This window comes from Triturus cristatus, chromosome 9 (genome assembly GCF_964204655.1).
Source record: "Triturus cristatus chromosome 9, aTriCri1.1, whole genome shotgun sequence".
NCBI lineage: Eukaryota > Metazoa > Chordata > Amphibia > Caudata > Salamandridae > Triturus > Triturus cristatus.
In genome coordinates this window covers 3,185,218-3,329,396 of record NC_140592.1, presented here as the reverse complement: position 1 = coordinate 3,329,396, position 144,179 = coordinate 3,185,218, and the positions used below count along the sequence as shown (strand labels likewise).

At 49.3% G+C, this 144,179-nt stretch overlaps 1 protein-coding gene across 1 annotated transcript; it reads left to right on the top strand.

Annotated features, from left to right (window-relative positions):
• Positions 1-27,084: 27,084 nt before the first annotated feature.
• Positions 27,085-135,317, top strand: LOC146797223 (zinc finger protein 777-like). The gene is made up of 6 exons (XM_085624176.1): positions 27,085-27,289; positions 48,140-48,266; positions 73,489-73,599; positions 92,643-92,762; positions 100,040-100,120; positions 134,093-135,317. The coding sequence occupies exons 1-6, from the start codon at positions 27,266-27,268 to the stop codon at positions 134,776-134,778; spliced, it is 1,149 nt and encodes a 382-aa protein (XP_085480302.1). The 5' UTR covers positions 27,085-27,265; the 3' UTR covers positions 134,779-135,317.
• The last annotated feature ends 8,862 nt before the right edge of the window (positions 135,318-144,179 follow it).

Here is a 144,179-nt window from a genome sequence, read left to right as displayed (position 1 = left end):
TTCCGGGACTGCAGGAAGATCCCGGGCACCACCTGGGTGGAGTATGTAAACTTTTTTAGTCGGGCCTTCGATGGGTGGGTCAAGGGCAGCAAAGTCACCACCCTTGCCGAACTCACTGACCTCATGTTATGGGAACATCTGGCTGCGAACTGCTTCGTAGAGCTACGTCAACATCTGCTGGATAGCAAGCTCACAGATCCCCGGAAGCTGGCCGTGGAGGCCGACCGCTGGACCAACACCCGGGTCTCCCGGGGCATGGTAGGAGAGTACCCCCGAACCAGTCAGGGACCACCCCGCCAGAGAGGGGGAGGGAACCAGGGAGGGCCGAGGGAGTCCCAGCCTAGCCCCCCGAAGACACCACCTCCACCTTTCCCGGCGCCCCCCCCACCAGTAACAGGGCCTCCTGGGAGACGGGGACACCGGGTGACCGTCACATGTTTCCGCTGCCAGAAACCCGGGCACTACGCCAATGACCCAGAGTGCCCCATGGCCACCCAAGTCACCCCTGCGAGACAGATAGCCAACGTGGCCCTAGGGGAGGAGGTTGAGGAAGCCGAGGAGTGGGAACCAGCCGCGATGGCCCTAGTATCCCTGGGAGATAGGGAAATGATCCCTGGTAGCCTCCTACCGTCCAACACACAGAAATATGGGCAGCTCGTCAAGATCAATGGCCACCAGGTAGAGGCCCTGCGGGACACCGGGGCCAGTATCACCGGTGTCCTCAGGCACCTAGTTCCCGAGGAGCAGATCCTCCCCAATGTCTTTTGCCCCGTGATATCTGCAGACAATAGGGAAAGTATGTGTCAGGTGGCCCTGGTGCCATTTGAGTGGGGAGGGGTGATAGGTAAACTCAAGGTGGCCGTAAGAACCTCCCAGCCGGTCGACTGCCTCTTAGGGAACGACCTGGAGAGTTCTCCCTGGAAGCACGTAGAGCGCAAGGCCCACCTAGGAATGATGGGACTCCCCGAGTGGGTGTGTGCCACCACCCGATCTATGACAGCCCGACTCACTCCCCGGAGAGAAATCGAGAGCACCCCGGTCGAAGTAGCCAGCACCGTCCCCGCCGAGGGTCCTCCCGTTCCCCCATCGGAAGGGTCCGTCGCCAGCGACGAACCCACACCATCCGACCCCGCCCCGGTCCCCGAGTTGGGGGATCTACCCGAGTTGGCCCATTGGCGCCACGAGGGCGGGCCCACCCGAGAAGAGAAGAATTTTGCCAGGAACAAGCCACCTGTCCTTCCCTGGTCGGGCTGCGGCGCCAGGCCGAGGGCCAAGCCGCAGGTGACCAGACCGGAACGCACCGAATCTATTGGGAGAATAACGTCCTGTATAGTGAGCAGAAATCAGTGGAGCTGGGATCCGGACGGGTACTGGTGGTACCCCTCCGCTTCCGGGATTTCCTCCTGGGCTTAGCCCACGATGTCCCCCTCGCCGGTCACCTGGGTCAGGACAAGACCTACAGCCGTCTCGTGACCCATTTTTATTGGCCTAAGATGAAAGCAGCGGTAGAGGCCCACTGCAAGTCCTGCCCCACGTGCCAAGCCAGTGGGAAGAGTGGGGGGAAGCGCAAGGCTCCCCTCCAACCCTTCCCGGTCGTCAGTACCCCCTTCGAACGAGTCGGGATCGACATCGTGGGGCCACTGGACCCCCCCACCTCCCAAGGTCACCGTTTCATCTTGGTCCTAGTGGACCACGCCACCCGCTACCCAGAGGCTATTCCCCTACGCACCATTACGGCCCCCGTGGTGGGCCGGGCCCTGATGGGGGTCTTCTCCAGGGTGGGTTTCCCCCGCGAGGTCGTGAGCGATCGCGGCACTAATTTTATATCCAGGTATATGACGTCCCTGTGGCAACAATGTGGGGTGTCCTATAAGTTCACCACCCCGTACCATCCCCAAGGGAACGGCCTAGTAGAGAGGTTTAATAGGACTTTGAAAGGGATGATCGCTGGCCTAGAAGAGCCCCTCCGGCGTAAGTGGGACGTCCTGCTCCCCTGCCTCTTGTTCGCTTACCGGGAGGTCCCCCAGAAGTCCTTAGGGTTCAGCCCGTTTGAATTACTCTATGGGCACCCCGTCCGAGGTCCCCTCAGTTTAGTTAAGGAAGGGTGGGAGGCAGCACCCCAGACCACCCCCCGAGATGTGTTCCAATATGTCCTGGCCCTCCGGAACCAGACCAGGAGGTTCCGAGAACTGGCCGAGGCCAACCTGGAGGCGAGTCAAGAAGAAATGAAGCGCTGGTACGACCAGAATGCTACTCTGGTCGAGTTCCAGCCGGGCCAGCAGGTGTGGGTCATGGCCCCCGTGAAGCCTGGCGCTCTCCAGGACCGATGGACTGGGCCCTACAAAGTGGTCGAGAAGAAGAGCCAAGTCACCTACTTGGTGGACGTCCAGTCGCCTCGGGATCCCCTCCGGGTCCTGCACGTGAACCGCCTCAAGCCTCACTTCCAGCGGACAGAACTGAGCCTCCTGCTGGCCACCGATGACGGGGCCGAAGATGAGTCGGATCCCCTCCCGGACCTCCTGTGTATCAAGGAGCAGGATGGCTCCGTGGAAGGAGTGAACCTCTCCCCAGCCCTCACGGCCCAGCAACAAGCGGACTGCCGCCAGCTCCTAAGACAATTTTCTGACCTCTTCTCCCTGACCCCCCGGGTCACCAACTGGTGTGTTCATGATGTGGACACCGGGGACAGCCCGCCGGTGAGACACCGAGCCTACCGGGTTCCTGACCGGGTCCGGTCCTGCATTCAAGCGGAAGTCTCGAAGATGTTGACCCTGGGGGTGATCGAGCCCTCTGACAGTCCCTGGGCCAGCCCCGTGGTCCTGGTCCCGAAGGCAGCGGCCCCCGGTGTCGCCCCCGAGCTCCGATTCTGCGTGGACTACCGGGGGCTCAATGACGTTACCCGAGCCGATGCCCACCCCATTCCACGAGCCGACGAACTCATTGACCGACTAGGGGCAGCCCGGTTCCTCAGCACATTCGACCTCACCTGCGGATACTGGCAGATTGCGCTCACCGAAGGGGCCAAAGAGCGGTCCGCTTTCTCCACCCCCGATGGGCACTACCGCTTCCGCGTAATGCCCTTCGGGATGAAAAATGCCCCGGCCACTTTCCAGCGACTCGTGAATAGAGTCCTGGCCGGGCTAGAACAGTTCAGCGCGGCATACCTGGACGACATCGCTGTCTTCAGTTCAGAGTGGAGTGAGCACCTCCAGCACCTCCGAAGGGTGCTAATCGCCCTGCGCCAGGCAGGCCTCACAGTAAAAGCCAGCAAGTGCCAGATCGGGCAAGGATCCGTGGTCTACTTGGGGCACAAGGTCGGGAGTGGCCAGGTCGCCCCGCTACAGCCAAAGATCGACGCCATCCTGGCCTGGGAACCACCCATCACCCAGACGGAGGTCCGAGCCTTTCTGGGACTCACGGGCTACTACCGAAGATTCATTCGGGGGTATGGCAGCCTTGTCGGCCCTCTCACAGAACTCACGTCTAAAAAACAGCCAAAGAAAGTGCAGTGGACGGCTGCCTGCCAGGAAGCTTTCGATGCCCTAAAAAGGGCCATGTGTACTGCCCCCGTCCTCCAGGCTCCCGACTACGCCAAGGAGTTCATAGTCCAAACCGATGCCTCCGAGCATGGCATTGGGGCCGTCCTGTCCCAAGTAAATGACCAAGGCCTAGACCAGCCCGTCGCCTTCCTCAGTCGGCGGCTGTTGCCCCGAGAACAAAGATGGAGCACCATAGAGCGCGAAGCCTTTGCCGTGGTCTGGGCACTCAAAAAGCTACGACCCTACCTGTTTGGCACCCATTTCAGAGAACAAACTGACCATCGGCCCTTACGTTGGCTCATGCAGATGCGAGGAGAAAACCCCAAGCTACTGCGGTGGTCAATCTCCCTCCAGGGGATGGATTTCACCGTGGAACACCGCCCTGGTACGGACCACGCCAATGCTGACGGCCTCTCCCGGTTCTTCCGCCTCAGCGAAGAGAACCCCCCAAGCTGATGGGCAGTTCTCTCCGGCTTTCAGCTGGGGGGGACGCGTGTTGGACCCGGCCTCGTAGAATGGCCCTCCGTGCCCCCGCACCACCGAAACCTGGTACATACAGCCCAAGCCCCCGGCCCCGCCGAACCTCCCCACCAGGACACACGCACCGACCCGGACATCCCCGTCCCTGGCCTCTCCCCTTTCGGCCACCCCGGGCCCGCGTGCCCACTTCATGCACCAAGATGGCCGCCCGGCCCCAGCGCGACCCGGGCATAGAGGCGCCACTCCGGCTGGAGGACATCCCGCTTCCAGGGGATGAGAGAGGGAGGAGCAGTTTCTATCGCACCTCTGAACTCCCCCGGGACGATGGGTTTCGATCGGCCCTCCGGCCTCCCTGAGGGCTGGCTCCACGCCTGCTGGGTGTCTGGGACTCCTCCCGACCCGGCCCTGAAAGAATCAAAAGACTATAGCAGGAAATCCCGACAAGCGACCCCCAGGTGACAAGACCCCTGCCTGCACAGACTCCGGACATCAAAGAGGGGTCGAACTATAACAAGGGGTGCTCTGGGGCTGTCCGGCAGATTCGACGCTGGAACAACGAGAGCCTGCTGACGTGGTCGCGGCTCCTGGAACTGGAACTCACCTGAGCCCTGCTGAGTGACTCGCGGCTCCCTGAAGATTGTAAGACCTCCGAACTTGTACCTGAGCCCTGCTGAGTGACTCGCGGCTCCCTGAAGATCGTAAGACCTCCGAACTTGTACCTGAGCCCTGCTGACTGACTCGCGGCTCCCTGAAGATCGTAAGACCTCCGAACTTGTACCTGAGCCCTGCTGAGTGACTCGCGGCTCCCTGAAGATCGTAAGACCTCCGAACTTGTACCTGAGCCCGCTGAGTGACTCGCGGCTTCCACAGACCCCACCGGTCCCGCCGGACCCCACGACAACCAGCCTACCCCCCAGCTCGAGGATTGTGAGCTGTGTGCCGGGTACGTCCCTCCTTTGAACCGTTACCAGAGACAGTCCCGCTACCCCCTACCTTTCCGAGACTCTTGAGCCCGTGCTCACCTTGTACATATTTGCTGTGATACCTGTTTGATAAAACTTGTTCTGAGAATACCCAGTGTGGTCCCTCTGTGTCGTGTGGTGCCAGAAGTACGATCCTAGTTGCGAGAGTCCTCCCCCTGGGGAATCTCCCGCCAGTGCCCGGCTACGATACTTTGAGGGTGGGTCTCAGGGTAGTCAGGACCCCTTTCCGGGCTCCTCTGAGGTCGCCGTCTAACACCCGTGGTACTGGTCCCGAAAGCAGCGGCCCCCGGTGTCGCCCCAGAACTCCGATTCTGTGTGGACTACCGGGGACTCAATGAAGTCACCCGAGCCGACGTTCACCCCATTCCCCGAGCAGACGAACTCATTGACCGTCTCGGGTCGGCTCATTTCCTCAGCACATTCGATCTAACCTGCGGGTACTGGCAAATTGCGCTCACAGAAGGAGCCAAGGAGCGGTCCGCCTTCTCCACCCCGGATGGGCACTATCGCTTTCGCGTGATGCCCTTCGGGATGAAAAATGCCCCGGCTACCTTCCAGCGACTGGCAAATAGAGTCCTGGCCGGGCTAGAAAAGTTCAGCGCCGCATATCTAGACGATATCGCGGTTTTCAGTTCCGAATGGAGTGAGCACCTCCAGCACCTCCGGAGGGTGCTAACGGCCCTGCGCCAGGCAGGCCTCACAGTAAAAGCCAGCAAGTGTCAGATTGGGCAAGGTTCGGTGGTCTACCTAGGGCACCGAGTCGGAAGCGGGCAGGTCGCCCCTCTGCAGCCTAAGATCGACGCCATCCTAGCCTGGGAACCCCCCACTACCCAAACGGAGGTCCGAGCCTTTCTGGGCCTCACCGGCTACTACCGGAGATTCATCCGGGGGTACGGCAGCCTTGTCGGTCCCCTCACGGAACTCACGTCCAAGAAACAGCCCAAGAAAGTGCAGTGGACCTCTGCCTTCGATGCCCTGAAAGCGGCCATGTGTACGGCCCCCGTGCTCCAGGCCCCCGACTACTCCAAGGAATTTGTGGTACAAACTGATGCCTCCGAGCACGGCATTGGGGCAGTCCTGTCACAGATGAATGACCAAGGCCTAGACCAGCCCGTAGCCTTCCTCAGCCGAAGGCTGTTACCCAGAGAACAGAAATGGAGCACCATTGAGCGCGAGGCGTTCGCCGTAGTCTGGGCCCTCAAGAAATTACGACCCTATCTGTTCGGCACCCATTTCAAAGTCCAAACCGACCATCGCCCCCTGCGATGGCTCATGCAGATGCGAGCGGAAAACCCCAAACTATTGCGGTGGTCAATCTCCCTCCAGGGGATGGATTTCACCGTAGAGCACCGCCCTGGTACTGACCACACCAAAGCTGACGGCCTCTCCCGGTTCTTCCGCCTCAGCGAAGAGAACCCCCAAGAGGATGGGTAGTTCTCTCCGGCATTCAGCTGGGGGGGACGCGTGTTAGACCCGGACTTGTGGCATGGCCATCCCTGACCCCTAGCCACATCCCCTGACCCGTACACCTCATTCAGTCCCTCAGTACACGGCCTAGCCGGTCCTGTCCTCCAGGACCCACACACACCCGACCCGGACTTCCCTGACTGTGCCCTCCATCTTCCCAGCACAACCCAGGCCTAGAGGCGCCACCCCGGCTGGGGAACATCGCGCTCCCATAGGGTGAGAGAGGGAGGAGCAGTTTCCATCACACCTCTGGCCTCCCCTCGGGAGAAGGGTTTCGATCGGCCCGTTGGCCTCCCTGAGGGCTGGCTCCACGCCTGCTGGGTGTCTGGGACTCCTCCCGACCTGGCCCTGAAAGGATCAAAGGACAACATGGCAGGAAACTCCAACGAGCGGCCCCCAGGCGCTAAGACCCCTGCCTACACGGACCCCGGACATCAAAGAGGGGTTGACCTCTAACAAGGGGTGCTCTGGGACCATCGAGAGATTCGACTCTGGAACGACGAGAGCCCTGCTGACGTGGTCGCGGCTCCCTTGCAACCTTGGATCACCTGAGCCCTGCTGAGTGACTCGCGGCTCCCCTGAAGATCGTAAGACCTCCGAACTTGTGCTTGAGCCCTGCTGAGTGACTCGCGGCTCCCCTGAAGATCGTAAGACCTCCGAACTTGTGCTTGAGCCCTGCTGAGTGACTCGCGGCTCCCCTGAAGATCGTAAGACCTCCAAACTTGTGCTGAGCCCTGCTGAGTGACTCGCGGCTCCCCTGAAGATCGTAAGACCTCCGAACTTGTGCTTGAGCCCTGCTGAGTGACTCGCGGCTCCGAACAACTCCCTCGGTCCGGCTGGACCGCAGCGTATCCCCCCGGCTCGAGGATTGTGAGCTGTGCGTTGGGTACGCCCCTGCATTTGATCCGGATCCCCAAAGACTGTCCCGCTACCCCCTTTTTCCCCTACCGAGACTCTTTGAGCCCGTGCTCTATTTGTACATATCCATCTTGGTGATCATAAAGATCCGACGTAGCTGAGTAGATAAAAGATCTGTTCCCAAAAACCTACTGTGTGGTGTCTCTTTGTCGTGTGGTGCCGTGTGTACGATCCTAGATACGAGACTCTTCCTCTGAGGAGTCTCCCGCCAGTGCCCAGCTACATTACCCCGAGGGTAGGTCTCAGGGTGGTCAGGTGACCTCCCTGTCGCCCCTGGGATCGCCTTCTAACACCTTGAACTCGAACCGGAGCTGCCGGAACCCCACCATGGGGATCCGTTCTCCTGTGTATGTGACAGGATGGACGTCTGTGGGGTGAAGATGATATCCCACCACTCGGGCGAAGTCACAATCCCAAATTTGTTGCTGGATGATGGTGTATGGCGAACCGGAATCCGCCACCATGCTGACACGGACACCGCCGATGGATAACTGGCAGGAGGGTTTTTTGGTTACGCCTCCGCCTATGCCTAGGATGTGATCTTCGATGCAAAGAATGCTCTCTGGGTCGGAGAGATCTGTTCCCTCTTGATCGTCTGAGGCATCCTGGACGTATTTTACTGCAGGTTTTCTGGGCCTCCGGCAGCAGACTTTGCCGAAGTGTCCTGTGATGCCACAGAAGGAGCATTTGACATGGAACGCCGGGCATTTTTTGTCATGGCCTATGTGGGAGTGGCTGCCGCATCTGTAACGGGCACCTTGTTTGCCCTGAGGGGCCCGACTGGGATCTCTGCCCTTGGACGTAGATTGTCGGGTTGATGCAGAGTCCGTTGTGGGTTTTGATGGTTGCCCTTTCCGGTCGGTGATTCTGCACACCGTGGCTTGTGGTGCCGTGTCTTTCTTGGCCGCGACAGCGCATCGTTTGGATTACTCCGCTCATTTTACTATCGCGATGATCTCTGGAAGATCGCTGCTTACCCAGAGCTTTTCTTGGACACTCGTGTGGGTGGAGTGCATGATGATTTGGTCCCGTATGAGTTCGTCGTGCAGGGTGCCAAACTTGCAGTTGATGGCCAGTTTTTGAGGGCTGCTATGTAGTCCTCCACGACTCCGATTCCGCTTGCTTTCTTTGGAAGAAATTGAAGCGGTCAATGGCCGTGCATATCACCGGCTGGTAGTGGCTGTCTAGGTCGTCGAGGGCATGTTGGAACACATCATCGTTGGACAATGCCCGGGCCTTCTTCACCATTTGGTCCTACAAGCGCAGACCCTCTGGCCCCAAATTATGTAGTAGGATCTTCTTCCGCCGTTTGCTGGAGAATTCCTCCTTGCCTTCATCCTCCAACACTGAGAGGTAATTCAAGAAATACCCCTTCCAGTCAACCCATTTCATGGCTGGTTCCCCGGGCTTAGGCAGAAAGGACACAGGATTCGTTAAGGAGAAAGTTTGGGCACACATGGTGCGTGTGGTGTGGACAGCAGTAGAACTTCACGGGGCATGTAGGACCCAGAAGAATTCCTTTTGTCTTGGAGGTGTGCATGCCTGCATGGGCCGGGAGGGCAACGCTTGCTGAGTTGCAGGATGCAGAGTGCTGCTATGGGGCACCTCTTCTGCTGGTGGCCAGGCAACTGTGTGGCCCTGTTGTGACTGAGGGCGCAAGGGGCCAGCCGAGGGCACTTGTGTGGGAGTGGTGGCCAGGCGCACGGCCCTCTTGAAGTGCAGATGGCGTGGATAGTGCGCGCCGAGGAACGTGCCGAGATCGCCAAGTGCTGGGGCTGGCTCCTCTTGAAGGTGTGCCTGGGAGTGATTTTCCCCTGCGCACGGACTCGCCGTGAACGTGGTGCTCCCCCTGTGATATGGCCTGGCGGTGGCTGCTCCCAAGGTACAGGCTGTGCACTGCCGTGGTGGGTGCCCGAAGCACGTATGCCTGGTGATAGCAGCCCCTTTGTGCAGGCTGAGCTGCAAAGAGGAGAGTGTTGGTCCCCCGCCACGTGCCAAAATGCACGCCGAAAATGAAGGGCTCAGTGCTACGCACTGTGCGTGGAATGCATGCGGCTGCCGCGTGAAGGGGACAGGTGCCACTTGAAGGAGACAGGATGGGCGGGAGGCGGTGCGCCCCTCGCCTTGAGGATGTCGCCGGCTCTCCCCTACATGAATAGAGTTCTTGCGGTGAAAAGGTACTCGCGCCTCGTCGCCACTGTGGAATATGGAAGATCAGCCCCATGGAAGGAAGGACAGAAGCAGTGGGGCTGGTTAACTGCACTTTATTATCTTACAGGTTATAGTGAGTAAGGGAGAGTCGGTCTACTCGTTGCCATGCAGCAGTCCTGATTTGCCTCTCCACGTCACGTCCTCCCGCAGTGCCTTGCGGCGGGTCACGTGACTCGGAAGGCTAGACCGTGACACTACAGGTATCAGTACACCGTAGCACCGTAACGGTGAGATGGAAAGATGCGTGGCGTCTACTGTGTTGTTGCAACTGGGAGGAGAGGCTGGCAGGTTGATGGCTTTTAGGGGTTGGGTGCCAATGTACAGTAGCGCCCCTCATGCAGTACGGATGAGCAGTTTGAATATGCCACATGGGCCCTCCTTGTTACTACTGTAACGATTGTGGAGAGGTAGCCTCCTGGGTCCACGGCAGGCTGATGGAGTAGAAATATACGTACTGTTACTGTGGTGGAACAGGACCCTGTGTGGTCATTGTTCCCTTGTGTCATACCCTAGGCCAGGCCCAGCCTCACGATGCCGACAGAGTGAGATACTTTCCACTTAGTGGCCGGTGGTCTCACTAAAACTATTACGACATTTTTTTTTCTTTTTTTTTTTTAAAGAAGGGGTTTACCTCTGCAGTTTGCTCTCGGCTAATCTAGGAAACCGGTGCAGCATCTGAGCTTGGCCAGCAAGCAGTTGTTTTGAGGGTTCTGGATCCAGTCGGATACCTGGGAATTGTTCTGATGGTGAGAGATCTGCGGAAGGATAGAGTATCCACCAGAAAGTGTTACCAAATGTAAGTAACTTTTTCATTTTTGTGGATAGGTGCTTGGACACCCTACAGGCAACAGTATGCACCATACCAGGGCTACCGGACAATCTGACGTCTCACATCCAAAGAATGTGGTCTCTTTCTAATGTCTTACATGCTCAGATTGCAGTCCATCTCAAAATGTTTCCGCCCACTATATTCTTAAAACCCTGCAAGAAAAATTGACCTCAACTTCAAACGAGTTATTCTCTCCTTACCCTCCATTCTCTGCATGCCTCACTCTATCTATTCATCCCACCAACCATTTGCAGATGTAACGTGTTGTCACGTGGTTTTAGGCCACTCCCTATTTACAGTGCTAAGTTAGCTTAATCACGTTAGCTGTTGGAAAACCATCTTGTTGCTTTCGCTGCCTTTGCACCCGACACTGTTGTTACATGTTATTACTTTGAGAAATGCAGACTCGCTCTTGTCTCAAGTGAATGTTATTAATACATCCTTAACAGTTGCTAGTGCCCTTGGTCTGTACATCGAGTAAAGAACTGTTCTAGGACACTAGACGGTGCCGGCTGATTATGTTCAGGGTGATCGTACCACTGTTTAGTCACAACATGCACGCAGCTGCAAATACCAGAAAGTCGAGGGCTTTAATAACACAGCGCAGCATATTGTTAGGGCATTCGATAGAAGAGCTGTTGCAGAGAACACTGAGCTGATCCTGTGATGTGATACATCTGAGCTGATCTATACGGTATGGGGTCCCCTATGCAAGCCTATGAGACCTTCTAATAGTCTAATAATATTTTATTAGTAAATAGAGAAAGGAGGGTGGTTATTTTCCACTGTCATTATAATATGATCGCTCCTTTTATATTCTATGGTATTGTAACAATGTTAATGGTAATGATCTTAACCATTTGTCTACTTATGTTAGCCAAAGTATTGTTTAACAGGACTCGAGGTTTATGAATAAATTCTTTAAACTTTACTGTGTCTTAGTTATTCTGTTGTGGACTGATATATATGTGCAAACGGGTATTTCGGGTTCCCACCATTCCTGAGAATAACTAAGTCGCTTGTTCTGGGTTGTCTATACATTGGGACCGCCGAGCTAAATCTCGGATAACGAATGTGACACTAAGCTAGTCGGATAAGGGGTTCTTAGTTCTGAGGGGAGTTTCTGGTACACCACAATTCTCTAAGGTTCTGGTTTCCTGCGCATAGTTCTGAGCATACGCAGAATCCCTACAACATGGCGCACCTAACGTTTGGTCTTAATATCTGAGATGCCTTAGTAGTGCTTTTTATTAGTCCACAACGCCCTCACTCTGGTTTCCGGATAACGGGAGTGACGGCTTAACCTACCTAGGTTTTAGGCTATAGGTTCTTTCAAGCTTGATAATAAAAAAGGTTAAAATAATATAAGCCCAAGTGCTACTAAAGATCTCGTTGTATCTTTTTTTTTCTAAGTCCTTATGGCGGTAGATATTCCCGCTCACAGTAGGGTGTCTCTGCGTGCTCATTTAAGGACGTATGGGGTGCCTGATGACGGGATGGCAGTGGTATTTGTCGTAAGTGCAAGTGCTACTTACCCTTATGAGTTGTTTTGCTCTTGGGTTACCTTTGAGGCTGTGGAAGATGTCGATAAAACATTCCACAAATACACTGCTACACCGGTGCCTCTGAGGTATACGCCATATATGGCTCTGGAAATTCCTATTTCTACCTGGCAACACACTATTTGGTTTAATGGCGCCCTCCCCCACACGGTCACCCCGGCGAGACTGGGTCCTTTGTCTATTGAAGGAGCTACTTGGCCGGTGCTGGCCGGACATACACCACATCCACGCTACCTGACGGTAGGAGTGGATAGCTTACATATACTACACACTACCCTGATTACGGTCCATAGGGCGTTAGTGCAGTATGTGTCGCGCACTGTACAGGTGGGGGCACCTGCAGTTGCGGGACACGGGGCTGATCATCATCATGCGGTTGTGATCAGTCCTGTAATGGTAAACGCGGTTGTTGGCAAGCGCCCCCAGAATAAGGATGAGTATCCTTATTGGCTTGCAGAGAAATTCGATCAACTAGAAGCCGTGTTTCCTAACACTAGTCCTGTGGATAAACACAGGATTCTCACTATTACTTTGCCAAAAGAACTAGTCCCAGATATTGTCGATTGTGACAATTGGGGCAAGGTCTTTGCCGCGACCTATTCGAAGTGCTTCGGTACTACGTCTATGTCGGTACTACCTTCCGTTATCAAGAAAGTCCAGGACGACCATGGTGCGGAAGCAGCTATTGAATTGGGAATGCGGCTTATCGACAGCTTCGATGTAGTATGTTCCATGATTATGGGAAATCTCAAAGGAGATGCCATGCAGTTTCAAGTGGGAAACATGATGGCACTTATTGCGGATGATGATAAGCCGAGGGAGTTTGCAAAAGTTATTGCAAAAGCCTATAGGATGGTTGGACGTAGTGCCCTGGGCGTGAAACCCGTCATCAAAATTCCTGATGTAGTACAGCACACTAAAGTGAGTTCGTCTACAAAAGACGATAAACCAAACTTTCCAAAACAAAATTGGAGAGCCAAAAAACAAGATAAACAGCAACAGAAACAGGAGACCCGTCCAGCTTCCCCGGTTCAGGCATATGTTGAACGAACTTATGATTTGCGTGATCGTTCTCGTATTAAGTCACCTGATAGGTTTCAGGTTCCTGACCAGCGCTCTCCTCGTTCTTCACAGGAATCAGCGGCTTCACACTTTGGTGGCGGAGACCGTGGGAGAGGTCGGAGTGCTCAAGGACGTGAGCAACCCAGACAAGCGGACGTAAAAGGCAAGCAGGAGGCTTCTGCACACCCGCGTCCTCCGTTTCAGAAAAAGAAAGTTGCTGCTATCTCAGCGAAGTATGCCTCAGATGGTGCGGACACAGCTTCTGAACATGAAATGGGCTTTGACGCTGCTAGACAGCGCGGCGGAAGTTACAGTAGTGCGGGGAGCACTGCGTCCATTTCTGGAGGCGACAGCAACTAAAATCTATGTAACAGTAGAAACTGCTGATACTCGCGTAGCCCCCCCTGAGAGATTATTTGACGTAGTCCTCAATATTGAGGGTGACATACAACGAAAAATTAACGCGGTATTTTGGGATAATCTAACGACCACCTATGATATACTATTGGCGGAGAAAGATTGGCCCCCGGCTTTCGTTCTAAACGCTCCAAGGGGGGAAGAAGTCATTCTTCCTTCTTTTGGACACGTAGTGCCCAAGGAGGAGTCTGCGAAGTTAGCCGAGGAGTGGGCGCGGGTGCTTGCACCTGCGTTGTATCGTAATCAGGTGGGGTGGGATAAAAGTTCTACCCTCCACGATTTTCCATTGCGGTCCGACCCCCAGCCACAACCCCAATACCCTATGCGACGTGAGGCTAGGTCTCATGTCGCGGCTATCCTTGAACAATTGGAATATCAGGGTGTAATTGAAACATGTGTGTCATCCATGAATAATCCTTTATTCACTGTAACGAAGCCTGACGGGTCGTACCGCCTAGTTTTGGATTACCGGCACTTAAACTCGCACTGCCGGAATTGTGCGGTGCAAAATACCCATAGTTCAGCTCTCGTTGATAGTCTTGTGAGAAAAAGGTTCAAAACCACACTTGACTTGTCCAATGGTTTTTATTGCCATAACATATCCCCTCATAGTTATGAGTGGACCGCTTTTACTTCGGGTGGTAAACAAAAAGTGTTCAAAAGGCTTCCAATGGGCTATAAAAATAGTCCTGGGGTCTTTGCTGCCCGTGTGGTCTCTCTCTTAGAGATGGTAGACCCGGAGGCATACTCGTACGTTGATGACATCTACTTAACTGACGACGAGTTGCTTCCTCACCTTGCTCGCGTGGACAACATAATTTGTATGTTTGCGGACTTTGGTTACAAGTTTAACTTTAAGAAGTCCCACATTGCCGAGTACACTGTTTTATTCTTGGGGTACGAACTCAACAATGAGGGCCGAGGCTTGGCTCCGCAGTTCCTTGAGAAATGCGCACGCCTTCGTATCCCTACGACACTGAAACAACTTCAATCATTGCTGGGCTTTCTGAATTTCGGTCGTACCTACATTCCTGAATATGCCCAGCGTATCAAGCCATTATATGCCTTGGTACAACCTACTTTTACCAAATCTTGCTGGCTGCCAGAACATTCGGCTGCATTACACTCTTTGCAGTCTGACCTTCTTACTGCGATATATTTACAAACTCGTGATAACCACAAAAACCTGGTAATTAGAATTGTGCCGGGTGCTGAGGGGTTCACGTACTTAACTTACAATGAAGGCGACACAGTCCCCATTGCTTACAAATCTCATTTATATACTTCGGCTGAAATGCGTTTCTCCACTGTCGAAAAGGTTTTGACAGCTGTTCAGATGGCAATCCTGAAAGAACGAGCGCTATCACAGGGGAAACGCATGATGGTGGTAACACCATTCCCTGCCCTAGAGGCAGTCACTAAAGCAAGTGTGCCGAATTCTAAAGCTTTGCATCCACGGTGGATACAATGGGCAACCTCCTTAGCCTCACCTGATGTCGAATACATTTTTGACGCAGGACTTCAGACTCAGGAGAGTTTGGAGTATGAATTAGTTCATCCGGCTCCGCTTACATTGCGCCCGTTGGAGGACTTCCATTGTGTCATTTACACTGACGGGTCTGCGCAACCCGCAACTGGATCGAGGCACGCTTATTCAGCGGCTTGCGCAATTGTGGTTGGTACTTTCGTGAATGGAGAATTCGTTCAGGATGCGGTGCATACGCAGACCTTGGGTGATTGTACCGCACAATTGGCGGAGCTTAGAGCTCTGGTGCTTGCACTGGAGTTTGCTGATTATAAAGTCACTACTCTTATAGTGAGTGATTCTTACTATTGTGTTCAATCTTACAACGACAATCTGATGTTTTGGATCACGAATGGTTTTCGTGATTCAAAAGGTAGCACAGTGAAGCATAAATCGCTTTGGGCTAGGGTGGCTGAACTAAAAGGCAGTCTACCCCTTGTGACTGTTATTCACACTCTTGGTCACCAACGAGTTGGTGTCCATGCTGTCGGTAACAGTTTGGCTGACGAGGCGGCTAAAACAGCAGTGGCAACATACTTAGTAGCAGCAGTTACAAGATCCAAAACAAAGATCGATGATGACATCTTGGCAGCTATTGCTGCAACAGAGACTGGGACAAACTTCCCTAGAGGTTTCCCTTCTAGATACCATTATCACTTAAGTCCTGATAACGTCCCGTTGGTGAGGATTAATGAGGTTGGGGATAGGGTTATTCCCAATTCGGACTGCAGGCCTGCTTTGGTACAGGCTGCGCATGAGGGTGTTGCGTCAGCGCACGCCGGAGTGTCCGCAACTGTGTCACTGTTGCAACAGCGTTATTGGTGGTACGGTTTGTACAAACATACACGGACTTATGTCCTCAATTGTGGAATTTGCCAACAAATTAAGCCATCAACGGTGGCACGTCCACCACAAACGCAGCTGCATATATCTAATCAACCACTTGCGTGTGTTTATTTAGATCACTGCGGTCCTTTTTCCTCAGACACTGCGTACAAGTATATCTTGGTTGCAGTAGATTCGTGCACACGTTTTCTTTGGGTATGGCCACAAAGGAGTGCTGACGCCAGGACTGTCATCAAAGCATTGCGTGTCTTTGTAGGGAGTTTTGCATGTGGCACCCTTCACTCTGATCAGGGCCCGGCGTTTGCCTCTAAGGCTTACAAAGAAGCCATGAAAAGTTTGGGGGTCCAAGTCAAATTTTCGTCTCCATATCGGCCTGAGGGCAATAGTGTTGTGGAACGAATGAACCGTGACCTAAAGCAATCATTGACGGCCCGGGTGTTAGGTACTGGCAAGAACTGGCTAGCCCATTTGTATGACGTCCAACGTGCACTTAATAATCTCCCTAGAAGGTCTCTGGGTGGGAGGACCCCGTACATGATGCTCTTCGGAGTTCGAATGTTTGTTCCTGACCTTGAGGGTCTCGACATGGCGGCGGCTGCCGCGCCTTTTGACTTAGATGACCACTGTACTGTTTTACAGAATCTTCAAGAAACAAGAGACACTCTAGCAAAAGAGCACGTATCTTCTGCGACCGAGGCTGGATTGCAGATTCCGGTAGTCGGCTGGCTACCCCGAGTTGGTGATCTGGTCCGTGAGAAGGTGGAGAAGAAAAAGGAGTTTGGACCCTCTTATCGTGCACCAGTGCCGGTGCTTGGAGTTGAGGGTACCCGCACAATTGTTTTGCCTCCACTTCCTGGTCACAGAGACAACAGGTACATTTCGGTTGACAATGTCAAGCTACACAGGGTGGCCGATACTTCATAGTCTGACACCTTCAGTTTCTTGCCCTTCAATGATGCGCAGTGCTGTTGTGGTGCGACCATCTGACGTAGTACCTGAGGTTGCCATTGAAATGCAAGTACTTTCTGATTCTGCTGTTTCACCTGCGGATGGTGCTTTACCTGATGATGCTGAATATTCATATCCTACTGATGTCCCATTGCCCCTTTTGCATTCAACTGACATTGTCCAGTCTAATTTTTCCTTTGGAACTGAATCATTGACTTCCACTGCCCCTTCCAAATTTTCTAAATTTTTTGCCTGGTTCAAGAGACAATTTTTGGTTCCCCCCTGGATTTACATCTGGCTGGTGCTAATTTGTATTTTTTTGTTCATGTCCATTGGTTTTGTGGTGGTATTTTTTAGGTTGATAAATGGACACTACCTGAATGAACGTTCTACAATTAGATTAATTAATGGAACTCTGGCCCCACATTCATCGTCGCACATCATGAAGAGGGACCTGACCTTTGTTAATATCACCGCCTGGCCTGTTCGTGATGGAATAGCATGGGATGCAGTTAAATTTCTAATTCATGGCCCCACGGAAGTGATTAATGTGCCATCTGTATATCGTGTCTCTATGGGTGATGTGGTGAAGCAGGACATTCGATCTGATGATTGGGATGTTAAAACTATAGAGACACTGTTTTCTGATTTAAAATACTATGCCGCTTTTGATGCTGAGGATTTGTATTTGAATAATGAGAACTATGCAGAGCAATTTTGTTATCAACATTATGGCACACATTTTCTCCATAGGGCAAACACATTTCGTAGTTTGGTTAACTTCACACAGTGGGAACATTGCCCTGCCCCAAAAATTGGAAGTTCAAAAACATTGATCGCAAAGTTTTCATATTTTTCAGATTTTAGTGTGACTAATAATGCTTCTTTTTATTTTAAGCTTAACAAAGACCCTGTTTCAAAGGTGCGTTTGACCCACACTAAATTGTTGTTTTCTAAGTCCTTCATGGATGATTTGGCAATTGGTGGGTATGACGTTTGGAAACAGGCTATTGATCTCAAGTCAGTTTGGGGTACTAAATCTTGGCAGGTACAAGGTACAGAAGCTTTACATCGTGCCTGCCTGATCCCAAACCACATGTTGTTTTTAAATTCTACTGTTTTTCAGACAACCTGTTTTGGATTGGCTATATCTAAAAACTTAAATTCCCCCTCGATCCCGGATCTGAGAGCTTATCCCGGTTGGGAGAATCACACAGATCTGTCCCTTACTATGTTGCAGTCTTTTGTCTCCAATTCCACCTTCAATATTAGTGCATTAGACCCTACAGGTTGGTTGATATGGCAGAAAAGTTCGGATACCTGTCAACGTAGATTTTTGGGGTTAATTCCCGGGTACATACAGGATAGAGTAGACCCACGTTTTCTGTCCTCACATACTGTCACTACCTACTCGGTAGGTAAATTATGTCAGACATGGTTGCAACATTCCACATTAGATTCTGTTAAACTTCATTTGTCACGTTTGCATGACAACGTTGATTTGAATGATTTTGTTAAGGGTCCCGCATTAGGAAGATCCAAAAGATGGGTGTATGCGGTTTACAACGAGGTTTGGAAGTTGTCACAGATTGAGGCTGCTTCCAGACTCCGTGCTATTGACCAAGCCAATATGGAAAAAGTATTGGCAGTAATAGATAATAGTATTAATACTTTATCTTCAAGAATATATACATTGGACAACATTATTTCATCTGTTGTAGATATTGTCCAGGACGATGTGTCTGTGTTGTATCATGGTCAAAATCAATTACGATCGATTATGCAATTTGCTTGGACTTTGCAGACGTTAAAGGCGGGGAAAGTACCATGGGATTACATGAATGTTTCGTCTTTATTCCGCCCGTTTAATCTGTCAACAAAGCAACAATTCATGTCCATGAAAGATGCTACATATTCACTACTACATATAGAAAAGTTAGAACCTTTGCCTTTTTCTGTTGCTGAGTCGGATTATTCAGTGTGGCTCGTACATGGAATGGTAACTTTACCAATTTCTATGTATAAGTTTAGTTCTTGTATGAAACATTATGCCTTAGGCAGATTTGAAAAACTTGGTTCTGCATTTTTGCATGAAGTCTGGTCTCTCCCATTTACATATCGATGTGAGAGAGACGGCAAAGAAGTTTATTTGAAGGGTGAGGAGTGTACGACTGCTCCAGATCATTCAGTAGTGTGTAGACATATCCAATTACATGGATCATGTAATATGAATGCCCCTAATTTAGCTTGCGTGTTGAAGGGCATTCCTGTACAAGTTATAACGCCGTCGTTTACGCTGCTTGCTAATGGTAGTTATCTGCTTCTAAATAGTGAGGCTTGCTGTGGGATGTTAGCAGGAATTCCCTATATTGTTTCAGTTTCACGAAGAGTAGTTTGCTGTAATAACGTGCTTTTCCCACCCCCGCAAGGCCGGCTGGATATATCCATCTGGCCGACGATTCCAACCTTGAAAGCAGAGTTCAATAGGATGAGCTGAATAAGGGCTCTTTTGTCTCAAAAGGAGGTTGCGTTGACTTCATCACGAGAAACATTTCTCCTTCAAGTTGCGAACACTCGCACGGAAGTTCAAGCGCTTTTGAATACTGACCTTCCCCTACATTTTGGCACACTAATACACACTATCTTCAATGCTTCTTCTACGACTGGTCTGGTGCACTTTTTTAAAATTGTAGGCTCTGGCCTTGTGACGTCTTTCCAGTCTATCTTTGGTGTAATACCAGCTATTTTTCATTCTATTTTTTCTGGGGTCTTCGGAGGGTTTCCTCTGATACTCGCATTAATTGCTGGCATACTCCTGTTGGTCTGCGCACTACGCTATGGCTGCACGACTTGCGCTTCTCGACCACGGATCCAGCATGTTCCATCTGCGTAGCCGGATGTGGGAATCTTATGGAACTCTGCCACTGGCTACCTTGAGTGTCGCTTATGGATTATCCTTCCGATTCCCGTTTTTCACTTGTGTACAGCCTGTCTTTCACTGTCTCGAATGTCCGTTCCAATGGGCTCTGGATATGTGTCTGTCAAACTTGGTGTCACCTGACCTGGATTTTGATCGACTGATGTATCCCTTAGTGGTTCATGAGTTTGACTGTTCTGGAGTCGGGTTTATGGCCTTGGGTGCGGCGCATGGAGTCCTCGGATTATGGGATATCGAGAGAGCAGCAGTTGACTTCCTGGCACGAAGTTACATCGAGATGCCTGCTTCTTGTCCACGTGGAGTGCTTGATGCTCATTTCCCTGTGGAACACGTGTGTTCTTTTTCTTTGCTGAACTGGATGTCTGAAAATTTTGCGGATGACTCAAATGATTTTCTACTGGAAGCCGCAGCTGCGTATGCTGCTTATACTTTCCTACATTGACTGCCTGGTGCCGAGTCGAATAAAGTTTTTTTTTTTTTTGCCATCTTTTCACAAACGATCGTTGGCTTCTATGGACGATGGATTGTGTTTTTACATTTTTCTTTTCCTCTCATTTTTCTGAACTCTCATTTCAAGCTCTTTAGTCTGCCTCATTGATCTTGAACTCTGCGTTCTGTAAAAATATTCGCCCCTGGTTATACTGTGGTTCGATCAAAGGGGGATGTCACGTGGTTTTAGGCCACTCCCTATTTACAGTGCTAAGTTAGCTTAATCACGTTAGCTGTTGGAAAACCATCTTGTTGCTTTCGCTGCCTTTGCACCCGACACTGTTGTTACATGTTATTACTTTGAGAAATGCAGACTCGCTCTTGTCTCAAGTGAATGTTATTAATACATCCTTAACAGTTGCTAGTGCCCTTGGTCTGTACATCGAGTAAAGAACTGTTCTAGGACACTAGACGGTGCCGGCTGATTATGTTCAGGGTGATCGTACCACTGTTTAGTCACAACATGCACGCAGCTGCAAATACCAGAAAGTCGAGGGCTTTAATAACACAGCGCAGCATATTGTTAGGGCATTCGATAGAAGAGCTGTTGCAGAGAACACTGAGCTGATCCTGTGATGTGATACATCTGAGCTGATCTATACAGTATGGGGTCCCCTATGCAAGCCTATGAGACCTTCTAATAGTCTAATAATATTTTATTAGTAACTAGAGAAAGGAGGGTGGTTATTTTCCACTGTCATTATAATATGATCGCTCCTTTTATATTCTATGGTATTGTAACAATGTTAATGGTAATGATCTTAACCATTTGTCTACTTATGTTAGCCAAAGTATTGTTTAACAGGACTCGAGGTTTATGAATAAATTCTTTAAACTTTACTGTGTCTTAGTTATTCTGTTGTGGACTGATATATATGTGCAAACGGGTATTTCGGGTTCCCACCATTCCTGAGAATAACTAAGTCGCTTGTTCTGGGTTGTCTATACATTGGGACCGCCGAGCTAAATCTCGGATAACGAATGTGACACTAAGCTAGTCGGATAAGGGGTTCTTAGTTCTGAGGGGAGTTTCTGGTACACCACAATTCTCTAAGGTTCTGGTTTCCTGCGCATAGTTCTGAGCATACGCAGAATCCCTACAACAGTGTCACATAAATTCATCTCTCGTCACACATCTCTCCAGTGAATCACTCAATCAATAATTCAGTAGATTTGTAGAGCACTATGTGTCACCCGTGAGGGTATACAGACGCTGGTAGAGTCCAGTTGATTACCCAGGTCTTCAGAGACTTTCGGAACTCTGGAAGAGATGGGGAGTTCCCTAGATGAAAGGGTAGCTCATTCCATGTCTTCGTTGCTAGGTAGGAGAAGAAGTTGCTAGGTAGGAGAAGGAACTGCTTGAGAGGGAGCTGCTTGGTAGGAGGGGGAGCTGCTAGGTAGGAGAGGGAGCTGATCGGTAGGAGAAGGAGCTACAAATTAGGAGAGGGAGCTGATGGGTAGGAGAAGGATGTACTAGGTAGAAGGAGCTGCTGGGTAGGAGAAGGAGCTGATTAGTAGGAAAGGGAGCTGCTAGGTAGGATTGGGTCTGCTAGGTAGGAGAAGGCACTGCTAGGTAGGACATGGAGCTGCTAGATAGGAGAAGGAGCAACATCCGCATCTGCTCTGTCAGATGCAGGGGGTGAGGGTTTAGAGAAAGAGAGGCGGACCGGCGGTGTCCAGTGGCTGATGAAAGTTCAAACAGTGGTTCAAGTAGGTGGGTCCCCTTTTGTGTAGTGCCTTGTAGGCATGGGTCAGGAATTTGAACTGGCATATTTGTGGGTTTGTCTAGGAAGGTTCAAGACGAGTCTGGCTGAGGCGTTCTGTATGGTCTGTAGTCATCGAAGGAGGTAAGCTACAATCCCTACTTGGAGAGCGTTGCCGCAGTCCATTCGGCTGGAGATGAGATCCTGGGTGGTGGTGCGTCTTGAGCTTTAGGGTGGCCATTTGAATATCTTACGAAGCATGCGGAGGATGAAGACGCAGGAGGAGGAGGCGCAGTTGACCCGAGTCATCATGTTCAGCTTGTTGTCCAGAATGATGCCTAGGTTCGTAGAATGGTCAGTGGGGGTAGGAATAGGTCACCGGGATGAGTTCCATGGGGAGCTTTTGTTTCTGAAAATCAGTACCTCTGTCTTGTCCGTGTTGAGCTTCAGACAGTTGTCCTTCTTCCAGTTGGTGACGTCTGTCATGCAGATGTGAAAGTTGGTCTTGTTGGTGTCTTCAGAGAGTGAGAGGATGGGTTTTGTGTCATCGATGTAGGGTATGATTTTGAGTCTGTAGGTTTGCGCGATGATGGCCAGAGGTGTCATATAAGTGTGGAAGAGGGTAGGGCTGAGCGAGGATCATCCACAGATGATTTCCTTGATTTCAGAGGTAAAGGGGGGGACGCACACTTCTTGTGTTTTTCCGATGAGGAAAGAGGTAATCCATCTGACAGCCGTCCTTGGATGCCTATGTGGTGCAACCTTGGGATGACTGTGGTGGAAGTCCTTATCGAAGGGAACAAAGAGGTCTAGGAGGTTGAGAGCTGCAGTCTCTGCTCCGTCAAGTAGGGCTTGAATGTCGTCTGTAGCCTCAATGAGGGCTGTCTCGGGCCGTGGTTGCTGTGGAATCCGGATTGGGAGGACTCTAGTCGGATGTTCCATTCCAGATGTGAGGAGAGTTGTTGGTTGATTACTTTTTCTAATACTTTGGCTGGAAACAAGAGCACGGAGATCGATCGGTAGTTGTTGAGTTCACAGGGGTCTGCCACTGGTGTCTTTAGTAGGGCGTTGACTTCTGCGTGTTTCCCATCATCTTTGAAGGTGGTCATCTCAATTGAGGTGTTGAACAAGGTGGTGAGTCCATGGTTGAGTCTGGCTTCGCTAGGTTGAAGATTTGGTGAGGGCCTTGGTCGGTTGGTGCCCCTGAGTGGACCGATTTCTTGCTGGAGGCACTGTCCAGCGGGGCGAGCTGGCTCCATTTGGTTAGGCGGATATCTGTGGTGGTAGAGGGGTAGTTGTGTTGATTGAAGAAGTCAGTGGCCTTGGGCTGGAGTTTGAGGTTTCTGTAGATGTTTTAGATCTTGTCATGGAAGACGTTTGCAAGGTTGTCCCAGAGTTCCTGTGAGGGGGAAATGTTTGTTGCAGTCGAGGGGTTAGAGAACTGATATCAGATGGTCTGCGCACACACACACACACAGCTGATATTAGACGGTGCTCACACCAGAGCTGATATCAGATGGTGCGCGCACAGAGCTGATATCAGACAGTGAGAGCACAGCGCTGATATCAGACAGTGTGTGCTTAGCACTGATATCAGACAGTGCGCGCATAGCGTTGATATCAGACAGTGCGCACACAGAGATTATATCAGACGGTGCATGCACAGAGTTGATATCAGACGGTGCCTGCACAGAGCCTAAGTCAGACAGTGCACTCAGGGTGTTGATATCAGATGGTGCGCACACACAGCAGAGCTGATATCAGATGGTACACACACACACAGCAGAGCAGATATCAGACAATGCACGCACAAAGCTGATATCAGACAGTGCGTGCACAGAGGTGATGTCAGACAGTGCACACCCACAGCAAAGCTGATATGAGACAGTGCACGCACAGAGCTGATATCAGATGGTGCACGCACAGAGCTGATATCAGACGGTGCACACACAGAGCTGATGTCAGACAGTGCATGCACAGAGCTGATATCAGACAGTGCACACACAGAGCTGATATCAGATGGTACACACACAGAGTTGATGTCAGATGGTGCACACACACAGCAGAGCTGAAATCAGACAATGCGCACCCACAGCAGAATTGATATCAGACAGTGCACGCACAGAGCTGATTTCAGACCGTGCACGAACAGAGCTGATTTCAGACCTTGCACGCACAGTGCTGATATCAGATGGTGCGCATATACAGCAGAGCTAATATCAGACAGTGAACATAGAAAGATGATGTCAGACGATGCGCGTACAAAGCTGATATCAGACGATTGGCGCATAGTGCCGATGTCAGATGGTGTGCGCTCAGAGCTGATATCAGACGGTGCATGGACAGAGCTGATATCTATGGTGCATGCACAGAACTGATATCAGATGGTGCACGCACAGTGCTGATGTCAGACGGTGTGCACACAGAGCTGATATCAGACAGTGTGCTAACAGAGCTGATATCAAACAGTGCATACCCAGAGCTGATATCAGATGGTGCATGCACAGAGCCGAAATCAGACTGTTCACGCACAGAGCTGATATCAGAAAATGCACGCACAGTGCTAATCTTAGACTGTGTGCACACAGAGCTGATATCAGACTGTGCGCACACACAGCAGAGCTAATATCGGACTGCACTCACAGAGATGATATCAGATGATGCATGCACAGAGGTGATGTTAGACGGTGTGCACAAAACTGATATCAGATGATGCATGCACAGAGTTGATATCAGATGGTGCGCTCACAGAGGCAATATCACACGGTGCATGCACAGAGACGAAGTTAGGCAGTGCACACACAGAGCTGATATCAGACAGTGCGCACACACAGCAGAGCTGATATCAGCCAGTATACTCACACAGCTGATATCAGAAGGTGTATGCACAGAGCTGATATCAGATGGTGCACGCACAGAGCTGATAGATGATGCACGCATAGAACGGATATCGGGCGGTGCGCGCATCGAGCTGATATTGGACAGTGCGCTCTTAGAATTGATATTCGATGCTGCACTCATCGAGCTGATATCAACCAGTGCTTGCACCGAGCTGATATTGGATGGTGCACTCATCGACCTGATATCAGACAGTGCGTGCATCAAGCTTATATCGGACGGTGTGTGCAAGGAGCTGATATCAGACGGTGCGCTCGTCGAGCTGATATCAGACGGTGCACTCGTCGAGCTGATATCATATGGTGCGTTCATCGAGCTGATATCGGATGCTGTGCACACAGTGAGATGGAAACTCCAGCAGCGAGGAGGTTCTAGCTCATTGTGTGGGTGCTCTGCGCAGCCGACCTCCATCAGTGGTTTTATAACCTCCCCTGGATGTCTGCAGCAGCCTCAGAAGCCTGTACTTTGTTTGGGGGGGAGGTGTGTCTACTCAAACAGTGCGATGCTCCAAGCCCTACCCCCTGCACCAGATCATGGCACTTCATGGCCACAACCCTAATCTACCACAAGGAAACTGGAGTAATAAATAATTCCTTGGTCATCCTAGCGATCCGTGTCCTGGTGCAGCATCAGAGTGTGCCGTTGGTGAACAGTGCCGCGAGCCCTGGTGATCGGTGCCCCGATCCCTGGCGATCTGTACCCCAAGTCCTGGTGATCGATGCCCTGAGCCCTGGTGATCGATGCTCCTAGACCTGGTGATCAGTGCCCCGAGCCCCGGTGATCAGTGCCCCGAGCCCCGGTGATCAGTGCCCCGAGCCCCGGTGATCAGTGCCCCGAGCCCTGGTGATCAGTGCCCCGAGCCCTGGTGATCAGTGCCCGAGCCCTAGTGATCGATGCCCCGAGCCCTGGTGAGCAATGTCCTGATCCCTGGTGAGCAGCGCCCCGAGCCCTGGTGAGCAGTGCTTGAGCCCTGGTGAGCAGTGCCCCGAGCCCTGGTGATCGGTGCCCCGAGCCCTGGTGAGCGGTGCCCTGAGCCCTGGTGATCGATGCCCCCAGCCCTGGTGGTTGATGCCCAGAGCCCCTGTGATCGATGGCCCGAGCCCCGGTGATCGGTGCCCCGAGCCCCATTGATCGGTGCCCCGATCCCTGGTGAGCAATGCCCCGATCCCTGGTGAGCGATGCCCCGATCCCTGGTGAACAGTGCCGCGAGCCCTGGTGATCGGTGCCCCGAGTCCTGGTGAGCAGAGCCCTGGTGATCGATGCCCCCAGCCCTGGTGGTCGATGCCCAGAGCCCCGATGATCGATGGCCCGAGCCCCGGTGATCAGTGGCCCGATCCCGGTGAGCAATGCCCCGATCCCTGGTGAATAGTGCCGCGAGCCCTGGTGATCCATGCCCTGAGCCCTGGTGATTGGTGCCCCGAGCACTGATGATCGGTTTCCCGAGTTCTGGTGATCGATGCCCCAAGCCCTGGTGATCGATGCCCCGAGCCCTGGTGAACAGTGCCCTGTGAGCAGTGCTCGAGCCCTGGTGATCAGTGTCCCGAGCTCTGGTGATCAGTGCCCCGAGCCCTGGTGATCAGTATCCCGAGTCCTGATGAGCGGTGCCCTGAACCATGGTGATCAGTGTTTCGACCGCTGGTGATCGATGCCCCGAGCCCTGGTGAGCTGTGCTGGTGCCCTGGTGATCCGTGTGCCGGCCTCTGGTGAGCAGTGCCCTGATCCATGGTGATCAGTGTTCCGACCCCTGGCGATCAGTGTCCCGAGCTCTGATGATCAGTGCCCAGAGCCCCGGTGATCAGTGCCCCGAGTCCTGGTGATCCGTGCCCCGAACTCTGATGATCAGTGCCCCGAGCCCCGGTGATCAGTGCCCCGAGCTCTGATGATCAGTGCCCAGAGCCCCGGTGATCAGTGCCCCGAGCCCTTTTTGCTGATCAGTGCCCCGAGTCTTGGTGAGTAGTGTTGCGTTTCTTGGTGATCAGTGTCCCGAGCTCTGATGATCCGAGTCCTGGTGATCAGTGCCCCGAGCTCTGATGATCCGAGTCCTGGTGATCAGTGCCCCGAGCTCTGATGATCCGAGTCCTGGTGATCAGTGTCCCGAGCTCTGATGATCCGAGTCCTGGGGATCAGTGCCCCGAGCTCTGATGATCCGAGTCCTGGTGATCAGTGCCCCGAGCTCTGATGATCCGAGTCCTGGTGATCAGTGCCCCGAGCTCTGATGATCAGTGATGCGATCCCTGGTGATCAGTGTCCCGAGTCCTGCCACGGCGCTCTGTGCAGCTCTGTGCCTCGGATCCTGGTGCTCAGTGACTCCATGCCCTGTTGTGAGCCCGCTTGTGCCACCTGTGAGAAGTGAGGGGCCCCGGGCCGGAGTTTGATGAATATTCGCCGCTGTTGATCCCACTTCGGAGTTTCATTTCTCGCCTGGAGCTCAGTGGCCTCCGACAGGAAGAATGACCCGCCAGCCCTCGGACAAGGTGAGTGGCACGAGCCCAGTTTACTGCCCCCCCCCCCCCCCCCGCCTCAGATTGGCACAAGTCCAACCCCTTAGCTTTCCTCACAGCTTCAGATGTACTTGTGTGATGTCGTGTAAAGCTCATACTCCAAGGAGCCGGGTTTCAGGGCGCTGCACAGTGCAGGTGTGAACAAGAGTCCGCCGTGCATTGCACGAGAGGCAGATTTTAGGATATACTAACAGGTAAGGAAGGGGCAGCGCAGGGAATGAGTACATGGGACAAATGAGGTGTGTGATGTCACCAGTCACTTGACTTCAGCCTCAGGAAGGAGCCCCCCCCCCCCTCAACCCCAGCCTCACATTTGACGTCACACAGACACGGGCACTTGATTGCAGGTTGGTGTCTAATCCCTGTGTGTAGTTTTCACACTTGGAACCCTTTTCTAGAATTGTTGGGGCCCCTCAGAAAGGGACCATGCACGCCCCTCAGCTTCACATACAGGAAGAGACATCACAGGAAGTGACATCACAGTAGTATAATACTTTATTGAGACACTTAAGCCTATTAAAATGCAAAGAACATAAACACCTTTTTGTTGAGATCTTACTTAAAAACACAACCTTAATAAAACACGTATCACACTTCAAATAAAGACTTGAGGCTTAAAAGACTCGACCTGGGTTCAACTCACACAAGTTAAATACATCAGCTATGAAAGGAATGGACTGAGAATGTCCTAAAAATATCGATAACTGCACAAATCCGTCCCTGTGATGCGTTTCCGGATTGAGAGAGTGGAGTGATACTAAAGTGTAGATTGAGGAGCAGATAAGTATTCGTGTGAAGGAGCCACTCTCAGGACGACGGAGCTTTAAAGCGCTACTAAAGTGGGGATTAAAGTGCAGATGAGCATTAATATGAAGGGGCCACGTGGACACACGTGACCTTGAATCTAGGTATGTGCCATCCAAGTAGGTTTAGTGCACAAAGGCCATTAGGACGCTCCCAAGATGTTTCTCAAAGGATATTCATTTGAGATGGCGGTTAAGCAGCGTTTTCAAGCGCAGCTCCTATTGGCCAATCAGCAATAATCAGGAAGTGACATCACAGGAAGTGCCATAAATGGACCTAGTCCGCTGGCATCCCTGAAGCAACTTTCCCGGTGCCCACATCATTAAAGCAGTAACAAACCTGCCCGTTGTAAAGCTCTGTCACAGTCCATGGAAACGTTAGCCCTACATCTCCCCCAAACTTCTGTCTTCAATCAAATGTTAACGGAGTGTTTCCCGGTTAGTGCCTTATTATGGGTCTATGTTGGCGTTGTTTCTATAACGCCAACCTATCTGAAAGGCAGCGGAGCGCTGTACAGGGTCAAAGACACAGGGTGTGATGGGACAGCTGATTGTGGGCGATTATTTTAGTTTTCTGTGCTGGGGCAGTTTTGTGGGGCGGGGCTAGACTGCGTCGGGGGCCCGAGTGGTGGTACTAAGTGCGCATGAATGTTTGGCTAAATGGCTAGCAGCTAGCCGAGATGGCCGCATCGTAAGCGAGCTCCTCCGGCACTCCACATGAAACCCTGTATATCCATACAAATATACAATTTGCTCACTGTTTGGCGATGTAGTGAAATTCAATTGCTGCCCCGGAGGGATCGATTGCGTCTTCGATCCCTGCATTGGGTCGTTGGAGTGCCTGGCGGGACCGTGGGCGCAAAGAGCAGCCTAGCAAGGGACGGATCGACCCAGAGTGTGGAGTCCGACAGGGGTGTTGATGGGGTCGGCGGCTGCGGGATCGCATACTGCAGAAGTGACGGTGGGGGAGCAGTAGGAGAAAAAGTGCGGCAGCTGGGTCCTCCAGAGTGAGGAGGACCGCTGAGTGTGCATCGCGAGCTGCGGCCTTCATCATTTGGGGTCTGCCCAACCGGAGAATCGAGGCCGAGGAGAAGTGTGGAGGATGGGGCTCTCACATTACAAGCTATAATTATGGCAATTCGAGGGGAACGCTCTGCCCTTGAAAATAAAATTGACATGGTTGCCTCAGAAGTTATGTTGATACATGCGGATCTCTGCAATCTTGTCACCTGAGTCAAGGTCACTGAAGACTCATCGCCGTGTCCAAACCACCACTAAAACTCTTGAAGTCCACATGAAAGAGCTCCGTGCTACTACTGCTACTCTAGAGGCGAAACTTGAAGACTTTGAAGGACGCACATGCAGAAACAATGTCAGAATCCTGGGCGAGTGGAGGGCCTGGCCACGGATCTCTTGTTGAAGATCTTATAGTAAAACAGCTGCAGCCACTTGGTCTTTCTGACAACTTCTCGGTGGAGCAAGCCCACCGAGTTCCGAGAAGCCGGCCATGTCCGGGAGTGCCCCCACATCCTATAGTGACGAGGATTTTTAACTATAGAGACAGGAATGTAATACTACAGGCAGCTCACTTGGGCCCCCTCTAAAGTATGAAAATGCCACGTTCACATTTTTCCTGGACTTTACGATTAAAGTTCAAAAGTTGCGGCGTTCCTTCCTGGAAGTTAAGAGGGCGCTACGGGAAAAAGAACTAAAATATGCAATGCTGTTCCCGGCCAGACTCCGAGTGGCAGTGGAGGGTAATACGTGTTTTCTTTACTCCCCTTAGGAAGCCTGGAGTTGGCTAGATAGCTGGCGATGCCCTGGGAGCAGACAACTGAAAACCTATCGTCAGAAGAACAACAAGGGAAGGCGGCGACAGGGACTACAACAGAGTCAGGAAACAGATGCTGCCGAGGAGGGACCTCCCGACGCTGCACCGCCAAAGTACACCTCCATCAGGACCTGTCCAGACTCTAGGATATTTTGGGATCCGTCCGCGCCTTGTGGGGCCTCACAGTGACTTGGACAGAGATAGTGATTTTTGACTTACGAAAGTCTCCCTGGCTTCCACGCAATGGATCTAGTGGGGTTAGGGGGCCTGGATGAGGACCTCACCCCCTTCGCTACGCCGAGTTGTTGATTCTGCGAGGAGATGCTGAGATGACTTGGGACCCTGTCACGTCCCGATTGAACTGCTGCAGTGTGGTTAAAACTTTCCATGTTTAACAGGGGGTTGCGGTCGGTAGACGACTCAGCTGGGACACGCTCCCCGACATTAGGACATGAGTGTTGGGGTATGCATACACTCTGCAAAGTTGGGGGGTGGGCAGTTTTGAGTCCATGATGCAGGGAGGCGGGAGGGAGGATGGGGAATGTTACTTAAGTTTTTATGTGTTATGTATGCAGTATATGTTGACGGCAGTGACATTGTTTCATGGAAAGTGTTTTAAGCTATTGGCGGTGCAAGTCAGGACCTCTCCCAGGCAGACCCGAGGGCCTGTGTAAAGGGCTCCTCTACTGTTTGCAGAAACTCCATGTTTGGATCGAGAATCTCTCCCGGGGCTACTAGTCTCCTGGCCGAGTTGTCCAAACACTATAAATGCAAGATATCATGAATACTGTCCAAACTACTGCAGTTTCAAAACCCTTTCTTGGAATGTGAATGGTCTAGGAGACAAAATTAAAAGGGGGTAGCGCTACAACACTTAAAACGCCACTCACCTGATATAGCCCTGCCCTGCTGCAAGAAACTCACCTGCAGGGAACCACCCACTGTGCACTTAATAGATACGGTTACAAGCTAGTAGCACATGCGGGCTATACTAGAGGCTCGAGAGTGGGAGAGTGTGAGAGTGTTTATGCAACTCCTTTCATTTGCCATACAAAATATTACGCATGACCCCCACTGGCAATTTGTAGCACTCTCTGGAGATAGGGAGGGCCGAATGTTTATTATTATTTCCCTCTACGTCCCCCAAGACTCCATGCCCTCACACTGGCAGACCTGGGCTCGCTCATTGTCGGTTTACTGCAGGGAGCGCCGCTCATCGGAGGAGATTGCAATGCAGCTCTCTGTGGAGAAATGGACGGCTGTCCAGTAGGATGGAAATACCCCCCTGGATAGATGCTAGCATACCTTTTATTAGCAATAGGTCTGGTAGACGTGTGGGGGATGCACAATCCACTAGCCCACCAGCATACCTTTCATACGGGTGTGCATGGCAGTCTATCACTTACTGATTGTATGTTCGGGCTGGCAGGACAACGTCTGACATTCGGCGAGGTGAGCCAACTCCTGATGACGGATCTCCGATCACTCCCCGCTATGCACAACGTAAGGCAGAAGACCCGCATCTGGGAGTAATGTGAAGCCACTTATTCCGTGATATCTTACTGTACCACTCATCCGAGCTATAGCCTATTAGTTTGAAGAAAATAAGGGAATGGTAGAATTGGCCAAGGTTCTATGGGAGGCCATCACGCAGTGATAAGAGGCCAAGGAGTTTCCTTAATAGCGGGTCATAGAAAAGAAAAAAGAAAGCAGCTAGAGGCGTTGGAAGGAGAGATTCAGAAATTGGAGTCTGAGCTGATATTGCCGAGAAGGCAGCCAGAGCAGGGCACCGGGCGACCTTACATCACCTATATGAGGTAGGTGATAGAGCGGGTAAACTCCTGGTGTGATTGGATAAAAGGGAAGCAGCTGCTAAATGGGTATTTGAGATTACTGCAGAAGATGGGGTACCGGTTAGAGATAGACAACGGATAGCCAATACATTTGTAGCATACTACAAAAAGCTGTATACGCCGTCATCATGAACTACCGCCGATGAAGCACGGGATCTATTGACCACTCTTAACGTGCCCTCCTCGAAGACTGCTGACAGAGACAGTTTAGAGACAGACCTTACAGAGAGTGAAATGGTTCAAACCATTAGAGCGCTGAAAGTTGGGAAAGCAGTGGGCCCAAACGGCCTCCCAATTGAATTGTATAAATTAACAGCATTCAAGACCGCCCCTTATTTAATGAATATGTATCGTGAAAGTCTCAAAATTGAGAAACTACTGGATAATCAAAGACTTGCTAACATTGTAATAATACACAAAACTGGTAAGCTGCCGGAGACTTGTGTTTCTTGTAGACCGATTTCCCTGCTGAATACTGAGGTTAAGATTTTAGCGGAAGTGTTGGCAACCCGATTAGCTCCAGTGCTACATACATTGATCCATCCTGATCAGTCAGGATTGATGCCTGGTAGAAATACAGCTTTTAACCTGAGATGCCAACATGGAGTATTGGGAAGGGCGAAATATATTCTGGAGGAGGCTGTTGTGGTGTCACTAGGTGCTAAGATGGCCTTCGACATGATAGAGTTGCCTTTCCTGTTTGCAGTCCTCGAGAGAATGGGGTTTGAACCCAAATTTTTAGCATGGGCACGTCTTTTGTATATGGACCCCTAGCATAAGTAATTGTAAACGGGGGGCGTTCAGAGGTTTTTAAACTACAAAGAGGCATGAGACAGGGATTCCCCTCTCCCTGCTTATCTTTGCCTTAGTTCTAGAGCCACTGCCGGTGTGGATACGGGGAGACCCACTGGTTAGGGGGCTCAGATGGTCTAAGAAGTGGGAAGATAGGATCTCCTGACATCTTTCTCTAAGTGGCGAACCCTTACTCCTCCCTGCACTGGATACTCCATATTTTCACCCTGTAACAAAATCATTCGGGGTATACTATAAACTGGGATCATTCACTGACATATGTCCTCCGTGGCCCGGGACCGCGGCTTCCCAGATCATTCACAGCAAAAGTTGTGACAGAGGGATTTTGATACTTGGGCATCTATATTACCAGAGACCCGGTGGTTTTTCATAAGCGCAATTTAGAACCCCCCCTGCATCGCCTTCGAGAAGATGCACAGCATTGGAGGACTTTGCCTTTGTCGCTGTTAGGGAAGGCTTCCCAATATAAAATGATGGCATTGCCCCGCTTTTTGTATACATTACAAAATACCCCATAACTAGTTTCCCCTACATAAGCGGTGGTGCGGACACTCCTTTGAGATGGGGGGACATCATGTATAGGCTTACAAAAACTGACAAGGAGCTGGTATGATGGAGGGATTGCTCTTCCGGCGCTTTAGTATTACAACTGGGTGACGCAACTACAATGGTTAACCACTGGGTCCATCTAGCTCAGGACGAACCGGCCTATAGGATGAACAGGCATAATATGCGATTGTGAGGCTACCTTAGGGCCATCTAGGGGGGAAAGTGAAATGCCAAAAACACCCCAACCTCTGAGACCGTTAAAGTATGGCATATGGTGACAGCGGCACTAGGGTGGCGAGATAGGATCACTCGAGCCACTCCGCTATGGGACTGGACACCGTTGGGACTTCTGGCAAAATACCCGGGCTTTGATAAGTGGGACCTTATTGGTTTTTCAAGGCTATGCGAACTATGGGCAGACTGGGAAGTTAGACATTTTATCAACCTCCAGAGGGACTACAAGTTGGCGTCAAGAGAGACCCTCCGATATCTCCAGATATGACATGCACTACAGCAAACCATTCCAAGGGGGACGGACTTCCCAGTTTTCTCCCCTCCCGGAAAATAAGTTGTTAGATGATTATTTGCAGAAGAAAGCCATAGCCCTAAGATATTGGAAAATATTATATAATTCCCCTGACGCCTTGGAGCAAATAAGTTTTAAGTGAATGGAAGACCTGGGGCAATTGAGTGATGAAGAGTGGCAGGAGGCACTAGCGTCCCCCCAGGGAAGTGGCAATACTATCCCTTTTCAGGTTAGTCCAGCTGAAAATAGGACATAGGACATAGGACATATTATACATGCATAACATTAGTTAAAATGGGCAGACTTACCACAACCCACTGTCCCAGGAGCTGTGGCCAGGGGGCAGGATTTTGCGCATGTGGTGGTATTGCCCGGTGATTCAGGAGTACTGGAGAGTGGTCATATCATATATGATAACACTGTGTGGGGAAAATGTGGAGGCCTCGCCTCAACGGTGTTTACTGAATATTTGGGAAACAACAGACTTAACGTCAGCGGAGAGATTGTGGGTCACACTAGGCCTCATGGTGGCTAAGCTTAGCATAGCAAGGAAATGGAGGTGGACTACGGGGCCTGCACCGAGTGAATGGGACACCGATATGGATTGGTGCATGCAGGCGGAGACGGTGGTCTACGAGGGTAGAGGGTCCCCACATAAATGGATGAAGGTGTGGGGGTGTTGAAATGAGAGTCGAGTGGTGCTCTCTGTGCCTGTTAGTGGGATTCCTCATCTGAAGGTGGAGCGAGGGTGAAAGTAGGATAGTTTTGCCTCCGGGGTCTGGAAGTTGGGAGGGGGATAAGTTGGATAATAATGTAGAGATAAATGTCTGCCGTATATGATTCCATGTAATCTGAGGTCCGACACCGAATGTGATGAATATCGCTGTTATGTGTTTATTACCTCAGTAAAAAGATTTTTAAAAAATTAATGTTTAGCTGGCCCCCCGGGGCCGGCCGCACATTCATGCACACTACAGCCTGGGCGGAGAACATGCCCAGTCTCCCAGTCCCCGACTCCCCATCTGAGCGCCGAACCACAGCGCCCAGACCAGCGTTGTGATTGTCTTGGGGGATCCTATCCAGCTTCCTGCTCCAACGGAAGCCAGGAAGAGGACAGAAGAGAGGCGGTTGCTAGCCGGCCGACTGGCAAGTAAGTGATTTTTTTTCCCTCCCCCCCCCCCCCCCCCTTATCCTATCCTCCACCCCGCCCCACTACTGATTCATGGGAGCAGCCGTGACTGCAAGGACTCACCCCACAAGGCTAAGGCCAGACTAAGACCCACAAGGACTCGCCCCACAAGGCTGAGGCCAAACCAAGTCCCACAAGGGCTCATCCCTCAAGGCTGAGGCCAGACTAGGGCCCACAAGGACTCGCCCCTTAAGGACTCACCCCACAAGGCTGAGGCCAGACCAGAGCCCACAAGGACTCTCCCCACAAGGCTGAGGACAGACCAGGGCCCACAAGGACTCGCCCCACAAGACATACCAGGCTCCACAAGGACTCGCCTCACAAGGCTGAGGCCAGACTAGAGCCCACAAGGACTCACCCCCACAAAACAGACCAGGCCCCACAAGTACTCGCCTAACAAGGCTGAGACCAAACCATGGCCCACAAGGCCTCGCCCCAGAAGGCTGAGGCCAGACCAGGGCCCACAAGGACTCGCCCTGCAAGGCTGAGGCAGAGCAGAGCTCAAAAGACTCGCCCCCCCTAGGCTGAGGCCTGACCATGGCCCACAGGACTCACCCCACAAGGCTAAGGCCAGAACCGGGACCCCAAGGACTCACCCCCCCGCACAGGGCTGAGGCCAGACCATGGCCCACAAAGACTCGCCCCACAAGGCTGCGGCAGACCAGGGTTGCTTGTTTTCTCATTCATAGGGTGCATGACACAGGGTTGGACTGTTCCCATCTGAGCAGGACCAAGACTAGTTTGCACAAGGTTGGTCGCTGAGAGTATTAGCTCTGACTAAAACATAAATGATACAAAATAAAGAACAGATTATATCATCTTTGTTTCCACCTGTAAATTTAAAACATGGAAGCCAAGAAAAGCTACTTCTCTGTTTGCATCCCCCAAGCTTTGACCCTGTGGAAAGGATTATTCCATATTGTATGAAACCTCCCATCTCCTTCAGCTGCCGCAGCTCCCTTCCCGCACTCCCAACAACTATGTGATCATATTGCTCAGTTTGTCTTCAGCGAGATTAAATTAACACGTGATCCATCCAGAAGGATGCAGCTCCTCCACCTGATAACGTTTCATTGATAACTCACAACATCCGCACCGGGATTACTCTCAGCTCCTTCACGCCAACTGATGCGGCCAATCCTGATGCTGCTCTCACAAGCCTGACTTCGAGCCTCCGACGGGTGAATCTGCACTGGGCCGTGATGGCTTCGCCCCGCCAGACTTTGTGTGCTATGCTGCGCCTGCTGTCCTTATGCCACACCCAACCACAGTATCCCGCGATACTCCTGCGGCTATTTATAGCTGCACAAACCTTCATAACTTCCTTTCCAAAAGAAAGGTGAAATCCTGAAGATTTGGGCTCTCTGCGAACAGGCATGTTCGTGCCGAGACGCTGCCACCCGCTATGACTGGCAAAGCTAAGCTCCGGAGAACCTGACTCTTCGTGGTACAGTGACCGGCAGCGACGACCGGCACTTCGCGCTATGGCAGTGCAAAGCTCCAGCAATGACCATCTGCAATACCCAACTGGCTCTTTGCGCTACAGATAGGACCGCCTGCTCTGCCCAGCCTGCTAATGTCATGACCATCCATGACGCTTTTTCTGTACCTTGCAACCTCCTCCACTGCGACGGCTCTCTTCACGCTAGACTTTGAGAAGGGACATTTTTCAGTGGGACTAACCTTGTCCGTGTAGCCGGCCCGCGCTCCATCGCGGTCGGCCTGAACTTGTGACATACTCCCGGTCTAACACGGTCAGATGATTGTGAGTGGCAGTTTGTGCTGTTGGGTATCATATCTACCTAGACTTTGAAATTCCATACCCTCCGGTTCTGCTGATTTGGTTTTTGTCTTTCTGGTATCATTTTATTGATTAAAATGTTCTCACTCTTTCTAAATCGGTTTGGGATTTTTCTTGTGTTGTGTTTTCACTTTGTTTGTGTGCTGCATAAATGCTTTACACATTGCCTCTAAGTTAAGCCTGACTGCTTTTGTGCCATCAACCAGAGGGTTAAGCATTGGTTAATATAGTGACGTTTGTGGTCCAGCATTGCAGGGATTGTGGTTGTTGGTTGAGTGGGGTGATTTTACCCGAGTGGGGCTTTCGCCTCACTGAACCAGTAAGCACATTTCTTACAAAGCTTGATTCCACTTCTTAAAGCGACTCAAAAGGCTCACATTAATGTCATAAAGTCAACACTTGAAAAGTGTTCAGTTTAACATAACAAGTTAATTCTTTTGGTCTGCATTTATAAACAGAGTTCTGATCAACAGGACTTCCTTCGTACTCCCCACTACAGAAATGTGATAGTAGCAGTTTGACTGCGCTTTGAGACCCTTATGGGTGAGTAGCGGCGCTATATAAACCCCTGATTGATTGACTGACTACTTACCTGTCATCTCCATGTTTGAATCACACGCAGCTTTTGCCTCCTGGATTAATGTATTTAAATTAGATTAAAAAAACAGGAGGGAAGTTACCCCAATGTGCACCACACAAAGGGACGGGGGTGTATGCAATGAAAATAAACAAAGTGTCCCTATTATTGAAATATTAAACTACAACTCAACATTGTACACTGAAGGACTGGGTTATTCTTAAGACCCAGCGGTGCCAGGGAACAACACCTGAAACCTTCGTGGGTTACCTGTTCTGGCGTACCAAACACAGAGACACGGGACACTTCCAGCGACGTCAGAGATCAGCGTTTATTTACTGCAGGGATACAGAGGTCACAAGAAGTACACAACGTGTAGGTTCTCGGAGACTGCTTCAAATTCGTAGAAGTGGGTCGCTCCTTTTATACACGTTTTTGCCATAGCACAGTATGGCGAACAAAGGTTACAACTCGGTTCCCACAATAAACTTCAAAAGGGTCGCATTCATGTTTCAGGAGGCCGGAACATAATTACAACAGTCCTGTCAGTTCCCAACTGTAAAAACATATTCCCTCCACAATAAACACATTTCCTCCCAACCATAAAAGCATTAAGGAAGGACGAAAAACAGAATGCGGGGAAAGAACGAGGATGCACAACAGGTTAGAAAAGAGTGTTAGGGGCAATAAAGGAAACTCGATAGAGGGGTCAAAGACCTCGTGTCTAATGTATGCGTGACTGAAACAATAGACCGGAGCGGCAAGATGGGCCTTGAGCGGGGCCATCTGCCTCACTCGTGTCATTTCCCTCATCGTAAAAGTCACCTCGAAGGAACACGTGTCCTTCGTACTAGCTTGAAAGTTCCAGGGTCACGAAGCGGACAAAAAGCCCATTCGCTGGCTACCTGAGGGCAAGAAACAAAATGGACGCTGTATCTAAAATGGAACCCGAGGGTTCGAATGAACGAAACCCGAAAATGAGGCGAACCATACATGGCTGTATAGCGAAACTTCGTACACCCACTATACTCGTCATTTGCGGTTCATGGATACCAAACTCATCCATATTCGTCACCACTCAAAAAGTGCCGTCCCGTCTCACACGGAACCTCAGACGCTCCTTTTGCCCTCATGTAGGCAAGCACTAGTCAAGATCGGAATCTATATCAATATTCATCAGATCGTTCAGATGCTGCTGGAACATCATTCTGCTCATCAATGTCTCCTTGGTAACAGATGGCCGCCTTATACACGTCGCAGCGCATAGGCCACATAAGGCAGGACCACACTGCACACAAAGACAACACGTGAACAGAAACGCTACAACAGCCCCTACGATCATTAGAATCTTCCAACCCCAGGTTGACATCAGGCCCCAAAACCATCCTAGGAGCGTCCAATTACCTTCGTCCACGTGTATGGACTCGGAAATCTTGTGCAACTTCGAGATGGCTTGATAAACAGTTGGAGCATTGTCGGGAATAAAAATGCAACAACTCGAATGGATAATTTTACACACACCCCCTCTATCTGCAAGAACAACGTCTAGAACCATACGGTTCTGCAACGTCATGAGTCTATCCGCCTGTAGTTCAGCTGTTAGATTACCAAGGGCATTTGCAGTAATATTAGCAGTCGATTCTACCACACGGGTCAACTGTCTTAGGTTCCTACTATTAACCATAGGTCCCCAAAACGGCAAGAAACCCTTAAAGAAGTCTCCTGCTTCTTGACCTGCAGTATCCTCTTTGCTAATGACGCCTCTCACAACTCTAGTTTTGTGGTAGTCCGAGGCAACTGTGAAGGTCGGAGGTAAAAGATTCGCAATATAACAGGTACCCGAAAAGTCGCGGGGTAACCATGTATATGCGCGTTCATAACACACAAAATAGGTGCCCTTAGCAGTCAGAAAAACAGGGGAGGAGAGCATCGGTAGGACGTACGTTTCAGTGCAAGCACTGTTCCCAAGTTGTGCTCTTGGATTTCGACCCAAACCCTGCAAGCAGAAATTACCAAGGTGCGGTACAATCCATATCGGGGACGAGCTCTTAAGCTGTCTATCACCCACTGATGTACTATACTCAGTCTCACTCAGATCCTTATAGGCCTGCACTTCTTCGTCTGGAATGAGTGATGCATCGAAAACATCTCTGTCCAGATCTGCTATGGCTATCGCCAAAGGCTTGTGGTACGGCCCAGGACCGAAGTTGACAGATCGTGGCTCTCGACTGGGGTAGGAATCTAGTGCACTGCGGAACATAGTTTGGAAAGCCCGAGCTGAACCCTGGGAACTGTATGGGAGGACCAGATACGGAATACCCCTATCCATGGTGTGTGGCATTAACCCACATACCCAACAATTGGTAGTATTCACCACCAACTGATGCTGATGCAGGAGTTGAACAAAGGAATTATTCATGAATTCCGCACGTCTAACCTGCTCATGTTGAGGCAAAGGATGAAAGGAATGTGGGGAGACAGTGGTGAGGGAACTTAGGTTAAGAGAAGAGGTAGGTGAAACAGAAGGCAAGAACAACGATACTCCGAAATACACTCCACCCACCAATAACATAGATACAGTTAGGAACAATAGAAACACCTGAAACAAAAAACATTTTGTTCGTACAACCCTCCATAACTCTGATCTCTGTGCCAACACCCTTTCTTCTTCCACCAGCTTAGAGAATGCCATCCTCTACAAACCGTCCGTGACGTACTTGACGCACTTCGTTCTGAGTAGCGATTATCAATCCCCAGGAGTTCCCAGAGATCGACAAAAGTAACCAACCTAACGTCGGAGACCTGCTAAGCAGAAAGAAGTACCCGCACGGCCCTACGGTAACCCGGATGGCGAGGTTTCCTCGAAACGTTCAAAGTTATTACAAGTCTCTTACAGTGGAAAGCACAAAAACTCAAAAAGAAAGGATGTAATTGTCCATAATGTTCGTAACGTTAAAAACCACTATACTGTTAATTTTTATTAGTCCTTGAACGAAGAAAGTATCGACTTCTTCCAGGTCGAGTTTGCTCTACGAACAATTGTTCAGCTGGCACGACAGTGTTCAATGAAGTGGATGACGAGTCGGACCTTGGGTTCTCTGCTACTAATGACTCCACCTGTGGACTCGGCAAAGACGAATCCTCCTCCACAAGTTGGGCGTCGCTGAATGGCACAAAACGCGGGGGAGTCTCAGTTTCTCCGGCCGAAATCCCAGTTCTCACCCAACCGTCGGTTGGTAAGGGGATCGGTACCTTCTTTGTGTGACTGGCATGGACCCAATTTTTCCGGCCCTCCAGTCGAACCGCTGTCCTCGTCGTCAACAAGACTAGGTGGGGTCCAACAAATCTGGGCTCCAAGTTACGCTTCCGACCGAAGTTTCGGGTGACCACCCAATCTCCTGGTCGGAGCTGATGTCCAGGACCCTCTGTCTGCGCTGGTAGAGCTGCAAAGACCTGTTGATGAATTAATCGTAGTTTAGTGGTCAAATCATACAAGTAATCGATCAACATTGGATATTCAAGACTATCAAAAGCCCTAGGTCTCGGGACTCCCCAAATATTTGCAGGGCGACCGAACACAATCTCATATGGGCTGAGCCCTACTCGAGAGTGTGCAGTTGCTCTGGTCGATAGGAGAGCCAGAGGCAAGGCATCAGGCCATGACAGACCAGTCGTAGCTTGAATCTTAGCGAGTTTCAGTTTCAGGGTACCATTGTACCCTTCGACCAAACCCGCTGCCTGAGGATGGTTGGCACTGTGGAATTTCTGTCGTATTCCAAGGCCTTTACACACACTCTGCATTACACTTCCCACAAACTCACTTCCATTATCCGACCACACAATCCGCGGCATTCCATACCTAGGAAAATACTCCTTCAGCAGGATTTTTGCTGTTGACAGGGCAGTATTATCTTTAAGAGGATAGGCCTCAATCCATCTGGAGAACGCGCAAACCACAACTAAAACATACTTCAGATTATTGCATCTCTCCATATGGATAAAGTCCAGCTGGATAACCTCAAAGGGACAGGCAGGAGGAGCGAAATGACCAGGTGGAGTGGGGGTACCTTTTCCGGGATTGTGCATCAAGCACACCATACAATTTTTAACCACTCTTTCGGCACACTTAGCGATACCATCATTCCTCCATACAGGAGACAAAAACTTGCATATTCCTTTCGCACTAATATGTGACAACCCATGGGCCATCGTCACAACAGCTAACACATACGCGTCTGGTAACATCCACCTCTGACATTCCGTCAGGTCAACCCAACATCCATGCATATCCAATTTCCCTGTGCTTTCTTTCCACTTGGTCTTTTCAGCTTCAGTAGCTTCGTTCTGAATTTCTTTCACACTTTCAACAGTATTTTCACACATACTAGTCTCCGTCGGCCACCTTACTGAACTCGTGACATACATTCGAGTCGCAAGATTCTTAGCCGTTTCCTTAGCAATCTCATCCGCAAATGCATTACCACGACCAACATCATCCGTCACTTTCCGATGTGCACTACATTTGACGATCGCCACTTGTTTAGGCAACGTAAGTGCATCCAGAAGATCATTCACGAGATGCCCGTGCTGGATCTTTGTACCATGCGATGTCATAAATCCTCTTTCTCTCCACAATCTTCCAAAGTTATGCGCAACGCCAAACGCATACTGACTGTCGGTAAACACATTCACTCGCTTTCCCTTCGACAGAACACACGCTCTTGTTAATGCAATTAATTCTGCTGCTTGTGCTGAATTCTGGTTCAATCTCGCAGTTTCCACAATCGTGCTTAACGTCACCACAGCATACACAGTCGTCACATCGCCATTCGGCAATTTGAAGCAAGAGCCATCCACATACAAAGTACCATCAGGGTCTGACAAGGGGGTGTTTTTCGGGTCCACACGACCTTTTGTTTCTTCCTCAGTCCGTAAATAACAATCATGGGGCAGCACATCATCTGATCCTATATTAATCGGCAACAATGTCGCCGGATTCAGTACATTACAACGCTTAATCTGTATATGACTTGCCAAAAGGGTCAGCTCGTACCCGGACAACCTTGCACTCGTCAGATGTTGAGTCTTTGTCCGATTCAAGAGCGTATCAACTGCATGCGGAACCATTACTATGAGCATATTGTCCATGACCAGGCCTGCGGACTGCCGAATAGACGCCGCAGCTGCCGCTGTCGCCCTCAAGCAACTTGGCAACGCTCTAGCCACCGGGTCTAAGGTCGAGGAAAAATATGCACACGGACGCTGCTTATCACCAAATTGTTGCGTTAGAACACTCAATGCACAACCGTCCCTCTCATGGACGTATAATGTGAAAGGCTTGCTGTAATCAGGAGTACCTAACACAGGAGCTGAACACAGCGCATCACGTAGTTCAGAGAAACTTTTCTGGCATTCCTCCGTCCAAGGCAAAGGGGTTGAAACGTCCTTGCACGTGAGGGCTACCAATGGCTTCGCTAACAGTGAAAAGTTCGGGATCCACTGTCTGCAGTATGACGTGATACCTAAAAAGGCACGCACATCTCTCTGAGTTGCTGGCACAGGCATTCGAGCAATTGCTGCAATTCGTTCAGGGGTCAACCTTCTTCCCGCCTTTGACAATAAGTGACCGAGGTAGGTAACTTCTTGACAACAATATTGTAGTTTAGAAGGAGACACTTTATGATGTAAAGCACAGAGATGCTGTAACAAAGACACTGTAGCGGCTCTACAGAGCTGTTCAGTGTCAGCAGCAACCAACAGATCATCAACGTACTGAATCAAGGCTGCACCAGCCGGTAACACAAATGCATCAAGCTGACTTTTAAGAGCTTGGCTGTAGATGGATGGACTCTCACAGTAGCCCTGTGGAGCGCGTTTGAATCTGAAGCTACGACCACCTAATGAGAAACCAAACAAATCTCTGCTTTCCTCAGCAATCGGAATGCTAAAGAACGCATTCTTCAGATCGATCACCGAGAACCATGATGCAGTGGCTGGAATCAGAGTCAGTAAAGCTGTAATGTCTGGCACCACAGGAAACTGCGGAACAACGACTTTATTTACCTCCCGTAAGTCGATAACTAGACGATACACGGGAGGCTTGGAGGGATCCGTTCGTTTCAGAATAGGCAACACGGGACTATTGCACACATTACCTCGTGTCTCCTCAATAACATCTTTGCCGATCAGATCGTAAATGATTGCTAACAGTGCCCTTTCACCATCAAGGGAAATACGGTACTGAGGTATACGCGGCAAACGCGCACCAACTTTTAGTTGGACAACATAAGGTGGTATATCCAACAGGCCCACGTCATTGGGACCTGTCGCCCACAAGGAGTCTGGGAGAGATCTCAATTCCGATGGGAACTTATCGCTCGATAAATACATAGGGGAAATCACGCTCTTACCCAAAGTAAGCTCCACACCCGCAGGAGAACAGTACAAAGTCGCATGTAACCTTTTCAACAAATCTAAACCCAAAAGATTCTCACCACAACCAGTAGTCAAAATCAAAGGAGCTTCCAGCTCATGAGACCCAATTGTAAGGGGCAAAGGGCTAGAAACTGGATTGCTAACGGGGGCGCCAGAAAATCCAACGGAAACATTCGTTACGCCAGACAAAGGCGCGCCAGGGAGTTTTGAATGCATGATGGAACTTTTTGCTGCACCAGTGTCCAACAGAAAAGGCTCAACAACGCCCATAGTGGCTACTGCAACATAAGGCCCTCTCTGATCTACCGGGACTGATACTTCTCCCTTCCTTTGTCTATGGCTGTCCTAGTAGATACCATCCGCATCAACATCATACTCAACATAGCAATCATCCACATGATACTGTGTAGACCGACCGGACGATTGTTCGCGCCGATCGAAACAATTTTGCGAATCCGAAGACGTCGCAAAGCGTTCGGCCTGATTCTGGGTAACTCCGCGACCTCTACCACGAGAGACCTGTTGCGGACCGCTACGTCCTCCCCGAGCCGATACGCCATTGGTCCTATCACGGAGAACCGGACAATCAAACTTCAGATGGCCTTCCCCACGACAATACGCGCACTGATTATATCCCAGCACAAAGCGAGGCGCAGGCGAAGCATTGCGCGGCTGTGGTCTAGAGAACTGTGATTGCGATCTATTCGGCTGCTGTGTATCACTGAAATTCGAACGCGGTGGATAGGCTTGCTGCAACAAGACCTTAGTTTTGAGATCCTTAGTTTTCTTTTCTGCACGCTCACTTTCCTCTTTTTCTCTATTTTCGTAATATTGGGCCGTAGCCAATATTTGGGCAGTGGTAGAAACAGCCCACGCACTCTCAGAATTCTTCAACTTATTGCCAAGGTCGGGTGACAAATTTGAGACAAATTTATCAACGAACAGCCGCTGACCACCCTCGGAACCCATGTCCTGACCGCTATGATCAATAAACGCTTCCTCAAATCTTGTAAAGAAATCAGAAACACTTTCATCCCTCTTCTGCCTGCACGCCGATAATTTGTCCCAATTGACGCGCATCGCTGGCATAAGTGTTTTCATGAGGGTAATTATTCTCTGGGGCAAAGCCACAATAATCTGTTCGGGTTTAGCCCCACCAACCTGCCGGGCATCTGCCGCTGTAAGGGCAGGCCAATCACCGCCTAACTCGGCTACGTGATTCTCGTGACGAATTTTCGCCCAAATCGGCTGAGGCACCACATTGCCGAACAACATATCAATATCAGCTAGGTTCATAACAGTAGCATCCACCAATTGGGACAGCTCTTTATAATACCCTGCAGGATTCTTACGGGGATCAGGTAAGGATTGCTTAACTTGCAACACTTCCGATCGTTTCCAAGGGAGGTGTATCCACACTCTCTGGAAATGGCCTGGGACAGGAGGGATAGCAGCCTGATCACCTGGCATCCATACCGGGGGAACTTCCCGCATAGGATATTGACCAGGTTGTGCCATCCATTCCGCGGTCGCGTCCTTAAACAGCGCACGTGGTTGCACTGTACATCGAAGGGATAGCAAGCGTTCCAGAGCCTCTCGAACTTTGTCACCTACAATTGTACCCGTGGCAAACCGAAGCTGTAGCTCGGAAACCTCAGGTGGTATATCATCAGCTATATCATCGTCCCACTCCTCTTTCAATGACTTACACAATTCTTCGAACACAAATCGCTGCGTGGGCACATTAAACTGAGAGAACGTTTCAAACACTACACGTGGGGTGTATTTAACAGGGTTACGAATCCATCTACGTGCCGTTTTCACCAACAATTCACGTTCCCTACCATCAGGAAGCTGGCTGCGTCTTTGAGCAACATCTGAAAGAGCTGAACCAAGTATCGGCCCAAAGAGCGGAGAATAAAGAGAAGCAACAGCAGTCATAAGACGACTACGAACAGAAGGAGAAGAGGAAGAAGATACAGGCGTAGCAGCCATAGGGGTGGAAACAGTAGAAGTAGACGCAGCAGCAGGTGTAGCGGGAACGACAGGCTGAGGAGGGACTTGGAAAGGCGCAATAGGGAGAGAAGCCGGAACAAGAGGATGTACGATCTGTGGCCCCAGGGGATTCGGGAGTACGGGAGGAACGGCGGGCTGACCAGCAGCCGCCAAAGCAGCGGGTTGAGGAAGAGGTGGACGAATGGGACCCATAACATCGGGAGCATAGGGAGGTGGCGATTTCATCAGATAAGACAAAAGCGAATCTTCCACCGATTCTTCTCCTGTCTTATCGATCATCGAAGGTAGCGCCGGATAACATTTGTCCACTGCCATATGGTGAAGCCGAGCGCTAACTTCCTGCTCTTTCTCATCTTTGTCTAACTGATACTGTTCCGCATTTCGCATCACCGTAATAACACCTTCTCGTTTATTTTTCTTATTCTGTTTGATTTCTTTCTGTTTGGCCTCTTTCCGCCATAACCGGAAGGAATCAAACATGGCCGGCCTAGCTTTCTTTTTAAATAATTTAGCTTCCAAGTTATCTAAAATGGCAGTCTCGAAACTACCATGAGGTGGCCAACTAAGGACGCCATCCTTTTTAGTGTAACGAACCCAATATTCATTATATACGATAGGACCCACGCCATGGCGACTATAGAGCTCATAAAGCGGAGTTCCAGCCGGAGGTATCGGGCATGAATCCTCCAGCCGGGAATCCATGCTGCAACATTTGAGAAACCCAAACAAAGTACTACGGCCAGGCATCATGCACACTAGCCAAGTATACAAACTTCAAGGGCTATCGAATTACGATGTCCTCGCAAAGATGCAAGACCCTCGGTTTTTGGCAATTGCAATCGTCAAATAAAACCCAACAACTAAGAACCACGAATGCTATGGAACCATGCAAACAACAAAGCAATGCTGGGAGCGACCCACAAATACTTAACTGAGAGAGCAATGGCGTCACCAGGAAGGCCCGTCAATCGTCTCGCCGTACAAAGGACTACGCCAGGCGCCAAAACAGGTCGACAGTCAGGGCATCGGTCCGTCGCAGCCGTCAGGAGGCGGGGATCTTCGCGGGAAAAGACGTCGGGCCACTTATTTCGACAACTGGATCGGTGAAGCGGGGTGCACCTTCCCTCGGAGATTTCACACGAAGTTTCTCACGATCGTCGGGCTTTGGACCGGTACCGTTGATGTCGCCCCACGTTGGGCGCCAACTGAAGGACTGGGTTATTCTTAAGACCCAGCGGTGCCAGGGAACAACACCTGAAACCTTCGTGGGTTACCTGTTCTGGCGTACCAAACACAGAGACACGGGACACTTCCAGCGACGTCAGAGATCAGCGTTTATTTACTGCAGGGATACAGAGGTCACAAGAAGTACACAACGTGTAGGTTCTCGGAGACTGCTTCAAATTCGTAGAAGTGGGTCGCTCCTTTTATACACGTTTTTGCCATAGCACAGTATGGCGAACAAAGGTTACAACTCGGTTCCCACAATAAACTTCAAAAGGGTCGCATTCATGTTTCAGGAGGCCGGAACATAATTACAACAGTCCTGTCAGTTCCCAACTGTAAAAACATATTCCCTCCACAATAAACACATTTCCTCCCAACCATAAAAGCATTAAGGAAGGACGAAAAACAGAATGCGGGGAAAGAACGAGGATGCACAACAGGTTAGAAAAGAGTGTTAGGGGCAATAAAGGAAACTCGATAGAGGGGTCAAAGACCTCGTGTCTAATGTATGCGTGACTGAAACAATAGACCGGAGCGGCAAGATGGGCCTTGAGCGGGGCCATCTGCCTCACTCGTGTCATTTCCCTCATCGTAAAAGTCACCTCGAAGGAACACGTGTCCTTCGTACTAGCTTGAAAGTTCCAGGGTCACGAAGCGGACAAAAAGCCCGTTCGCTGGCTACCTGAGGGCAAGAAACAAAATGGACGCTGTATCTAAAATGGAACCCGAGGGTTCGAATGAACGAAACCCGAAAATGAGGCGAACCATACATGGCTGTATAGCGAAACTTCGTACACCCACTATACTTGTCATTTGCGGTTCATAGATACCAAACTCATCCATATTCGTCACCACTCAAAAAGTGCCGTCCCGTCTCACACGGAACCTCAACACAAAGGACTGCTGTTATACTACCAATTTGTCATTACTGCTGAGAGCACTGTTTGTTGTCTGCACTTAAAGAAGCTCTTAATAAAACTTAGTGGATTAAAATATAATCATTTATTATAAACCATAAAAATTTTTAGTACAACAAATTGTATTGGAACCATATGCCTTTATCCCTCCCTTAGTGGGTTACAATCTATCTTTAGCTATACCAAAGAATGGTCCAAACAATTCAGACAATTAAAAGTCACAAGAGTTAAATTAGGACATCACCAGAGAATGTTCCTGAAATTCTCATGGACTTTTCTTTTCCAGGTTCCGCTTACATTCCAAGATGTCACCGCCTGTTTCTCGGAAGCGGAGTGGAAGCTGCTCCATGAATGGCAGAAGGAGCTCTACATGAGTGTGATGAATGAAATCCACAAAGCACTGAGCTCCCTTGGTAACATTACTTCCTCTTTACAGATTGCATAAAATGTGGCACGCCTGGCCAGGCATAGGCTGAATCTTACTACGACTATTTAAGTTAAATATAATTGTCTCATTACACTTTGCACACAATTTACAAACCCTTTCTGGAAGTAACTGGGTCCTGCTTCTGTATGGGTGACTTACAGCTGAATGCCAAAGCCGCATTCACAAAGCATTTTTAGGTCTCGCCTGAGCCAGCGCATGCGCTGCTCTGGCGAGACATTTAGTGAGTGGGCTTTAAAAAGCCGACCACAGCTTTTTGTGTGGCCTAGAGCGTGCCGTTACGCACACAGTTACGAGCAGAGGCGCCATCTGGCTTACCTCTCTCGTCATGCGCTCAGCGCATCGCTTGCAGGCACCCTTACACTTGCGGCTGCTTTCACTTTCCACTCTCGTGCTTTTTTTATTTCATTTTAGCGCGCGCACACACAACTCCGTTCTTGTTGCCCTTAGACCTTTGTTCCTTTGGGCGTCCTCTTCCCCACCTCTGCCCTTGCTCCTACCCTGACTGAAACCCTATTGTTGAGCGCTGCTCCGAGCTGACTTTGTGTGGCTGCTTTCACTTTCCACTCACATGTTTTTTTTTTTATTGCATTTTAGCACGCGCGCGCGCGCACACACGACTCCCGGTCTTGTTGCCCATAGACCTTTGTTCCTTTGAGCGTCCTCTTCCCCACCTCTGCCCCTGCTCCTGCACTGGCTGAAACACTATTGTTGAGCGCTGCTCCGAGCTGACTTTGTGCCGGCGGGTGTCCTCTGCAGTCAATAAAGGCAGCTCTGTGGACGCCGCGTTACCCACCGCTAGATTAAACTCGGCTCACTTAAACATAATTCTATGGCTACTGCTTACCGAAGATGCAGACACATACCTATTATCAAAGACCCAAGGCGTTAACCCAGCACGCATCCCTTCCACCGGGGCCGTGCGCTGCTTTACAGAAGCTTCCAGGCGATGACTGTCGGCTCGCGATAACACATTCTACACGTCATCACCACACAATGTTATGTTATGTTATGTTATGTTAGGGATATTTATATTGCGCGCAGCTGCCCCAGCTAAGGGGCGTCCTGGCGCATGACAAGGTAGACATAGCAACACCTAACAAAACAAGAAAAACAGCAGAGCATAACATCTAAGGGGGAAGTTAAAATAGAAAGGTTTTTATAGCTTTGCGAAACGGGAGGAGATCCTCCATCAGGCGTATCTCCAACGGGAGAGAGTTCCACAGCAGTGCTGCTTTTACCCGGAAAGACCGACCTCCCGCTCGACTAAGCTTAAACCTCGGAACCACCGCAAGCGCTTGGCCCAATGATCTCAGGGAGCGGGTGGGAACATAAGAGGACAAGAGGTTCGAAAGAATCCGAGGCGCTAGGCCCTTCAGAATCTTAAAGGCCACACATAAAACTTTGAAATTAATTCTAGTTTTAACCGGTAGCCAGTGCAAGGATCTAAGAGTACTGGAAACAGAGCAGGACCTGGGCAAGCCAACTATAGCTCTGGCTGCTGCATTTTGGACCCGTTGGAGTCGGCTAATTTCAGCCTGGTTCGCCCCTACCAGGAGAGAGCTGCCATAGTCCAGGCGAGATATTATAGTTGCCTGAACCACCAGCTGCCTGGTAGGGGGGTCAAAGAACTTCAGGACGGGTCGTAGTCCTCGAAGAACACCAAAACAGCAGGCCGCAGTTTTCTTCGAATGCCCCACAAAGCTGAGAGTGGGCTCAAGCCACACTCCCAGATTTTTCAGCTCTGTGACCGGAGTTGGAGCAGGCCCAAGCTCCGGTGGCCACCATCTATCCCCCCAGAGCTCCCTCCCCCTTCCGACAACCATAACCTCGGTCTTCTTGGCGTTGAGCTGGAGACAGTTTGCGTTCATCCAGCTCGCCACCGCCCTCAGTCCACTCTGGAACCTGGGGGCCTCAAGCTCGGCATCCCCGCTGATAGTAACCGCTAGCTGAGTGTCATCAGCATAGGAGACCATGGTCATGCCCCACTGCTTGATGACATCAGCGAGCGGCCTCACGTAAAGATTGAAAAGCGTGGGACTCAGCGAGGATCCCTGCGGCACCCCCAGGCCCAGAGGATGGAATTTGGACTGATGGGGTGGGATTGCAACGCAGAAGGAACGGTCGTCAAGAAAGGAATGGAACCACTGTAGGGCAAGACCGCTGATGCCTATCTCCTCCAGGCGACGCAGGAGGATGCGGTGTGAGACAGTATCGAAGGCGGCGCTCAGATCTAATAATACTAGTGCCGCCGTCTGTCCCGCATCTAGCACCCAACGCAGATGTTCAACCATGGCGAGGAGAGCTGTCTCCGTACTATGCCCAGCACGGAACCCATTCTGGGTATCGTCTAGAATGTTGGCTCGAGTGAGATGGTCCGAGAGCACCTGGTTGACATGGGCCTCCATAACTTTCGCCGGCCAAGGGAGCAGGGAAATAGGCCGGTAGTTCTCCGGTTTGGAAGGGTCCAAAGAGGGTTTTTTCAAAATCGGAGAAACCACCGCCCGCTTCCATTTAGCTGGAACCATACCCGTCGCCAGCGAGATGTTAATAAGAGACGCACTATGGGGCGTCCCACAAAAGACTGATCTCTAAAAAGGACTGGTCTTAATGGATCTAGAGGTGACCCAGACTTGATATTGTGAGACACCCTATCAAATTCCTCAGACGAAAACAAAGGAAGGGACTCCATAATAGGGAGGCCAGGAGTAATCTCCAAGGTCCCCGGAGGTAGCCCCGCGAGGGGAAAAGCCCGATAAATACCTTGAAATTTCTCCAAAAAGAAGGATGCCAAAGCTTCGCAATGAGAGGTAGAGGCCAGTGCCGGAGAGGAAGTTCTTTTGGCCAACAGATCTTTAAGGGCCTTAAAAATCGCTTTAGATGGATTAAAGCTAGTGTGGAATTCCTCCGCGTAGAACGCCGCACGCGCTCTACATATAGCACGATGGTAGGCCTTCACGGAGGCCAAATATACCGCTTTCTTAATCTTGTCATAGTCCCTCCGCCACTCTCTCTCCGCCCGTCTACAAGTGCCCTTCAACACACGAAGGGCACTATCATACCAGGGGCTAGATTCTCGAGAGCAATATTTACTTGCCATAATGGGTATCAATGAATCAAGCGCCCTGGTAATCCACTGACAAAACTGGTCATAGCCCAATTCAACATTGTCCAAGGATCCCAACGGATCAGCGGCCAGGACATTGTGAAGGTCTTCTAGTCTAAGTTTATTCCAGTGTCTTCTAAAAACTGGTTTGGAAGGAAGACTAGCAGGAGTCTCCGGTAGAGGAGCCCGAATGGCCACCAAAAAATGGTCCGTCCACCCCAAGGGTGTTATAGAGGAAACTGTAGCTTTCATGAGGTTCGTAAAAAAGGGGTCCAGCGTGTGCCCTCCTACATGGGTAGGAAGTACTACCTTTTGGGACAGTTGAAGGGCCTCAAGGTCAGCTAAGATATTGTAAACAGCCGGCACGCTCTTGTTGTCAAAATGGAGATTAAGGTCTCCCAAGATAGAAAAGTTGGCACAACCCATTGCCAACGAGCTGACAGCATCGGGGAAGGCTTCTCTGAATGCCACGTCACTACCTGGGGGTCGATAGACCACCATTTCCGAGATCGAAAACTGGGGGCTGATCAAAATCTTAAAAGAAGCACTTTCGCATCCCGCAATGTTCAGTACCTTCCAGCTACAAGGAAGACTAGATCTAACTGCAAGGGCGATACCCCCTCCTCTAGAAGAGCGATTTAGAGTAAAAACAGAATACTCAGGGGGGAAAGCCAAATTGGTAATAGCTGCGTCATGTTCCCGCAGCCACGTTTCCGTGATCGCAAATACTTCTGGAGACTCCTCCTGTATAAGATCAAAAACGGCAAGATGATGTTGAACCAAAGATCTCACATTCAGGTTAAATATGCGAAGTCCAGGCGTCATACCATCATCTCGGGGGGTTAGAAGAGGAGGCCTCTTAACGATAGATACCGGAGAGCCAAGTGCCCATCTCTGACACGCGCAGCGATAAGGTCCGCTTAACGGGTGAATAAGTGCCTGATCACAGGTAGGAATGGACAATGCGATCGACCGCAAAGTGTCGATGGAATACGTGATCATCCCCAAGCCAAATGCGCAGGGAGACTAAATGAGACCACGGCGCCCCGTGCGTCCTCAGCGCGGACGGGCGCAGACGGGCGCAGACGGGCAGGACTCTGGCACGACTCCGGCTAAGCGACGGCGTCACACAGCGCGATCCCGCTGCGTGGGAAGAGCGACTTTAAATAGAAGTCCCGCGAGGCTGCCCGAGCGCAGGAACGCTCATAATGGCGCCCGTCGGGAGAATAGAAACAAACCCAACCAAAGATGGCGCCCAACCAGGACTACAGACCACCCGTGACCCGGACCCACCAAAGCGGCGGTGCTACAAACAATTTTAAGTGCGGTAAGAGGGAGGGGGCACCCTACCTGATCCCAGATTAAAACCAGGGTAACAAATTATTTTAAACCTAAATACAAAAACGGGAAAATTTGTTTTTAAAATATCACCGCTATCACAGCAGCGCAAGCGCAGCTATCGCAATACCTTGTCAGGTCAATCATACTTCTGCGGCACCTTTTGATTCATGGACCATACGCATGCAACGGGTTGCTTCTGCGAAGGACACTGCAGCAGAATATTCCGCCCTTTGCAAAGAAGCGCATCCTCTCTTTCCTGTGAGTGCCGTAGAAAGCATAGAAAGCGTCTTCAGAGAAGTATGTAAAGTGTGTAAAAGTGCAATTTAAAAATATTCCTCTCACCCCCTCACCTCCAGCGTCCCCCCCCCCCTCTCACCACAATCTTTGGTATTTTTTTCCTCTACTTGGGATCACTGGGATGTGTTCACCACTGGCAACTTTTTTGAACGTTTTGCTTATAAAATTGAAACTTATTTATGTTTTTTTTGTTAAAGAAAACTGCCCTTTATACGCACTCCAACTTTAAAGGTTTCTCTGCTTGTTTCAGTTTAAATTGCAGCTGTACGGCTGATTAGAGCTGTGCTGCTTAAAACAAAATTTCTGTAATAGCTGATGCGCCCTTTGATCTTGTATATTTTCCATTAAAAAAAAAATGTGTTTGGGTAAACAGTATTTATACGGATTACTGCACAGCAGGTTCGGAAAAGTGACACCATCATGAATATAGCCATGGGGAAGTTAGTTTAAGCTTGTGGTATTCACCACGTGTGAGCAGGATCAGTCAGGCAAACACGCTTCCAAGCCAATCTCCTCTTTCCGGCTCTTGTCTGCGGTTTAGTAAAATTAGCCCATTGTCCATGGACTGCTTCACTCTCATGAGGCCATTGTTTTATGTTACTAAATCACATCAGATTACATTCTCTGTGTTCGTTACGCATACCTCTCCTGCCAGAATCAGTCGTTTTTTGTGCTGTAGAATAGTTTGCTGTTGTTTAATAGAATAACACAGTACACAGGTGCCCATCAAAATGTTAGAAATGACGGGCATTCGCGGATGGATCAAGATTATCACAGTAGTAGATTTATTCTCACGTGTACGCAAACACTGTATACATGTGATTGTGGAGCCCGCATTGTGGCAGCTGTTTACGTGCTGCGCATGGGGAACGTTTGTTGAAAAACGTAGGCTGTAGTTTTTCTGTTGAAAGTGTTTGTTTGATTAAAATTGGTTTTACTAGCAGAAAGATATTAAGTGTCAGACACTTGCAAAGAAGTGCCCTGCAGCTGCCTTTGAAGAGGCTCAGTTACTAAACGCAGAGCCCTTTAACTACCTACGGTAACTTCTGAAGATGTTCATGCGGTGTCATCCCAAAATGTACCGACTTGGCGGAGCGCTAGCCTCCGTTGCAAACCCTGCAGCTCTTCTCCTTTCATACCAGCGAAAAATCCCCGAATATTTGGCTTCTCTTTGTATGCAGCAGCATGTTGTATAATTAATGAGAGAAACTCACCCTCGCCAGCTTCATTTAACCGGCTGTGAATGATGTCCTATCTGCTTTGATCCCCTGAGCAGTGTTTCTGCGTCTATTAGATACTGCACTATTTGCCAAGCTCTTGGATAAAGTTATTTCTTTCATGAACCGCCATTTTACTCTCGCTGTAGGCGTACCCGGCCCCTGTAGACCGGCCCTTTCTAGAAGGGGCGGAAGCCATTTTGAAACGTCTTTCAAGGGGTCAGGTAAGGTTGATGCTTCCTTTGTGGCTCCTCAAAAGAATGAAATATCTCATTAGCTCTTTGGCATCAAATGCCTCACCCGTTTACTCAGTTTTCTTCCTTTGAGAACCATGCCAAGATCTCTCAGGAAGATGGTATTTTAGCCATATCATTGGCCCATGAGAATGCAGCAAAGACCTTCAAATAAGTCCCAGTCAGATCCAGAGACCTGTTTGCGCACTTGTGAGTTCTTGGTTGTGAGAGGGATTGGTTGTTGCCGTGGCTCATCTTCCAAGAGTCATCACAGAATTGACGGGAGTTCGTGTCGGAGGCGTTGCATTGAACAACACATTATAAACAAGCATTGGCATAGCCAATAGGTCTCGCCTTTGGGACCTTCTAAGTGTTTAGCCATGCAACAGTTGATATTGCACCAAGGATATTGTGCTGCATAACTAAATACTTATAAGGTCCCAAAGGCGAGACCTATTGGCTCTCTACCTCTCTCTCTCTACCTCTCTCTCTCTACCTCTCTCTCTCTCTCTCTACCTCTCTACTTCTCTCTCTACCTCTCTCTCTACCTCTCTCTACCTCTCTCTATCTCTAACTCTCTCTACCACTCTCTCTCTACCTCTCTACCTCTCTTCCTCTACCTCTCTACATCTCTCTCTCTCTCTCTACCTCTACCTCTCTACCTCTACCTCTCTACCTCTACCTCTCTCTCTCTGCCTCTCTCTCTACCTCTCTACCTCTCTCTACCGCTCTCTCTATCTCTCTACCTCTGTCTCTACCTCTCTACTTCTCTCTACACCCCTCTCTCTACACCCCTCTCTCTACACCCCTCTCTCTACACCTCTCTCTCTACACCCCTCTCTCTACCCCTTTCTCTACCCCTCTCTCTACCCCTCTCTGTACCCACCTCTCTCTACACACCTCTCTCTACCCACCTCTCGCTACACACCTCTTTCTCTCTCTCTACACACCTTCACAGGAGAAAGACGTGGAGGCTACTCACACAGGTCACCATGCACGCGAGTAAATCTAGAGTGGTAAGTTTACTCTTACACTTTGTTGTAAATTTACTATGATTTGCTATTTACAAGCAATCATTTTCTAAACAATTGTAGGCTTACACGTCTCCACCCCCTGAAATGATGGGAAAGAGCCTCATTTATTAGTGAAAAGTAACTGCTTGAGTTCTTTGCCACCATGGCAGGGTTCTTCGTATGGCAAACTAGAGAAAAAAGTTTGAGCCTAGAAATGTGTGCTGTTGGGAAATATGGTCTTTTTGGCACAACAGCAATTCTCCCACTCTGTGTGATCTTGAACAGAAAGGGCCTGATTCAGAAAGGTAAATGAACACATGTAGATTTACTCGACTCCCGCACCTAGGTGTAAATCTACACTCTTGCTATTCACTATTTCCTAGTGTAGATTTACACATAACAGTCGACTTACATGTTTCCGCTCCCTGGTGGAGCCTTCTACAACATTATTTACTAGTGTAAAGTTACTACTAGCAACTTGTCACGCATCTCAAATATAAATGTGAAATAATTTAACATATTCATTATTGAACTAGAACGAATAAAATATAATGGTGCAGCACATTAAATAATTAAATTATATGTGTATTTAGTAATTAATCAATATATATTTATTTAATGCATATATACTAATATATATACCCAATGAATAAAATGGTGTGTGACTTGAGTGAAAAATTGATTAAATGGCACAATGAGAATTTGATTAGTGAAGACGAAATAAAATTCTTGATGAACGAATTTCCAGTAATTCCAACTATATATTTCTTGCCAAAAATCCATAAAACCCTCAATCACCCACCAGGCAGGCCAATTGTCTCCTCGTACGATTCATTGTATGAGAACATCTCGGAATATGTAAACCGCTTCCTTGCTCCAATAGCCCGTAGCATGAGCTCCTATATTAGGGACACTGGGGAATTTTTACAAATTTTAAATGGCATTTTTTGGAACAGTCAATTCCTGTTGATAACCGTAGATATAGTATCACTGTACACATCAATACGACACGAAGTAGGACTAAAAGCATGTAGCTATTTTCTTAAACAAAGAAAAATCTCGGAGATGAAACACACACAAATGTTACTTTCCATGATTGAAATGTGCCTTACAAATAACATCTTCTGTTTTAACAAATATCTTTTTAGAAAGATGTGTGAACTATGCTAACATCACTATAGGGTGGTGGGAAAAGACAATGGCCTGGGATACGGACAACCAAGATGATCTGGTCAGGATCATGCTATGGGTTCGTTATATAGACGACTTGTTTTTAATATGGAATGGAACTGAAGAGGAATTCCAGGATTACTATAACAAGCTGAGTAACAATCAAGTTGGTCTATCTTTTATGTACAATATGAGTAGAACTGAGATCCCTTTCCTTGATACTCTAATATACATTAAAAATGATCAAATACACTCAACGCTCTATAGGAAAGAGACAGCCACTAATAGCATCTTGCACGGAACTAGTTTCCACCCCTAATGGATAGCATTCCCTATGGGGAGTTTATGCGGCTGAAACGTAACTGCTCACAACCTGAGGACGCAGAAGAAAAAATCCAAGAATCTATGGAAAGACTGAAACAGAGAGGCTATAGGGATTCTACCCTGAAGAAAAACAAAAAGAGAATCGATCTTAAGACAAGAGCTGGCACTTTAACACCAAAGCCGAAACATGAACACAATGACAAGGAGCAAGTTTTGAGGTTTATCATTACCTATAGTAAAGAAAGCGGTATCATCATGAGTAAAATCAGGAAACGTTGGCATTTGATTGCAAAAGCTCCGGAAATCTCTAAAAGACATGCTGGTGAGCAGCCACTTCGTACAAAAAGAAGAAACAAATTGGTTAGTGGAACAACGAAATGGGTTTACAAAATGCAACTCATGCAAGGCATGTAAAATTGGTAAGAATCTAAAAACCATCATAGAACCAAATGGGAACACAATGGTACTAAATAAAAAAATAACATGCACTACGAGTGTACCTGTAGACAAAAATATGTTGGCAGTACTATCTGCCCACTGAAAAAACGCATTCTCGAGCACATTCGAGCAGTTAAAAACAAAGACACTTCATATGCAACTGCGAAACATATGATCTTATGCTAGAACGGAAACTGGCGAGCAATGTGCTATTATGGAATTTATACCATCATGCCAAATGAACGTGGCGGAAATAGAACTAAAAAGTTGCGCCAACTCGAATCCCGGTACATTATTAGACTTAAGACCAAGTCCCCGAGAGGCATGAATAATGACGAGGAACTGTTTGTACATCTGGAGTGAACATCTATGCATTTGACAAACAGGATATTGATGAACTTCTTGGACCTTTTAAACCTATACTAGGACAACAGTAACTCCCTCTAAATGAGTTCCCTTCCCCCCTTTTTTTCTTCCTTTTTCCCCCATTTTTCTTTTTTTCTTCTCTTCTTTTTCCTTCTTTTTCTTCTCTCCTTCCTCCCCCTTTTTTTCTTACTCTGTTTCTGAAATATGAAAGAATTGATGGAGTATTTAACATATTTAAATATGTGATAAGAAAATAGATAGATTGAATTAAATAAATGACAGGTACCAGCCCTTCTTTAAAAAGGAAACAATATCTCTCCCTCTTCTTTCTTCTTTTCTTCTTGTTCTTCTTTCTTGTCTTTGTCTTTTCCTTTCTTTTTTCTTTCCTTTTTTTCCTTTTTATTTTTTCTCTTGTCCTTTTCCCTGATTTCTACCTCATTTTTCTGCTGATTTACCTCATATGAATAAATCCTATAAGAATCATGTAAAATGAGATAATTGCCACAAAATATACTTGTTACCAATAATTAATGAACATTCTTGTTCTAGACAAATGAGAACTACATAAAAATGAATGTGATATTACAAAAGATAATAATGAATTTATCTGGTACTATACCAATGAATTACAAATCCACCGATGAACAACTGTCTTGTAAATAACAGTAAAACTGATTCCTTTCATGTAAAAATGTAAATATATAATTCTAATGCACTACAACTCCCATAATGCCGCATTAAGGCCACATGGGCATATATATAGTGTAATTGAGAAAGGACTCACTGACCGTGAGCAAGACCGTGAGAGGGCCGAAACGCATTGGTTGAGCTGTGTGAAAATAAACACAATTTGAACATTCCCTCCTGAGTGCCGCGTCAATGGTTTTGCGATATATATATATATATATATATATATTGACCCAATTCGGCTCCGTTCGTAGGACCCCTGGCGCGTCTTGATCCGGTGCTGTGCTAAGGCAGAGCCATGCCGTTTGGTATTGTCCCCAGAGATTCACTTCGCAGTGAAACAAGTAGCACGCACTCACAGTCTGTTGAGTTTCCCAATTACTTTATTTTCATTTTTAGTAATTCTTCAGTCTCCAAATTAATTTGGAGACTGAAGAATTACTAAAAATGAAAATAAAGTAATTGGGAAACTCAACAGACTGTGAGTGCGTGCTACTTGTTTCACTGCGAAGTGAATCTCTGGGGACAATATATATATATATATATATATATATATATATATATATATATATATATATATATATATATATATATATATATATATTACCTACTGGCGGTCGCCAGTAGGTAGTTATAGTTAGGACCCTGTTTCCATAGGAAATCCGCAACATTCTATTTGGAATAACTTTGGCGCCGGTCGACGAATCCTCGCAAAATTTTCAAAATAGGTGGGGCGCTACGCTCCGCTCCTACCCTGAAAGTCTCGGGGGGATTCGTCAAGCAGGGGCCGAGAAAAAAGGGGGGTCCCAAAACGCGTTTTCCCCATGCATTTTTCCATAGGACCTTTAGACACAGCTACAGCCCGAACGGCTGAACAGAATTACTTGAAATTTGGCAGAGAGGTAGCCATAAGGTCAAGGAAGTGCCTTTTGCAGGTCTGGTGTAAATCTGTTCAGTATTTCCTGAGAAAATACCATTTAAAAGCATATATATATGTGGGCGGAGCCTAACCACACATCTCATCCTGAGATCTGATTGGCTGTCAGCACTTCATCCAAGAAGTGTTGGCAGCCATCTTGGGACCAATATACATGATAGCACCTCATTAAAAAGCATTGCAGTTAATAGAAGGTTTTAAGACTTTAGTTACATTATAAATCATTTGTTGATGTTACCATACTCATTTTAGGAATTGTGGTATGTTCTAAGGTGATTTCACCATGTGAAAAAGCCTTCTGCTGGGATATCATGATTGAGAGAAAAATATTTTCTCATGCTTTTACCACAGAGGTTTGGAAGGTGATCTATAGGCTAAACTGAGAGCTTATTTTCTGTAAATTCACATTATCTTTCTCAGTCATGTGAGAATGAAGTCTGACATTCTCAGTAAAACATGTACATCCAACAAGGGCAGAGACCGTCAGTTGATTCCTTTGTGTTCTACTGCAGCTTCCCAGAGTGTTCCAAAGAACTACTAGAGCGCTAACAGTCCTACTTATGATAAACGTATGGCACACCTGAAGCCATCTTGCTTGGATTAAAGTGGTAACTCTTAAAACATTTAATTTAAAAAGGAACAAAATGAGGGGGTTCATTTTTCCATAAAAAGTATGATTAGTGCTGCAGAAAGAAAAATTAGGGCACATTTTGAGTGACTTCTCAAATCCTCTTCTATTTCATTAAAAAATTCTGACATGCAGACTGAAACATGCACTTTCAATACCAGCAGCAGTTTTCCCTGGTGAGCAGTAGCTTTACTACAGTGATCTAATGAGCAAAAAGAGTGCTAACATTCTGAATTTATGGCAAATGTGTGACACATCTGAATGCCTTCTTGATGGAATCAAAGTAAAAAACTGAAAGTATTTCCTACTGAGGAGACTGCAGTAAATGAGGAAATTAGAAACTTCATAACAAATAAGTCTCCCAAGATGGCCACCAGAGACAAAAGAGCCCAAATGTAGCCCAAATATCACCCAGATGTAGCCCAAGTATAGCCCAATGACAGAATGTCCCAGAATGTTCTTAAAAACAACTAGAGCGCTTACTGTCTTCATTATGACAAAAGTATGGCACACCTGAAGCCATCTTGATTGGAATAAACTGGTAACACTTAAAACATTTAATTTAAAAAGGAACACAATGAGGAGGTTCATTTTGCCATAGAAATTATGATTAATGCTGAAGAAAGAAAATGAGGGCACATTTTGAGTGACTTCTCAAATCCTCTTCTATTTCATTAAAAAATTCTGACATGCAGACTGAAACATGCACTTTTAATACCAGGAGCAGACTTCCATGGTGCAGTAGTTTTACTACAGTGATCTAATGAGCAACTAGAGTGCTAACATTCAGAATTTATGGCAAATGTGTGACATATCTGAATACCTTCATGATGGAATCAAAGTAAAAAACTGAAAGCGTTTCCTACTGAGGAGACTGCAGTACATGAGGAAATTAGGAAACTTCATAACAAATAAATCTCCCAAGATGGCCACCGGAGACAAAAGAGCCCAAATGTAGCCCAAAATCACCCAGATGTAGCCCAAATATAGCCCAATGACAGAAGTGTGCAAAACACTTATTATTTTGTGTTTTTGCAGTGTTATATAGTGCAGACTTGTCAGGTATTGGAGTGCTTTACATGAGCATTGGTTACATCACACAAGAACAAATTCATTTTGGTTGTAGACATGGGGAGACTAAGTGATTTGACCAGAATCACAGAATGTCGAGCTGAAGCAGAAACTTCAACCTGGTTCCCCAGTTGCAAAGTCTGCAGTTCTGGAAGTAACACCACATCCTCTCCCCTAAGTGCAACATTTAATCAAGTGGTCAACTGGATAAAAAAACATAAAGATAACAAATAATTTAAAAGTGCTTTGTCGCTATTTGAAAACTCAGAAAATATGTCCTTATTTTAGTCTTTTAGAGCACTAACCATAATTTTGATGCCAATAAGACCCTCTCATATATGTAATTTCTAAAGGAAATGCTCTAGGTATTACAGTTTTGATTACATCAAGATGATGTCAGGCGTTCCACACTTTTGTAATAAATATAGAATGTTAGCAATCTAGTTGTTCATTAGGATACTGTTGAGAGGCAGAGGCCAGGGGCACGGACTCTGAAAATTGAAGGCAGGTAGGAGGGTGCAAAGGCAACAATTTAACCACACTGAGCAGGCAGGAAGGGCCGTGGAAGCACAACAGACTATGGAGGGCAGTGGAAAGGGGGGCAGGGGCAACAAACCAACAATACAGGACTTGCAAGAGAGGCTGTTGGAGGGAAGATCTATTACGGGTCAAGGAAGCTAGGGGCGGTCCCCAGATCCCCGGGAGCCACCACAGAACTGAGCAGGAGAGTGAGTCAGGGACAAAAGGGGCACCTTAATTTGAGCCGGGGTGCCTAGGAACGCTTGCTCCAAAAATGAAGAAAACAGACATATGAGACATGGAATTGGAGGCAGAATACAATGGCAGTTTAATGAGAAGATGCAACTTCAAAGAAACCGCAGAATAGAGACATAAAGTACAAAATACAGAATCCAGATAATCATACAGCTGTCATAATATTCTCTGTATCTCAATTAATGTACTGACAGAGAGAGAGAGAAAACACATCTATAAATGCATCATGAGAAACAAGTTACACCAAGGAAAATGTTACCTAGGAACACTCACGTTTACTCTTAGAGCAAGCATTCCTGCAATTACAATACAAAATCTTTTAAATGCAAAAGTAAAGAGAACAATGGTTAAACATAACATGACATTTCATATAGGTAAAATAGAATAAGATACTTCAAGCAAAGCAGAGCAAGACATTTTAAGCAAAGGAAGACAAGAGCTCCCAGCTCTTGGGGAAAACCTGCACTGCCTGTTAACCTACATACAGACGGCGAGGTAGTCCGTCGATATCTGTGGGTGCTCCCTTTTTATATCATTTTGTGGGCTCCTTTGCACGCTACATCTACCTACGTATGCTACCCAAAAGCTTCGTCTGCAGATTTTACCAGACATTTCGTCATTTACCCACTTAATGCTGACAATGGACTGGGTGAAAAGGTCAGTCTCTCAGGCCAATCGCTTATCGTAAGTTCCATAGAGCAAGCAGAAAATAATGGGTATTGTACGGGAATTCAATATATTCATGTATAAAATCTCCTCAGTTCTCCTAACTTGACGCTCTGCGGTTGCCACTTCCTTAAAAGCGGGAAACCTGCCCAGGAAGCAAGTACCAGTCCAGGATGCAGCCTACTGTATGTCGACAGCTTCAGGGGGATGTTGAACTTTGATACCGAGCACGGAGCACTCGGGTAGGGTGGGGGCTACTAGTTTGGATCAGAAGGCCTCGCAGACCTGCCTTCAGACTGCTATACACTAAAATTGCAGAGCTATGGTCAATTTAACAAAGAGGCCTACATATTGAACAGAAGGGCCTACACAGGGGTTTTATGCTGGCTGAGTGGTAAGGATGTCTCAGGATAATTATATAGCAACACAGGACCCGCTGGTCAATTTAATACGGCCTACAAATGCAGCTGGCAGGGCAAGGACAAGGGTCTCATACTTCAGGTGTGGACAGAACGGGTCAGGGGCCCCCTGTGATACAAAATCTACCCTCCTTCAAGGCTGTGGCAATGTAATAGACGATTGTGGGCAGAAGGAAGAGGCAATGGTAGTACAACCATACATGCCAACAGACCCGATTCAGCCAGGAAACGTCCAATGTTTTTAAGCTCAAATGGGCTTTATTTGATCTGTCTCCTGTCTACAATATCCTCTTTTTCAATGTAACTCAAAGGGGAAAATCAATACCCCAGTTTTTTTTCAAAATCTCCCTCTTACCAAGTTCAAAATGTTCGCAAGTATGGTACATTGGATCATGGAAGGAAATGGGATAGGGACATGGACTTGGATAACAGAGGACAGGAGGGACATGGAGAGGTGCACCAAACTGACCCTGCAGGGCAGGCATCAGGGTTTGCAGCAGCACAATACACCACACAGGGCATGCAGGACGGGAGTGCAGCACAACAATCCATAGAAAGCAAGAGGGAGGGGACAGGACCATGCACATGGACAACAGAGAACAGAGGGGCAAGAGGCAATGGTAGCTAGCTGACCATAATGGACAGACAGGAGAGAAAGCTGCAGCATAACAGACCATAAAGGGCAGGAGGGACGGATCAGGGGCATTACAATGGAACAGACAAGCCAGGAGGGAGGGAGTAGGGCTGGGGGCAAGGGGGCAGGGCAGGAGCAGCAAGATAGCCATGGAGGTCAGGCAGGATGGGCACTAGAAGCAAGACACACCATGAAGAGCAACAGTGAGACTGTGATGGCATACACTCAGACCATGGAGGGAAGGTGGGAGGGGGTCAGGGGCAGCTCACTGACCACACAGGGAAGGTGAGAGGGGCCATGGCAGCACAGAAGACCATGCATGGCAAGTGGGAGGGTTAGTGGCAGCACAATGGCTATGATGGGCAAGAAGGAGGGTGGAGGGGCATGCACAAAGGACGATGGAGGATAGAAGGGAGGGTCAGGACCTGTGCACAGACAAGAAAGTTCAGGGGAAGGGACCTCACAACAGACCACACGGGGCAGGCAGGAGGAGCAGTTGCAGCACAACAGACCAGGGAGGGCAGAAGGGTGTGGCAGTACAATGGACCATGTAGGACAGGAGGAAGAGGATAGGGGCATGGCATGTGGACAGGCAGGGTGGAGGTGGCAGGGACAGGTTACAGTCATCTGACAATGCTAGGCAGGTGGGAGGGGAGTGGCAGCTCAACAGAACACTCAGAGTAGATAGGAGTGGCAGGTCCATGGGACATGGTGGGCAAAAAGGATGGAGCAGGGGCATGCACAAAGACATCGGAGGGCAGGGGGAAGGAGAATAGGGGCAGCAAGCTAAGCACAGAGTTTAAGCAGGAGGTCAATGATGGGGCATAGAATTGGGCAATGGAGGGCAGGAGGAGTGGACTGGTACATCATACTAAATTGAGGGCAGTGGCAGCACATCAGACCATGCATGGCAGGAGGGAGGAGGCTAGTCCATGGATTCACACAACAGAGGATAGGGAGGAAGGGGATGGGGCAGCAGACTAACTGTTCAGAGAAGGCGGGTAATAGGAACTTTATTGTTTTTAAAATGTGTGTCTGTGCGAACTCCTTAAAATATGAACAAGTATGCAGCATAATCTCACTTTTATTCAGGAAGAAGAGGACGTTTGTGACTGTGACTCCGGGCTCACTTGGCAGAAACACCCCCTGACCCTCCACCCCCTATCGCAAAATGTAATGCCCGTGAAAAGGGTAGGTGAACACAGTGTTATATAGAACATAGTCCTGAGAGCACGATTGAAAATGAAAACTAGATATAGTGTATGGTATAAACTATGCACCAAAAAGTGTGATATAAGATGAACCGGGCGTGAAATATAATATGCAATACATTGTGCGCAATGACAGATTCATTGGAGAGCGCGAGATAGCACAGGCACTAGCGCGTGCTATGCGATATGCGCCTTGGAGTGTAATATGCACAGGGCAGTGTTGTGTAACCTAACTAGTCTCTAAAGTTGTAATATAAAATATGTGCTGGGGAGTGTAACGTTGCATATGCACTGTGACAAAGATATGGATCCCAGATTGTAATATGTATGGCATAGCACTGTGCGTTATAACATAGGCATCGAGAAAGGCACGTTAGATGGGGCAATATAACCCGTGCGAAGACAAGTGTGGCATGACATATTCACGGGGTGGTGTTACAGTGCACATGGGCTAGAGAGTGTCATAGCATATGCACTAGCTAGTGGAATACAACACAGAGGTGTGTGGCACTCGGCAGGCAATGGTGGGTGTAACACAGCATTGGGCTCTGTCAGGAGCACGCTGTGACTCTCAAGTGATGTTCGTCCCCTTTCCAGAGAGTAAAATAAAAAGTATTACACATCCGGCAGTGGATGTGTGTTTTATTAACCGTGAGGGGGATTACTTGCATAGTTTTGGTCGAATTTTTGTCGAATCCCCTTTGAATGGCTTGGTGTGCATGTGTATTAAATGTGCCCGTCAATAGCTACCCATGTTTGTATAAATAAACGACAAGGGTGTCTACCAGGATTAGGCACGGTAGGGCATCAGACATGTCAGAGCTTCACTAGTGGTGTAAATACATTCCACGTGGATTCATTGCATGCATAGTCGCCTTTTAATGAATATCACGCAAATCGTCATGGTGATAGGTACGTACGGTTTGTCCAGCATGTCCTAGGTGTGTCTATAAATATATATTTTTTAAAAATAATAAAAAACAGTGGCCGGCCCTGGGGATTGGGGTCAAAAAAATATAATTAGGAGACTGGCCCTGGGGGATGGGGTCATCAGGGCCAATAAATTAGAATAAGAAGGGGAACCAAACAGCCCCCCTTCTTAAAAAACTAAAATAAATAAAAGACTGGCATCGTGCCGGAGGCCATGCCCCCTCCGTGCAGCACTCTGCAAACGCGCCCCCAACAGGCATCTCCAGTATGCGCCAGGGAGCTGCGCTGCAGCCAGGTGTTCTGAGGCCAAGCCCCTTTTTACACCTCTCTGCAACGCAGCTCTGTGGCGCTTACTGGAGGTACCTAGTGGTCTAGTTTGACCCTAGGGACCCTTAGGATTCAGGGGGACTTAATCTCTCAACTTAGAACAGCCACAGGGCGCGTTTACACAGTGGTGAAGGGAGGGGACGGGGCCTGAGGTGACGTGTGCAAACACGCACTATGGCACGTTTTAAATTGGGGATATAATTTCCCTTCAATACTGAGGGCCCCTGGGGGCTAACTAGCCCACCAAGTGCTTCCAGTAAGCGCCACTGAGCTGCATTGCAGAGAGGTGGTCCAGGCCGTGCCACTTTTTACACCTCTCTGCAACGCAGCTCTGTGGCACTTACTGGAGGTACCTAGTGGGCTAGTTGGACCCTAGGGACCCTCAGGATTCAAATGAACTTAATCTCCCAACTAAAAATGGACACAGGGCGTGTTTACACAGTGGTGAAGGGAGGGGACGGGGCCTGAGTTAACGTGTGCAAAAACGCCCTGTGGCCTGTTTTAAGAGGTAGTTTTAATCCCCATGCCCTATTATACACTAGGGGCTTACAGAGGAGGTCATGCTAATCACAGGGGGACCCCAACGCATAATGTTCCCTAGTGTATGTAGGTGTTTTCACTGTATTCTAAGTGTCTTTTAACATAGCACTGGCTCTAGGACTGGTTAGTCAGACTCAGTTACCACCAGTATCCGTCTGAAAAAGTTGAGGGTACAGGATGATTTTGCAACAAGGCTTCTTTCTGCTCTTCTTTTTGTTCTTTCTGCACGTTATCCTTCTTCCTGCACTTATCTTCGTATTTGAGGACTTCTGTTGCTTCTTTCTGCACTTCTTTTGTTTCTTTCTGTGCATTTTTTCTTCTTTCTTCACATGTCCTATCTCTGTAGGCATAGTTAGAAATTAGCATTTAAAAAACCTTTGAAATTCACAGAAAAAACCATAGGTTTCAGGCACGTTATAGTTAGGAATTAGCATTTAAAAAACCTCAGAAATTCACTGAAAAAACCATAGGTTTCAGGGGTGTTATAGTTAGCTGGACTTTTCACTTGTACAAAACCATTAAAATTCCCCCGTTATAGTTAGTTCAGCTAACTATAACTCGCGCGCCCGCAATGCACTGCTGATGACGTCACATATTACATCACTCATGACATGGTCAGTGACATCACTCATGACATCACTGATGACATCTCAAATGACATCACTGATGACATCACTGATGACATCACTGATGACATCATCCTTGTGATAGAGTGGCAGACCTCCTCTCACCCTAATATAACCTTTGATACACACATTCAAAAATAGAGAATAAAATTTTCAAAACAATGGACATACCAATACCAGTTACAACAACCTCTTCAGTAATTCTAAGATCCACATACACATCCACTCATTCACCAACAGTCCTATACAGTCACTCATACATGTACTCACTCATCATATGTACTCATACACCTATACATCATGTTACACAATGCCACTCATCCATAGAGTTACTCACACACATAGTCACTCATGCTAATAAAGAATCAAAAATACATTTACTTGCATATACAGTTATACACACACCACCATACTTACTTCTACGGAAACTTACACATACTTAGTCTTTTAAACAATCACTTATAGAAACACATACTTATTCATACAGGAACTCTTTCAATCTCTCACTCTCACATATACTCACATATATACACCAATAGTCACATATACTAGTTTAAAACATAGGTAGTTACTCATAAAGACACTATTGAGACAGTCATTCACTCACTAACACACCCATACACACACTCATCCACCCATACAGTCCTGCACACATGCTGTGTTCAACACATACAAACAGTGAGTCACTCATTCATGCACCTATGCACTACGTAATACCCCCCACCGAACCATGCAGACACTCAGACTGATACTCAAAAAACCAACTAATAACCTATATAGACACCCATGTAGCTACTCACCAACCCATGCAGCCACTTATACACAAAGTGAGAGACTGATACAGATATTTACATATTTAAACACTAAGCCATGTATTCACTATGATACACTTAATCAGTCAGTTACACAATCAATTTTTCAAAAACAAATCATCCATTTAGACACTTATATACCCATTTATTCTTCCATCGACCTTGAGATATACATATATAAAACATATTTAATTTTCAGAAAAACACACATTCACTGGATGATGTCATCAGTGATGTCATCAGTGATGTCATTTGAGATGTCATCAGTGATGTCATGAGTGATGTCACTGACCATGTCATGAGTGATGTAATATGTGACGTCATCAGCAGTGCATTGCGGGCGCGCGAGTTATAGTTAGCTGAACTAACTATAACGGGGGAATTTCAATGGTTTTGTACAAGTGAAAAGTCCAGCTAACTATAACACCCCTGAAACCTATGGTTTTTTCAGTGAATATATATATATATATATATATATATATATATATATATTTTTTTTTTTTCTTTTTTAAGCCAAAGGGCCTGATTGACACACTGCATTTTGTAGTACAAAATGCAATTCACAAAATTACCTGTGGAAGTCTCCACCTTCATCTCTCCTACTTTTTCTTTAGGGAGATTTTCAATCATGTAGCTTAGGGTGACGTAAGAGGGTGTTTAGAGAGGGACAGACACCCACCCACAGAAGAGTAATCCCATTGCTCTTCACAAACTGCACTTCTAAAGTTACTGCAGCCAACAAGGACCTGAAATAGTAATAGAACTAATTCAGCTAAGAGCTGGAGTAATTCCTGCACCTCATGTGGCCACCAGAGGTACTGCAACACACTTCCACTGAAACCAATGGAGGAAGTGACTTGCACTAGAACCCCATTTGAAGTTGTTAAAATTAACACATTTATTTAAAAAAAAGTTATAAAACATATAAACATAATTTAATGTTTAAAAAACTATATATAAATAATAAATAAATATTATTTCATTATAAAGTATTTTAATAGCATGGCTTAATAAAAAAATAAATGTAACTTACATTTTCAAATCAGTTGTTAAATTAATTTAAATTAACTCTACTCATAACTTTGTAATTTTTAGTACTTATAAAATAAGTGTAAACGGTGCTCTAGGTGGGATTTTTTATTTTAATACGTCTTTTAATTAAAATGTTTAATTTAATGTATTTAAATTAATTCAATTTTTTATTCAAAATTAAGTTAAAGGTGCTGAAGCATTTTCTAATTGTAGTCTACATTTAAAACAAAGACATAACATATATCAAATTAATTCATTAATATTTAACTTCAAAATAGTTTTACTAAACTTTTTTAAAGTTTCATTTTTAAAATAATTTGTATACTTTACCAATACCATATATGGATCTCTGACCCAGTGGCTGATATCTCAGCCTGCGAGCAAAAAGTTATGAGTACTAGCTTTACACTGTAATATCCCCAATGTGTCAGGGAGTGGAGACATGTAAGTCTACACTTTGTAGTAAATTTGCACTTGGAAATAGTGAATTGCCAAAAGTAGTAGATTTATTACAAATTGTAAGAGTAGATTTATACGTGTATATTTACTTCGTGAATTATCACACTCTTCTTTATTCAACATTAGTTCCAATGGAGTGTTGTTTTAAGTCCCTGCCTCCCTTATTTTCTATAAGAATGTGTTGCAGTTGCTCACTCCAAGGCGAGGCTGGAGTATATTTACAACTGTTTTGTCCCTTTTATGGTTGTAGTAACTTTAGAAATGTATTTTGCGAATAGCGGACATTTTTCTCTTTTGTGGGTGGATGTTTGTAGCCTGTACTTCACTACACACCTCCCATTTAAGTGGTAACTATTCCCTATTCCCCTTCCTCACACCCATGTCCCTTTCACTTTTTGTACCAAAATGTAGGCTTTTGCCTGTAATCTCTGTATAGAAAAGATAGAGCAGGCGGAGTTCTCTGACTGTACGATAGTGAATAGTATTTTGTAGTACTTGAGTCGTACTACTTTAGTACGACTCATGTACTACAAAATGCAGTTTATAAAAAGGTTGCTAAATTCTTGTCACCTCTGGTCCTGGCGGGCTGATATGGAAGACCAGGCAGATAAAATGCCCCCTGTCAAAGACCCCTTTCAGGCCGAAGACTGTAAATCGAGACATTTGCTTGTTGCTGCGCTCGGTGCAATGTACATTAGAAACGGGCCATAGAGAGGATACACTTGAATAATACCTCAACTGTTACTGCCATCAAAGTCCATGGAAGTGGACTCCTTGCGCCATATCTGCCTGGTCTCGACTCTACAGGTTATCATTATTTTCCTTGCAGTCTAAAGGTTTGAAAGTCAGACCCCATGAGAGCGCCTTTGAGGCGAAGAAAGACTTGCTTCACAAGAGCTCTGCAAGTGTGGTGGGGCTGGTACCTTCCCATATGGATATGGAGATCTGTTAGTGGCTGACCAAGGCTTGGGCTGCACTGCAATGCTCCACGGCTACACACAAACGCAATGTCCATGGTGTGACCAGATGTGTTATTTGGGGTGGAGACGGGCTGAGAAGCTCTTGTCATCTCCAGATAGTCCACACTTTGGTCCATCCACCGAGAGTTTTAAGTCCATTCTCATGATGATCTTGTGTGATACATGTTGGGTGGTCAGTGGTAGATTTGTACTCCGGCATATCCATCAGAGGATGAAATCCCTTACGATGAGGACCTTTTCCGGGCGAGGATTGGGCGGTTGGAGATAGATGGGGGGTCTGTCAAGTTTGGCGGGTTGCACTCTGCTTTGTGGTTTACTGCTGATGCAACAGTGAGTGACAACGGATTGCGAGTTGCAGTAATCATTGCGCAAGTTGTGGTCTTTGAGTTGGATCAGCTCCACCACACAGCCTCTTCCGCTGACTCTGTTCACCCTGATGTTTTTGTGATGGTTCATGCGTAGGATGTGTGAACATTCCTCATCAAATACCACTGATTTTGGCTGCGTGCTAGGTTGTTGCTGGTATATTAATAAGGCCGTGCCTGATGGCCAACGATGATGCTTCAGCAGGCATACATGTGGCAATAATAGCAGGGTTGTGGAGTTGTGGGTGCATTCACATGATTCACAACTTTCCTAGTCCTGTTACTTGAGTGAGGGTCACAAAGACCTAAAACTAGTGACACTGCCTGGGATGTGTGTAGAATGACCTGCTTCCTCGACATTGTTCTGCGAGTGCCAGTGAGTGTGTGACCGCAATGCCTACAGGTTGAACACGGATCTTCTCGTTTGAGTGTGATATCAATGCCTACACGTTGAACACGGATCTTCTAGTTTGAGTGTGACATCAATGCCTACACGTTGAACACGGATCGTCTAGTTTGAGTGTGACATCAATGCCTACACGTTGAACACGGATCTTCTAGTTTGAGTGTGACATCAATGCCTACACTTTGAACACGGATCTTCTAGTTTGAGTGTGACATCAATGCCTACACTTTGAACACGGATCTTCTAGTTTGAGTGTGACATCAATGCCTACACGTTGAACACGGATCTTCTAGTTTGAGTGTGACATCAATGCCTACACGTTGAACACGGATCTTCTAGTTTGAGTGTGACATCAATGCCTACGCATTGAATACTGATCTTCTAGTTGGCCGCCTCAGTGCTGCTGTTGCAGGTTTGACTTTTTGCCCCTCTGCATTGCAGGTGAAGTCGTTTTTGAGTCAGATTTTGCTTGTTGTTTGTCATCGGCCTGAGTCATAATGGTCTCAGCGTTGCTTAGTTGGGCTGTGAAATTGCCTTTATGTCATGATGTTTAGCTTGGGGTGTCTTGCGATTCTAACTCATAGTTTGATCGTTCAGAACCTTCTGAAGTTTTTCTCCCGATGGTGACTGTTCCTTCTGTTCAACAGCATGTTATTCCTGTTATTACGGTCTCTGGTGTTGTGGCAATGGCCCACAGTCCAGATGGGGTCTCTGTGAAGATTCTGTGCAAGGGGAAGGCTGTGCGGTGTAGGGGTTTGGCCACCTGTGTCCCATTGGTCATGCGCTGCTCACAAAGAGTCTGGTACAGAGCAAAGACTGTGGGTAGTATGGTCTTGCGTGTCTACAGGGAGTGGGGTCTCTGTGAAGACTTCTGTACACGGCGAATGTTGTGTGTTGTAGGAGCTTGTCAACCTGCATCCAACAGTCAAGGTTTCTGGTTTGATGAACGTGCCGCATTTTTGTGGACTATCTTCTGAGGTTTGACGATGTGATCCTGGCTGGTAAAATTTTTACACATGAGCTGGTTCCTGTTTGCTGTAAGTCGTAGTATGAGTGACTGAACTGACATCTGTTTATATGCATGGGCAAACATTAGTTTTCGATGTTTATAGTCATCTCATTGTTCATTCCCTAAAGCCATGTCACACGACCACAAGCATGCCACGTGACTTCAGGCATGTAACATAACCATGAATGTTACATGACATCAAGCATGTTATATGACCATAGCTATATCACTTAACCACATGCATCTCACATGACTTCAGGCATTCCATGAGACTTTGATCACAAACATATCACTTGACTTCAAGGGCATCATTCCATTTGACCTTAAGAATGTCACATGAATGCATGAATGTCACATGACTTTTGGCCTGTCTCTTGACAAAGTCACCATGTGACCTCAAGCATGTATATAATTTTATGCATGTTGCGTGACTTCAGACTTGTCAAGTGACTACAAGCATGCCACATGAGGTAAGTCACGCTAAATGAATGCAGACATGTCATGTAATTTCAGGAATCCCAGATTACTCCAAGTATGTCACATAACATCAAGCTTGTCATGTGACTGCAGGCATGTCGTTTGAATCTCATGCATGTCAGGATTTCAGCCATGTCACATGAACTGAAGCATGTCACGAGACTTGAGGCATGTCACATGACTTCAGGCATGTCATATGTCTGCTTGAATATCAAATGATTGCAAGCATGGCATACAACAATTACCATGTCACATGATCCCAGGCGTCACATGACTTCAGCCATGTCACATGACCTCAATTAAATGACAAAACTTCAGACTACCAGACAAGAGCATGAAATACTGCAGCTGGCAGAGGCCGCCCTCACAGAGCATCTGAACCTCCAAGTATTGTAAAGCGAGAGATGAAACAAGGTGTGTAGGTTTGTCTTACGGCTGCACTTGTACTTGTGGTGATTGAACGAGTGTCTGCTGGTATGTTGTTCCATCCCTTTTAACTGCAAAGATCACTCCTTACTAACACTCAGGCCATACAGTCATGTGGTTCTCATTTCCTGCATCCAGACATCATCTACATGAGTGTCTGTCGATTTCATGAGGCCCTGGACTGACGTCATCCTAACCTAGCTTAGTTTCTTATCATTGCACTCGGTGGCACACATTTATTATTTCTTTCTGTTTTCTTTTCTAAACAGGTCCCATTATTGCCACATCAGTGTTTTCACTAAAGGTAACTGATAAGAAAGAGCTGTGTCCAGCTGCCCCTCTGGACTCGGAGGGAAGACCAAGCGATGATCACTCGAGAAGTAAGTAATGCATAAAGCTACTTTTCTTACATTCATATCGTAGGTAGGTGGCTCTCTATATAGTATATGAAAACGAGATATACTGTGCAAAGAGTCCAGATAGTCCCTTACTAGTGGCCAGGGGCGTGCTCTAGCACTCCCAAGGTGCTCTTCTACCGGATAGTGTGGTCGAGCAGCCTTGGGCTTATCAGGGAGGAGTGTTCGACATCTGCAAATACACTCAATAAATGATGGACACGACTCAATAAGGAGATCCACACCAATTTATAAAAATAACACGTAACTTTCCATATATTTAGGCACCAGAATCAATACGATCAGATAAGTACATTTTTCAAGAGAACTACTTGACAAAGCAAATTTTTCAAGGGCTGTGAAGTTATCCTATGGGAGAAAAAACAAATATGGCATACAAGTTCTTTGCAGTGACTTACGCAGCCAACCTCCTGGACTTGAGATGAGTATCGGGCTAGGCCCAAAATCAGCGTCAGGTGCCCTGTGCACATTAATGGGGATCACTCTTCATAAACAGAGGCTGCAGGTTTGGCCTGGTTGGCCAGTCGGGCTGAACCAACAGGGGTTCTCAGGCCTCATGATGCCCGGGGACGTGGGGACCCCTTTGGTCCTCTTCTCCACTTGCCAGGAGCGAAAGGTGCAGAGGTGTTCTTAGGCGTCTGGTTTTCGTCATTGGGAGTGGTCGCAGTAGAGGGTGCCCGCAACCAAGGCTGCAGGCTGCTTAGAGAAGTCCACAGCAAGGAAACCCCATGTGGGCTTCGAGTATGAAGGGTCTGGGGACCACGTTGGCTCACTCCAGCTCGGGCTATGCGGCTCGGGTGCAATGGTGTTTTCCAGCGTTGGGCTTTTGCGGTCTTGGAGCCCACAGCTCAGTCTTTGGTTCCTGCAAGATGCAGGTGAACAGCTCTGCTGCTCCATAGGAGTTCCTGAGTCTTTGGAGAAGTGCTGGTTGTCGTCCCAGGCTTTAGAGGATCAGTAGTTTGCAGGGCGAGACGACTGTGGCGCAATTGTCAAGAATTGGTGAGCAGGCTGGCAGGGCTGGTGCAAAGTCAGTTGCTTCTCCTGCAGTTCTTGCTTTCGCGGCTCTTTGGCCCTTCTTCTTATGGTTGGCAGGATCTGATTCTCTGGTGCCAGGGATTCCCCTTTAATACTGAATATAAGGGTGTTAGGGGAGTGTAGGGTAGTAGTCAATGGGCTACCTACCCTTGAGGTCACTATGCCCCCTGTCTGACCTTTTCCTGGGGTAAGTGGGCATAACGCTATCTGTGAATTCCTAAGTTTGCAGTCACCAAGATGGCTAACTTCGAAAGTCATCCATGCATGGCCATGCAAGAAGGTCTTGTATGGCTTGAAAAATCTAACTTATCAGTTGCGTCGCTCTTGCGCCCCATTGCGTGGAAACATTTGGCTCCAACTACTCTCATCTTCCGACCTCATTCGTCTGCAGCACTTGCAGTCACCTGCCCACCTGACTTTCAATATGCGGTGACTTCCTGCATGGACCAGCCAGTTGTCTGCCTAGGGTGTGGGTTAAATTGTAGCATTTAAGCCTCCCCTCTGGGCTTCTGAAGTTAGTTCTCCCTAGAGTGCCGGGGCTTGAGCCTTACTCCACCACCTCATTGCTGCTGCATGGAGCCACCTCCACCTACTTTTATCTGTTCCCCAGTGACACCCACCACTCTAGACTGGCAATGGACCAGATGTCACGGCCTTCTAGAAGTGGTGTGGCACAAGCCACCACACCCCTCTCCCCTCGAGCAGGCAGGCCTCGCTCATCCGGACCTTCTTGCCGCAAGCGTGGGTTCCTTGTGATTCGTCAGAACCCAATTGACTTCTTAATCCTCGTCTTATCCCACAGAATGACACTGCAATAAGGATTTGGCATTCCTGACATACTTACACATCATCTGTAGCTGGGAGCATCTCCTCCAATGTGCGTCATAGAGGGCCGGGAGCTCTGTAAGAGTAAGTCCTAACCTCGAGCTATCAACCGGAAGGCATTCTCTGGAAACTTGACACAAAACGGGTGTATTGCTTGTCCACTCCTTGTTTGTAAGGTTGAGCCCAACTCTCAAATCTGGTTTGGGTGACCTGGGATACACAGGGATTACAGCCTCTAGTGCTCCTGGCCCCCTGCTGTGAGCCGAGACAACTGAGCACCTAATACAATTCGTCGGCACGTGACACTCAGGGGAGCTGGGCGGGGAAAGACTTGCACAGGAAAGGGGGTGGGGCTAGACACTCAGAAGTCAGGCACGCACACTTTAGACCTCTTGATAAATTGATTGTCCACAATTGATTTATCCTACATAAGAAAAAACATGTTATCGCCATGTACGCAGTATTACACAAGTACATAGACTGCGATACAGGAATGACTTAACCAGGGCGGCAAAGGTCATAAGGCATGTTAGAAATGGGATCTCTGGTTGGCTAAGGCTTGCGCCAAAGCCAGGCAGAGACCACCACTCTAAGTCAGGGCTGGGGAGTTACACGCCAAAGATAACCCCTGCTCACCCCCTTGGTAGCTTGGCACGAGCAGTCAGGCTTATCCCGGAGGCAATGTGTAAAGCGTTTGCGCGCGCACACAGCAACAACACCCTAGGCCCACCACAAAGGAAACTCCACTCAAGGTTATATATAAAAAAATAGCCTTTGTATTATAATAAACACATTAGATGATAATCACATAATTTACACTGTGCCAACTGGCACTGGGCAGAATTTTACAGGGGACTATTTACACAAGACAGGGCCACATGGACCACTGTCAGAATTAGCACAAATCACCAATTGTAAATGTAGAACATATACCAACTGTAACACAAATTATACTGTAGAGCACAACCAGTAACTACTGGGGCAATAATGACCTCAGCATTATCACAATAGAATCAGGTATAAAACCTATCCTGCATCCATCACAGGGGCATAACACATTATGCAATCTCTCACCAGTCTAACGCATTAGATCCTACCTCCTAAGTATAATTACACTAGGGGCGTACATCACACAGGGAAGTATAATCTCCCTAACATAAACCTAAACAGGTAAAACAACCTCCTATGCAGAAATCATATCTAGAGGTATAAAACACAGGGTGCGCAAAACATACTATACACAGTACATTTCCTAACACTATAAGCATTAACACCGGGTGCGCAAAACATACTACACACGGTACATTCCCTAACACCATAAGCATTAACACAGGGTGTGCAAAACATACTACACACGGTACATTTCCTAACACCCAAAGCATTAAAACACAATAGTACTTCAATCACATTAGGGTCCAGGTTGCACCAGAACCTAAACGTAGCAGCTGCTCACTACTTGTTGGGCAGCTGGGGACAAGAACAGGGCCTAAACGCTGCAGCTGGCACTAAGTCCTGCGCAGCTGTGGAAGTCAAATATGAGGAAACCAATGTGCCCCATGTTGGAGCCATCTGGCTCAGAAAACAAACATGTCCCCATGGAGCGCACGGGCTCCTGAAATCAATATGCGCCAATACAGAAAAAGAAGGACTGGCCCTGAGCACTGGGGCGCGCACTTGCGTTTTAAATAAATGAAATGTGCCCCCAAAACGTGGAGTGCCCTGGCCATCGGGGCAGCAGACAACAAAGAATAGGGGCATGGCACCTCGGTGCCCTCTGGCCCCTACGGTGCTTGGAAATAACTTGCCCCTAAACGTTGGAGCCATCTGTGGCTCTAGAAACAATTATGCCCGTCGTCGGAGCCCTCTGGGGCTCTAGAACAATAATGCCCCCTTTGGTGGAGCGGCCCGCTGACAGACGGGGCCGCTCTGACTCGGTGCCTCGCACCGAAAACAAAACCTGCTCCCTTTGTGGAGCGGGAGCGATATGCAGCCCTGTCCCCTGCCCAGCCCTTACTCACCGGGCTCCGGCGCAGGGGACTCTTCTCCTGAATGCGGCGGGGGCAGGCACTGGCAATGTGCCTCGCGCCCCCTTCGTGGGAACAGGCTGCGGTGCCACTTCTCCCCTCAAGGTCCAGTGCGGGGTGGGCTCCCGCCTGGATCCATTGGATTCTTCACCCGGGCCCCCTCCTGGGACCCGGGGCTTTTTCTCTATCCAGCCGTCACTGCGGGGCTCTCCTTCGGGCATGGGAGCCCCGCGTCAACACGTTACGCCCGCACTTCCACTTCCGTCCGGCAGCCCCGCCCACAACCAGGCGGGCCGCGGACGGCAGCGGCGATCTCGGTGGAAAAGAGGGGTAGGCTCCCTCTCAAAGTTTAAACAAAAAGCGGGGTAGGCTCCCGTTCGTTGAAAATTATATAAAGCGGGGTGGGAACCCGCTAGGGCTCCTGCTATGAAATCAGCGACAGCGGGAGAATCCCTACATCGGGATTCCCTAGAAAATGATCGCAGCCCAGCGCTGCAAGGACAAGGCCCAGAGGCTCCCTCTCAAATCAAAGGGGGCTAATTAAGTTACAGCGCTCCCCAGCGCTAGAAGAATGCAAAGGTCCTGGGGCAAAGAAAATAAATCCAAAAAGGTCCCAGAAGTCAATCAGGCATCCAGGGGCTGGGCAGGGCCCAGGGAGGCAAGCCTTCCCCTGGGCCCCAGCAGCAGCACGCCGCTGGCAGATTCGAGTCCAAGAACAAGAACATTTTCATGGGGTCACAGCCCCTCTTTTATACACAGAATCCTTTGTCTCCAAAGGTGCAGGGAAGGGGCGAACCAGATGCAACTGGTTCCTGAGCACTTTGTTTTGCTCAGCCCCTCTCCCTATTCACAGGACAAGCCAGGGACATCAGACGCACCACAGGGGGTGGAGCCAGCATTGGAGGGAAAGCCCAGCCCTATTCAGGTCCCAGGTGTACTCCTCCCTGCCATCAATATGCAGATCTCTCCATTCACCACCGGGGCAGACCTATCCTGACTCCTGGAGCCAGACACACCAGCCAATCACCAGCCAGACAGTCACTGCACATTTATTACACAGACATGCCAGCTTCTAGAAGTGGCGCTTCTACACTAGACACAGTAACACCGCACACATCGTTGCGCAGCATTCAATCTCACGAGTTCGCACATACCAAACTCGACCCTGCACTCCTCTCACATCAGGACTTAACACGGTCACTCAGATCCCCCATGCATTCCTATGGGAGGGCAAGTCAGTCTCACTAAAACATACACAGAGCACACACACTTTCCACTGGGACACAGTGTAAAGGCGCCTAGAGGCCTAAAACCACTAATACAACATAGGAAAAAGGCTAGGATAAATGCAAAAAGTTCTAGGGGTGAACTTGCCAGAAGGGCCAAGTCCAACAAGGCACACTTGCAAGAGTAGCACAGAGCAGGGAAACCGCTGGTCACGATGCTGCTCAGAGTAGCCCGCAGCTCGTCGGGGAGCAAGGTGAGGCCTTCAGGACATTGAGGAGGAGGCTCTCAGTAAAGGACCCCCTGATGCAGGTGATGACCAAACATGATACACACAAGAACCCCACCACCCCTCCAAGCCAGAGAGAACAACCGAGGGAAACTCGAGGCACAGCTGGGAACAGCTGGAGATACAGATATCAAAGGCAGGACACAGGACCTAACCATGGCCTCTTGTAGTGCCAATGTCCCTCTGGGCACCACAGTGTCAATGCCAGGTGTGATTTCTTTAGAAGCCCTCTTCTCTGGGCAGTATCCTCCTACGGGGTCACTTTCAGTGCCCCGCTCTCAGCAGCAAGGCAGTTTCCTCGCCCTCCTTGGCTCCACTAGCAGAATGTCGCCAGGTGATGTCCGCTCACCTGGGGGGCTGCTGGTCAGCGACACCAGTTCTGGATCTCAGAAGGCTCTGCTGCGGGGAGTCGCTCTTAGAACTTGGGGTTTCAGTCCCCCTTTGAAACCTTATTTACAGACAGGGTTTGTGGATTCTACTGACACCGTCTTTGTCTTCTCGTGTCAGCAGGATGGATGGGCGCGGCGGGAATCTCTTGCTCAAAGAGACCCAAAGCGAGGGCACCCAAGGGAAGAAAGGTGTCACCATCTACACTTGTGAGTCTGTTGGGAGCACTTCTCAGGGAATGAGAGAAAGAACAGGACGTGGCAAGTATTCAGTCTTAACTGGAAAAAGTTGTAGCATGCACACCACATTTGCCGCGAAAGTTTGCGAATGCTCAAAGGCGTTCTAAGTGCGTCCTGCCCTGGAATGCGCATGAAGATGTGTCTAGAAACAGGAACCGCGCCAGGCCCCCCAAACCCAGGGTGCAAAGCCAGTTTTTATCAGTCGACAGAGTTCACATAAATTCTTCAGGTTTAGTCTTTCTTCAATCCATATGTGGTCCATTTTCCTCCATTCCTAGTAGTTATCCACATTAGGTTCCAGAGTGCCTCAGGCTTTTCTTCAGAACAGAAAGAGATTCATTCTTCTCCATAACTCAAGTTTGAATGTTCAGACCCAGTGCATTTCGGGCGCTTCCCTTCTTCAGGCGTCACTAAGATGCGAACAATTCTAGGAGAACCCTCAACCCCGGCGCAAAAACAGACATTCGACTGTTCTATGACACTCCAGGTATATCAACTGCCCACAGCGGTGTGTAATCTGAAAAACACCAAACCCACGCGTGCATCTAAAAGAACTTCTTTTTTGCTTTGATTATTCTTTATTTCGGTTTTTATGATCCCATAAAAGAGATACATCCTTGAATTAAAACAGCATGAACATACAAAAGATCAGATATTAAAGCATTCATGAAACTATCAAACTTGTACAATCTGATTAAAAATAAATTACATTATTTACAAATCATGTTATAGAACTCCAAATGCCCTGAAAGATTCACATGATATAGCTGGTCTAGAGACGCCACACTGGAGTAAACTGGCCGACCCCCTTTATACAGAGATATCGCGGCTTCATAAGAACCAAGCGATCATCGGAACCTCGATACTGCAAAGGCCAAGGGAGGAGCTGGTTTCGTTTGGGGTCCTAAACGCCTCCTTGTGGTTTCTTGGACACCAACTCCTACAGATGGCGGCTAACCATTTCAACCTAGGTCCACTATAAAAAGGGCAGGAAAATGCAAATGAGGCGCGGGCTCTTTGTCGTGACCACAGCGGGGGCAACTCTGATCCTTAGGGTTGGCAGCTTCTGTCCAGCCAGATGTAAATGCACGAAGGGGCAGTGTACCAAAACTAAATTGTACAAACAGTTTTTTAGCCAACTTTGGTTCAACAGCGGCCATGAATTATTCTATTGAATAAAAATCTTTATACTGTAAAAAAAGAACAAGTTAAAGTGCCATGTGCATGAGAACTTTAAAGCTTGTAAGACCCATATTTGTATTTCAAATCCTTTGTACTTATGCCTGGACATGAGCCCCCAGGGTCGCTCCACATGTTTGCAAGTCCCATCGCCTCAAAAAATTCTCTTATATGCTTAATCCAACAGAATCGGACAGAGCACGGGTGGCTAAGAATTTCCACTAATCCTCTACAGTATAAGGACTGCTCGGTAGTGATCCAGAGCCTTCTCCAAAACATAAGGGGTCTTAATTCTATTTGATCAGAAATTGGTCTCAGCCCAGTGTCCAAACTCAAGGGGATCAATGGGGTGCTTGCAGGAAGACTCATTATCGACCTCAAGAAGCGATTTTCCTCAAGTTTCAGATCTTTGATCTTTTTTGTATCCGCAGATCTGTGCCCCATATAGGGCTCCCCCAGGGCTTGACTAGAGTACATCTGTATCACTGCGGAGGTAAGTTTACTAAGAGACCCCTTATGTAACTTCAGTAAGCCCCCTACTCTAAAATAACAATGATAATCCCATCTGTTTTACTCAACATAACCGCGAACCTATGCATTGTGTCAAATCCTGACGTGCAACATACCAAAGACCACGCATGTGTGCACTTACAACCAGAAGCATTATTAAAATTGAAACAACAAGTGTACCTGCAACGATATGCACGTCTGCACTCCCACACCAAAACTGGACAACGCTGTGTGAACCAACGCAAATGTGCAGAGAACTTTTAAATAAAACCATGGGATCCAACACCATGTGACAACCATCCCAGTAGAAACAGACATCACCTGTGTTCTCTCGCTCCACATCAGTGCACCAGCGAGTTATGACGAACAATGACTCTTTATGTTCCAAAGAAAAGCCTGAGTGTGGCACTTAATGTTGAAAAATGGAAATAAATGGACTGAACAGGATCACATATGGATGAAACAGAGACTAAACCTGAAGAATTTATGTGAACTCTGTCGACTGATCATTTGCTGGCCGTGCGCCCGGGTTTGGAGGACCTGACGCGGCTCCTGTTTCTAAAGTCTTCAGTCTTGCCGCACCACCTGCGATCCTGAGGGACATCACACCTGAAAGGAACATGGGAAGAGGCCACCCCTGCATTTCTAAAGAGACCGCTGTCTCCAGGCCTCCTGCACTCTGGGGTCTGGCTGAGCACAAAAGCTTCAGGAAGGCTACCAATGTGCCTCTCTCATCCGGAAGCCAACCCCTGACCGCCGTTATGTAGTCCATGTTTTCAGCCCAGATCCCAAAATTGATTCCAGTGGCCCACAGTCATCTGGGCTATACATACTCCAGGTACATCCCCCACTTTGGGCCAAACACATACGTCGTATCGTGCATAGAGGGTGCCATGTGACCAAACATGCAATTCACAGCAGGGTCGCCTGCCTTCCACTAGTAGGAGAAAAAATACTTGTCCCGCTGCTTATAATTCAAGTTGAGTGAATTTGATGAAAAATGGAAATTCACTGAAAGAAACAAAGGTTAAAGTGATGTTATATTTAGTATAATTAGGTGTTGAAATAATAGCGACAACCGACTGAAATTCACCAGTTACAGTTTACTGACCTAACTATAAAGTTTTCTTTCGCCACGCACTGCTTATGACCCCAATGACCTCACACAGGACATCATTCAACATGTGAAGTGACATCAATAATGACATCAGTGATGTCATCTCAAATCACATCATTGATGACATCATCCAATGGCCATGACAGTTTGCTGTAAGCTTTTCATACTGAACGCTGATCCGCAAGGTACCCGTGGACCCTCTTTCCCGTAACCTTTGTTGTACTAATGGGTGTAACGTTTTGCAACAAGTGGAACAAGCAGATTACGAGACGTCTGTGAAATCACCCACTTGGAGCATCTATTGGGCTTTTGTTTTACGGGTCTTGTGGCGCGTAAGGTAATGGTTCTGTAGATATTAAAGAGATCAACAACTTATCGAACCTTGAATTCTGTACAAAAAAGGGTTCGTCATTATTTATGTTAATGGAGGTATGCCTGTCAAATATCCCATCTGACATAGAATGGTAAGCCCGTGGCGTCACATCTATACATGAGCCAATCATAAGGCAGGCACAACCCCACAGGGAGACATTCCTAAAATGAACAGAATGCTGTAGACAATCATTCTGCGACACGAACCATCCATAGGAGAGTCACCTATAGATTATACATTCTACAGCAATGTATACTGTCTCATAATTTTCACTAAACCTATAGAAATAAATATCTGCGCTTTATAAATCTCCAGTTTATTTAGAAATTGTTGATAGCACGACATGACAACCCTGTAATGTTCTTTTGTGCACAGAAATCCGCAGGTGAATGGTGTTTTGTAAGGAGACGCTTCAGGGCCCTTTGAATTAGTCAGCAACCTCTTTGAATCCTTTGTCTGTAACTCACACTAGTTGTGCTCAGTTCCTACCTTATTTAAATAAAATACTGTTCACACTTGAGATTTCACTGGGAGATAAAGTGTTAAAGAGACTTGTCCCCAGCCCTACAGTCTTTCTGATTCATACGTGGGCGTGTACATATCTATACTTTATATGTTTATGGCCCCTTAATTACCAGGCAGTAAGGCGAGAAGCAGTGGCTTGGATCATGTAATGTCATCAGTGACGTCATATGTGATGTAATTTGTGTGGTCATAAGAAGTGCATGGCGAGGGAAAACTTTACAGTTAGCTAGGTCAGCAAACCATAACTGGTGAATTTCAGTTTTTTTTTATTTTTTAAGTGCGATTTGTTGTATTATTTCAACACTTAACTATAACATCAATGTAACCTTAGTTTTTTTTCAGTGAATTTCCAGTTTTTTTTAACATCAGCTAAAATATCCTCACCTTACTTAACTCTAACAGCCCTTTTCTTTTACCTTTGTGTTTTTCTGTGTGAACGAGCGTGCGTGCCTGTGTCCTTGCTGTTTGCTGTCTGCCTGCCTGTCTGTCGCTGTGATGCACAGAATCTACGTAAGATGTGCTCTGGTATTTTATAGACCGTAGTGTGGTTGGGTTTCCATTATCCGAAGAAGAGGCAGGGACCGTCTGGAAGGTGTCTGTGAGAGGGAAGTCTAGGAGGGCAGTGAGGTGCGTGCTTCCGACCTCGCTATGGGATAAAGCAGGTCTTCTGACTGCTGGGAGTCAAAGATTGATGTTGTGCAGGAGTGAGAACTGGTGCCAAGCGGATTGCTCTTTTTAACTCTGAAGGATTTGTAGGAGTTAAAATAGAAACCATGGGATGGGTAAGTGAGTTAAACGCGCTCTGCTGAGATGGGCGGTAATCGGGAGCAAGGCCGTCGTAGCCTTCTATCTTCTAAGGTCATTAAATGAGTTTGTTGTAAAGAACGTCTGGTAGACGAGGTGTGAATTACAGAAGAGGATTTATTTGTCTCAGCTGCAGATAAGTATTTTCACAGGAGGGACTCATTTTAGTCCTTAGGATATATCACCCCACCAGGAACAGCCTCCCTGCTGCTCAGCCCAAACTCAACGTGACTCTCTCCACCTTCACAGGCACCCAAGCATTCCAACGCATCCCCACCACTCCAGCATCCCATACATTCCATCGCATCACCACCGCTCCAACATTCCACACAGCATCCCTAACATTCTATTGCATCACCACCGCTCCAGCATTCCACACATTCATCACATCACCACCGCTCCAACATTCCACACTTCAGCATCCCACACATTCCATCACATCACCACCGCTCCAGCATTCTACACATTCCATCAGATCACCACCTCTCAAGCAATTCACACATCTCATTGCATCACCACCGCTCCAGCATTCCACACATTCCATCACATCACCACCCCTCCAGCATTCCACACATTCCATGCATGACCACCGCTCCAGCATACAACAGATTCCTTGGGAAGAGGTGTGGCCAGGGCGACTGACTCTGGAATCTGGGGATCCCGGTTTGATCCCCGGTGCCGGCGGCAGATTAGCCCAGCACCATGTGACTCTGGGCAATAGCTTGCTTAATCTTCCCAACGGCCCCCAGCGCCTAGAGACCCTTATGGGTGATTGTTCACGCTTTACAAATGTGGATTATTATTATTATAATAACAGATCACCACCTCTCAAGCAATTCACACATCCCATAGCATCACCACTGCTCCAGCATTCCACACATTCCACCACATCACCACCCCTCCAACATGCCACACATTCCATCGCATCACCTCAACTCCAGCATCCCTAACGTTCTATTGCATCACCACCGCTCCAATATTCCACACATTCCATCACATCACCACCGCTCCAACATTCCACACATTCCATCACATCACCACCTCTCGAACATTCCACACATTCCATCACATCACCACCCAACATTCCACACATTCCATCGCATCAACACCACTCCAGCATTCCACACATTCCATGCATCACCACCTCTCCAGCAATCCACACATCCCATCGCATCACCACCACTCCAGCATTCCACACATCCCATCACCACCGCTCCAGCATTCCACACATTCCATGCATCACCACCACTCCAGCATTCCAACATTTCCATCGCATCACCACCGCTCCAGCAATCCACACATTCCATGCATCACCACCACTCCAACATTCCACACATTCACCCCACCACAGCACTCCAGCATTCCACACATTCCATGCATCACCACCGCTCCAGCATTCCACACATTTCATGCATCACCACCACTCCAGCATTCCACACATTCCATCGCATCACCACCAGTCCAGCAATCCACACATTCCATTGCATCACAACCACATCAGCTATCCACACATTCCATGCATCACCACCGTTCCAACATTCCACACATTCCATGCATCACCACCACTTCAGCAATCCACACATTCCATCGCATCACCACTACTCCAGCAATCCACACATTCCATCGCATCAATACCAGTCTGGCATTCCACTCATTCCATGCATCACCACCACTTCAGCAATCCACACATTCCAAAGAATCACAACCACATCAGCTATCCACACATTCCATTGCATCACCACCGCTCCAGCATTCCACACATTTCATTGCATCTCCACCTCTCCAGCAATCCACACATCCCATCGCATCACCACTGCTCCAGCATTCCACACATTCCATGCATCACCACCACTCGAGCATTCCACACATTCCATCCCATCACCACCACTCCAGCATTCCACACAATCCATTGCATCACCACCGCTCCAGCATTCCACACATTCCATTGCATCACCACCACTCCAGCATTCCACACATTCCATCGCATCACCACCACTCCAGCATTCCACACAATCCATCGCATCACCACCTCTCAAGCAATTCACACATCCCATCGCCACCACTCCAGCATCCCTAACATTCCATTGCATCACCAGCATTCCTCACATTCCAACGCATCACCACCACTCCAGCATCCCTAACAATCCAAACATCACCACCACTCCAGCATTCCACACAATCCATGCATCACCACTGCTCCAGCATCCCACACATTCCTTCGCACCACCACCTCATCAGCAATCCACACATTCCAACGCATCACCACAACTACAGCATTCCACACATTCCATTACATCATCACCCCTATCGCATCCCACACATTCCATGCATCACCACTGCTCCAGCATTCCACACATTCCATCGCATCACCACCACTCCAGCATTCCACACAATCCATCGCATCCCACCGCTCCAGCATTCCACACATTCCAAAGCATTCACCACCACTCCAGCATCCCTAACAATCCAAACATCACCACCACTCCAGCATTCCACACAATCCATGCATCACCACTGCTCCAGCATCCCACACATTCCTTCGCACCACCACCTCATCAGCAATCCACACATTCCAACGCATCACCACAACTACAGCATTCCACACATTCCATTACATCATCACCCCTCTCGCATCCCACACATTCCATGCATCACCACCACTCCAGCATTCCACACATTCTATTGCATCACCACCACTCCAGCATCCCTAACATTCCATCGCATTACCACCACTTCAGCTATCCACACATTCCAAGCATCACCACCACTTCCGCAATCCACACATTGCATGCATCATCACCACTCCAGCATTCCACACATTCTATTGCATCACCAGCACTCCAGCAATCCACACATTCCATGCATCACCACCGCTCCAGCATTCCACACATTCCATGCATCACCACCGGTCCAGCATTGCACACATTCCATCGCATCATCACCGCTCCTGCATCCCACACATTCCATGCATCACCACCACTCCAGCATTCCACACATTCCATTCATCACCACCACTCCAGCATTCCACACATTCATCACATCACCACCACTCCAGCATTCCACACATCCCATCGCATCACCACCACTCCAACAATCCACACATTCCATCGTATCACCACCACTCCAGCATTCCACACATTTCATGCATCACCACCTCTCCAGCAATCCACACATCCCATCGCATCACCACCATTCCTCGCATTCATCGCATCACCACCACTCCAGCATCTCTAACATTCCATCGCATCACCACCACTCCAGCAAACCACACATTCCATGCATCACCACCACTCCAGCATCCCTAACATTCCATCGCATCACCACCACTCCAGCAATCTACACATTCCATGCATCACCACCGCTCCAACATTCCACACATTCATCCCACCAATACCACTCCAGCATTCAACACATTCCATGCATCACCACCGCTCCAGCATTCCACACATTCCATGCATCACCACCGCTCCAGCATTCCAACGTTTCCATTGCATCACTACCACTCCAGCAATCCACACATTGCATCACATCACCACCAGTCCAGCATTCCACACTTTCCATGCATCACCACCACTCCAGCATTCCACACATTCCATCGTATCACAACCACTCCAGCATTCCAATGTTTCCATTGCATCACCACCGCTCCAGCATTCTATGCATCACCACCGCTCCAGCATTCCACACAATCCATTTCTCCAGCATCCCTAACATCCCATCACATCACCCACCACTCCACCATTCCACACATTCCATTGCATCACCACCACTCCACCATTCCACACAGCACATTCATGTTGGCTGAACAGCAAGGACTCAAGCACCAAGGAAGATGCATAGAATAGTACACACGATATAACACCTTCCCCCTTTATAGACACGTAAAAATATATGAATGCAAGATGGAATAAAGCATTTACATGAGGGAAGATGCATAGAGAAAATACACAAGATATAGCAGAGGTCCATTAAACTAGGTAATAATTACATCTGTTAAGGAAAGTGCTCAGAAACAACGGAAGGAGCTAGGAAGTTCTAGGTAAACAAGTATTATTGTTGTTCTTGAAAAGGCTGAGAGAGCCCGCCAGGTTGGTGTTTCTGATGAGGACAGACTCCCTTTGTGGCACTGAGGATGGCATTCAGGTTTGAAAGGAGTGTAAATTATCCTTGTAGACGCTGCATGTCAAGCAAAGGGGGAGGGGGACACCATTCACTTGTGTGATGTCATGAGTGGAGGGGGATGTCATGAGTGGAGGGAGATGTCCTAAGTGGAGGGAAATGTAATGAGTGGCTGGAGATGTCATGGATGGGTTGAGATTTCATTAGTAGAGGGAGATTTCATATGTGGAGGGAGATATCATGAATGGGTCAAGATGTCATTAGAAGAGGGAGATGTCATGTGGAGGGAGATGTCATGAATGGGTGGAGATGTCATTAGTAGAGGGAGATGTCATACGTGGAGGGAGATGTCATGGATGGGTTGAGATGTCATTAGTAGAGGGAGATGTCATTAGTAGAGGGAGATGTCATTAGTGAAGGGCGATGTCATGAATAAATGGAGTTGTCATAAGTGGAGGGAGATGTCATGTATGGATGGAGCCGTCATGAGTATTTAGTTGTATTCCAAGGAGCTCCACGCTGGGGCTCGCTATCCTCATCAGTTAGTATGAGTCTGTAGGCATCGAGCCTGGAGTGTTTCCATCTCAGTAGTCCAGGCCCGGCAGTGCCTGGTTCGGGCTCCTGATGAGAGGTAGGCATCCTGGGTCCTAAGTGGAGGCTGCACAGGGGTTATGGCACCAGGGAGCCAGGCAGCAGATGCCCCATTCCAGGGAGAGATGGCAGCCTTTGGACTGGAGTCGTGGAGGCACAGATGGAAGGGTTGGGCCAAGGACTCAATGGGAATTTGAAGTTGCAGGATTGGAGGCAGGAATCTGAGATTGACAAACATTGCAGCTCTAGTCTGAAGGGCCCAAAGAATGCTTGGGTTGAAAACAGTTCACTGCAGCCTGGGTGTCCCCTCTTGGGTGGATGGATAGGGAGGTCCATCTGAGCCCCCCACACGCATAAAGTAATTAGAAAGTCCTTGCAGTGTCCAGAGCTGGGTACCAGAGCCTCAAGCACAGCTGAATGGAAGAGGTGAAAGGATCTGCTGAACTGAAGGGAGTGGAGCAGAGAGATGTTCCATCACAGTCACAGGTAGGGTCTGTCCTCCCCAGACACGCCTCCAGGCATGAGGTGCATCTCTAGGCCCTCTAGAGAGAACCTCAGTGACACCTCTGTGTTCCTGGAGAGAGAGCCCATGGCTGCAGGGCTTTGTAAACCTTCTCCCAGAAATTACTACTAGTCCCAGGGAAGGATGTTTCTACTTCCAGTGTAGATGGTGTCCACAGAGGGGACATCTTTCTCCTGGAAGTGACTGCCAGTCCCAGAGAAGGAACGTTCTACTTCTAGTGAAGATGGTGTCCACATAGGGACCCCCTTCTCCTGGAAGTGACCGCCAGTCCCAGAGAAGGAAAGTCCTACTTACAGTGTAAATGGTGTCCACAGAGGGAACCCCTTCTCCCGGAAGTGACTGCCAGTCCCAGAGAAGGAAGGTTCTTCTTCTAGCGAAGATGGTGTCCACAGAAGGACCACCTTCTCCCGAAAGTGACTGCCAGTCCCAGAGAAGGAAGGTTCTACTTCTAGTGAAGATGGTGTTCACCGAGTGACTCCCTTCCTCCCAGAGTGACTGCCAGTCCCAGGGAAGGCAGGGTCTACTTCTAGTGAAGATGGTGTCCACAGAAGGAACCCCTTCTCCCGGAAGTGACTGCCAGTCCCAGAGAAGGAAGGTTCTTCTTCTAGTGAAAATGGTGTCCACAGAAGGACCCCCTTCTCCCGGAAGTGACTGCCAGTCCTAGAGAAGGAAGGTTCTACTTCTAGTGAAGATGGTGTCCACAGAAGGACCACCTTCTCCCGAAAGTGACTGCCAGTCCCAGAGAAGGAAGGTTCTACTTCTAGTGAAGATGGTGTCCACCGAGTGACTCCCTTCTCCCCGGAGTGACTGCCAGTCCCAGGTAAGGGAGGTTCTACTTCTTGTGAAGATGGTGTCCACCGAGATGAACCCCCTTCTCCCAGAGTGACTGCCAGTCCCAGGAAGGAAAGTTCTACTTCTAGTGAAGATGGTGCCCACAGAGGGGACCCCCTTCTCCCTGGAGTGACTGCCAGTCCCAGAGAAGGAAGGGCCTACTTCTAGTGAAGATGGTGTCCACCGAGAGACCCCCTTCTCCCCGGAGTGACTGCCAGTCCCAGAGAAGGAAGGGTCTACTTCTAGTGAAGATGGTGTCCACCGAGGGGACCCCCTTCACCCCGGAGTGACTGCCAGTCCCAGAGAAAGAAGGGTCTACTTCTAGTGAAGATGGTGTCAACCGAGGGGACCACCTTCTCCCCGAAGTGACTACCAGTCCCAGAGAAGGAAGGGTCTACTTCTAGTGAAGATGGTGTCCACTGAGGGGACCCCCTTCTCCCGGAAGTGACTGCCAGTCCCAGGGAATGGAGGTTCTACTTCTAGTGAAGATGGTGTCCACTGAGGGGCACCCCTTCTCCCCGGAGTGACTGCCAGTCCCAGAGAAGGAAGAGTCTACTTCTAGTGAAGATGGTGTCCACCGAGGGGACCACCTTCTCCCGGAAGTGACTGCCAGTCTCAGGAAAGGAAGACTCTAGTTCTAGTGAAGATGGTGTCCACAGAGCGGAACCCCCCTCTCCCAAGAGTGACTGCCAGTCCCAGGGAAGGGAGGCTCTACTTCTAGTGAAGATGGTGTCCACAGAGGGGAACCCCCCTCTCCCAAGAGTGGCTGACAGTCTCAGGGAAGGGAGGCTCTTCTTCTAGTGACGATGGTGTCCACAGAGGGGAGCCCCCTTCTCTCAAGAGTGACTGCCAGTCCCAGAGAAGGAAGATCCTACTTCTAGTGAAGATGGTGTCCACAGAGGGGACCCCCTTCTCCCGGATGGAGCCTCCTAAATTGTTCTGGTGATACTTAGGGACCTCCAGCAGCAGTGCCTACTGGCCAGTACCCTTCCCATGTCTGTGAATCTTCATTGCTTTGGCCTGGGCTGGATCTGGGACATAGGTACAGCTTGTACCCCACACGTTTGCAGCGGGCCCCCATCCTGTATGGATCCGCAGCCAGAATAAAGGCTTTACTTCTACGAGTACCCTGGCTGACCTCTTGACACCTGTGGACCTTGACCCCTGGTGAGAGTAAGATGGATGGCAAATGCTGCTTTCCTTGAATCCAGGTCAGAACCATGAGTGATGTGAGAGCGGGACAGACAGACGGAGCTGGTGGGGGAGGGGCAGAGCCCCCGCCCCTTTCCAGAGGGAGAGTATCGGTGACACAAGGACCTCTCATAGGAGGAACACACTTGTCACACCCCTATTCTCCATCCTTTTGTCCAGAGCATATGGGGTGTGACCTTCACCATAGAAAGGGGAGTGGCTTGTGTTCTCTGCCCCCCAAACTCTATTCTTCTTCTTCCAAGTTACTACATAAGTTTTGTTGGATTTCTCTCTTCACTGTGAATTTAGTATGGCTGCCTGGCTGACTAGGCATCCTACGCGTGTCTGCATGAGGGCACCCTACCCGGGCCTGTATGAGGGCCCCATACCCACGTCTGCATGAGGGCATCCTACGTGTGCCTGCATGAGGGCCACCTACCCGCGTCTGCACTAGGGCACCCCAGAAAAAAGATGGGCTAAGGCAGAGTTCTCGACTGCTACTTGAGGGCAAGTGACTCAGCGGGGCAGTGGCACCCAAAGAGAAGACCACGGCCTATATGTGCCCCCTACCCTCAGAGCATGTGAGCACCTCCCTCGCTTTCTATCTGACAAAGAGTTGGAATGAAAACCTCTGATGTCGATGTCCGTTCACAGCTCATTGTACCTACAGTATAGCTGTACCTCGTGCCTCGAAGCCCACCACATACTCAGAGATCGTACCTAGAGTACAGCTGTACCTTGCGTCTCAAAGCCCACCACTAGCTCAGAGATCGTTCCTACAGTACAGCTGTACTTTGCACCTCGAAGCCCACCACGAGCTCAGAGATCATACCTACAGTACAGCTGTATCTCACACCTCGAAGCCCACCACATGCTCAGAGATGACCCTTGTTTCTCTCTCAAAGGATTCTGAAGTTGTCCTGTTTAGACCCTTCTTGTCCGGTTCTTCTCTTACATTGGTGCTTATAGAGGGGCTGTGACATGCCAGGCTTCCTGCTTCACTGTCACAGTTTCTTCCTACAATTCCTACAGCAGATGAAAGTAGAGAGAGAGAGGAATTCTGAAGAGTAAGGGGAAGGTGCCGTTCACTAAGCCCCGTCCCATCTGGGGGATAATTACTCTTCATGTGTTTTATTGAAAACATATTAATGTTTGGAAAGCGGAATAGGTTTGACTGCCTTGCAGGACTTCCGGCTAATACTCTTGTTTCATTTACTACAGGTCATGAGGTGGCTTCAACCTTCATTAAAGAAGAAGACGCAGATGAAGAGTCCCTCAGCCCGGCCAATGTAGGGAGCCCTGGAAGAATGGCAGGAGTAAGACCATTTGTATCCCCAAGAGGTGTGTAAATCACACAGGCATGAGAGCCTTACTTGTGTCCCCTGTGGGTGAGTAGCTCCAGTGAGTGGTGTCACTCCAGTGACACCCTTTGTTGTGTCTCCTGTGGGTGAGTAGTTCCAGTGAGTGGAGTCACTCCAGTGATACCCTTTGTTGTATCTGCTGTGGGTGAGTAGTTCCAGTGAGTGGTGTCACTCCAGTGATACCCTTTGTTGTATCTGCTGTGGGTGAGTAGTTCCAGTGAGTGGTGTCACTCCAGTGACACCCTTTGTTGTATCTGCTTTGGGTGAGTAGTTCCAGTGAGTGGAGTCACTCCGGTGACACCCTTTGTTATACTTCCTGTGGGTGAGTAGTTCCAGTGAGTGGTGTCACTCCACTGACACTCTTTGTAGTATCTGCTGTGGGTGAGTAGTTCCAGTGAGTGGTTTCACTTCAGTGAGACCCTTTGTTGTATCTACTATGGGTGAGTAGTTCCAGTGAGTGATGTCACTCCAGGGACACTCTTTGTTGTATCTGCTGTCGGTGAGTAGTTCCAGTGAGTGGTGTCACTCCGGTGACACCCTTTGTTGTACTTCCTGTGGGTGAGTAGTTCCAGTGAGTGGTGTCACTCTGGTGACACTATTTGTTGTATCTGCCGTGGGTGAGTAGATCCAGTGAGTGGTGTCAATCCACTGACACCCTTTGTTGTATCTGCCTTGGGTGAGTAGTTCCAGTGAGTGGTGTCACTCCAGTGACACCCTTTGTTGTATCTTACATGGGTGAGTAGTTCCATTGAGTGGTGTCACTCCGGTGACACCCTTTGTTGTATCTTCCATGGGTGAGTAGTTCCAGTGAGTGGTGTCACTCCAGTGACACCCTTTGTTGTATCTGCTGTGGGTGAGTAGTTCCAGTGAGTGGTGCCACTCCAGTGACACCCTTTGTTGTATCTTCCATGGGTGAGTAGTTCCATTGAGTGGTGTCACTCCGGTGACACCCTTTTGTATCTTCCATGGGTGAGTAGTTCCAGTGAGTGGTGTCACTACAGTGACACTCTTTGTTGTATCTGCCTTGGGTGAGTAGTTCCAGTGAGTGGTGTCACTCCAGTGACACTCTTTGTTGTATCTGCTATGGGTGAGTAGTTCCAGTGAGTGGTGTCCCTCCAGTCACACCCTTTGTTGTATCTGCCGTGGGTGAATAGTTTCAGTGAGTAGTGTCCCTCCTCTTTGTTGTATCTGCCATGGGTAAGTAGTTCCAGTTAGTTGTGTCACTCCGGTGACACCCTTTGTTGTATCTGCCATAAGGTGAGTGGTTTCACTTCGGTGTCACCCTTTGTTGTATCTGCCATGGGTGAGTAGTTCCAGTGAATGGCTTCACTCCGTTGACACCCTTTGTTATATCTGCCATGGGTGAGTAGTTCCAGTGAGTGGTGTCACTCCGGTGACACCCTTTGTTGTATCTGCCATGGGTGAGTAGTTACAGTGAGTGGTGTCACTCGGTGATACCCTTTGTTGTATCTGCAATCGGTGAGTAGTTCCAGTGAGTGGTTTCACTCCGTTGACACCCTTTCTTGTATCTTCCGTGGGTGAGTAGTTCCAGTGAGTGGTGCCACTCCGGTGACACCCTTTGTTGTATCTGCCGTGGGTGAGTAGTTCCAGTGAGTGACACCCTTTCTTGTATCTTCTGTGGGTGAGTAATTCCATTGAGTGGTGCCACTCCGGTGGCACCCTCTGTTGTATCTGCCGTAGGTGAGTAGTTCCAGTGAGTGGTGTCCCTCCGGTGACCCTCTCTGTTGTATCTTCCATGGGTGAGTAGTTCCAGTGAGTGGTGTCACTGCAGTGACACTCTTTGTTGTATCTTCCATGGTTGAGTAGTTCCATTGAGTGGTGTCACTCTGGTGACTCCCTTTGTTGTATCTTCCATGGGTGAGTAGTTCCAGTGAGTGGTGTCACTACAGTGACACTCTTTGTTGTATCTGACTTGGGTGAGTAGTTCCAGTGAGTGGTGTCACTCCAGTGACACTCTTTGTTGTATCTGCTATGGGTGAGTAGTTCCAGTGAGTGGTGTCCCTCCAGTCACACCCTTTGTTGTATCTGCCGTGGGTGAATAGTTTCAGTGAGTAGTGTCCTTCCAGGGACACTCTTTGTTGTATCTGCCATGGGTAAGTAGTTCCAGTGAGTTGTGTCACTCCGGTGACACCCTTTGTTGTATCTGCCATTAGGTGAGTGGTTTCACTTCGGTGACACCCTTTGTTGTATCTGCCATGGGTGAGTAGTTCCAGTGAGTGGTTTCACTCCGTTGACACCCTTTGTTGGATCAGCCATGGATGAGTAGTTCCAGTGAGTGGTGTCACTCCGGTGACACCCTTTGTTGTATCTGCCGTGGGTGAGTAGTTCCAGTGAGTGGTGTCCTTCCAGTGACACCCTTTGTTGTATCTGCCGTGGGTGAGTAGTTCCAGTGAGTGGTTTCACTCCAGTGACACCCTTTGTTGTATCTGCCATGGGTGAGTAGTTCCAGTGAGTGGTGTCACTCTGGTGACACCCTTTGTTGTATCTTCCAGTGAGTGATGTCCCTCCAATCACACCCTTTGTTGTATCTGCCGTGGGTGAGTAGTTCCAGTGAGTGGTGTCACTCCGGTGACACACTTTGTTGTATCTGCCATGGATGAGTAGTTCCAGTGAGTGGTCTCCCTCCGGTGACACCCTTTCTTGTATCTTCCATGGGTGAGTAGTTCCAGTGAGTGGTGCCACTCCAGTGACACCCTTTGTTGTATCTGCCGTGGGTGAGTAGTTCCAGGGAGTGACACCCTTTCTTGTATCTTCTGTGGGTGAGTAGTTCCAGTGAGTGGTGCCACTCCGGTGGCACCCTTTGTTGTATCTGCCGTGGGTGAGTAGTTCCAGTGAGTTGTGTCCCTCCGGTGACACTCTTTGTTGTATCTGCCATGGGGGAGTAGTTCTAGTGAGTGGTTTCACTCCGGTGACACTCTTTGTTGTATCTGCCATGGGTGAGTATTTCCAGTGAGTGGTGTCACTCCGGTGACACCCTTTCTTGTATCTGCCATGGGTGAGTAGTTCCAGTGAGTGGTGTCACTCCGGTGACACCCTTTCTTGTATCTGCCATGGGTGAGTAGTTCCAGTGAGTGATTTCACTCCGGTGACACCCTTTCTTGTATCTGCCAATGGTGAGTAGTTCCAGTGAGTGGTGTCTCTCCGGTGACACCCTTTCTTGTATCTGCCCGTGGTTGAGTACTTACAATGAATTGTGTCCCTCTGGTGACACCCTTTCTTGTATGTTCCGTGGGTGAATAGTTCCAGTGAGTGGTGTCACTACGGTCACACCTTTTGTTGTATCTGCCGTGGGTGAGTAGTTCACGTGAGTGTTGTCCCTCCAGTCAAACCATTTGTTGCATCTGCCATGGGTGAGTAGTTCCAGTGAGGTCAGTGGTTTCACTTCGGTGACACCCTTTGTTGTATCTGCCATGGGTGAGTAGTTCCAGTGAGTATTTTCACTCCGGTGACACCCTTTGTTGTATCTGCCATGGATGAGTAGTTCCAGTGATTGGTGTCCCTCCGGTGACACCCTTTCTTGTATCTTCCGTGGGTGAGTAGTTCCAGTGAGTGGTGCCACTCCAGTGACACCCTTTGTTGTATCTGCTGTGGGTGAGTAGTTCCAGTGAGTGGTGTCTCTCCGGTGACACCCTTTGTTGTATCTGCAGTGGGTGAGTAGTTCCAGTGAGTGGTTTCACTCAGGTGACACCCTTAGTTGCATCTGCCATGGGTGAGTAGTTCCAGTTAGTGGTGTCACTCCGGTGACACCCTTTGTTGTATCTGCCATGGGTGAGTAGTTCCAGTGAGTGGTGTCACTCCGGTGACACCCTTTCTTGTATCTGCCATGGGTGAGTAGTTCCAGTGAGTGATTTCACTCCGGTGACACCCTTTCTTGTATCTGCCAATGGTGAGTAGTTCCAGTGAGTGGTGTCCCTCCGGTGACACCCTTTCTTGTATCTGCCCGTGGTTGAGTACTTCCAGTGAATTGTGTCCCTCCGGTGACACCCTTTCTTGTATGTTCCGTGGGTGAATAGTTCCAGTGAGTGGTGTCACTACGGTCACACCTTTTGTTGTATCTGCCGTGGGTGAGTAGTTCACGTGAGTGTTGTCCCTCCAGTCAAACCATTTGTTGTATCTGCTGTGGGTGAGTAATTCCAGTGAGTGATGTCCCTCCAATCACACCCTTTGTTGTATCTGCCGTGGGTGAGTAGTTCCAGTGAGTGGTGTCACTCCGGTGACACCCTTTGTTGTATCTGCCGTGGGTGAGCAGTTCAAGTGAGTGGTGTCATTCCGGTGACACCCTTTGTTGTATCTGCCGTGGGTGAGTAGTTCCAGAGAGTGGTGTCCCTCCGGTGAAACCCTTTGTTGTATCTGCCATGGGTGAGTAGTTCCAGTGAGGTCAGTGGTTTCACTTTGGTGACACCCTTTGTTGTATCTGCCATGGGTGAGTAGTTCCAGTGTGTGGTGTCCCTCCGGTGACACCCTTTGTTGTATCTGCTGTGGGTGAGCAGTTCCAGTGAGTGGTGTCTCTCCGGTGACACCCATTGTTGTATCTGCCATGGGTGAGTAGTTCCAGTGAGTGGTGTCACTCCGGTGACACCCTTTCTTGTATCTGCCATGGGTGAGTAGTTCCAGTGAGTGGTGTCACTCCGGTGACACCATTTGTTGTATCTGCCATGGATAGTAGTTCCAGTGAGGTCAGTGGTTTCACTTCGGTGACACCCTTTGTTGTATCTGCCATGGGTGAGTAGTTCCAGTGAGTATTTTCACTCCGGTGACACCCTTTGTTGTATCTGCCATGGATGAGTAGTTCCAGTGAGTGGTGTCCCTCCGGTGACACCCTTTCTTGTATCTTCCGTGGGTGAGTAGTTCCAGTGAGTGGTGCCACTCCAGTGACACCCTTTGTTGTATCTGCCGTGGGTGAGTAGTTCCAGTGAGTGGTTTCACTCCAGTGACACCCTTTGTTGTATCTGCCATGGGTGAGTAGTTCCAGTGAGTGGTGTCACTCTGGTGACACCCTTTGTTGTATCTGCCATGGGTGAGTAGTTCCAGTGAGTGGTGTCACTCTGGTGACACCCTTTCTTGTATCTGCCATGGGGGAGTAGTTCCAGTGAGTGATTTCACTCCGGTGACACCCTTTCTTGTATCTGCCAATGGTGAGTAGTTCCAGTGAGTGGTGTCCCTCCGGTGACACCCTTTCTTGTATCTGCCCGTGGTTGAGTACTTCCAGTGAATTGGGTCCCTCCGGTGATACCCTTTCTTGTATGTTCTGTGGGTGAATCGTTCCAATGAGTGGTGTCACTCCGGTCACACCATTTGTTATATCTGCTGTGGGTGAGTAGTTCCAGTGAGTGGTGTCCCTCCAGTCACACCCTTTGTTGTATCTGCCGTGGGTGAGTAGTTCCAGTGAGTGGTTTCACTCCGGTGACACCCTTAGTTGCATCTGCCATGGGTGAGTAGTTCCAGTTAGTGGTGTCACTCCGATGACACCCTTTGTTGTATCTGCCATGGGTGAGTAGTTCCAGTGAGTGGTGTCACTCCAGCCACACCCTTTCTTGTATCTGCCATGGGTGAGTAGTTCCAGTGAGTGATTTTACTCCGGTGACACCCTTTCTTGTATCTGCCGTGGTTGAGTACTTCCCGTGAGAGGTGTCCCTCCGGTGACACCCTTTCTTGTATGTTCCGTGGGTGAATAGTTCCAGTGAGTCGTGTCACTCCGGTCACACCCTTTGTTGTATCTGCCGTGGGTGAGTAGTTCCAGTGAGTGTTGTCCCTCCAGTCAAACCATTTGTTGTATCTGCTGTGGGTGAGTAGTTCCAGTGAGTGGTGTCCCTCCAGTCACACCATTTGTTGTATCTGCCGTGGGTGAGTAGTTCCAGTGAGTGGTGTCACTCCGGTGACACCCTTTGATGTATCTGCCATGGGTGAGTTTTATAACAGCCTTATGGGGAAGGGGAACCAAGGCCAATAGGTCAGCTCAGACCTTGTTGGATGCTGGAATTATTCCCAAGGATCATTAATTCTGTTTTCATTCCATTAAGTTTTAGTCAGGACTTGTTCATACAGCTGGCCACCTGATCCAAACAGGGTCCAAGATTAGATGGTGAAGTTTCCGAGTCTGGTGCCAAAGAGAACACCAGCTGGGTGTTGTCTGCATACGAGACTATAGAGGTCCCAAAAGTTGCCACAGTGTCTTCCAAAGGCTGAAGATATATATTAAACAGCACGGGGCACAGTGAGGACCTCTGCGGGACCCCACATGCCACTGGCAAGATATCTGAGCAGCAGTCTCTGTCAAAAACGTGAAATTTTCGTTCCTTTAAAAAGGACCCAACCCACTCACTGGCTTTCCCTGTGATACCGACCCTACTAACCAGGAGCGACCCGTGCAAGTAAAAAGCGGTGAGGTGGGGACTCGACAGATGGCGACAAGGAAAAAAGTAAATAAATAATTTTCCCTCATCGTCTGTTGTGTCCCCCCCTGTGCCCCGCCCCACCTTTCTTACCTGCACAGGCCGCTTCTGCTACCAACTCGTATCTAAAAGTATCAAATGGTCAACTGTGTCGAAGGCCACACTGAGGCCAAGGAGCACAGTAGCCACTGTAGCCCCCGATCCATTCTCTTTTTGTCTCTTCCACCACTGCCAGGTGTAATTTGGACTCTTGTATCTCAAGTATGGGCTTAATTGATTTTCCGCCAAGCTTGGCGGCAAATCTGTGGACCGCCTCCAGTGATCTAGTCAATTGTGGGGATCTGACAGAGCGGAGAGATCTCCAGTCTGGGGATGAGGCAAATGGAAGACCCAAATAAGCATCAGTCGAATGAGCTGCGATCTTTGTCCCCCTCCAGGGGGACACGTCCTGACATATGATTTTGAACAATTGATGTTTAAATCCAAATCCTTCATAAAGAGAGTAACAATCTCCGCAGGTATTGAAGTGCATTTGCCATCCTAGATAACACAACTGCGTCGTCTGCGTAAACGCACAAAATCACACACACTTAGTGTCCCTAAAGCCAGCTATTTCTGGTATTTGAACTTTAAAAAACGGAACTGGAAAATTTGTGTACGTGCTGCTGCAAATAATCCATGGCATGGCTTTTATGAAATTCAAAGAAGGGCAAAAGTGGTTGCTTAGCATAAACCCTTGTAACAGAGGTAACTCCTTGAACATCTGCTCTGAGACTAGATTAGGAAAAAGTCCTGTACGATTGTATAAAACAGATAAAACTCTAACCCTTGATCTTTCCTGCAGGATTTGATTTTCCCAGTATTGACTCAGAGGCAAGCCTGGGGGATCCCTTCGAAGCTGGAGGAGAGAGTGGTACCATCTCAGGTGAGTCCAACTCCTTGCCAATCCTTACTCTGCTATTAACCACTGCTCACCATCTCAGGTGAGTGCCAACTCCTCGCCAATTCCTACTCTGCTGTTAACCACTGCTTACCATCTCAGGTGAGTGCCAACTCTTCGCCAATCCTTACTCTGCTGTTAACCACTGGTTACCATCTTAGGTGAGTGCCAACTCCTCACCAATCCCTACTCTGCTGTTAACCACTGCTTACCATCTCAGGTGAGCGCCAACTCCTCGCCAATCCCTACTCTGCTGTTAACCACTGCTTACCATCTCAGGTGAGTGCCAACTCCTCACCAATCCCTACTCTGCTGTTAACCACTGCTCACCATCTCAGGTAAGTTAGAAACGCTTGCGGCGAGTGAACATTTCCTGAGCAGTAAGGGCAGGATTCTCAGCTTTGCTGAACTGTGTGTTGCCTGCTCATTACAGTTCCATAAATGAACCTTCCCAATTCTGGTAATTTACCTATAAATGACCTCAACCCGAGGGATCCTTCTCTGCTCAGGTACATTACACAGCTTCTGACCATTGTATCACCAGGGTCTGTGTGTGAGTTTCTTTCCTAGGTTTGGGGAGCGCGGGACTGTGAGCTGATGATAGCATTCACAGATCAAGTGTATACAAATGAAGCAATCAAATTTCTCCACATTAAAAATACTTTAAATATTTTAGAAGTATAAGCCTTTCAAGTGAAAAGGATTCCCCCCCCCCCCCTTTCTAAGCCTCTGTTGACATTTGGGATAGCTTGTAATTCATCTTTAAAAAGTTCCTTTCCATGTAAAATTTAAATCTCCCCCCCCCCAGATTTTGGGGATTTTAAACACACCCTGGGGGTTGTAATGCACTAGAGCGGGCCCTGCAAAAATAGCCAAATCTACTGGCGGTCGCCAGTAGATAGTTATAGTTAGGACTGTGTTTCCATAGGAAATCTGAAAATTCTATTTTGAATAACTTTGGCGCCGGTTGACGAATCCTCGCGGAATTTTCAAAACTAATGGGGCGCTCCGCTCAGCTCCTACCCTGAAAGTCTCGGGGTGATTCGTCAAGCGGGGGCTGAGAAAAAAGGGGGGTCCCAAAACGCATTTTCCCATAGGACCTTTAGTCAAAGGTACAGCCCGAACGGCTGAACAGAATTCCTTGAAAATTGACAAAGAGGTAGTCCTCAGGTCAGGCATGTGCCTTTTGCATATATGGTGTCAATCTGTTCAGTAGTTCCTGAGAAAATTGCAGTTAAAAGTACATAAATATCTATAGGCGCACACCATAACGTGCGTGAGCGTAATTCTGATTGGTGGTTACATGTCAGTCAACATTCGAATCGGTCGAAATCAGGAAGTGTCAGCCGCCATTTTGTGTGTTTTGTGTGTGACAGTGAAAAAGAAAGGTGGAGAACGTGAAAAGGGGGCAGGGTAGAGAGTTCCTGACTCCCTAGCCTTTGTCAGAGGGTCCCTGAAGGACCCCGAAGGGTGAAAAAAATTTTTTTTTTTTTTTTTTAAATCGCCGGGTGCGCGCACCGTGCGCGCACCGTGCGCACACGGTGAAGAACCTTAAACCTTAAAAAAAAAAAAAACATTTTAACCGAGCCATTCCATATTACAGGATACAGTCAATCTATAACTATATACATAGGTAGCTTATTGTAAAATAAATATATAAAAAATATAATAAAACATACATAACTTAGCATTTAAAAAACCTTACAAATTCACTTAAAAAACCATAGGTTTCTCACACGTTATAGTTAGGAATTAGCATTTAAAAAACCTTGCAAATTCCCTTAAAAAACCATAGGTTTCACACGTTATAGTTAGCTGGACATTACACTCGTAAAAAACCATTGAAATTCCCCCGTTATAGTTAGTTCAGATAACTATAACTCGCGCGACCGCCACTCTATCATAAGGATGATGTCATCACATGAGTGATGCCACTGACCATGTCATGAGTGATGTAATATGTGACGTCATCAGCAGTGGATTGCGGGCGCGCGAGTTATAGTTATCTGAACTAACTATAACGGGGGAATTTCAATGGTTTTTTATGAGTGAAATGTCCAGCTAACTATAACATGTGTGAAACCTATGGTTTTTTAAGTGAATTTGCAAGGTTTTTTAAATGCTAATTCCTAACTATAATGTGTGTGAAACCTATGGTTTTTTAAGTGAATATATATATATATATATATTGTTAGAACCGGCTGTTGGAGGGAGGACCACCGGGGAGTCAGGGGGCCCACTCCGGGGCACCTTCCTACCGCAAAGTTATAGCCGAGCGCCGCTGAGAAGCCTCCTAGGAGAGGTCTTTCTCCTATGATCGTACTAGGCCCAGTAACACCACCACACAGGACTCCGTATCAGTTGCTTGTCTAGGTGCTTTATCAATAGTAGCACATTCGAAATATTTACAGGGGGATCGAGAGATCCAGAAAGAGTCTCAATGTCTTTGTAGGGACAGGGTAGCGGGACAGTCTTAGTACCAGCCTGGTACGGGGAAGCTCTGCGCCAGACCTTGCGTTAGGCCGAAGGCGGCTCCGGGGACCGGAGCGGCAGGTGCTGGTCTCAAAGCAGCTCGGACGTGGAGAGCCGCGACGGGGTCTGCAGGGCTCGGGTGGTAGGTCCGCTTCGGTCGAGCCGCGACGAGGTCAGCTGGGCTCTGATGGCAAGTTCAACAAGGTCGGGCCGCGACAGCGTCAGCAGGGCCCCAAGGGTTCGTGAAGGTCTTTAAGCACGGTGGAGCCGCGACGTAGTCAGCAGGGCTCAGAGCGTGGTTCCAGGATGAGTCTTTCTCCGTAGGGTCAGCCGCGATCCGATCAGCAGGGCTCTTGACTCCGGGATACAACTGCTGTCCTGTTGCAGGGTCGCCCCAGATATAGGTCTGGATCCCTTTGATGTCCGGACCCTTGCGCCCGGGGGGGGCGGAGAGGCCGGGTCGGGAGCGGCCATATGCTCAGCAGGAGAGGCGCCAGGCCCAGGAGAGCTGTGGGGCGATCGCACCTAGGTGTGGGAGGACGGTTGGGGGTCCCATCGATACTGCCCTCCGCCGGGAGTGGGGAAGTGTTCACGTGGTACCCCCTGGGCAGTTGTTGGTGCCTTGATGTCGGGGCTTGCTGGGGCCGAGGCCGGGTTGAGCGGGGTCACGTAGGCTGGTGCGCAGAGTCACGTACAATCCAAAATGGAGGAGCCCCGAGGTGCAGGGGACCTCGTGCGGCTTGGCGAGGGGGAACAGGACCACGCCACGAGGCCGGCTCCAACACCGGCGGTCTCTAGTTGGCAGAGGTATACACTTCTGACAAATAGGGACCCACCTCCTCTAGTCAGGGCAAGGGGTTTACACACTCAGATAACCCCTGCTCACCCCCTTGGTAGCTTGGCAGAGCAGACAGGCCTATCTCAGAGGCAGTGTGTTAAGCATTTATGACCACATATAGTAATAAAGTGAATACACTACAAATGGACACAACACAGGAGTTATTATAAAAATAAGTATTTTTATATAAGGCTTAGCACAAGACCAAGTAGCGATAAAAATCTACCACAATCTTAATAAATACTCTTTGGAAGGAAAAATAATAGTTCAGGTGAAGTTTCTCTTTAGGAAATAGTTCTTTAGCAACAAAAGTAAGTATTCTTCTCAAAACACAGTTCTTGGCAACAATGTGACCCCCACAGGAGTCACACGACGTCGAGGTTACGATATTCGCAAGGTTCGGCGTCGACCGTGAGGAGCGCTACGTCGAGCCTGGAGTTGCAACAGACCCCACAAACACAGTACCTTTAGAATGAAGCAACACGATGATCCACTGCGTCGAGAGGTCGGCGTCGAGAGGTCGGCGTCGATCGTGCCTCGGAGTCGGGGCGATCCGCAGCGGCGTCGAGAGGTGTCGGGCCGGAGCAGCGCCCACGGCGTCGAGAAGGGCGCAGCGTCGATGCGATCAGCAGCGGCGTCGAGACGGGGTCACTTGGAGCTGGAGCCGAACTCACTATTCACTGGCGTCGCTACTGGCGTCGATTGGGCCCGGTGGCTGGCGTCGAAGGCTCGGAACACTGGAGCCGTGCTCACGATGTCGAGCTGGATTCGGCGTGTCCGGCGACGTCAAGATTGCAGATTTCCCCTGTGCACTGGAAACACCACGTTCCAGCAACAAGCAATTCAGCAAAAGGTGAAGTCCTTTAGCCCTGTGACTTCAACAGGAGGCTGGCTCTCTTCCATCCCTTGGAGATTTTCTTGCAAGCTTGAGAGTACACACTCAGTTCCTCTCTCCTTGTCCCTTGGCAAAAATAAAGAAGCAGCTTCAGGTTCCCCCCAGCAAACAGCACACTGGCAGAAGGGGGAGGCAAGTCCTTGGATCAGCAGGCTTCTTGTCCTTGGTAGAGGTTTCCTTGTCAGAAGTGATCTAAGTTCTTTGGTTCAGGGGTCCTTCTTTTATACCCCTTTTCTGCTTTGTTCCCTTTATCCAAGCCGGGAAATTCCCCCCCATCCCAGGTTTGTTGTGGATGTTGCCAGGCCGAGGCACCTGGCCTATTCACTGAGCAGGGCAGGGTCATCAGCTGCCCAGCAGGAGGCGGAGCCAGTATTGTCACTGGCAGGGGCAGGGCCATCAGTCGCCCTGCAGGAGGTGGAGCCAGCATTGTGTCAGGCAGGGCAGGCTACCAGGGACTACTCTTCCCCCACTCTAAAGGTAAATGTCTCATTCACACCACACTGACTCATTCAGACCTCTGGAGCCACCCAGCCCCTGACACACACACCAAACCAGCAGAGACCGGTGCATAGTTGGACAAGAAAATAGCCACTTTCTAAAAGGGCTATTTTCAAACACAGAATTTAAAAACCATCCATCCTAAAGGATGTGTTATTAAATTCTGAGTTCAGGGATACTAAATTATTTTTTTTTTTTTTTTTTTTTTTTTTTAAACCGTTTATTGCAATCTCAAGTATATACAGGTATGGGCCTACAACCTTCCGGCCGGCCGCTAGAGTGACAGGAGCACCTGACAAACTTACAAAAGGGCACTTGGCCATCCTCAGCATAACCCATACGCAGAAGCCTTGGCCCCGTCATGTAAACCCGGTGGAGTATCTTAAGCTGGACGAAGCGAAGGCGAGCCGGTATGGCCACCTCCTTCGGAGAGGCCACCGCGGAAATCCAATCTTCGTCGTCCAACTCCAGCCCGTCGGCAACCCAAGCCTCACGGAGGCCGGTCAGCAGGCCCGAGCGGTCATTGATCAATTTTTTGTAAATGAGGGAGATCGTGCTATCCGGAACGTGGCCATCCAGCACTCTATCCTCCAGGGGGGAAGACTCCGGGATGGAGGCGACGTCTGGGAAGACGGAGCCCAGCGCATGACGGACCTGCAAGTACCGAAAGTATTCACTGCCTTGCAGCTGAAACTCCGTCTGCAGCGTCTCGAATGTTTTAAATCCCCCTCTCGTCCAGAGGTCCCCCACTTTACTGATGCCAATCATGTCCCACTTCTCGAAGCCCTTCGAGGTCCACAGGGAACCCAACCGCTGAGGCGCATACAACGGCGACGCCCGGGTCAAACGGTCCTTCCACCCCATAGCTGCATTGGCCGCGTGCCACACCCGCACCATGACACGCGTGGGCCCCGTCAAGCGGGGATCCGGCGCGCCGGAGTAGAGTGCTCGATTGTAGTCGCCACCGGGCAGGAGCATCTTGTCCATTTCAAATGCCGGGTTCAAGGCGGGCCCATAGAGGCCGTGATTAATTGCAGCTAGCTGGGAGGCCCAGTAATACCGCTTAATGTCCGGGAGGGCAATCCCCCCGTCATACCACGGGAGCGTCAACTTCGCCAGGGCTATACGCGGCCGCCCGTCCCAGAACAGGCGGCGCTGTAGACTCTCCACCTCACGGAAGTAGCGCGCCGGGACTAGGTCCATAGTGTTCTGGAGAGCGTACAGGAAGCGCGGCAACGACATCATCTTAAACAATGCCGCCCGGCCGAGCGGCGAAAGCGGCAGGCGCCGCCAGCGCGCGACGTCCTCCTTCAAGCGCTGGAGGGGGGGAAGCAAGTTTCGCTCGTAGCGGGCCTCCGGGTCCAGCGTAATATAGACACCCAGGTACCGAAACCCCTGCGAGGCAATCTGGATCGGACATCCCCGCGGGAGGACGGGAGCCTCCCCGGAAAGCACATAGACACATGATTTAGCCCAGTTGATGACAAGGCCTGAGTTACGGCCAAAGGAGCGCAGGACATCAACCAGGACAATCAGTGATTTGCGCGGGGAGGCTAGGTACAAAAGGATATCGTCAGCGTAGAGGGACACGCGGTCCTCATACTCGGGGGTCCAACGGAGACCACGGATGGAAGGGTGCCACCGCAGCCACTCCGCCAGGGGTTCCACGGCCAATGCAAACAGGAGCAGCGACAAGGGGCAACCCTGTCGCGTGCCCCGTCCCAGCGCGAACGGGGCCGAGACTCGCCCATTCACTACCACCTGCGCTTACGGGCCCGAGTACAGCAATTTGACCCAGCTGATGAATCCCGGTCCAAATCCAAATTTCGCCAGCATCGCCCAAATGTATGGCCATTCGAGCGTGTCAAACGCCATGGTGGCGTCTAAGGACGCCAAGATGGCCGGCTCCCGCACAAACGGAACGCGCGCGAGCACCCCGTGTAAGCGCCGCAGATTGAGGGCCGTGTTGCGGTGGGGGATAAAGCCAGACTGGTCTTGGTGGACCAAATCGCCCACCACGCCGACCAGCCGGTTGGCGAGCACCTTGGCAAGGATTTTGGGCTCCGCATTCAAGAGCGAGATAGGCCGATAGGAGGTAACCCGGTCTCGGGGTTTCCCCTCCTTGTGGATCACCACGATTGTAGCCAGACGTTGGTCCGGCGGGAGGGAGCCCCGCGAGTCGGCCGCCAGGAACATCGCGCGGAGGTGGGGTGCCAGTACGTCCGGTCGCAGCTTATACAACTCGATAGGGATGCCATTCGGGCCCATGGCCTTGCCAGATGCGACCGAGCGTATAGCGAGGGCAATTTCGTCCGAGGTAGGAGCAGCATCCAACGACTCCCTGTCCTCCACCGAAAGGGAGGGCAGCGCGATATCTCGAAGCAAGGCATGAGAATCCGCCTCCGAGCAGGGAGAGACCGGGGAATACACCTCGCGGAAATAATCCGCGAAGCAAGAGACAATGTCTTCTGGCTCGGTGACACGTACACCATCCGTCCTCTCAATCAGCGGAACCACACGACTCGCTCTCTCCTTTTTATCCAACCACGCAATCAATTTACCAGCCTTATCACCCACATCATACAGTCGCCCCTGCTGCTCTCTACTGAGGCCCCTGGCTGCCTCCGTGACGAGGGCCCTATAGGCCGCTTGCTTAAGGTGTAGAACATGCAGTGCAGCATCCGTCACCCCACTCCCCAAATCCCCCTCTAGTTCAGTAATTTCGGCCTCCACTCGGGTCACCTCCTCCTGCTCGCGCCTCCGGGCATGGGATATGAAGGAGAGGGCCTCCCCCCTAATAACTGTCTTGAAGGCCTCCCAAAGGGAGATAGCCGAAGGGACAGACCCCACATTCTCCTCAAAATACCGCTGCAAGGATTTAATCAGGTCAGCACGAATAGTGGGGTCGCGCAGGTACCAGGCATTGATTGGAGCTACCCTGCCCTCCCCCCTCGGGAAGACACCAAAATGCAACAGGAGCGGGGAGTGATCTGAAATACCCCGCGCCAGATGGCGCACCTCTCCCACCCTCCCAGCATAGGCCGCAGGGACAAGGATATGATCAAGCCGCGAGAGGCTACCATGGGCCCCCGAATGGAAGGTGTATTGCAGCTGCGTGGGATGTTTTAAGCGCCAGCAGTCCACCAATCCCAATGTATCTAAGAGGCCGGACAGCCACGCCTGCGCCCGGGGGAGGTCCCTAGGGGGGTGACGATCCAGAGTCCCAGAAACCACCGCATTGAAATCCCCCCCAACCACCAGAAGCCCCCCCGGAAGGTCAAGGAGGAGGCGCCCCAGGTCCGCAAAAGTGGTAGACTGTAGCCCCGGTGGGACATACACTGAAACAAATACAACCACTTTGCCCTCCATTCTCCCCACCAAGGCAGTGTAGCGTCCCCTCTCATCATGGCGCACCTCATCTATTTCCAGCGGGAGCGAGTTCTTAACCATGATGCCCACCCCCCGCGAGCCAGACGTGAAGCCCGAGTGGGCCACCAAACGATAGCCACGCCGATTCATGGCACAAAAGGAATTACCAATAAGGTGCGTCTCCTGCAGAAAGACCACATCTGGCGAAATTCGTTTCAGATACTGCAGGACCACACCTCGCTTAATCCTATCCCCCAGTCCATTAACGTTCCAAGACAACAAAGACAAGTCCCTACCCCCCATCACATACAGAAGCCATCATTCGTCCCCCCGGGAGCACCTCAAAAACACCAATACAGTAAAGGGTTTGCCTTGCGGTAAAAACGAACAACACCCCACCCCAACCCACCCGTCCCAACAGAACTCCCCCCTCCCTGCACCCCTGCATGAGCCCAAACAGCCCCCCCAAAGTGCAGTGTGCCTGTCGCCCCATAGATGAAAACACTAACTAGTCCCCCAGAGGAGGAGGGAAAGCCCCCAAGGGACCCCGTACGACCTCCACGGGAGGGGAACTTACACAATCAGTCAGTGATGACAATAATGTTGTCCAGAGCAAGGCCTACTATTAGTTCCTCAGTCCTGATCCGGCAAGCCCTCCCCACCGCCCGCGCCCCCCCCCACCCCCCCGGCCCCGATCCCCGGGCAAAGTGTCCAACCAGTCCCCGGCCGCCTCGGGACGATCAAAAAAGTGCGTGCGGCTGTTGGAAGGCGGACCCCGAGGAGTCGGTGAGACCACCAAGGGGGGGGCCCTCGCACTGCACGAAGTAGCCGAGCGCTGCCGAGAAGTCTCCTGAGAGATCCTTCTCCTATCACGTACTAGCACAGTAACACCACCACACCGGACTCAAGGAGGTTGTCTCAAGACAAGCAATTCTTTATCATCAATAAAAGGTTACGAGTTCAATATTTACACGAAGGGATCGAGGGATCCACCAAAAGTCTCAATGTCTCTTTAGAAGGGTAGGGGTAGCGGGACAGTCTTTGGCAGGAATGTGGTACGAGGGTACCTGGGGCCCAGTTCGTATCCTCAAGCTGGAGGACCTCCGATCTCGGAGGGGTCGAGCCGCGACGGCGTCAGCAGGGCTCTGGCGTACAGTTCGTGGAGAGCCGCGATTCAATCAGCAGGGCTCTCAAGATGGTTTCTGCTCAGCTCGAGCCGCGACGTCGTCAGCAGGGCTCCGAGGAAGGTCTCAGCGAGGTGGGGCCGCGACGGCGTCTGCAGGGCTCCGATGTTCCAGGTGGTTCAGGAAAGGTTCACAAGAGGGAGCCGCGACGCAGTCAGCAGGGCTCGTGATGGTTCCGACAAGAGTTCTTCTCCGTAGGGTCAGCCGCGATTCGATCAGCAGGGCTCTCGACTCCGGGATACAACTGCCGAGCTGTGGTGGGGTCGCCCCAGATATAGGTCTGGAGCCCTTTGATGTCCGGACCCTTGCGCCCGAGGGGGCGGAGTGGTCGGGTGGAGGTGGCCAGACGCCCAGCAGGAGAGGCGCCAGGCCCATGGGAGTTTGCAGGGCGATCACACCTCGAGAGGGGAGGACAGTTGGGGGTCCCAACGAGACCGTCCTCCGCCGGGGGCGATGAATGGTTCCTGCGGCACCCCCTGGCCAGTCCGTGGTGCCTCGAGGTCGGGGCTTCGCTGGGGTCGAGGCCGGGTTGAGCGGGGTCGCGCCGGCTGGTGTACGGGGTGACGTAGATGCCAACAAGATGGCGGAGCCATGAGGAGCATGCGACCACGTGCAGTTCCAGGTGAAGGGCCTTGGGGCAGTTCAGACGGGTGGCCCGTGAAGGCCGGGGCGGGGAACGGCCACCGTCCAGGGGGGTTAAGGACCACGCCACGAGGCCGGGTCCAACAGGCGTCCCCCCCCAGCCGAAGGCATGGAGAGTCACCCATCTCCTTGGGGATTCTCCTCGTCAAGGCGGAAGAAGCGGTACAGGCCGTCGGTGTTCGACGTCAAAGTCCATCCCTTGTAGCGAGATGGACCATCGCAGCAGTTTGGGGTTCTCGCCCCGCATTCGCATTAACCATTGCAAGGGCCGGTGGTCGGTCTGGACCCGGAAGTGGGCGCCAAAGAGGTAGGGCCGGAGCTTCTTGAGGGCCCACACCACAGCGAAGGCCTCGCGCTCAATAGTGCTCCAGCGTTGCTCCCGGGGCAGTAGTCGCCGGCTGATGAAGGCCACTGGTCGGTCGAGCCCCTTTTCGTCAGTTTGGGAGAGAACGGCCCCGATCCCATACTCGGAGGCGTCCGTCTGTACCACGAACTCCTTCTGGTAGTCCGGGGCCTGCAGCACCGGAGCAGTACACATGGCTGTTTTGAGGGTGTCGAAGGCTGTTTGGCAGCGGGGTGTCCAGTGTACCTTCTTGGGCTGCTTTTTGGACGTTAACTCTGTGAGGGGGCCGACAATGCTCCCATAGTCCCGGATAAACCGTCGGTAGTATCCGGTGAGGCCCAGGAAGGCCCGGACAGCGGTCTGGGTAGTGGGGGGTTCCCAGGTCTGGATGGCATCTATCTTTGCTTGGAGGGGGGCCACCTGCCCGCTCCCCACTTGATGGCCCAGGTAGGTCACGGATCCGTGGCCGATTTGGCATTTGCTGGCCTTGATTGTGAGCCCGGCCCGCTGGAGGGCGGCCAGGACGGCCTTTAGGTGGAGGAGGTGCTCGGCCCAGTGGTTGCTGTACACGGCAATGTCATCTAAGTAGGCCGCGCTGAAGGCCTCAAGCCCGGCCAAAACTTTGTTCACCAGTCGCTGGAAGGTGGCCGGGGCGTTCTTCATTCCGAAGGGCATCACCCGAAAGTGGTAATGCCCATCCGGAGTCGAAAAGGCGGATCTTTCTTGGGCGCCGGGGGTGAGCTGGATTTGCCAGTACCCGGCGGTGAGGTCCAGCGTGCTCAGGTAGCGAGCGGCCCCTAGGCGGTCGATGAGTTCGTCGGCCCGGGGTATCGGGTGTGCGTCCGTCTTGGTTACTACATTCAGGGCTCGGTAGTCCACGCAGAATCGCAACTCCGGGGGGTGGCCGGGAGCTGCGGCCTTGGGCACCAGGACGACAGGGCTGGCCCACGGGCTGTCGGAAGGCTCGATGACCCCCAGGGCCAGCATCTTCGCTACTTCGGCCTGGATGCAGGCCCGCACTCGGTCAGGCACCCGGTAGGCTCTGTGTCGTATGGGGGGGTTCTCCCCGGTGTCGACGTCGTGGACGCACCAGTGGGTCACCCCCGGGGTGAGAGAGAAGAGGGCTGCGTAGTCCCGCAGTAATCGCTGGCAGTCGTTGCGCTGTTCCGGGGTCAGGGACGAGGCGAGTTGGACCCCTTCGATCGATCCATCGTGAATGTCGGATTGCAAGAGGTCGGGCAGGGGCTCGGAGTCGTCCTCGCCCCCCTCGTCGGTCGCCAGCAGCAGGCTCAGTTCGGTCCGGGCGAAGTGGGGTTTTAGCCTGTTAGCATGTAGGACCCGGAGGGGGTTCCGGGGGGACTCCAGATCGACCAAGTAGGTGACGGGACTTTTCTTCTCCACCACCTTGAAGGGCCCGGTCCACTTGTCCTGGAGGGCGCCGGGTTCGACCGGGGCCATGACCCATACTTTCTGACCTGGCTCAAATTCTACAGTAGAAGTGTTGCGATCGTACCACCGCTTCATGTCCTCCTGGCTGGCCTCGAGGTTGGCTTCGGCGAGGGCTCGGAACTTGCGGGTCTGGTTTCGGAGGGTCAGGAGGTATCGGTAGACGTCAGGAGGGGCGCCTCGGGGCTTCATCTCCCAGCCCTCCTTGACCAGACTGAGCGGTCCGCGGACCGGGTGTCCATACAATAGTTCAAACGGGCTGAACCCCAGGGACTTCTGCGGGACCTCCCGATAGGCGAACAGGAGGCAGGGCAGCAGGACATCCCATTTCCTCCTGAGTGGTTCTTCCAGGCCCTGGATCATCCCTTTCAATGTTCGGTTGAATCGCTCAACCAGTCCGTTCCCCTGAGGGTGATATGGGGTCGTGAACTTGTATGTGACCCCGCACTGTTGCCACAGGGACCGCATGTACCTGGAGATAAAGTTCGTGCCGGGGTCGCTCACCACTTCGCTGGGGAATCCCACTCGGGAGAAGATCCCCATCAAGGCCCGGCCTACCACAGGGGCCGTTATGGTTCTGAGCGGGACCGCCTCCGGGTACCTGGTGGCGTGGTCCACGAGGACCAGGATGAAGCGGTGGCCCAGGGCGGTTTGGGGGTCCAGGGGTCCCACAATGTCGATTCCGACCCGTTCAAACGGGGTGCTGACGGCGGGAAAGGGCTGGAGGGGGGCCTTGACCCGACCCCCCGTCTTTCCGCTGGCTTGGCAGGTCTGGCAGGACCGGCAGTGGTTGTCCACATCTCTCCGCATCCGGGGCCAGTAGAAGTGAGTCACCAGACGACTGTACGTTTTGTCTTGCCCCAAGTGTCCGGCGAGGGGCACATCATGGGCCAGGTTGAGAAGAAACTCCCGGAAGCGGAGGGGGACCACCAACACGCGGCTGGCCCCGAGTTCTGCTACTTTCTGTTCGCTGTACAACAGGCCCTCGGCCCAGTAGATCCAGTGGGTGCCGGTCTGGTCACCGTTGGCTTGCGCGGTCGCCTGCTGCCGGACCCCTTCGAGAGAGGGACAGGACTGTTGCTCTTGCTGGAACTGCTCTCGGGTGGGGCCCCCTTCGTGTTGCCATTGCGTCAGCCCTGGTAGGGCGCTCGGAGAAGTCATCTCTTCGGGGGAGGATTCGCTGGACCCAGGGTCGGTGTCCGCCTCCTCCTCGCTGCTGGCGGGAGGGGGTGTGAGCCCCTCGGGTCGGGCGGTCCCGGAGGTCGAGGATGAGCGGGGGGCCTGGGCGGTCATGGACCGGGTGATGGCGCAGGCCCAATCAGCCAGTCCCAACATTCGGAGGTGCTCTCGTCGTTCTACTTGAGCCCAGGGGGAACTCTCCAAGTCGTTCCCCAGGAGGCAGTCGACCGGGGCGTCGTCGCGCACTGTCACCTTCAGCAGGCCCGTCACCCCTCCCCACTCGAAGGGGACCAGGGCCATCTGGCATAGGCTTTCACTGTTGTCGGCCGTCCGGACAGGGCACAGCACATTCGGTAGAATCTGTTCAGGGGTCACCAGGTGGCAGCGGACAGCGGTGATACTGGCGCCGGTGTCGCGAAGGGCTTCGGCCCGTTGTCCGTTGACCGTGACCTGCTGCCGGTACTTCTGGGTGTTGGTTGGGATGGGGGTGCAGGGTACCATCTCCCGGCTACCCAGGCAGACCAGGGACATGGCTGCCGGCTCCCACTCAGTGTTTTCTTGGTCGAGGGCCTCTTCTTCCTCTTCTCCTCCCCCCAAGGCGGCGGCTGTCAGCTGCCGGGGCGGGGGCCCGCCGGCCCCGTTTCTTCGGTTCAGAGGGCAGGCCGGGTCGCTGGCAAAGTGTCCGGTTTGTTGGCAGCCATAGCAGGTCACTGGTGGCCGTGGTCCGGGTCGGGCCGGGCCCACCCTTCGTGCTAGGCTCGGGGAGAGATGTGGCTGCGGTGGCCCTCGAGGGGGGCTCCTGGGGGCCCCAGCGGGAGGGTCTCGGTTCCTGCTCGGCCCTCCCCCCCCACCGCGCTGGCGTGGGGGTCCGTTGGGGTTCCTCTGGTACTCCCCCATTGAGCTCCGGGGGACCCGGGAGTTGACCCATCGATCGGCCTCGACGGCCAGTTTCCGCGGGTCGGTCATTTTGCTGTCGAGGAGGTGCTGTCTCAGCTCCACGAAGCAATTGTTGGAAAGATGTTCCCACACGATGAGGTCGACCAGCTGCCCGTAGGTGGTTACTTTGCTGCCTTTGATCCACCCTTCTAGGGCCCGACTAAAAAAGTCCACATATTCCACCCATGTGGTACCCGGGATTTTCTTGCAGTCTCGGAACCGCTGGCGGTACATCTCTGCTGTTAGCCCGTAGCGGGTGAGCAGGGCCTCCTTCATGTGGTCGTAGGAGGTCATCACTTCCTCCGGTAGCTGGAGCAGCGTGTCCCGCCCTTCACTCAGGAATCGCCCCCACAGGCCTGCGCCCCAGTCTTTTCGGGGCACTCGATGGGAGGTCATGGCCACCTCATAGGCCTTGAACCATTGTTGGATATCGTCATTCTTGTAATACTCCTTGACGACCTCCTTCGGGATATGTACTTTGGCCTCGGCAGGCGGTAGAGTGTCTCTCGTACTGGGGGTGTTGGTCCCTCCGTTCTTGGCCTTGATCTCGAGCTCCTTGAGGCTGCGCTCGTGCTCAAGGGTGAGCTTCTTTTCCTCCAACTCCCGGTGTCGTCTCTTCTCCTCTATCTCTTCTTGAAGGCGTAGCTGCTCGAGGGCCAGTTTCTTTTCTGCCAGCTGGAGTTCGCCGTCCAGTCGCAGTCGGGCGAGCTCTAGCTCGTGGCTCCGGACCTTTTCCCGCTCTCGTATTTCTTCTTCGGAGAGGCCGGTTTCTAGGCTCTTTCGTCCTCCGGTTGCCGGGGTCAGTGCGGTTGCTGTGGTCTCCGTCAGGGGCAAGTGCCCTTCTTCCTGGGAGGGGCCTGCCCCGGCCTCCAGCCATGTCCTCAGAGCTTTCTGCATCTCTTCCTTGGTACCGAGGCTGGTGGTTGCAATGCCTTTGTCTCTGCAGAACTGTTTTAATTCTTTGTGCGTATATTCTTCCAGCCGTTCGGGCTGGAACTCCATTGTCGCGTTGTTTTCCTGGCTGCTCATGATGCTATTCGTTTGGATGGGTAGCTAGTGGGTACTGGCTGGTACGTACTGCGTTCGGCTCGGATCCCGTCGCTGGCCACCAAATGTTGGAAGGCGGACCCCGAGGAGTCGGTGAGACCACCAGGGGGGGGCCCTCGCACTGCACGAAGTAGCCGAGCGCTGCCGAGAAGTCTCCTGAGAGATCCTTCTCCTATCACGTACTAGCACAGTAACACCACCACACCGGACTCAAGGAGGTTGTCTCAAGACAAGCAATTCTTTATCATCAATAAAAGGTTACGAGTTCAATATTTACACGAAGGGATCGAGGGATCCACCAAAAGTCTCAATGTCTCTTTAGAAGGGTAGGGGTAGCGGGACAGTCTTTGGCAGGAATGTGGTACGAGGGTACCTGGGGCCCAGTTCGTATCCTCAAGCTGGAGGACCTCCGATCTCGGAGGGGTCGAGACGCGACGGCGTCAGCAGGGCTCTGGCGTACAGTTCGTGGAGAGCCGCGATTCAATCAGCAAGGCTCTCAAGATGGTTTCTGCTCAGCTCGAGCCGCGACGTCGTCAGCAGGGCTCCGAGGAAGGTCTCAGCGAGGTGGGGCCGCGACGGCGTCTGCAGGGCTCCGATGTTCCAGGTGGTTCAGGAAAGGTTCACAAGAGGGAGCCGCGACGCAGTCAGCAGGGCTCGTGATGGTTCCGACAAGAGTTCTTCTCCGTAGGGTCAGCCGCGATTCGATCAGCAGGGCTCTCGACTCCGGGATACAACTGCCGAGCTGTGGTGGGGTCGCCCCAGATATAGGTCTGGAGCCCTTTGATGTCCGGACCCTTGCGCCCGAGGGGGCGGAGTGGTCGGGTGGAGGTGGCCAGACGCCCAGCAGGAGAGGCGCCAGGCCCATGGGAGTTTGCAGGGCGATCACACCTCGAGAGGGGAGGACAGTTGGGGGTCCCAACGAGACCGTCCTCCGCCGGGGGCGATGAATGGTTCCTGCGGCACCCCCTGGCCAGTCCGTGGTGCCTCGAGGTCGGGGCTTCGCTGGGGTCGAGGCCGGGTTGAGCGGGGTCGCGCCGGCTGGTGTACGGGGTGACGTAGATGCCAACAAGATGGCGGAGCCATGAGGAGCATGCGACCACGTGCAGTTCCAGGTGAAGGGCCTTGGGGCAGTTCAGACGGGTGGCCCGTGAAGGCCGGGGCGGGGAACGGCCACCGTCCAGGGGGGTTAAGGACCACGCCACGAGGCCGGGTCCAACAGCGGCCATCCACCTCTACCCTCAACTTCGCTGGAAAAAGCATCGCATACTTGAGGTTCAGGTCTCGTAGGCGACGTTTGACTCCGAGAAAACTCAGTCTCTGCTTCTGGACCGCCGGAGTAAAATCAGGATAAAAGTTTACGTCCATATTGTCGAGTCTGACCGGTCCTTGTTGCCTAGAAGTCTGCAGGATAGCGTCTCTGTCCCGAAAGTTGAAGATCCGGGCAATGAGAGGCCTCGGAGGGGCTCCGATCTTAGGTCTCCCTCCAGGGACCCTGTGGGCACGCTCCACTGCGAAGAGTTTACTCAGCCCCCGGGGCTGGAGACGGGTGAGGATCAGGTCCTCCACAAACAGATCCGCCGCCTCCTCCTCACGTCCTTCCGGCACCCCGACAATGCGAACATTGTTCCTCCGGGCCCGACCCTCGGAATCCTCCAGTCGACGATCCATCAGGGCGCTCGCCTGGCCCAGTCGGCGCACCTCCTTTTGGAGGGCCGCCACGTCCGTTGTGAGGCCCGAGGTGGTGTGGGCCAAAGAGTCGACCCGGTCATTCGTTTTGGACAGATCGGCCCTCACCAGGCCCACATCCACGAGGACCGAGTCAATCTTTTGCGCCAGAGTGTCAAAGCGCTGGTCCACTGAGGCCTTCATCTCGGCGATGGCGCCCATGACGTCCCGGAGGGTCAGATCCGCGGGCAGGGCAGGAGCATCAGTCGGGCCAACAGGGGACCTACGCGGCGCCTCTGGAGATCCCTTCTGGAGGGTGTAGCGGTCCATGCTGTTAGACTGAGGGGCTGCGCCACGGCGGGTCGATTTCACCTTTGCCCGGTCGCCATCTTGTTTCGTGGACATGGCTCCAGTCCCCAAATCGTGCCAATCTCCTTGAAAGGGGCTGACAGACCAGTTCACGGGCTCCGGGGGAGGGCGACCACAGCTCCGAAGGGCGGATCACAGCTGGCGGGCCGGCAGGGCACCCCGATGAAGCCACACCACCGCACGCCGCCTCACGACCCTACCTCGCTTGGCAGCAAGGAGGGCGCAAAAGCGAAAGTGAAAGTGCGGGGTACGCGAATCGCCCAGCCTCGCCCGCCGCTGTTGTGCACTTTGTCTCCGGATCGCCCCACAACTCCGATCCGGGGGGCCGGCGTGGAGAAGGCCGCAAACCTCAATCGATGCTCCCGCCGGTGTCCGAGGTCCGATTTGGAAACGGAAAACGGGTGGCACCTCAGCTCGGTCTCACGAACACAGTCCCCTTGTCTAGGACAGGATTTGATCAGGATTTATGCAGGAGGTCGCGGAGGTCCTCAGGAGCCTCGCACCTACGCGGCCATCTTGGTTGCGCGCTAGGCTCCTCCTCCATAGGGATACTAAACTTGAACTGCTACCATGCTCCCTGAGTCAGATAAGATTATAATGGAGTTAATAATCAGTCTGCCCATTCTGGCCTATGGAAGGCAGGTAGCCCTTCAATAGTGAACAAGCATTGGCAAAGCCAATAGGTCTCGCCTTTGGGACCTTATAAGTGTTTAGCCATGCAACGGTTGATGTTGTTGCACCAAGGATATTGTGCTGCATAACTAAAAGCTTACAAGGTCCCAAAAGCAAGCCCTATTGGCTATGCCAATGCTCTCTGCCTTCCCAACACACTCTTTTTTTTTAAACTTTAATAAGCGCGGCGCTGTTTTCACGGACGCCGTGCTATGCAATGCAATAGGTGTTGCTTTTGGTATTGTAAATAACAATGCCTTTTAATTTTTTTAAAGGCATTGCCATTTACAATGTCAATAGCTCAAAATAATGTCATTGCGAGACCTATTGCATTGCAAATGCTTGTTTTTTTAAACTTTTCCAGCTAAGCAATTTGCACAGCAGATTATTTTTTATTTTTAAAAACACACACACACAAGCACGTAGTTTCGAAAGATCACACACACCTCTATCAAATACAATACAGAGCAAAGACCAGTGTTATTGCCCAAACCTTGGTGCTAATAATAATAACAATAATAGCAGAGTCTTTGTTTAGAGCTGTATTACATATATATCAGGCCCCTGCAGTAGTAGGTGTTACCATTACCCAATTCTAATATTTTCATTGTTCTCAGCCTTGTAAAGAGTGGACCCAGAGCTTTCCAAATTACAGAGACCTCTGCAGTGGGTGCTGTAGTCCACTGAGCTATTTTATCGAACTGGACATAGTACATTCTTACATAGGTAAAAACAATGACACTGCTAGCCTAGGTTTAAATGAGCAGGTACTACCCGTAGAATAATGAGTCAGAATGACTGACAAGTCAATGCGCCTATCGAATCGTTCAACACCTCAAAGATTCGCGGAATTCATTCATCTCCTGCTTTCCCTAATGATAGCCTGCAGCTCAGCCAGAGACAGAAAGCACAACACAGAACACACATGCACAAATACATGTCGAGAGAATAAAGACAATTCCTCGCTCGGGAAAAAAGTGAAGAAACGCCGACCAGGAATGATACAAAAATACCCACAAAATGCTGCAAGGTAATCTGGAGTTCTCTTGGTTTCTATTTTAAGCTTTAGGTCGATTCTTTTTCCTTTAAATATCCAGGCACGAAAAGCTGTCTGCCGTGCGGAGAGAAGAGACAGCTTGGAGGCTAGAGGCAAAGCTTGTGATTGCATAACACACTAAAAAATGCAAATACGCTGGTGTAAAACAGCATTAATTGCCAATATTAAGAGAATATGGATCAGTTGAGACCCCTAAGTCTTTAGAGTCATGACACCACGTCACTCGGAGCAAGAGCATAAAACATCTCACTATTCTCTTTGCGCCTGCATCTATATGATATATAAAGACGAGGGATGCTTCCTGCATTCTCGTGCTGTGCAACTGTCTCCAGACTCCAAAGAGGTACTTATGCAACCATTGTACACATCTCCCCAGTCTCTGTATCCTGTAATAAAAGGTATATATACTTCTGGCCTTTTCATTGCTAGAATATACTTACTTCATGGTAGTGGTGCCCCTAAATTAAAGCAAACAAATATACAGGTATGATGTCATGCCAGCCAATTGCACATTTTGAACAAGCATTCGTCGCGGGTAATGCAAAGATGGGGGCTGCAGCGGGAGAGAGAGGCGGAGACGTGCGCGTAAACACGCGAGTGTTGCGCGCGCAGCAGCGCCCAAAGTGAAAGTAATTGCACGTTCACGCGAGCGTGAACGCAAGCATTAGGCCAGCAAATGCCGGTGGGAAGCACTTTTAAATCCCACTTACAAAAGTCGAGCAACAGCGCATGCGCTGCTGTAGGCTCGACCTAAAAACGAAAATGGCTGTAATTCACTATTAGGTCATGCCACACACATCGGGCATGACCTACCTTTTACCAACAATGCACCCAGCCCTAGGGCCTACCATAGAGGTGTCTGAAATGTGGCAAAGGGAAGGTTTTAGAGACTGGCAAGTAGGTTTCCTTGCCAAGTCGACATGGCAGTAAGGGACTGCACACAGGCTCTGCGATGGCAGACCTGGGACACATTTTACTAGCTGCTTCTGTGGGTGGCACAACCAGTGCTGCAAGCCCACCAGCAGCAGTTAACTTACATGCCCTTGGCACACGCAGTGCACTAGACTAGGGTCTGAACAGTAAGTCAACCAAGCCAATCATGGTAACACCAATCAATGTATCAATTTAACATAGGGAACACTTGCACTGTGGCACTGATCAGCAGTGGCACAGTGCCCAAAGCAATATTCCAGCAAAACATCGTAAACAGAGGAGGCCAACAGAAAAAAAATGGAGGAGAGACTCATGCCAATGATGCCAGGTCTAACACGTGTCTCCTCCAGCTGAAATGTGGGGAGAACTACCCTTCACCTAGCGAGTCCTCATCACTAAGGCGGAAAAATCTGGACAGACAATCAGCATTGGCGTGATCTGTACCAGGGCGGTGTTCCACCGTAAAGTCCATCCCCTGTAGGGAAATGGACCACCTCAACAGCTTTGGGTTTTCACCCCTCATCTGCATTAACCATCTGAGGGGCCTGTGGTCTGTCTGAACCCGGAAGTGAGTCCCAAACAGGTAGGGTCTTAGCTTCTTCAGCGCCCAGACCACAGCAAATGCCTCACGCTCTATTGCACTCCACCTCTGTTCCTTGGGAAGTAACCTCCGGCTGATGAAGGCTACAGGTAAGTCTCGGCCCTCCTCATTCATCTGTGCTAGAACAGCCTCCACACCATGCTCTGAAGCGTCCATCTGGACAATGAACTCCTTGGAAAAGTTGGGCGCCTGGAGGACCGATGCTGTACACATTGCAGTTTTCAGGGTGTCAAAGGCCTTCTGACAGGCGTCAGTCCAGATCGCAAGTCTTGGCTGCTTCCTGGAAGTCAGCGAGGTCAAGGGGTGCACAATGTTGCTATACCCCTAGACAAACCTCCTGTAGTAACCCGTGAGACCCAAGAAGGCTCTCACCTGAGTCTGGGTTTTGGGCGGTTCCCAAGCCAGGATGGTATCTATCTTGGGTTGCAGGGGGGCCACCTTGCCGCTCCCTACTTGGTGCTCCAAGTACACCACTGAACCCTGCCCAATCTGGCACTTACTGGCCTTGATTGTGAGGCCTGCTCTGCACAGGGCCAACAACACTTCCTGGAGGTGGCGCAAGTGTTCCTCCCAGCTGGCGCTGAACACTGCTATGTCGTCCGATAGACGGCGCTGAAATCCTCCAGTCCAGCCAATACCTGGTTGACCAACCTCTGGAATGTGGCTGGGGCATTCTTCATCCCAAAGGGCATAACCCGGAACTGGTAGTGCCCATCTGGTGTGGAGAATGCAGACCTCTCTTTTGCCCCATCAGTCAAGGCGATCTGCCAGTACCCAGGCGTTAGATCAAACGTACTAAGGTACCGGGCAGCCCCCAACCGATCTATGAGCTCATCAACTTTGGGGATGGGGTGCGCGTCAGTCTTGGTGACCGAATTGAGTCCTCGGTAATCCACACAGAACCGAAGTTCTGGTGAGGTACCAGGCACTGCAGCCTTTGGGACCAAGACCACTGGGCTGGCCCAAGGACTGCTAGAGGACTCAACCACCCCTAAGGCAAACATCTTGGAGACCTCCTCCTTGATGTATGCTCTGACCTTGTCAGTCACCCTGTAGGCCTTGTGCCTCACAGGAGTGCTGTCCCCGGTGTCCACATCGTGGACACACCACTGAGTGACTCCAGGGATTAAGGAGAACAGATCAGGGAATTGTCCCAACAGATGGCGACAATCTTGCTGCTGCTCAGGGGTCAGTGTGTCAGAGAGGACAACACCATCCACTGACCCATCTTGCTCTTTTGCACACAGAAGGTCAGGAAGAGGTTCACTCTCCTCCTCCATTCCAGCATCTGTGGCTAGGAGCATGCCCACTTCGGACCTTTCTAAGTGGGGCTTTAACCGGTTGACATGTAGGACCCTCAAGGAGTTCCTGGGAGACTTCAAGTCCACCAAGTAGGTGACATCGCTCTTTTTCTCCACAACCTCAAATGGTCCAGTCCACCTGTCCTTGAGCTCACAAGGTTCTACAGGGGCCATGACCCAAACTTTCTGACCAGGTTGAAGCTCAACCAGAGTGGCATTCTGGTCGTACCACCACTTCATCTCTTCCTGGCTGGCCTCCAGATTTGCCTGAGCCAGATCTCTGAAGCGCCGAGTCTGGTTCCTAAAGGCCAGCATGTAACTGTATACATCCTGGGGAGGTTTCCTGGGAGATTGCTCCCAGCCTTTTGTGACCAGACTCAAAGGCCCTCTTACCGGGTGTCCATACAAAAGCTCAAAGGGGCTGAACCCTAGAGAATTTTGTGGCACCTCACGGTAAGCAAACAGCAGGCATGGTAAGAGGACGTCCCATTTACGCCTCATTGGTTCTTCAAGACCCATAATCATGCCTTTTAGGGTCCGGTTGAATCTTTCAACCAGCCCATTACCTTGAGGGTGGTAAGGAGTGGTAAACTTGTAGGTTACCCCACACTCCTTCCACAGAGACTTCATATAATTAGAAATGAAGTTGGTGCCCCGGTCTGACACCACCTCTCTGGGGAACCCCATGCGGGAGAAAACACCCATCAGTACCTGTCCCACCACGGGGGACGTCACTGTGCGGAGAGGGATGGCTTCCGGGTACCGGGTGGCATGGTCCACCAAGGCCAGGATAAACCTATTGCCCATGGCTGTCTTGGGGTCCAGTGGCCCCACAATGTCAATCCCCACTCGCTCAAAGGGGGTACTGACGACGGGAAAAGGTTGGAGGGGAGCCTTCTGCTTCCGCCCACTTTTCCCACTTGCCTGGCAAGTTTGGCAGGTCCTACAATGGATGTCTGAATCCCTTCTCATCTGGGGCCAATAAAAATGGGTGACAAGCCTGTCATAGGTCTTGCCCTGCCCCAGATGTCCAGCTAATGGAACGTCATGAGCCAACCCCAGTAGGAAGGCTCTGAAGCGCTGGGGTACCACCAGCACACGGGCTGACCCAGGCTCATCAGCTTTAAGCTCGCTATACAGGATGTCATTCTCCCAGTAAATCCAATGTGACCCTGACTGATCACCTGTTGTTTGGGCTGAGGCCTGCTGCCTCATACCCACAAGAGAAGGGCACACTTTCTGTTCAGCACAAAATTCCTCCCTGGAGGGACCACCATCCTCCTGCCAATGGGTCAGCTCGGGCAGGTCTCCCAGTTCAGCAACTTGTTCCCCTGTAGGTTCCAGGGCATCCCCCTCAAGGTCTGCCTCCTCCTGGACCGTGGGAACGATGGGGGACGGTTTCCCGCGCCCCTTGCCTCTTCTCTTCACGGTTGGGCCCTGGGCCATACTTTCAGGCTCCAGGACCCCATCAACACCCTTACTAGCTGACATGGACCGAGTGGTCGCACACGCCCACTCCGGCAGACCCAACATTTCCAGATGCGCTTTTCGCTCCACCTTAGTCCAAGGGGAGTCCTCCAAATCATTGCCCAGGAGACAATCAACAGGCATGGCGGGCCTCACATCAACCTGAAGAGTACCTGAGACCCCCCCCCACTCAAAAGGAACTTTAGCTACCTCACACTTACTCTGTGAGTTGTCAGCAGCTACAATGGGGTAGAATGCATGAGGGACCACCTGCTCTCTGGACACCAAGTGACACTTGACAGCTGTCACACTTGCTCCGGTGTCTCTGGGAGCTTCCACCCTATGGCCATTAATGGTCACCCACTGCCTATATTTCTTAGTGTTATTAGGCAGAGGGGTTGGAGGGACCATTTCCATGTCTCCTAAAGAGACCAGGGACATTTCTGCGCGACCCCACCCACCGGGGGCACCCATCTCGTTCCCTCCCAGGGCTACATTCGTCACCTGACGGGGGGTGCACGTGGTGGTGCATTCGAATCCCTCATGGGACACTGGGGATCATAATAACGGTGTCCCACCTGCTTACAAACGTAGCAGGTCATGGGGCCCCTGGGAACAGGTTTACCTCTCGGGACCCCTGGCTTCTTTACAGGGGGAGGCTGGGAACCCTTCCCTTGATTCCCTTGGGGATTACTTTGGGGCCCTTTCTGAAACTCCCTCTGTTTACCCCTGTCCCCCCCACTCTTCTGCTGGGGCCCCTGCCCACCCTTGGCTGAGTCTCCCACTGGACCCTTGTGGACCCTGGTACTGACCCAGCGGTCCGCCTCCTCAGCAAGTTTTCTAGGGTTAGATATCTTGCTATCAATAAGGTGCTGGCGTAGCTCTGGAAAACAGTTATTAGACAAGTGCTCCCATGCAAACAAATCATAAAGAGCATCATAACTATCCACTTTGCTACCCTTTACCCAACCATCCATGGCTCTGCAAAAGAAGGACACATATTCAACCCAAGTAGTACCAGGCAACTTCTTACATTCTCTAAAGGCCTGTCAGTACTTTTCTGGAGTTAAGCCATACCTTAACATTAACGCATCTTTCATATGAGTATAAGACATCCTATCCTCAGCGGGCATGTCCAACAAGGTATCTCTCCCTTCATTGACAAAGCGACCCCACAACCCTGCTCCCCAATCTTTCTCAGGGACTCGGTGGGCCAACAATGCTAACTCATATGCTTTGAACCATTGACCAATATCCTCATTTCTATTGTAATCTTTTATCACATCTTTGGGAAAATAAAACCTACTTTCTGCAGGCACAGATGGAGTGCTGCCACCAGAGGGATTCAACTCTAAACTCTTAGTTTTAAGCTCCATCTCCGTCAACATCTTCTCACGTTCAAACGCTAATTTCTCTCTTTCAAAATCTATTCTTTTGCTCTCCATTTCAGCTTCTCTCCTGCTTCTTGCATTCTCTAACTCCAACTGCCCTCCTAATTTAAGTTTTGCCATCTCTAATTTGTACCCCCTCTCCTTCTCCCTGTCTTCCAACTCTTCAGGAGAAGGGCCCTTAGAGGAAACACTGCTGCAGGGAGATGCCACTGGCCCATTCATGGGCTCTTCCACTTCCTCTTCCCCTTCCGGTACCACCACCGGATCAGAGGGATTTCTGGCCTCTAACCAGGCCTTCAGCGCTTTAAGGAAGTCCCCTTTCACTCTGAGACCTGTGGTAGGAACTTTAAACTGCTTGCAAAATTGCTCTAGCTCCTTTTTCTTGTAGGTATTTATCAATTCGTTATCAAGTTCCTCCACAACAATAACAGCAGGGGTAGCAGCTCCGGCATCACTCATGGTCAAAACTGGCAGTGTTTAAAAAGTAAGCTCCAGGAAAGCGGAGAACAAAAATAGAAGATCCTACCAAAACAGATTGTGGCTGCGCTATGGTCTGCTTTCACTATGTAGCGTACACTAATCACTGCACATGAGTCATAAATGCAAAGTTCAAATCCTCACCACTGACCATCAATGTTAGAACCGGCGGTCTCTAGTTGGCAGAGGTATACACTTCTGACAAATAGGGACCCACCTCCTCTAGTCAGGGCAAGGGGATTACACACTCAGATAACCCCTGCTCACTCCCTTGGTAGCTTGGCAGAGCAGACAGGCCTATCTCAGAGGCAGTGTGTTAAGCATTTATGACCACATACAGTAATAAAGTGAATACACTACAAATGGACACAACACAGGAGTTATTATAAAAATAAGTATTTATATATAAGGCTTAGCACAAGACCAAGTAGCGATAAAAATCTACCACAATCTTAATAAATACTCTTTGGAAGGAAAAATAATAGTTCAGGTGAAGTTTCTCTTTAGAAAATAGTTCTTTAGCAACAAAAGTAAGTATTCTTCTCAAAACACAGTTCTTGGCAACAATGTGACCCCCACAGGAGTCACATGACGTCGAGGTTACGATATTCCCAAGGTTCGGCGTCGAATGCGAGGAGCGCTACGTCGAGCCTGGAGTCGCAACAAACCCCACAAACACAGTACCTTTAGAATGAAGCAACACGATGATCCACGGCGTCGAGAGGTCGGCGTCGATCGTGCCTCGGAGTCGGGGCGATCCGCAGCGGCATCGAGAGGTGTCGGGCCGGAGTAGCGCTCACGGCGTCGAGAAGGGCGCAGCGTCGATGCGATCAGCAGCGGCGTCGAGACGGGGTCACTTGGAGCTGGAGCCGAACTCACTACTCACTGGCGTCGCTACTGGCGTCGATCGGGCCCGGTGGCCGGCGTCGAAGGCTCGGAACACTGGAGCCGTGCTCACGATGTCGAGCTGGATTCGGCGGCGTCCGGCGACGTCAAGATTGCAGATTTCCCCTGTGCACTGGAAACACCACGTTCCAGCAACAAGCAATTCAGCAGAGGGTGAAGTCCTTTAGCCCTGTGACTTCAACAGGAGGCTGGCACTCTTCCAGCCCTTGGAGATTTTCTTGCAAGCTTGAGAGTACACACTAAGTTCCTCTCTCCTTGTCCCTTGGCAAAAATAAAGAAGCAGCTTCAGGTTCCCCCCAGCAAACAGCACACTGGCAGAAGGGGGAGGCAAGTCCTTGGATCAGCAGGCTTCTTGTCCTTGGTAGAGGTTTCCGTGTCAGAAGCGATCTAAGTTCTTTGGTTCAGGGGTCCTTCTTTTATACCCCTTTTCTGCTTTGTTCCCTTTGTCCAAGCAGGGAAATTCCCCCCCATCCCAGGTTTGTTGTGGATGTTGCCAGGCCGAGGCACCTGGCCTATTCACTGAGCAGGGCAGGGTCATCAGCCGCCCAGCAGGAGGCGGAGCCAGTATTGTCACTGGCAGGGGCAGGGCCATCAGTCGCCCTGCAGGAGGTGGAGCCAGCATTGTGTCAGGCAGGGCAGGCTACCAGGGACTACTCTTCCCCCACTCTAAAGGTAAATGTCTCATTCACCCCACACTGACTCATTCAGACCTCTGGAGCCACCCAGCCCCTGACACACACACCAAACCAGCAGAGACCGGTGCATAGTTGGACATGAAAATAGCCACTTTCTAAACGGGCTATTTTCAAACACAGAATTTAAAAACCATCCATCCTAAAGGATGTGTTATTAAATTCTGAGTTCAGGGATACTAAACTTGAACCGCTACCATGCTCCTTGAGTCAGATAAGATTATAATGGAGTTAATAATCAGTCTGCCCATTCTGGCCTATGGAAGGCAGGTAGCCCTTCAATAGTGAAAAACGAAAATGGCTGTAATTCACTATTAGGTCATCCCACACACATCAGGGCATGACCTACCTTTTACCAACAATGCACCCAGCCCTAGGGCCTACCATAGAGGTGTCTGAAATGTGGCAAAGGGAAGGTTTTAGAGACTGGCAAGTAGGTTTCCTTGTCAAGTCGACATGGCAGTCAGGGACTGCACACAGGCTCTGCGATGGCAGGCCTGGGACACATTTTACAAGCTGCTTCTGTGGGTGGCACAACCAGTGCTGCAAGCCCACCAGCAGCAGTTAACTTACATGCCCTTGGCACACGCAGTGCACTAGACTAGGGTCTGAACAGTAAGTCAACCAAGCCAATCATGGTAACACCAATCAATGTATCAATTTAACATAGGGAGCACTTGCACTGTGGCACTGATCAGCAGCAGCACAGTGCGCAAAGCAATATTCCAGCAAAACATCGTAAACAGAGGAGGCCAACAGAAAAAAAATGGAGGAGTGACTCATGCCAATGATGCCAGGTCTAACATATATATATATATATATATATATATATATATATATATATATATATATATATATATATATATATATATTATCTACTGGCGGTCGCCAGTAGATAGTTATAGTTCGGACCTATTTTCCATAGGAAATTCGCTACATTCTATTTCCAATAATTTTGGCGCCGGTTGACGAATCTTCGCGAAATTTTCAAAACTCGTGGGGCGCTCCGGTCCGCTCCTATCTTGAAAGTTTCGGGGTCATTCGGCTAGCGGAGGCCGAGAAAAAAGGGGGTTCCCAAAACGTGTTCCCCATGCAATTTCCCATAGGAAACTTTAGACACGGCTACAGCCCGAACTGCTGAACGGAATTACACCAAATTTGGCAAAAAGGTAGTTCTTGGTTCAGAAAGAACCCTTTTTTTTTTAAATGGTGTAAATCCGTTCAGTAGTTGCTGAGGAATTCAAAAGTAAAAACACATTTATCTAGGGCCGCGGATCCTCCTGAGCACGAGCTTTATGCTATTTGGCTGTCAACACTCCAAACCAGGACGTTTTGGCAGCCATCTTGTGCCTCGGTAGAACCGAGGCACAAGAAAACAGAAAAAAACAACGCAAAACACGAAAAGGGGGCAGGGTAGAAACACCCTGACCCCCTAGGCCTGCTCAGGGGCTCCCACAAGGACCCCCATGGCCCAAAAATGCATTTTTTGAAAACAAAATCGGCGAGATTCGCGCACCCAGCGTGAATTTCGGCCGAATTTTTTTTTTAAACGAAGCGCTGGCTCCCGAGCTTCGTTAATGTTTAGCCCCCGGGTGGGCCAAGTCTCGGGGGCAATATTTTTATTGTAAGGGGGGGCCCAAAGGGGCCCCACAGCACCGGGGACCGCCACCACTGGGGCTTTGCACAAATAGGTGCAGGGGGTCACAGCCCCCCCAGCCCTGGGGGACCGCCACCCCCGGGGCTTGTAAAAGAAATGGGTGGGGGAGCTCAAAGGCCCCCCCAAGCCCTGGGGACCGCCACCCCCTGGGGCTTTTTGAAAATATTTGCGGGGGGGGGGCTCGCAGTTCCCCCCCCAGCCCCGGGGACCGCCATGCCACGGGGCTTCTAAAATGAATGAGTGGGGGGCTCAAAGGCCCACCCAAGCCCCGGGGAACGCCACCCCCCGGGGCTTGTGTTTTTAAAATAAATAAATAACCTCTGTGGGGGGGCTCGAGCCCCCCCACACGCCCCGGGGAGCGTCACCTCTAAGGGGCACTAACTCTTTAAATTTGGGGGTCCGTTAAGGACCCCCAAGCCCCGGGGACCACCAGCCCCTGGGGCTTTGCAAATGTTGGGAGGGGGGCCGCACGGCCCCCCTCCTGGAGCCCTGTGATGGCCCTGGGGACCGCCACCCCCCAGGGCCAGCTCCTGCAGTGTCCCGGGGTGCCCACCCCCGGGACACTGCTGTTTGCTATGGCAGGGTGGGAGCCTTGCGGCTCCCGCCCTGCCATAGCAAACTGCTTTGGTATTTGGAAGAGAGAGCAGGAAACCTGCTCTCTCTTCCAAAAACCAAAGACGATTGCTTTTCCACAAAGGGAACTGCATCATAGCAGCTCCCCATGTGGAAAAGCAATGCCGGCTCCCGAAGGACGCGGGGAGCCGATGGGACCGTGGGTGGATTGGGGACCCCCTCACGGTCCCCAATGGAGAGGGCCAGCCCCGGGGCTACAAGTGGCCCGGGAGGGGGGCCACGCGGCCCCCCTCCTCAAAAATTAAAAAAAAAAAATTAAAAAAATTAAAATTAAAAAATGGCCGGCCCTGGGGGATGGGGTCCCCGGGGCCATAGATGGCCTGAGGAGGGGGGCAAGGCAGCCCCCCTCCAAATACATAAAAAAAAATGGCCATGCTCCGGGGATGTGGTCCCCGGGGCCGATTATGGCCTTGGGAGGGGGTCGTGCGGCCCCCTTCCAAATTTTATTGATAAGAAAAAAAAGTGGGGGCAGGCCCTGGGGGATGGGGTCCCCAGGGCCAATAATATTAGAAAATGAAGGGGGGCCAGACAGCCCCCTTCTTAAAAAAGAAAAAAATTAAAAGACCGGCATCGAACCAGAGTCCACGCCCCCTCCTTGCAGCACTCTGCAAACGCGCCCCCTGGTGCGTTTGCAGTTGGGGAACTAATTCCCCTTTTATACTGGGGGTCCCTGGGGGCCAACTAGCCCACCAGGAACCTCGATTACGCGCCAGGGAGCTGCATTGCAGAGAGGTGTTCTGAGGCCACGCCCCTTTTTACACCTCTCTGCAACGCAGCTCGGTGGCGCTTACTTGAGGTACCTAGTGGGCTAGTTGCACCCCAGAGACCCTCAGGATTAAAGGGGAGTTAATCCCCCAACCTAAAACGCGCCACGGGGCGCGTTTGCACAGTGGTGAAGGGAGGGGGCAGGGCCTGAGTTGACATGTGTGCAAACACCCCCTGTGGCGCGTTCTAAGTTGGGGAATTAATTCATCTTCAATCCTGAGGGTCCCTGGGGGCCAACTAGCCCACCAGGTACCTCCAGTAAGCGCCACGCAGCTGCTTTGCAGAGCGTTGTAAAAAGAGGCGTGGCCTCTGAACACCTCTCTGCAAGGCAGCTCTCTGGCGCATACTGGAGGTACCTGGTGGGCTAGTTGGCCCCCAGGGACCCTCAGGATTGAAGAGGAATTAATTCCCCAAGGTAAAACGCACCACAGGGCGTGTTTACAGACATGCCACCTCAGGCCCCGCCCCCTTCCTTCACCATTGGACAAACGCGCCCCCTGGCGAGTTGTAAGTAGGGGAATGAATTCCCCTTCAATAGTGAGGGTTCCTGAGGGCCAACTAGCCCACCAGGTACCTCCAGTATGCGCGAGGGAGCTGCGTTGCAGAGAGGTGTTCAGAGGCCATGCCCGTTTTTACACCTCTCTGCAAGTTTGACCCTAGGGACCCTCAGAATTCAAGGGGACTTAATCTCCCAACTTAAAACGGCCACGGGGTGTGTTTACACAGTGGGGAAGGGAGTGGACAGGGCCTGAGGTGACGTGTGCAAACACGCCCTATGGCGCGTTTTAAGTTGGGGAAATAATTCCCCTTCAATCCTGAGGGCCCCTGGGGGCTAACCAGCCCACCAGGTGCTTCCAGTAAGCGCCACTGTGCTGCGTTGCAGAGAGGTGGTCCAGTCCGTGCCACTTTTTACACCTCTCTGCAACGCAGCTCTGTGGCGCTTACTGGAGGTACCTAGTGGACTAGTTGGACCCTAGGGACCCTCAGGATTCAAATGGACTTAATCTCCCAACTTCAAACGGCCAGAGGGCGTGTTTACACAGTGGTGAAGGGAGGGGACGGGGTCTGAGGTGACATGCAAACACGCCCTGTGGCGAGTTTTAAGTTGGGGAAATAATTCACCTTCAATCCTGATGGCCCCTGGGGGCCAACTAGTCTACCAGGTGCTTCCAGTAAGCGCCACTGCGCTGCGTTGCAGAGAGGTGCTCCTTTTTACACCTCTCTGCAACGCAGCTCTGTGGCGCTAACTGGAGATACCTGGTGGGCTAGTTGGACTCCTACACACATGTCTTTCACACCTTCAATTTCCCAGTCAGTATCCATACACTTCCAGCAAATACCCTGTCACTCCCCTTGCACTCCTCTACTGACCCATTCAGCACCATGTACTAATCTATTCACTGCGCCAAAACGCAACCACTTATAAATTCACCCAGGCACTCTCCTTGCAGTACTCTAATCATTCATTCAGTACCCAGGTACTCATGCACTGAGCCAGTCCTTAGCACATGGACTTCTTCAAACGCCTATCCACTATGCATGCAGTCCTCTCACCACCTACACACTTGTCTTTCACAAAAACAATTCCCCAGTTTATTTTTTAATATAAATGGAAATAAAAATGTTTTTTAAAATATTGAAACTGAAATGTTGTTTTTTGTCAGGGTCGCTGGATGAGTACTTGGGTACTGATGGAATGATTAGAGTACTGCAAGGGGAGTGCCTGGGTGAATTTATAAGTGTTTGGGTTTTGGCACAGTGAATGGATTAGAACATGGTACTGAATGGCTCACTAGATGAGTGCAAGGGGAGTGACAGGGTGTTTGCTGGAAGTGTATGGATACTGACTAGAGAATTGAAGGTGTGAAAGACAAGTGTGTAGGTGGTTAGAGGACTGCATGCATAGTGGATAGGCGTTTGAAGCAGTCCATATAAAAATATATAATAACCTTCTATTCCCCAGTAAGTATCCATACACTTCCAGCAAACACCCTGTCACTCCCCTTGCACTCCTCTAGTGACCCATTCAGCATCATGTACTAATCCATTCACTGCGCCAAAACCCAAACACTTATAAATTCACCCAGGCACTCTCCTTGCAGTACTCTAATCATTCAGTCAGTACCCAAGTATTCATGCAGTGAGCCAGGCCTTAGCACATGGACTGCTTCAAACCCCTATCCACTATGCATGCAGTTCCCTAACCACCTACACACTTGTCTTTCACACCTCCAATTCCCCAGTCAGTATCCATACACTTCCAGCAAATACCCTGTCACTCCCCTTGCACTCCTCTAATGACCCATTCAGCACCATGTACTAATCCATTCCCTGCGCCAAAACCCAAACACTTATAAATTCACCAGGCACTCTCCTTGCAGTACTCTAATCATTCCTTCAGTACCCAAGTACTCATCCAGTGACCCTGACAATAAACAAAATTTCAGTTTCAATATTTAAAAAAAGTTTTATTTCCATTTATATTAAAAATATATAATGTAATTGAAAAAATAAAATATGTAAAAATAAACAGTTAAACTATAGAAAATCAGTATAAAAAATAGATATAACTATTATTAAATTTAAAAATTATCATTTAAAAAAACTATGAAATTCACTAAAAAAAACATAGGTTTCAGACATGTTATAGTTAGGAATTGGCATTTAAAAAACCTTAGAAATTCACTGAAAAAAACATATTCTTCTAGAGGTGATAGGTGAAAAATGGTGGTCAGTATTTCTGACCTTTTGAAGTATATACGATTTGTGTGGAAAAGGCTTTAAAATCCATGGCAGCTGTACTTTTCTAAAGTTATATAATTTTTTTTTTACATTTTAGCGAGGAGATATTTGGGTGGACTGGTCGGTTTTTCCCAAACAGTCTAATCATGTAAGTCACAAAATAGAGAGTTCAAGTAGGAAAAAAGAGAAACTGGCAACAAGGCTGACACCTGGGCCTATTTCGGTATTGAAAGTCGATTTTCAAAAGTAAAGCACCACTCTGGAGTCCCCTGGTCGCGGGGTAATAGAGCTTGTGTACTTTGTTCAAAAAACCTCCATGATGCCAATCGCCAACATTCAAGCTGTGGCCTACAGTGATTCTTTACCGTGCACTGACCATGCAAGATTTGACAATGAAAAATAAAAGATATGTAAACTGGTTGTCAAGGGGCCCCGTGCATTGCCTGTCTGTAGCTAAGGATCTCATCGTACCCCTCAAATGTTTGAGTACACATAACGGCCTGCGATTGTGAGGGAGGCTTTGCAAAAGTATGTTTTTGTTGGGGATTCATTTGCAAGAGACAGCCAAACATTTAGCATATCAACCGATGAACACAAGCACCCTAAGCCTTGTGTTTGAACATTTGAAATAGAAATAGTGCCCTATATATCTGGGTTGCAATCTTATCAGAAGATCAATTGTTGAATATTCTCATACAAAGGAGGTGGCGTATGTCCACCTAGTTTGGTCCAGAGAAACAATCTACCCCCAAGCAGTACTGAAAACCAGAGACACACAGGATTCCAGGTATGCATGGATTGTAAAAATATTGACACTTTCTTTCCCAGAATGGCCAACAAATATCAAAGTGTGGCTAAAAGAGCACAACTTTGCCACATGTGCTTGATGGTAAAAGTAGAATTTAGGGCCAGATGCAAAAGTCTTGGCATCCGATGTTTCCGCACTCTCTTGACTAAGTCAGCGCCCACTTGTGTGGGTCGGACATTCTCATGAGGCGGGTAAGAGCCCAAATCACAACCATGCCAGGTGTGATTTTGAAGAGAAGAAACATACCATGCAAGTTGACTGTAGTTTTTGTGGCTGGGCCAACCCCTAGGAAGAGCCTAACATTGATCATGGATGTTATCAGCATGTTTTCTGAGGGCAGGGTGAGTAGCGCAGCTCAGCCGGCTAAGCATATCAGCATGGTAGCTGTGTATTAGACTTCTAAAATTCATTGTCTCTTGTCTGTTATATGAGTACCTAGACAGAAGCTGTCGATGCGAGGAAATATCCACTCCCTACTAGGTGGAGACCAACCAGCCTGTCCTCTGAGGTTCACTTGTGGAAGGTGAAACTATTTCCATTCCTCCAAATTGGGAATGTTTTTGTTAGAACAGCTCTCATGGTCTATCATTTGTTTCACACAATTTACTTTAAATTGGGCTCACAATGTCACATAGTAAAAGTCTTCCACATTAAAAGTTTAATTTGGATAACTGTGCCATGAAATAGCTACTGCTTAGTGCTTTATCTGGCCTACTTCTTAATATCAATGTTTTCCCTTTGAAAGATGAAATTTAAAAAAATCATGTTTTAACATTGTCAATCACTGCTATATTAAATGTCGGTCATTCTGTAATGAAAAAAAATATAGATCGACGTTGCAGGGTTTCATCCTACCTTGACTTTACTTTATACTTTGGTGTAATATACGATCCATATTTATATATGATGTATGCGTTATATAAATGCATCAGCAATTACAAAATGATACATTTACTTTTCTTTTTTCAACAGGTTTCGGGATGATGAATAGAATAACAAAAGCTGAAAGGTCTGAAAAGTGCCCTGAAAAGAACGTTCCTTTCCTCGTTTTGCCCGGAAATGCCTCGGTGCTTGTGCTGGAGCAGTCTGAGAAGTGTCTAGAATCTAAAATCAAGATGGGACCACCAAGTCACCACGTACCGGAAGAAGAAGCTGCTCCACATGACAATGCTTTCAGCAGCTCATCACTTTTCAGCTTACCTCCGGGAGCTGATGAACTAGGACCGGAAAGAGAAATCTTTGGAACTCAGAGTGATCTTCTAAGCCAGGAGGTGTTCACATGTCAACAGAATACTCCGCTTTACTGGGGGCAGTGTGGGTCCAATGAATACGCAACAAATACTACTGAAAGGGGAACATTTACTAGACCCCAGAGGACACGCACGAGTGGCAGGCTTCACCAATGCACTGAATGTGAAAAAACCTTCAGTCAGAAGGCAGATGTTTTACGCCATCAGAGAACTCACACGGGTGAGAGACCATATCAGTGTCCTGAATGTGAGAAAAGCTTCAGTCAGAAATCAAATCTTTCTAGGCACCAGCTAACACACACAGGGGATCGATTATATAAGTGTACTCTATGTGAGAAAAGTTTCAGCCAAAAGGTAAATCTAATTGTGCACAAGAGAACGCACACAAATTATCCAAATGGGTCCTGAGCCTGGTATGGGGGTTGTTCTTTAACTTAATATAGCAATTACCAAATTTGAGATGTAATATGATGAAGGACATTCTAAATATACTATTGTGTATAGGAAATGCTTCAATGGAAAGTATATTTAAGTTTGTGTGAGAGAACACACAAGAGAGACACCTGGAAATGCACAGAGATATTCGCTGGTCATTTGCGAGGATAGCAGCAAAGAACGTCATTGTACTGTACCGTAATCCTTGAATGAAGTTTATTGCTGGCAGAACACTTATATAAAAGAGATGCTGTGTGTGCGGAAAATGCACACATGAGATAGGCCTTAATAATGAACTTGATGTAAACAGTTGTTTACTTCGACTAACCTACATTTGTTTGGTTTTATTTGACTTGAGAGACCATCACACATCACCTATAATGCCCCAAAGAACTTACACGGGGAACTACAGACATAGTTTAATAAACATTTCGTAAAAAAAGATATGAAAAGCAGACAATGTACACAGGGGGTGTATGGGTTTTTCCTGATAAAGCATTCTTTTCACATTTGCTGCACCGTCTCTTGTTTCGCCCTGTTATTACCAACTATCAGAGCTTCAGCATCCTCCTTCTGATCTGTCAGTTTTGTGCGATGTTAAGCCCCTAGTTGTTCCCACTCTGGCAAGGGATTGCTAGTTAAGCCCCCAAGTTCCGTCTGAACACCAGGCTAGTGTCTGGCTGAAGGAGAACCTTATTCCCGTTTTTTAAAGTGTTTGTACGTCTCCCTGCAGAGGAGCAGGTACTGAACAGCGTGTCCCAGGTTTGAAAATATGCATGCGATAGAGGAATACCAGAGGTTGAGCAGTGTCTGAATGTCTCCAATCCACAAGTTGGGGAATGTCAGAGAAATGAAGAGAAACAGAGAGGAGAGCTATTCAATTACTCAGCTGTTGTGTGTCCTGAAAGGAGTCTGTACGAGTCCATCCAGATATTCATATTTAAATACTTCCAGTGCAACGCCAACAAATAGTGGTCAATCCACGCTCCAACGCTCAAAAGCTTCTTTGAGGAACAGCTGCAATAGAGGGTACAGATGAATTGTTCTTTCCACCAAAACACTTGAGCAAAGTTGATTCTTTAAAAAATAAAAATATTATTAACATTTTACCATATGCAACCACATGTATTCGAGCGATATGCATTTTGAGGCAAGGTCTCTTCTTCAGCAGTTTATTGACAACTATCTTATATTGCCCTACAGTCGAAACAGTAAAACTGAGCTGTCCACTTGAGTCCCTGTGCGTTGCATCACGTAAGGGAAGAGCTCCCATGCTAAAAACCATACCTGGAGAAATATTGTATTTATTTTCCTCATAGCATCTTCTGCTGGTATTTTTCAATACGTACAGAGGTTCTGTACATCAAATAGGAGCAGAGCCATTGGCTGTTCTTAATTCCATGATTGGACCATATAGACTTCATTACAGTTTATCACTGGTTTAGGATCTAATGCTCTGCTCCCTGGATGACCCTCAGCCAAGACAATCCAAGAAACTTGCGTTAGCACTGCTCATGCAACGAAATATACAACTATGGCCCTGATTCTCAAACTGCAGGTTGCAGTAGGTTTGTAGGTACTACAGCAGTACTACAAAACATACTAAAAGGTGCTATTCACAAACTACTTTTGTAGTAACTAACACTTTTGTAGTAACTTACATGTGTAAGTTACACTTTTGTTGTAACTTACATTTGTAACTTAACCTTTTGTAATAACTTAAACTTTGTAGCCAGTTCAGCACTACACACGGCCAATCACTGGTACTGCAATACCTTCCTATAGAAAATCATGTAGTCAGTGGTTTACAATAAATCCTTTAGGAAATAATGGTAAATTGGATTTAGAATAGTTACAAAAATATAAATGAATGAGTGAAAAGTTTATTGTTTGATTAATTAAAACCTTACAATATATATGCAGTAAGTCTTACTTATAAAATCCAATTATAATATCAAGTATAAAGAATTTGGGCTTCGAGTTCATTGTACTATTGACATATTATGCACATCCTACATTACATTCTATTCGTGTTTGGTGTTCTAACTTAATTTTCAGTCGCGTTAAGAACTATATCGTCAGTATGGAGGATTCTTATCAGAGCTTGTCTGCAACTCCTTATTCCACGAACATTAAAATGTCTCTTAAGAATAGATATTCTTTCAACTTTCAGTTCTGGACAATCACAAAGGAGGTGCCTAATGTTCTCTTTACCAAGTTTACATAAGCTACAGGTCGTTGGTCCCTCTGTACTCAACCATGGCTTTAGGTGACATGTGCCCGGAAATACTCCAAAGCGAGCTTTTATTAATATTAATGAATATAATATAATGTTAAAAAAACATATTTAGTATTTAAAAATAACCTATTTTTAATTTATAATGTAACATTACATTTAAAAATAATTACATTCATTGTAATCAGTTTTTATACATCACGTTTAATAATTATTAATGTACATTCATTTTATTTCATCAGGTGCGAATTCATGTTTTAATTTACACTTCCGAAAAATAATTATAATATCATTTAATATATTTCCATTAATTAAAGTTCTAATTCACAAATTAATTTTATAATTCTGTAGCATTTATTTCTGTTTTGTTCTACATTTAAACTAAATACTTAAAATTCATTTATATTAATATTTTAAAAAAATGTATATTTCATTTCGAGTTTAATAAAAGTGTATGTTCCTGTGTGGATCAGACCATCAGTATCTAGAGTAAAAATCCCTTTCACTGGATTTTTTCGAACCCACTAAAAAAGCGTCGCTGCTGGATGAAAACTACCAGCATGTTAAGGATATATTATGTGGGTCTTGAACATTGACCTCACAATTTGGGGTCCTTCTCCAGAACTCCTACATGACAGCAGCTCCAGAACGCCACCACGCCCGAGTCATGAGCCATGGCAGATATCTCCATACTCTGTGGGCACTTTATTGTATTCACTCAAGTCAAAGGAAGGAAAAGCTGGAGATGGAGCGGATTGTCAGTGATGTTGGTTGAGAAGCTCTGGGTCTTTTGCGGATGCACTAAGACACAGCTATGAGTGCACACTGCACTTCCCTGATTCCTGAGCTCTCGCGTCGTTTGGGAATAGAACTGGCATTCTTTGATGTTGAGTATAAGTTCCCTCATCATCCATGACATCCTTGCTAGGCAACCGAGATACTTAGCGCTGGACCCAGGACATCGCTATCTGAAACCCACAACAACTTGAGAGTTGTTTCTGCGGACGCTTTACATTCAGGAACCTGCAAGGGTGTTCCAGTTGTAGTCTAAGGATGCAGTCATATTAAGGAACTGACTTTGTACAGTTATATTTTAAGACTGTTCCAAAGGTTGCAAACTAGAAATCAACGTTGACTACAAATTAAAGAGATTTTTTAACTTTTGTCTCTTCATGCATTTAGTTCTGTATTGCATGAAGTCAACGGATAATCTCTTTATAGCTCAGATTTATTATGTTTCAGTGTGCATATTTGAGATGTTGATAATTAATGTGTCAACAAGGCAACACAGACTTTCTAACTATAAAATTCCTATTAAACACATGAAGAGATGAACGTGGAAGCAACCATTGTTCTAGAGATAGTGATAGAAGGCCAGGATGCAATATATCTAGGGATATATTAACAAGGGCCGGCGATAAATATTGCAGAGCGCGCTTAGCGCTTGCATATTTTTCGCCGGCTATCTCTGGAATTTATCGCCCGGTTAGCTCGTTATCAACAACGCGCATCGCTGAGGCGATAAAAATTCCAGAGATAGTGTGGATATCGCCGTTTTCCATGGTGGAAAACGGCGATATCCTAGATGATAGGGCCTGTGGTCTTAGCCACAGAATCCACCCCCCATGTTAAGTATGCCTTAGTCAGGAATTTAACAGACGTTAAATTCCTGCGTTAAGGCATACTTAACGCGATTTTAAAAAACGCTCACCTTCCTTGATAATATCACGAAGCTGCATTCACGATATTTTCCCTGGTTGGTTTCACAGCCACGCCTACTTTGCATCTCATTAGCGATGCAAAGTTAGGCGTGCTGGAAACGGGCGCTAAGTCAGCAAATCACGCAATAGCGTGTCTTTGCTGATAAGGCGATGAAATTATCGCCGCTTTTCGCCCGAAAACGGACGCTAAAGCGGTGATAATTTCATATCGCCGCCTTGTTAATAGGCCCCTTAATACCTTAAACTCTAGACATATTGCATGTTCCACTTCACAAGAGAGTCAGAGGTTTGGAGATGACCTGAAGACCTATCATTGCCTGTGTTTATGTCTAGAGTCAGATGTGTGTAGTTCATGGATAGTAGTAACCGCCTCTATTTTAGATATCTGCTGCGACCAGTAGAACCAACGAGTAAGAGTCGTGCTCTCCTGTTTCTCGCTCTTCCTTCTCTAGTCTCATTCTCTTTCCCATGTAGTCTACCAACAAGCATATTGCAGCTATGTTGCATTGGTGGTGAACATGGTGAAGGGTGGAAGCATGTCAGTTCCATTGCATCCAGGCTCCCAGGTTAGTGCTGTCTGACAGCCTGCCGCAGTGGTAGAGCCCGTTACAGTTAGTAGGGCGGCATCTAATGTCTACATAGACTGCAAAGATACCACAGAAGAGTAGAAAAATAAATTGAAGTAAAACATCAGTGCTTTAAAGTCACAGAGCTGAGGGTGATGAAAGAAAAGAGTGGAGGCTCGTAGTCACTCCCTGGGCCTCCACAGAACCTAGAATTGGAGTTCTCAGGTGGGTCCATAAAGTAGTATATAACAGACTCAAGGGAAACAGATGGGTTAGCAAAGTGAGGGTTCCTCGAGTGCCCAGTAGCCCGATTGCAGTCCATGTGACACACTACAACAATATAGGCTACCAAGCACTATGAGGCGTTTACCCTGTAAATAATGAGGGATGCGCTCCCACTGCCGGCTACCTGGACTTGTCACCCGCAGGATGAATCTGCCAATAGATTCTACGGTAGCTGGAGCTGCATCTTGGAGCAATGTCGTCTCATGAGTACAAACAACGGGGCAGATTTACAAGCCCCATGCGCCACATTTACACTGCCTCTGCATCACGAAGCGGTGGCGTAAACCATGCGCCACTTTGCGCCTTATTTACAATGTGACGCATCTAGGGAGATGCGTCACGTTGTAAAGCCCTGCGCCACATGAAACCTGCGTTAGGTTTCATGTGGGCGTTCCGCCGCAGGGTGGGCGTTCCGTCGCAGGAACGCCTCGTAAAAGTGACGCAGTGAAATCTACAAGATTTCACGGAGTCACTTTTACGTCCATGCTGTGTCAAACCCTGCGCCTGCTTGAAGCAGGCGTAAGGAGTGACGTAGCATGTTAGGCATAGGGCGCCCCTGAGCATTGCTGGAGCTGCGTCGCACTTGCGACACGACTCCAGCAATGCGCCGCCCTTATGCCACAGGATGCGACATGCATCGCCCTATCCTTCTTCCACGGTGCCCCGCATTATAAATGGTGGCGCAGGGACGGAATTGTGTTTCGCATCTTTTCTGGCGCATCCCTGCTGATTTGCAGAGATGCGCCAGAAATCGTAAATCTGCCCCAACGTTTTCATTTAGAAGCTGGAATCCCACATGAAGAGAGCCAGAGGGGGGAATGTGGACCATAAGAAGCGCACGTGGAGGAAGAGCCCATGTGTAAAATGAAACACAAAGCGAGTAACCCACTAAGATAACTCTATGGTGGATGGGACATTTGCCAGTTTTATTGCGTATGTCCTGTGTCGCCAACCTCTAAATAAGGCCTTCGTCCTTAGTTGCATTAAAAGGGATGTGGACTACCTTGGGTATGGATTGTAGTATTTAAATCAATGCTCCAGCCAACGGAACATAACAATGAGGAATGCCAATAGGGAGTATAAGGTAGGTGTAAACAAAAGCTGCGTTAAGAGGGTAGCATCTTGAGAGCGCTATACCGAGAGATGTCATACATGATACTGCTATAGGAAACCATTGCACCCATTGCTCTTGATATTGTGTGATGAAGCTTCTCTCATGTAGAGGTCTCTGGTCTGATTTGCTCTTCCTGTCTGCCCTTCGTATTCAGGATGATGACTCTGGGCTTTTTAGTTTGGATACTAAGGAGATATGTGAATGAGCTCAGGAATTGAGGCCTGAATTACCCTCAAGGGTCTGATAGTATTATGGTGGGTCGGCCATGTAGACACACAACGTCCCTTATAAAGTATAGGGGTAAGGTTTTTGCAGCGGATACAGTTTTCATCAGTATGAAGTGTCCCAGTTTGGTGAAGAAATCCACTTCCGCCCACAAACTAGCGCGTGATTCTGAGGTCGGCTGTTCTACTTTAAAATCCAGTGAAATGGTAGCCTACGGCTGGGAGGTGTTCGGAAGAGGTTATAAAGGTTCTGCAAGTTCACCGTCTTTGTAAGAAGATACATTTAGTTCCATAGTCACCCCAGTCCTGTTCTCTGAGGCCACCAGATATGAAGTATTACTAGCTTTTTCAGGACAACCAGCTAATGTGGCATCATTATACCAATGCAACAGCTGGTCTTGAAGAGTTTTGTGGGTACCTTTCTCTTGTCCTGATGATATAGAAGGCCATCTCAAAAGAGGCTGACGGTGGCTTCCTTCTGATTCAAGTCATTACAATTAATGGAAGAAAGTATAGATTTCAGAGTTTCTAGACAAGCATCTCCAGCAGGCACCAGGACATGGGCTACTGGTGGAACGGTTGAAGGTCGCGTCATCTTGATGGTACAAGTGCTTGATTACGTGGGTCATTGCTACACATGTACGTACACTGCGAGTCCCTGCACCAGGAGTACATTTATATTGTAACTTTGCAGGTATGTTTTTGTCCAAGTGAATGTGTGTGTATGATGTGGGGTAACCAATCCCCCCTTTTAACTGGAGTATATTCCTTATACCTCCCGCCTTTTATGTGTAGGTGAACTACTGAGATATGCGTGTTGTTTTTATTTCTTTTTGTGGTTCCCCTTTTTTTAAATTATTCTAATTGATGTGCATGATCAGCGCTTCATCGCGACCCTGGAGTGTTCAAGTGGCTGAGTGGGTCCTGGCAGCGAGCATGCTTTATTCTCATCCAAAATGACCCCGTCCTCAGGGTCGTCAGCGTGCACCGCAGTTCAGTGCAGCGGAGTCATAATGACTGGCCACTAACGCCCCTAACTCGAGGCTTGAAAGGCCGTCTGTTCCTTTCCAAACCTCATCCCTACACCCGCTATATTACCATCCTATAAGGGACCCAAGCACTCTGCTCTCTTCCTCGGTTGCTTCACCCCTCAGATGGACACACCCTTGAGCATTACTGACTCCGTTCTGCCTTTGTCTGCCACAATCTACTCTACTCCAGTGCAGCTAACACAGAAGAAGTAAGAAACATCTCTTCATGCACTGCTAGATGTGTGGGACCTGGGGCAGGATGGAAACTGAGTCTAAGGGATTCATTTACAAGCCCATTGCGCCGCCGTTGCGTCACTTTTAATGACGTAAAGTCAGCCTCTGTGACTTTTAATGGCTTTGTAAATATGGCCCCCTTTCACGCATTACTCTGCGTGAAATGGGCGTTCCATGGGTGTTCCCAAACAACATCTGTGGAATCTGACACATTCACAGATTTACTAATTTTGTAAAGCTGGGAATGCGTCAGAATCCCACGCCTCCCTATGGGAGGCATAGGAGTGACGCAACGAGGAAGAAGACTTTATTTCTCCTCGTTTTGTCCTCTTTCTATGAGTGCTGCATTCTTCAGCACGCATAGAAAGAGGAAAATGCCAATCAATTATTGTTTTGTGCAGGAAGGTGTTCCTTCCTGCACAAAAACAGTCATTCCGCAACGCAGTCACCCTTGAACATGATGCAAGGCTGCCTGTGCTGGTGCAGGGCAGCTAATTGTGTGCCAGCGAAGGGGAAAGCACAGTGATGCACTATACGGTTGTTAATACGATGCATCCCTGTGCTTTTAAAATGTTGCTGTTTGGCGCAGCTAAACGGCTTGCGGCGCCACGCTACATCATTTTTTGTAAATGAGGCCCTATGTTCTCAAACCTGTCTGATATTCTGCCACTCACAGGGGCATATTATCAAGGGCTGGTGATATAATTATCGCCGCTTTAGCTTCGTTTTCGGACGATAAGCGTCAATAATTTTATCGCAATATCATCAAGGACATGCTAGCGCGTGTTTCTTTGATGTAGAGCCTGTTTTTTCATAGCCTCGCCTCGCATCGCTAATGAGATGCAAAGAAGGCGTGGCTGTGAAAACAACACATGAAAATATTGCGAAGGCAGCTTTGCGATATTAACAAGGAGGTGCAGCGATAAAAAAAATTGTGCTACCTCGGCCTTAACGCTGGAATTTAATGTCTGTTAAATTCCAGACTAAGGCATACTAATAATGGTAGGTGGATTATGCTGATACGACCACAGGGTCGTATAAGCAATGTTATTGCTGTTTTCCATGGAACATCGCTGGAAAACCAGCGATGTTCCATGGTAAGCACCGCTATCGCTGAAATATTATCACCATAGCGCTATGTATTATTAATATAGCGTTATCATGGCGATAATTTTCAGCGATAGCTGGCGATAATATTTCTACCGCTATGTGGGGTCAGCGATAATTATCCCATCTCAATCGAAGCTGCCATTGAAACCGCAGGATTAGATATGCACAAAGCGTAGTGTGTCCTGTAGAATATACCCTGTGTTTGAGCAGTATCGAGGGGGAGTCGATCCCACGCAGTGGGTCAAGAGTGTGTGTTCTTGACCCCCTAAAGTTCTTGAATCTCCACAAATGTGTCAGTTTGTGGGTTTCTCAGACTGTCCACCAGCCCTGTCCACTCCTGGTGTTGGCCCAGGATCTGAGTGCGTCCATTTGAAGGCTGGAGAGAGGGCTTGTTGCAATTCATGTGATGCAGTTTTTTCCCCACATGAAAAATATTTTGCATATGATGAAACAGATGAAGGAAAAGATGCAAATGTACAAGGGTGGTGTCATTTGATTGAGTGAACTTTGAGTGAATCCGAAGACTTGGCTTTTCTAGCTGTCTGTTGGGGTCACCGTTAGCTGCTTCTTTCCTGTGCCGGGAAACCCCTCGGGTAGCTGTGCACATTATACGTTTCTTAAATAATAAATACATATCCAGATAAATCAGCATTCTTGAAATACCAGCACCTAGATATTGAACAGACACAAATCCTATCCAGGAGTCATCCTGGATACCTGGGACTGCGACTCTGGAATATTAACAGAAAAGGTGTGTGAATGACCAAATGTCAATCCCCCCATCGAGGAGTGTTTCTGCGGATGGCTGTTTTGTGAATGGGGTCTCCACTATCAACCTTAACCACTGTGGCAT

Coding starts and splice junctions, on each gene's coding strand:
- LOC146797223 (XM_085624176.1), top strand. CDS start 27,266: ATGACCCGCCAGCCCTCGGACAAG. Junction 27,290..48,139: donor CCCGCCAGCCCTCGGACAAG/GTGAGTGGCACG, acceptor TTTCTTTTCCAG/GTTCCGCTTACATTCCAAGA. Junction 73,600..92,642: donor AAGCGATGATCACTCGAGAA/GTAAGTAATGCA, acceptor CATTTACTACAG/GTCATGAGGTGGCTTCAACC.